Raw genomic sequence first — 144,179 nt, 5'->3', positions numbered from 1 at the left:
TTAAGAAAATTTATTTTGAGTAAAGCTCTTTTTCTGTTTTCCTCTTTTTTTTCTACTTTATTTGTAATGTTAATATTGTTTGTATTCATTTTATATGAGCTAGAGAGAGATAGAATTTATAGTTTATTGTTGATAACATAGGGGTGTTTATGTTTGTTTTTTGATTTTATGCCCTGTATTTAGCTCTGGGAAGTCGGGGGGGGGGAGGGAGTGGGGGAGAGGGATAGGGAGGGTTGGATAGGGGTGGGGGAGGGGGGGATTAAAGTTAAAATGTATTGTAAAACTTTTTAAATTAAAAAAACAAAACACCAAAATATTTAAAAAGGGGAAAAAAGAAAAAAAAACACAGTATAAACATTACAAAGAAAAAGTGTCTTTGGGGAAAAAAAAGATTAACCCATATACACATAACATCCTCCTTAGTTGAATGCTGGTTATTATAATACGATAATATCAATTTCCCAAAACAGGCCAAAAGAATTTTAAACTACTCAGCTACTAAATCTGTTTATAAATTATTAGCCTGTCATCTTTATACAATATTAATACCACAATAGTTTAAGAGGAGAAACAATGGTAATAATACTATATAAATAATAAAAATTATCAATAATAATGAAAGACAAGACTAAAATTCCAAAATCCTCTGTTAATAAACTGTTATTATAATCAACTCATAGAAAATTTTCAGCACAAAGGAGATGAAGCAGCTGACAAGCAAGCTCAAGTAGAGGTGGTAGAGCAGAGGTCACCAACCACTGTTGATTGGCGGGCTGGGAGGGGGAAGTATTTTATGTGCATGTGTGCACGGGGCTGCGAGCATGCGCATGCTGCAAATGGGGTGGAGCTAATGCCTGCATGATACTCACTAGCCCTGCCCCATTCTTGCGTGGTACAGCGCCTTGTATCAGCGCCTTGCAGCATGGTGGCCCATTTTTGCGCCCCTGGTTTTTGCGTGCCAGAGGCGGCACTCATAAGTGCCTCCCTGCCCACCCACCCCCGAGGGCACCATAATGATGTGCCCCTGGCACTTTGCAATAAATAAGTGGGTTTTGGGTTGCGGTTTGGGCACTCGGTCTCTAGAAGGTTTGCCATCACTGACCTAGAATGTTCACTGACAATTATTATTTTGATTCATCACACAGTCAGCCAGATGTTCAGACTAAATTTGGCATTTTTCTCTGCCTATCGAGTCCTTTCCAAGAACTTGAGATAGGCAGATGTGGATGTTTAATCTTGTTAAAGGTATCTTTGCAGGAAGTAAGCTGTTGCAAATAAAGCAACTGACTGATGGTATTCTGTCAATGCCGATGGTGTTCAATTGATGCTCCAGTTGTTTTGGGAGTGCGACTATTGGTACCACCTTTGCTTTCTTTTGCCACAGTCATTCTATTTCTATTTGCTGGTCTTTGCATTTTGTTATTTTTTCCAGTTCTTTCTCTGCTGTCTCCAGATACTGCCATGTCCATTATTCAGACGTTTTCATCTTTCTTATCAATATTTTTTATTATCACAATTCATCACACAGTTAGCCAGAGGTTGCTTGGTCTCAGAGTCTACCAGGTGTTCAGACTGGATTTGGCCTTTTTGTCTACCTATTGAGTCCTTTCCATGGACCTGGGATAGGCAGATGTGGATGTATGATGAGGATGATTCATTAAATTTATTGGCCACCCATCTTACCATAGGGTAACTTTGGGTGGCTTGTTGTTGTTGTTAGTTGCGAAGTCGTGTCCGACCCATCGCGACCCTATGGACAATGTTCCTCCAGGCCTTCCTGTCCTCTACCATCTTCTGGAGTCCATTTAAGCTCACGCCTACTGCTTCAGTGACTCCATCCAGCCACCTCATTCTCTGTCGTCCCCTTCTTCTCTTGCCCTCAATCTTTCCCAGCATTAGGCTCTTCTCCAGTGAGTCCTTCCTTCTCATTAGGTGGCCAAAGTATTTGAGTTTTAGCTTCAGGATCTGGCCTTCTAAAGAGCAGTCAGGGTTGATCTCCTCTAGGACTGACTGGTTTGATCGCCTTGCAGTCCAAGGGACTCGCAGGAGTCTTCTCCAGCACCATAATTCAAAGGCATCAATTCTTTGGCGCTCAGCCTTTCGTATGGTCCAGCTTTCACTGCCATACATTGCAACTGGGAAGACCATAGCCTTGACTATACGCACTTTTGTTGACAGGGTGATGTCTCTGCTTTTTAGTGTGCTGTCTAGATTTGCCATGGCTTTCCTCCCCAGGAGCAAGCGTCTTTTAATTTCTTGGCTACAGTCCCCATCTGCAGTGATCTTGGAGCCCAGGAAAATAAAATCTGTCACTACCTCCATTTCTTCCCCATCTATTTGCCAGGAATTGAGAGGGCCGGATGCCATGATCTTGGTTTTCTTAATGTTTAGTTTCAGCCCAAGTTTTGCACTCTCCTTCTTCACTCGCAACAAGAGGCTCTTTAGTTCCTCTTCACTTTCTGCCATTAGAGTGGTATCATCTGCATATCTTAGGTTGTTGATGTTTCTTCCGGCAATCTTAATTCCAACTTTTGATTCATCTAGCCCTGCCTTTCTCATGATGTGCTCTGCATATAAGTTAAATAGGCAAGGCGACAGTATACAGCCTTGCCGGACTCCTTTCCCAATTTTGAACCAATCAGTGGTTCCGTGTCCAGTTCTCACTGTTGCTTCTTGGCCCACATATAGGTTTCTCAAGAGACAAATAAGATGGTCTGGTATGCCCATCTCTTTAAGGACTTGCCACAGTTTGTTATGATCCACACAATCAAAGGCTTTAGCATAGTCAATGAAGCAGAAGTAGATGTTTTTCTGGAACTCTCTAGCTTTCTCCATGATCCAGCGTATGTTAGCAATTTGATCTCTAGTTCCTCTGCCTCTTCGAAATCCTGCCTGTACTTCTGGTAGTTCTCGATCCACATACTGCTGGAGTCTAGCTTGTAGAATTTTAAGCATAACTTTACTAGCATGAGAAATGAGTGCAATGGTGCGATAGTTTGAACATTCTTTGGCACTGCCTTTCTTTGGAATTGGAATGTATTGGGTGGCTTACAATATCAATAAGCTGAATGTGAAAGGGCAGTGTGAAACAGCTACTAGAATGGCTAATACAGTTTTGGCTTGCCTTGGAAGAAGAATTGTATCAACAGAGCTTGAAGTCCTTATTCCCCTCTACTCTGCGCTAATGAGACCTCAGCTAGGGGAGGTAGTCAGGAACTACGTACCTTTGATGGCAATAGAAATCAGGACTGGAAATAATGGATACAAGTTGTAATCACCCAGATTTTGTTAAAATACCAGGCACAAGTCTCTGTTGAGGAGATATGTCCAAGAGTGGAAAAGTCTTCTTATGTGGGGGGAAGGGGGGGATAAGGATTCTCCATTGCTCATGGATGAGGCTGGATAGGCAAGTCTCATAGATAATGTACATTGGCTTTCCTGCACTTTGCAGAAGGATGGACTAGAAGACCCTTATGCAAGAGGATCCTTATGGTCGGTGCTTTTTTTGTAAAAGAAAAAGGTGCCGGAACTCACACATTGCATACAACCCGCCTTGCCTACCCTACAAGGTTACATCCAAAAAAGGTGCCGGAACTCCGTTCTGAGCGTTCTATGAGAAAAAAAGCCCTGGTTATGGTAATCACAATAACAGAATAACAGAGTTGGAAGTGATCTTGAAGGTCTTCAAGTCCAACCCCCTGCTCAAGCAGGAGACTCTACACAATTCCAGACTGATGGCTGTCCAATCTCTTCTTAAACACCTCCAGTGATGGAGCACTCACAGCTTCTGGAGGCAAGGTGTTAATTGCTCTTACTGCCAGGAAATTTCTCATTAGTTCTAGGTTGCTTCTCTCCTCGATCACTTTCCATCCATTGCTTCTTGTCCTGCCTCCAGGTGGTTTGGAGAATCGATCTGCACAATGGTACGATGAGATTTCATCATAACCAGGACAGAAAGAATTCAAAATTTAGTACAGATACAGAAATAAATATAGCAGAAAGCAATGTATACCATTAAAAGTTGTATGCTGCCCAGAGTCAGACTGTTGTGAGATGGGAAGCCAAATAAATAGTAGTGAAAACCTGATCTAGGCAATGTCCTATTTCTTAAACACTTGGCTTTGCATGGTTAGTAAGACTGTGAGAAGGTTTATTTTATTTTGCAGGCAAGACAATTAAATCTTTTGAATCAAACTGTCAGTTCAATTTGATACATCGAATCATGCTTCCAAATTACAGAATATCAGTTGGATGTGCATACAGTGTGCAGGTGTACCTTCCTGAAACAGAATATTTGAATCTAATTGACTCGATCCAACCATTTGAGTTGCAGCACTGAATCAAATGAAATCAGCATTCCAAATGAATCTCAAAAATCTGAAATTGGATCTTGGTGATCAGCACATACCTTGTATATTCAGCAGGTTTATTTGCTGAATTAGTTTCCCCTGTTAAAGAAATCTTGAGAGGTCCTGCTTCTTGCTTTGATATAAATGGGAAAGGATTTGGCTTTTTGACTGTAGTTGGATCAATGTTTGTGCAAATTCGTAAGTGCTTTTGGAATTTGAAACTGAAGGAACAAAGGAAGGGAAAGAAAAGAGAGGAGGAACATGAGAAGGAAAAAGAAGACATGGACATGAGGGAGGAGTCAGAAGAGGACAAGTTAGAGGAGGAGGAGGAGGAAGAGGAGGAAGAGGAAGAAGAGGAGGAAGGACCTCCAAGTTCCAGTACCCCATGCTCATTTTTGTTTCTATATTTTGTACTTTAATGAAAACACAGGACCTAATTGGCTGTTAGCTGAAACATAACATACCTATTAGAGATCATATGAGGAAGAAGAATGCTATAAAATTATTAAATCTTCATGCCTTTAAAGTTTCGTAATATAATTCCTTCCTTCCTTCCTTCCTTCCTTCCTTCCTTCCTTCCTTCCTTCCTTCCTTCCTTCCTTCCTTCCTTCCTTCCTTCCTTCCTCCTAAACATTTCTCATCTTCCTTCCTCCCTTCCTTCCTTCCTTCCTTCCTTCCTTCCTTCCTTCCTTCCTTCCTCCCTCCCTCCCTCCCTCCCTCCCTCCCTCCCTCCCTCCCTCTCTTTCTTTCTTTCTTTCTTTCTTTCTTTCTTTCTTTCTTTCTTCTTCCTTCCTTCCTTCCTTCCTTCCTTCCTTCCTTTCTTTCTTTCTTTCTTTCTTTCTTTTTCCTTCTTTCCTTCCTTCCTTCCTTCCTTCCTTCCTTCCTTCCTTCCTTCCTTCTTTCTTTCTTTCTTTCTTTCTTTCTTTTTCCTTCCTTCCTTCCTTCCTTCCTTCCTTCCTTCCTTCCTTCCTTCCTTCCTTCCTTCCTTTATATAAATGTATACCCTTAATACTATATTTCAATGCACAAGGGTGGCTATGTGTATCTATTTTTTTTAACATCTTTGCTTTTGATTTTCTTAATAGGCAGCCAAATGCATTACTGACTATGTGGATCAGTTAGGCTAGAACCACTCTGAACGAGAAAGCTTTTTCATTTTCATTAAGAAGGTTTTTGCTAGAAAATCCTAATATCCATTAAAAATATATATCTCACAAGCCACTTGGAGATGTGGATTCAACCAAAACTAAAAGCACTGTAAATACGTCAATTTCAAAATATAAAATACTCCAAGGAGAAACAAATCTATGAGGCCATTTAATTATGTACATTTGACTGTCAATAAAATTACAAAGGTTGAGACATAGATTTGGTTCTGCTGATGTAGAATATATGTTCCATCCTTCTTCAACAGGGCTCTCAGAATACAGTATATTAAGAGTGATAAATCCTGGATTTTCACTTTCTCAATAGCTTAGAGGGCAGACTACCTATGCATTGGGCAGTGGTGCTCTCTAAAGATAACTGGAGATCCCTTCTCATCTGATTTAGATCACTGATATGATTCAGATTGTCATTTTGATCCAATTTGAATGATTGGTTCAGTTTGGAAGCACTATGCTCTTTGATATGGCACTTCAAACTGCATAATCAAATGACTGAATCAGATTGCTTCATTCCCTTTGATTCAGAAGCTGCTGCTTTGCTTTGATCCAATTTGGAAAGTCAATTTGATCTGAAGATTGGACTGAATCAAAGCTCTGCATGGTCCTGTATGTGACTGGAGATGGCTTGGTAACATATGATGGGACCAGTACATTGGAGCGCCTTTGTGCATTAAGAAGATCTCAGCCCATCTAACTTTCAAATCAGCTGCTGTAGACCCATAGTCTATAGTTCTGTAGACTCTTTGATTCTTGGAGAATTACCATCTCTGCATGGGCTTACTGTAGCCTAGACAGACCCTGTGCATAATCTAGAGATTCTCCTGGACTCCTTCTCCTACTCGAGAGGCAGATGGCAGTGATGGCCACAACTCGAGAGGCAGATGGCAGTGATTTGCACAACTTTGTGTTGTGCACTAGACTAGTTATGCCCATTCCTGGAGCAATACAGTATGTCCTTTTCACAGTCATTCACACCCTGATCACCTCCTATCTGGTGTATTATTTGGAAGCTTCAGCTAGTTCAGAATGCAGCATTCCAAATTGTTTTGCACAAGACTAGACTTGTACCTGTGTCACCTCTTTTGCAGGAGCTGTACTGGCTGCCAATCTGCTTCTGGGTATAATTCAAGGTGTTGGTTATCACCTTTAAAAGCCCTACATGACTTAAGGCCAAGTTATTTTCAGTGGGAACCCATACATCAGGAGTTCTCTTTCCAAACTGCTATTCTATATATGTGTTTACATAATTTTAGAACATAAAACATAGAATAATAGCATAAGAAGGTGGTGAATATTCTTGCAATCTACCTGGGGATATTTTGTGTGCATGTATTAATATAAACCAGCTGGAAGGGAAATACACAAATGGACGAGCTTTCAAATGACTCCTTAGAAATCTTGAAGGAGTTCCTCCATTACACACAAACACCCACAAAAGCAGCTCCTGGCAAACTTCAGGAAGGGGTTCATTAACTTTTTAACTTTTCATTTTAAAATCTTTAGATTGGATTCATGCATTTTCTTACATGGGCGCTCCTATGTTGGCCACTGTAAATGCCATGAATATAAATTGGAAACAGAGGCATAGCTATTTGAAGATGAACTGTTTGTGGCTGGGCTGTCCACCCCAAAAATCAATCTGTTTAATTCAATCTGTTGAAAAATAAATGGCCCTTTTTTTCTTCCCTTAAAAAGAGAAAATGCCAGAGGGATTATATAATTATTTCTAGAATATAGTCTGTGGTTTCAAATATTGTCCAAATTTGTGTCCAGTTTATACTGCACTTGGTGAGACCACACTTGGAATACTGCATCCAGTTTTGGTCACCATGATGTAAAATAGATGTTGAGACTCTAGAAAGAGTATAGAGAAGAGCAACAAAGATGATCTGGGGACTGGAGGCTAAAACATATAAGGAACAGTGGCTGGAATTGAGTATGTCTAGTTCAGGGGTAGGCAACCTTGGCTCTTTTATGACTTGTGGACTTCAACTCCCAGAATTCCTGAGCCAGCCATGTTGAGGAGAAAGGAAGAGGCTTCCAAGATGAGCCATGTTGGTTCAGGAATTCTGGGAGTTGAAGTCCACGAGTCATAAAAGAGCCAAGGTTGCCTACCCCTGGTCTAGTTTAATGAAGAGAAGGACTAGGGGTGACATGATAGCAGTGTTCCAATATCTCAGGGGCTGCCACAAAGAAGAGGCAGTCAACTGATCAAGGAGAGAAACAATCTAGAATTAAGGAGAAATTTCCTAACAGTGAGATCAATTAACCAGTGGAATGTCTTACCTTCAAAAGTTGTGGGTGTTTCATCATTGAAGGTTTTAAAGAAGAAATTGGACAATTATTTGTCTGAAATGTTATGAGGTTTCCTGCTTCAGTAAGGGGTTGGACTAGAAGACCTCAAAGAACCTTTCCAATTCTGAATGTTTATGTTTTATGTTGTCTCCAACTCTTTCTTTGCAGGCTTAAGTCTCCCAGATCCACAGCTCCTTAATTCACTCTTGAACTAAATCAAAGAAATTACATGGGACTTTTTGAGATGAGGTAAGAATGCCAGGCAGGCAGGCTGCAGAGTTATAAAAAGACATGTAACCAACACATGTGAACAAAGCAAAGCAAACAAACTGATTTTCAGCACCTCCCTCCCTCATGGGTACATAGGCTAACCATCATAAAAGTTAAAAAATAACTAGGAACTACAATGACGCAAAATCAATAAAATCAATATATTCCAAAATGCGGAACATCTGTTGGGGGGATGAAGACGGTGGTTGCAAAGGGAACAGTTGTGGTCTCATTATTTTTTTACACACATCACATATAAAAGAAGGATGGAGTAGAAATTTATTTATGTATTTATCTATCCTATCTATCTATCTATCTATCTATCTATCTATCTATCTATCTATCTATCCATCTATCTATTTATCCTACCACCCATCTCACACAAGGTGACTCTGGGTGATGTCCAATAAAACTAGCTTGGAAAACAGAATGTAAAAAGCAGTTAAAACAATCAAATAATTAACATAAGTAAAAATAAGATGATGTGGTGGCTCCTGCCATTTGACTTATTTTCTGAACCTCTCATTGAAGCTCTTGCCACAGTGTGCTTCCAATAAGTGAAAACTGTACTGTACAATCTTACCTACCATCATGTAATGAGTCATGGTGGCGCAGTGGTTAGAATGCGGTATTGCAGGCTAATTCTGCCCACTGCCAGCAGTTCAATTCTGAGTGGCTCAAGGTTGACTCAGCTTTCCATCCTTCCGAGGTCAGAAAAATGAGGACCCAGATTGTTGAGGACAATATGCTGACTCTTAGACTGGTCTAAGCATTATGTCTAAATGCTATTGCTATCTAACTTTACTAATTTAATTTTTAGTAAAGCCCCTTCAGCATCTGCTCACAACCTCCTCCACCAGCTAATCTGCTATATTGCTGTAAATGGGTTTTCCAATTTTTATTAAATTTATTTTTATTGATTGATGTATTCAACTTTTATAGCCGTGTCTCTGAGCAGCTTCTGAGGTCATTTCAAGCTGGATTGGATGAGAATTCCATAAAAGAGGATCCAGCTCCTGAAATGCACATAAGAGAGATGGAGTAACATGAGAAAATTTTATAGAGAGAAGCCTCCTTGTCTATCCTAATACATCTTTAAAAAATATACTAATTCAGTTTTTTTCAGCAAACCTTATAACAAAAATACTGTGCTAAGAAATAAGGTTGCTCCTTGAAGTCAGCAATTGGCTCCAATTACTTTTGCCTAAATTGGTTTTATAGTTTATATTAAATTAAATTATATATAGTTGCCCAAAACACAGTTATTTTTCTATGTATTCCATAGAATCATAGAGCGTACTCATTGTGATCTTTCACATCAAAAAGTCCAACCCCTCAACAATTCAACTTTTGATTGGGAGTCACTGAAAGTTTGTTAGATGATGGACAGTTATATATATGTTTTAAATAAATATACCCCTGTTTACTGCAGGAATCCACTTCTATGTTTTATCTGACCATTACTGGTCATCCAGCCTTAAAGGCTTTAGAGGAATAGTAATTGTGTGAAGTGATAGTACCACTTTTTTACTGCACTGCACTGCATTGGTGAGACCACATTTGGAATATTGCATCCAATTGTGGTCAGATGTTGAGACTTAGAAAGAGTGCAGAGAAGGACAACAAGGATGATTAGGGGACTGGAGGCTAAAACATATGATGAACCATTGCAGGAACCAGGAATGTCTGATCTAAATAAGAAAAAAAGTTTAGGAGTGACATGATAGCAGTCTTCCAATATTTGATGGGCTGTTACAGAGAAGAGGGGGCGTGGGTGTCAACCAAATTCGCCAAAGCACCTGACAGCAAGACAAGATGCTTAGTAAAGAGAGATCCAACCTAGAATTAAGGAGAAATTTCCTGTCAGTGAGAACAATTAATCAGTGGGATTAATTGCCTCCAGAAGTTGTGGGTGCTCCACCATTGGAGGTTTTTAAAAAAGAGATAGGGCAAACATTTGTCCAGAATGATATAGGTTCTTCTGCATGAGCAAGGACTTGGAATAGAAGACCTCCAAGATCCCTCCCAACTCTGTTATTCTGTAAACTATATTATTCTGTAAGTCTTTGGGAGGAAAGAGCCCACACTTCCCAAAGCAAACTGTTTGACCATTGAACCCATCCTACTATTAGACTTTTTCCCCCCTTGTAATTAATCAAGATCAAAGTCTCTTGTTTCTTGTCTTGCTTTCTGGAACCACTCAGGACTAAACACCAAACACTGAACACTGTCTTCTAAAAGACAGCTCTTCAGATACTTGCAGGCAGCTACTATGTTTTCCAGCAGCCTTATCTTCCTCTGGCTAAGCATGCCTCCAGCTGTTACTTACAATTATTTTCTTCCACCCTCTCATCTTCTGTTTTGCTCTCCTCTGGACATGCTTCAGGTTGTCAACATCCATCCCAAATACGTAAAATAAAATTGAATGCTGCATTCTAAAAGTGCTACTTAGTTTATTTGAATGCACATAGATTTCTAGGTGCATTAATTTGCATCCTGAAAGGAGATGGTTTTATACAGTAAATATGGCCTGACCTATATGATTTAGTTCAATATTTCTCATCATTTTCAGCTAAACTGTTTAACAGCATATTGGTGCCTGTAATGAAAGACAAATGAAATTTTAGAAAGCATCCAGAGACATTTAACCCTTCTCAAATCATGGAAGAAATAGACCTGTGAGGTCCTTGGTGCTCCCTAAGTTTGATCATTTGCTTGCAGACATTTCATTACCCAACCAGGTAACAACAACAGTGCTGCTGATGTTACCTAGTTGAGTAATGAAACATCTGCAAGACAACAACCAATTTCAGACAAGACCAAATATTCCACTGTTCAACCTTGACCTAGATATATTCTCTTCGATTAGAAATTGAATATAGGGAACGGTTGCTGGAATTGGGTATGTGTAGTTTAACAAAGAGAAGGGTGAGGGGTGACATGATAGCAGTGTTCCAACATCTCAGGGGCTGCCACAAAGAAGAGGGAGTCAAGCTATTCTCCAAAGCACCTGAAAGCAGGACAAGAAGCAACGGATGGAAACTAGTCAAGGAGAGAAGCAACCTAGAACTAAGGAGAAACTTCCTGACAGTTAGAACAATTAACCAGTGGAACAACCTGCCTCCAGAAGTGGTGAATGCTCCAACACTGGAGGTTTTTAAGAAGAGACTGGACAGCCATTTGTCTGAAATGGTATAGGGTTTCCTGCCTGAGCAGGGGGTTGGACTAGATGACCTCCAAGGCCCCTTCCAACTTCTTCTTCTTCTTCTTCTTCTTCTTCTTCTTCTTCTTCTTCTTCTTCTTCTTCTTCTTCTTCTTCTTCTTCTTCTTCTTCTTCTTCTTCTTCTTCTTCTTCTTCTTCTTCTTAATAATAATAATAATAATAATAATAATAATAATAATAATAATAATAATAATAATAATAATAATAATAATAATAGATCTGCTATATTTTACCATGAGCAGACTCCACCCCAGGTCAGCAAAATTAGAACAGGTCCAAAGAAGGGTGGTGAGTCTGATCAGAAACCACAGATGGATGAAAAAGATTGAAGATGTGTTTCTCCATGAGAAAAATAGAGCAAGAATGAATATAATGGTATTGTTCCAAAGCACCAGAAGGCAAGACAAGAAACAATGGATAGTAGCAACTTGGAATTAAGGAGAAACTTCCCAACAGTGAGAACAATTAACCAGTAGAATCGTTTGCCTTCAGAAATTGTGGCTGCTTTGTCACTGGAGGTCTTTAAGAAGAGACTGGGCTCAACATATTAACCGAGCAAGGAAAAACAGAGGGGGGAAAAAAAGCAGTCAGTTCTCAACACTTTCCTAAAATAAACACTGAAGCATCCGGAAGATGAGATTGAAAAAGTCAGATCCATAAAGCAAACATACTTGCAAGTACATAAAAGAACAGAGTTTGACATACTGTTTGGTTGAAAAGTTTGGCTAGAAAACATTCAGGCAGATGCTTAATACATGCAAAAGATTTTTTTTTAGCTTCCCCATGCTTCCTTTGTGCTAGAAAAGCTTTTGATCTGTGCTGATGTACAGCCATTCATTGTACCTATTTTTAATTGAGCTGTAATGTATATAACTGTGCTGACTGATGTTTTTGTCACCTTCCCGATGGAAGGAGAGCTACATCGCCATTCTGTCCTGTCATGGAAGATTTTATTATTGATCACAGCATGCAATGTATCAGCAAGACAAAAAAAGGAAAGTAGCAGATTCATAGATGCAAAGATGAGTACAACTCCATTTTTTGGCATGTTGGCTTAGGAGCTGGAAAAATGCAAAAAAAGAGAACAACCTGAATCTGGAATGTTTTCACTTGGGGTAAAGGAGACATGGTATGAGATATGTGATATGGAAAAATGTCTTTGAAACCTAAAGCTTTTCTTTTAGGGATGGCAGATAAACAGGTGGAGAAAAACAGAGCTCTCTCTTTTTTTATACAAGTGGTCCTTGACTTACAACACTTCACTTAGTGACCGTTCAAAGTTACAACGGCACTGACAAAAGTGACTTATGACTTTTGCAGAATCCCCATGGTCACATGACATACATTTGGATGCTCAACAACTGACTCACATTTATGATGGTTGCAGTGTCCCGGGGTTATGTCATCCTCTTTTGCAACCTTCTGACAAGCACAGTCAATGGAGAAGCCAGATTCCCTTAGGAGGTGTGTTACTAATTTAACAACTGCAGTGATTCACTTAACAAATGTGGCAAGAAAAGTCGTAAAATGAGGCAAGTCTCACTTAACAAATTTCTCATTTAGCAACATAATTTTTTGGCTCAATCATGGTCGTAAGTCAAGGTTTACCTGTATAACATTGGTGTCAGGCATGAAGGACCAGGGTCACACTTAAGTTCCAGTTTAGAAGATTTAGTGCTCAAGCCTATATACAAAAATCTGGTCAACAAATGGTCAACACTAAATTAGACCTAGATAAATGTCAATGGAATTCAAGAGGGGTTGGATTTAGACCGTTTGTGGGAACATAATGACTCTAGCCTGCTGACTTGCTTAACTCTGCCCCCTAGCTCTGCCTGTTCTTCTCCTACAATCAGTGGCAATCTTGCTATATGCTCAAAGATGGAAAGAAGAATACATAACCAAAATGGAATAATAGACTTTGCTTAAAGACAATAATCTGACTAAATTTCACGTGACATGGAGGCCATTGTTAGGTTTTTTTTAACAAGATAAAGGGACAAACCAACTTTTGATGCTGAAATTTGAAGATTAGATTGGATTTGACTAGATAAAACTTGTAGCTTTTTAAATATATGGTTGTCTGTATTTGATAATTTATTATCTGTTAGATGAAATTATGAAAAAACGTTTTATGAATATTGGTTTTTTAGTGTTGGTTTTATTTTAAGATAATGTTATCTATTCAAACTTAGAGGTGGTTGTAATGCTAATATTTCTGTACTAAAAGAAAAGCTTTTGTTATATTTGTTTGATGCATATCTTTTTTGTCACCTTTAATTTGTTTTTTATTCCCTTTCACCTTTATGTTAGTTTGTATTTTAATGTTTGATGTTTGATTATACAGAAAAAGATATACAGAAAAAGATATCTTCTTCTGTCTCACAAGGTTAAATATTGGAGTCATTTATTAAAGTTTTGAGAGATTCAGTTGATAGGATGCCTTTACACAACAGACGGTAGAATTGATTGCCATCAAAAGCAAGGATGAATACCTCTTTACTTGTTTGAAAAGGAGATAGTAATTTTATGGAGGGCTGAGAAATCAGGTTTACTATTTCCAAATCGTGGGCAACATCCCTTAAACTTTAGGTTCTGGGGTTCAACAATGGAAGATGAAGATTGCTTTCTTATTCTTGTTTGTGAGTTTCCCAACTGCATCTGACTGGCAAATAGGTGTGTCACGAACCAGCAGGGTTTTTGTTATATCCCATCGGCGTGTGTGTGTGTGTGTGTGTGTGTGTGTGTGTGTGTGTGTGTGTGTGAAATCTGCGAGATGGAAGGTGTGGCATCACAACCCTTTTGTTCATGTGGCAATATCACCCACATGGGTGGAGTTTAATCACAATGTCACACTGGGCATTTTGGATTTTTTTTTATCTCCCCCAATTGTCCTTAGACAAATCAGTGTAACTACATGGAAACAGCGACTTGAAAAGGGATGGGTTGTGATCACCAGAAAAAAATTCTGTGTGAACAGTAGGAAGATGCCTACTCTAGTACATGTTTCACCTTGTACTGCTTTCCAGTAGAGATAGCAATAGCACTTAGACTTATATAGCACCCTATAATGCTTTACAGCACTCTCTGTGTGGTTTACGGTGTCAGCATATTTTCCCCAACAATCTGGGCCCTCATTTTACTGACCTCAGAAGGATGGAAAGTTGAGTTAACCTCGAGCACCATCAGGATTGAACTCCAGGCTATGAGCAGAGTTTGCCTGCAATCTGCATTCTAACCACCGTACCTCCAGTTAGGGAACTGGAGTCCATTAGTGGTTCTGATGGAGTGTGCACTTGGAGAAGCAGTGGGGAAGAGTTTGGCAACACAGAGCATCCTCAGAGAGAGGCCCAAATTAAGAGACTGCAATCCTAAACTAGGTGGGGCAGGGAGAAAGAGTTTCAGGGTAGCCACACCTTAGAATCAGAATATATAATATAGTAGGTTAAGTTATAGCTTTATAACTGTAGCTTTTCTTACTTTATAGCTATAGCAAGAATCTATCCATAAGGTGTAAGCAAATAAAGGATTGGACTTGATTGGACTTTGCTGTGTCATCACTGCATGTTGGCCTGACAGTAGCCTAAACTGAAGCTTCCATTTACTCTGATAGGCTAAGTGACATCATAGAGAGAGTTGGTACAACAGAATGACATCAGGAGTCCTGTTCTTTCTTTAAGAACCATCATTAATGACATCTATTTCCATATTCAGGAGAACGTTTGGCACATCAAGAGTCCCACAAGGAAAGTAGTATGTTGGATGAATGAGAAAAGCTTCTCTGAGTCCCACAGAGCCAACAGGTTCACACATATATACACAAGGACTTCTCAAGGATGGTTCTTAAGAGCTGGAACCAGTGGTGGGATTCAAATACCTGAACAACCGGTTCTCTGCGTGGATGCAGGCCTGGGCCTTCAAGACCTAAAACAGACTTCCAAGAAGCGACATACACACACTTCTGGTGTGCTGTTGTAGGCCTGGGAGGCCTCTTCCAGGCCTCTGAGGCCTAGAACGGACTTCCGGAAGTGACATCCACGCATTTTTGGTGGGCTGTTGTAGGCCTGGAAGACCTCCTCCAGGCCTCTGGGGTCTAGAATGGACTTCTGGAAGCAGCGTGGGTTCAGCTGGTTCTCTGAACTCAACAAAATTTAGCTACCGGTTCTGCTGAACCGGTGTGAACTGGTTGAATCCCACCACTGGCTGGAACCCTCTATCTAGAATCTTCTCTCCTGAGTTCACAACTCTAGGTTTGTTTGAAGCTGTCCATGAAGAAGCTGGTGGCTGACTTTTTGCTCTGTGTGCTTTTATTGATTTAATCTTGAATGAAGTAGCTGTTCCATTTCTGAATTGCCTTAGCATGTTTTGTAATATACAATATTTTATAACACACGTCCCTCTTAATCATCTAATAGCCTTTAAATATTTTTTTCCTATTCCCTCCTTTTTAACTTTGGGATCAATCTTTTAATTCATCACCAGCATGTATATTATTTAGCTGTTTGTTTACTTGGCTGATTTCACAAACCATGGCAATTTTGTACTTGTCACTGTCATTTTGTGATTGCATTTCTAGGTCTTAGCTGACATCTGAATTTAGTGAGAAGGCAGAATATAAATTTTGATAATCAACCATTATTATTATTTTTGTACTATTGGTAGGGATTGACCTGGAGTAGCTAAATGATAGTGGAATGAAAATGCCAGCCCACATGTGTGAAAAATTCTGTGAGAAAGATTGAAATCCATCTGGTAGCTCATGAAAAAAGGCTTCCAAGCAAAACTGACAAGGCTGGTTGTCTTTTGATGCATCTGTAGCTTGAGGAATCTTGAAATAATATGTATCTTTCTGATCACAGCATCTCAAAAGCAAACTTGTCAAGCTAGAAACAATTCAGAATGGGCCAATCAAAAGAAAAAAAGAAGGTTGGACAGTTTCTCCACAGGCTTCGTAGCTTGGTAAAAAACAAATACGAATATGATAGAAGAGTGCAAAATTATGAATGGTAGGGAGAAAGTTCTTTGTTCCTCCTTGTTTCATAAGACTACTATAATCCAATGAGATTGAAGGGTGGGAGATTCTAGAAAGAGAAAGAAGAAAGTCATCTTCTCACAGTATGTAGTTAAACTGTAGACTCACCTGTGAAGATGGTAAAGTGGTTGCCAATGATAACAGGACAATTCATGGGGGTGAAGACTCTCAGTAATCACTAACAAAAGGAAGTGCCATATAGTTGGTATGTGTGTTGTGTGTGTGTGTATGTGTGTGTGTGTGTGTCTGTGTCTGTGGTCTATTCCACCTTTTTCTAGCTTACCAAGGAGTAGGTTGTAGTCTACTTTATCAAATGCCTTACTGAAGTCTAAGTATACTATGTCCACAATATTTTGCTGGTCTATTATTATTATTATTTTGCTGGTCTATACTATGTCCACAATATTTTGCTGGTCTTTTTATTTTGACCCCAAACCACCCCAGTGATGCCCTCGACGTTATGTCCCATTGCCTGGAGGCGGTTCGGGTCTGGATGGGGAGGAACAGGCTTCGGCTCAACCCTGACAAGACTGAGTGGCTGTGCGTACCGGCATCTCGGGGAATTCAGAATATTCCATTTCTTTCTATTGGGGGTGAGTTATTACCCCCCGTAGATAGGGCCTGCAACTTGGGAGTCCTCCTAGATTCACAGTTTTCTTTTGAAGATCATTTAGTATCTGTGACTAGGGGGGCTTTTGCCCAGGTTCGCCTGGTGCACCAGTTGCGGCCCTATCTAGACCAGGATGCCTTGCGTACGGTCACTCATGCGCTCATGACCTCTCGATTAGACTACTGCAACGGTCTCTACATGGGGCTGCCCTTGAGGACCACCCGGAGGCTCCAACTGGTGCAGAATGCAGCCGCGAGAATTGTGTTGGGAGTCTCCCGATACTCCCATGTTACACCTTTGCTCCGTGAGCTGCATTGGCTTCCAGTTGTCTTCCGGGTGAGATTCAAGGTGCTAGTAATGACCTTTAAAGCCCTACATGGCATGGGTCCGGATTACCTTAGGGAGCACCTGCGGCCGGCATCAACTTCCCTCCGCCCAGTGCGCTCCCACAGAGAGGGCCTCCTCAGGGTGCCACCGGTCAGAGAATGCCGTCTGGTGGCCCCCAGGGGGAGGGCCTTCTCTGTGGGTGTGCCGGATTTGTAGAACCGCTTACCGGTTGAGCTCCGGATGGCGCCCGACCTTCGCTCCTTCCGGCGTGATCTAAAAACCTACTTGTTTGAACAAGCCGGCCTGGTCTGATGGGTTTGGGTTTTATTATTGCTTTTAACGTACTGTATTTATTGTTGTATTGTATTGGGCATTATGTTTAATCTTTTCTTAATTTTTGTATCTTTGTATTTTAGCATTTATTGCCCTTTTCACCGCCCTGAGTCCTTCGGGAGAAGGGCGGTATACAAATAAAATTATTATTATTATTATTATTATTATTATTATTATTATTATTATTATTATTATTATTATTATTATTATTATTATTATTATTATTATTATTATTATTACTTTAGTCACTTTGTCGAAGAATGAAATAGGATTGGTTTGGCATGATCTGTTTTTAACAAACCTGTGCTGGCTACTATTTATAACTTTGTTTGCTTCTAGTTGTTTGCAGAGCTGTTTATTGATTATCTTTTCGTGGATCTTCCCAGGTATTGATGTTAGACTGATTGGTTTCTAGTTCCCTGGGTCCATTTCTCCCCCCCCACTTTCTTGAAGATGGGAACCACACCAGCCCTTTTCCAATCCTCAGGTACTTCCCCAGTGCTCCAGGATTTTTGAAAGATATGGTGCAATGGTTCTGAGATAACATCTGCCAGCTCCTTCAGAACTCTGGGATGTAATCTGTCCAGTCCTGGTGATTTATATTCATCAAGGTTGGATAGGTGTTCTCTTACCATTTTCTTGCTTATTTTAATTTTTGTTTCTAGTTTGTCTTTTGCAATGTTTTTTTGGTATGTTGGGCTATAGTTTCTTTTTGTGTGAAGACTGATGCAAAGTATGAGTTAAGCAGCTCTGCTTTCTCCCTGTTGCCTATTTCTTTGTCATCTTCTCTCTTTAGTGTACCTACAGTTTCCTTGACTTTTTTCTTGTTGTTAATATATTGGAAGAAACTTTTTTTTATTATCCTTGATTTCTGTTGCAAGTCTTTGTTTGTTCTGTGCCTTTGCTTTCCTGACTTCATCTTTGATTGTTCTGGCTGTCTGCTGATAATTGGCCTTAGTTATGTGCCCCTCTTTCCAATTTTTTGTGTTTGTCCTTTTTGTCTTTCAGTTTGTCTGAGAGATCTTTGTGCAACCATGCTTCTTTCTTCTTGAATTTCTTGTTTTTCTTTTTCAGTGGTATTGTACTGGTCTGAGATTTTATGATCACATTTTTCAGAGTTTCCCATGCTTCTTGGGTTGTTTTACCCTTTAGGATTTTCATCCATGGGATCTTTCCTAGGTTATCTATGAGTTTGCTAAAGTCAGCTCTTTTGAAGTTTAAGACCCTGGTTGGATTGTTTTCTTTTGCTAGTGTTTGCATTATATTAAATTCCAGTATGATGTGGTCACTTTTGCCCAAAGTTCCAGTAACTTCAACTCCCTCTATCATTTCTTCTCTATTAGCAAGAATGAAGTCCAGTATGGCTTTACATCTAATTCCCTCCTCCACCTTTTGGATGACAAAGTTGTTGGCTAGGTTGGTTAGGAATCTGTTTGATTTCCTGCTCGTTGCAGAGTTTGTCTCCCAGTTGATATCTGGATATTTGAAGTCTCCCATTACTAATGTGATATGCTTCCTACATACATTTGTTAACTGGTTGGCAAAGAGTTCATCTATTTCTTCTGATTGGTTAGGTGGTCTGTAATATACACCTATGGTAATGTCACTTTTTTCCTCTTTTATATTGACCCATATGCATTCTGGGGAGATTTTATCTTTGATCATGTGCGTTTCTGTAGATATGTAGTGTTCTCTTACATACAGTGCAACTCCCCATCCTCTTTTTGTAGTCCTGTTTCTTTTGAACAATTTGTCCATTCCATTCATGGGTTTCATTCCACCAGATTTCTGTAATGTCAACTATGTCATATCCTCCCTCATATACTATTGCTTCTAGTTTGCCCTGTTTGTTCCCTAAGCTTTGAGCATTTGTATATAAGCATTTAAGACTTTTATGCCTCTCCGTGGGTATGTTTCCTGCATCTTGTGTCTGTGTATGTCTGTGTGTGTGTGTGTGTGTGTGTGTGTGTGTGTGTTGGTATATACAAACTGTCATACATCAAAAACATTTTGGAAGCAGTAGAACGCATCTTCTGAGATCTTCAAGTGGGTATCGTACACTGCCAAGAGGCTACCATATGACACATCATGCATCACAAAGAGCGCTGGAAGGTGGGAGATGCTTCTAGTATAATCTATTGGATTCCCTGCATGAATTACCCTTGTTACTATGTAGGACAGATGGGAAGGAAGCCAGCCATCAGGTTGCAAGAACACAAGTGAGTGATCAGATCAGGAGATCCGAACTCACTGGTAGCCTGACATTGCAATGAACATACATTCAATTTCACAGCTATTGAGATTGTTGGCCGAGCAGGTACAAAGATAGCCAGGGAAATGATTGAAGCCTGGGAAATGGCTCCCTTGTCAGTCAAAAGGAGTGCTGATTTACCACCAGTTTACCAGGTACTTAGGAGCTGAGGACTTGGCAGCACAAAGAAAAAATAGCCAACAACTTAGTGTCTGACCACCAATATCTCAGTCAAAAGCTAGGGGGCCACATACAGCCTGGAACCACATAAATACTAGGCATAGAATAGCATAGAATAGCCCAAAGCATTCTGATAGAGAGAAATTCCCTGAAGATGGGCTCCAGCATGAGTCCCAAAGCTCAGAAGATTAAACTTTTGGTTTAATCCCAGATTGGATCCTGCAACGTCATCCTGGGACATGTATATTTGCCTTCATTTGTGAATTTAGAGTGAATACAAAATTAAATGATCACAGTGAGAAAAGTGTGCTTGGGTGATGTCAACTTTGTGAGGTAGTCTAGGGTCAAATTATCCTACTTCAGATACATTATACAAAGACTCAGGTCTCTGGAAAAAGCTCTAATGCTGGGGAAGGAAACAAAAAGAGGATGACCAGCAGAAAGATGGATGAACTCAGTTACAGTGATGACACAGTGGCGATGGGTACAATGATGGAAGACCCGAATAATCAGGTTAGAGACAAATCATCACAGAGAAAATCTGTGTAGTTGCTAGTTTATTCTAATAAATATCTTCCTTCCATGTCTGCTGCTATCTCACACAATCTCTTAGCAGCTCAACTTTGAGTGCCATCTTACTGATGTACTCCTGGATGCTCTGAATTTTGGCCAGGACAGTAAGTTTGACACTCACCAGACAGTCTCTTGAGTGTTGGACTTGGAGTGGAAACTTCTATATATTGTGAGTAACTTCCAGATCTACACATTCGCAGTCTCCATATCTTTCTTTGGCCAGCTCACTATACCAGCAGGGTATCTGATGACTGGCAGAGGATATGTACTTATGGCAGTGGTGGGATTCAAATATATGAACAACCATTTCTCTGTGGGGATGCCACTTCCGGAAGTGTATTCTGGGCCTGGGCAACAAAAAATTAGCTACCAGTTCTGCCGAAGTGGTGAGAACTGGCTGAATCCCATCACTGGCTGATAGCATGGATCTTGTTCTTCCAATTAAGCTGCTTCTTCAAGATCTGTCTTATCCTTGGTGACACTTAGATGTTGCTATCTTTCTTGTCTCCTCATTGTGGTTTCCGTATGACTGTGGGATGCCAAGTACTTGTAGCTGGTCTATATGTCTGCTATCCGGCTCTCTGGGAGTCAACCTATTTTCCAAAGCACCTGAAGGCAAGGCAAGAAACAATGGATGGAAACTAATCAAGCAGAGAACCAGCCTAAAATTAAGGAGAAATTTCCTAGCAGAACAATTAACCAGTGGAACGACTTGCCTTCAGAAGTTGTGGGTGCTCCATCACTGAAGGCTTTTAAGAAGAGACTGTAATGGTATAGGATCTTCTGCTTGAGCAGGGACTTGGACTAGAAGACCTCTAAGGTCCCTTTCAAATCTGTTATTCTGTTATTCCACCCCATCAATCTTAAATGCTATTAATGATAGATGATATATTCTCTCTGTCTCTGTCTCTCTCTCTGTCTCTCTGTCTATTTGTCTGTCTCTCTCTTTTTCACACACACACACACACACACACACACACACACACACATACACAATAGGTGCTACTTGCTGTGTTCTATTCTTCTGATGGATTCCATATTGGCAGACCACACCATTTCATCCCGGGGTGTCAACGAGAGTTTAAAATAGTGAAGTTAATGACATCAGCTGGGCAATCAAAGCCCTAGTTCTTTAAATATATATTGCACCTGTAAATGGATAAAAATAAGGGTGAGAACTTGATCCCATACTTGTGACTGCCAAACCTGAATTTTTTAAAACCCTCCCTGCTTCCCTGATTTCATCCCTTTTGAAATCATATGGTTCCTTCCACTGTCCAATTCGTTCAGCATTTCTTATGCAGTACTGGCAGAACTCACCTTCAGACCAGGGATGAGAAATGGACAGTTTTATCCTTTCTGCCCCATTATTATTTCATGCACTGCTTCTCCTATTTATTTATGTATGTGTTTCTTCGATTTATGTCCCAACTTTCTTCTCAGTCACTACAGTCACATTTGGTTGGCAATAAATAAACAGAAGGTGGGATTCGAAAAGGAAAAAAAATCAAAAACATAAGTTACAACCAACCCAGACATCAATTAACAAGGAACAGCCTGATGAAAGGGGTGAACCTTGGCTGAGCTTCTAAAGGAAGGATGGGTGGAAGCCAAGTGCAATTTGAGAAAATGCATTTCATAGTCTGGAACAAAGCAAGAAAAGGCCATCTCCTAGGTGCCAGATGGAGGCATCTCTAGCAACAAGGAATTGCAGCATAACAGAGTTGGAAGGGATCTTCTAGTCCAACCCCCTGCTCAAGCAGGAACTCTATGCTATTTCAGACAAATGGTTGTCCAATTTATTCCCACAACTTCTGGAGGCAAATTATAAACAGAGGCATAGAATCAAGGTCACGTGCAGTATTAGTACCGCTTTATAAAACCCTAGTAAGACCACACCTGGAATAATGCAACCAATTTTGCTCACCATACTACAAAAAAGATGTTGAGACTTTGGAAGAAGTTCAGAGAACAGCAACTAAAATGATCAAAGGCCTGGAGACTAAAACATATGAAGGACTTGAGTTTGGCTAGTCTAAAGAAAAGAAGAAATAGAGGAGACATGATAGCAATATTCCAGTATTTGAGAGACTGCCATGAAGAAGAGGGGGGTCAAGTTATTCTCCAAAGCACCAGAGAGCAGGACAAGAAACAATGGTTGGAAACTAATCAAAGAGAGAAGCAACCTGGAATTAAAGAGAAATTTCCTAACAGTGAGGACAATAAACCAGTGGAACAGCTTGCCTCCAGAAATTGTGGGCACTCCATCACTGAAGGTTTTTATAAAGAGGTTAGACAGTCACTTGTCTGAAATGGTATAGATTCTCCTGCTTGACCTGGGGGATGGACTAGAAGACCTCCAAGGTCCTTCCAGATTCTATTCTATTCTATTCTATTCTATTCTATTCTATTCTATTCTATTCTATTCTATTCTATTCTATTCTATTCTATTCTATTCTATTCTATTCTATTCTATTCTATTCTAGTCTATTCTAGTCTAGTCTAGTCTAGTCTAGTCTAGTCTAGTCTAGTCTAGTCTAGTCTAGTCTAGTCTAGTCTAGTCTTCCACTGATGAATTGTCAGGAAATTTCTCCTTAGTTGTAGGTTGGTTCTCTCCTTGATTAGTTTCCATTCATTGCTTCTTGTCCTTTCTTCAGGTCCTTTGGAGAATAGGCTGACCCCCCCCTTCTTTGTGGCAGCCCTTCAAATATTGGAACACTGCTATCCTGTCACTGCTAGTTCTTCTTTTCATTAGACTAGACATACCAAGTTCCTGCAAACCTTCTCTATATGTTTTAACCTCCAGTCCCCTAATCATCTCTATAGCTCTTATCTGCACTCTTTCTAGAGCAGGCATGTCAAACTCGCAATGTCACGTGACATCATGTGACATATTGCAACTTTTCCCCCATTGCCGGCAATGGGGAGGGCACGGTTTTGTCGTGGTGCATCCGGCCTGCGGGCCAGCAGTTTGACATGCCTGTTCTAGAGTCTCAACATCTTTTTTACATTGTGGTGATCAAAGCTGGATACTGTATTCCAAGTGTGGTCTTACCAAGGCATTATAAAGTGGTATTAACATTTCATGTAATCTTGATTCTAACCCTCTATTAATGCAGCCTAGGACAACCTAGGACATTTTCCAAAAGGCTTTGTCTACAGATTTTAGCAGGTAGATACTGTGGCATCCATCGGGGAGGATGGCTTCACAGTTGCATCGCCATCTTGACTTCTTTTGGTGCTTCCTGTCAACGCTGCTAACATTGGATGTTTTTGCATTGACAACAGATGGAAATGTAGCTGTATTTTCCCTTTCACTTTTAGAGTTAGATGGTGCTGGCAGGGGGGGTGGAATGTGAATGAGAGTCCAGCTAGACATAACAACACTAAACGTAGCATGAGAATCAAGGTTATTGAGCCCAGAGGTGATAAAGAATTGGTGGGCTGGAGAGCTGGAGAGGAAGCCCGCGCTTCAAGCTAATTGAGGAACGTGATTTATGACTGTTAATTGGAGGAGGGAATTGTAGTTTGATACTAGGTGTCCAGGGGAGGGGAATTCAGTTTTTGGCTTCAGTGCCAATATTATGCTACTCAAATAAAAGATCCTTTAAGGTAAACAATGCCTCAAAGTTCTTTTGAAGAGTTTCATCTGTCGGAACCATGACATTTCCTGTGGATACCTCCAACCTGATAGCTTTGGGGCAGGAAAGATGTTGTTGAGATAAATAAAGACATTGCTGACATTAGAGGAAGATGGTGCCAATAGTGGCAGGATGTGCATTGTGGGTCTCTGTTTGTAGTAGAGTGACTGGTTATATTTTAAGGGAAGCATTTTTTTTCATGAAGCAAAAGATTTGAGATTGAAGGTGGGGGGAGAGAGGACTTTGAGACTATACCATGTTTGACATGGTATAGTTTCTCCTGCTTGAGCGGAGGGCTGGACTAGAAGGCTTCCAAGGTCCCTTCCATCTCTATTCTATTCTATGAAAGTAGTGGGTGAGCTTCCTCTCTCGCAACTTGTTTTTCAAACCCCTTTTTTGATCAGTGGACCTGGACTGGCTCCCAAGATGGGTCAGCTGGTCTTGGGCTGTGTGCTGTGGGGGGAGCAGAGGCCTGTGCATACATCAACAGTGGGAGATTTTAAGGTATCATGAGCTCTCCTGGGGAAGGAGGACTGAGGCTTCTTTACAAGGCCATACAGAGGAACTTGCAGAGCATCTGATGGATAAAGTTGGACTCCAGCTTTGATGCAGGCCCAGTAGAGGTACCCAGGACAAAGAGGGAGGGGGATTGTTATCTGTGAATGGTTTGATCCTGTTGGACCTGAGGAAGAGGACAGGCTCCTTAGGACTATTTACTCATCCATCTGCTCCTTAGATCCATATTCCTCATGGATAGTTAAGGTGCCCGCAAGGTGTTGTATGGCTAGATTCTAGTGATGGTGAATTTCTTGAAGAGTGGGTTATTCCATCACTTCTTAAGGAGGTTAAGGATGAAAATGGGATGTACCACAGATATATAAACCTAGAGACATCATCTAACAACAGTGGAGAATATTTGGAAATAATCTAATCACATCCTATTTTATAGGAGAATGAACAGGAAAAAGCATTACAAGTAGGTTGAGTTTCCACTCAGTACAACCTCATCTTGAAGTGGAATGTCAATAAATCAAGATGGCAGCCATGATCAGTCATGGAACTTTAACTTTTTCACATGTGTTGATCACATAGCTGTGGCCAACATCTTGATTTATTTTGCCCTCCACGAAGATGTCCTTGCTCACAGGCTGTCCTTAATTTATTGCCCCAACAGAGCCCCAAATTTCCGTTGCTAAGCAAGACAGTGGTTAAATGAATTTTGCTCCATTTTACGACCTTTCTTGTCAAGTTGTTAAGTGAATCACCACAGTTGTTAAGTTAGTAAAAAGGTTGTTAAGTGAGTCTGAGTTCCCCATGAAATTTGCTTGTCAGAAAGTCACAAAAGGTGTTCACATGACCCGAAGACACTGCAGCCATCATAAATATGAGCTGGTTGCCAATTGTCCAAATTTGGATCACATTATCATGGGGATGTTGCAACAGTCGCAAGTGTGAAAACTCATCATAAGTCACTTTTTCCAGTGCCTTTGTAACTTCAAACAGTCACTAAACAAATGGTTGCAAGTCAAGGACTACCTATACACTAAAATTGGGTTTTGGGTTGTCTGTCGTTTAATGGTGAGAACTTACTCATTGTCACATATTGCCCTTGTGAACTCTTCGTATTAATCCTAAAGATGGTATTTTTATTTGGGCAGAAGAACTGTCTTTGGTTAATTCAGGGTTAAGGCTCATCATGATGTGTGAACTAACCATTGTAGGTATTGACAGAATTGAACACCGGTTAAATTTAAAAGGGAAGAGAAGCAGGGATTGAAAAAAGAAGTTAGAAGTTTGGTGGGCTTGTTAGCCTTTGCTTTTCCTGATTTTTTTTCCCTAGGAGGATCTATATGCTTGCATTCCGGCATCTCTCCTGCTTGTCTGATGTGCCACTTCCCAAATTCTGAAAGTGGGCTCTTGTTGTGAATGCAGCAGAGACATTGCAGTTGTTGCTTGGTAACTGTGACATTGAGAGAGAGAGAGAGAGAGAGAGAGAGAGAGAGAGAGAGAGAGAGAGAGAGAGAGAGAGAGAGAGAGAGAGAGAGAGAGAGAGAGAGAGAGAGAGAGAGAGAGAGAGAGAGAGAGAGAGAGAGAGAGAGAGAGAGAAGAAGAAGAAGAAGAAGAAGAAGAAGAAGAAGAAGAAGAAGAAGAAGAAGAAGAAGAAGAAGAAGAAGCAGCAGCTTTTCAATGAAGCTTTCCAAACTAATGATTCTGAAAGTGAAAAGTTGTTCTTTCAGGATCATTTTGTATATATCTCTTTAATTCTTCTTTCAGAGGCAATGACATATATTGACAAGTGGTTTTTTAAAAAAACCACCTCCTCGTTGCCTTTAGCTTTGTCTGGTGCAGAATCCAAATAAACTGCTTTTTAATAGAGGATGGGCGTGCCCCATGCTTTCCTTTTTTTTCTTTTGAGAGGTAAACAAAGAGTTCATATATTTCTTATTCTCTTCTCATCAGCTTCACCTTTGTGCTTTCTATAGGGTGTTTTTGGATTAAGCCTCCTGCTTGTTTCTTCTTGTTAAACAATTAGTGATTTTGAAGAAATTCTCTTGGATTTCCCTTCGTCTTCCTCTATCTTGCTTGGAAAACTTTCACATCAGAAACAATTTGGATGAAATTCCCATGGATACTGAGAAAACGATATTTGTAGCTCAGAGTTGAACTGTGGTGTTCTCAGTATTCTCTGAGCTTGATGGTTTTCTTGCAGACATTTCATTACCCTACTGAGTAACATCATCAGTTCTAGAAAGCGGTGGGCTTTGTTCTTTTTTTAGATACAAGTGGTCCTCAACTTACGACAGTTCATTTAGTGACTGTTCGAAGTTACAATGGCACTGAAAAAAAAGTGACATGACCATTTTTCACACAACCATACAGCATCCCCATGGTCATGTGATTTACATTCAGGTGCTTGACAGCTGGTTCATATTTATGACTGTTGCAGTGTCCCGGGGTCAGGTGACCATTATTTACGACCTTCTGACAAGCAAAGTCAGATTCATTTAACAATCGTGTTACTAATTTAACAACTGCAGTGATTCACTGAACAAATATGGCAAGAAAAGTTGCAAAATGGGGCAAAATTTATTAAACAACCAGCAACATAAATTTTGGGCTCAATTGTGGCCATACATCGAGGGATACCTGTATAATGACTTGCTCCGTCATTGTTGGTGGAAGTATTACTTTCTTCTTGGTATTTCCTTGGTTAGGCTGTGGTTTACTGATTGATTGTTGTAGTTTCTTGATTGCTGTTTGATGATGTTGCCTAATTGGGTAATGAAACATCTGTAAGGAAACAACTAACTCAGAGAACACCAAGGTCCCCACATTCCCATGGATAAACGTCTAAGTGGGTCAAAGAATCCTCAAGAGCCAAACTGATCTTTGAAATGTTTCTTTGAAAATTTCCCACTTTTTCTGGGAAAGGGGATAGTCTCAAAAGGCAGGACTGCCCCTTTGGAGGCGATGGCAGCACTGCTGTTGGAAATGTCCACTGGGAAGGAATTACTCTTGGATGCCTTGGCTTGGATTTCATGGAAGCACAGGAGCTGTTATGGTAGGTGGGAATGACTTTGGGAGAAGGAGTGAAGAAAGGCTGCCTAGAAAATGGTCAGAGAAGAGAAGGCATAGCCTGCAGCTGCCTAATGGATGGAGAAAGAGGCTCTGAAGGGACCCTTCCTAGCTTATCAGGCTATGAAATGGAGAGTGGGAGAGTTGGACTTTCAGACTTGCAAGACTGATGTCAGATGGACTAAACAGGTAACATGATCACATGAGTTAATCTGTGGTTCAGTCTTCTTCCCTTTGGGCTTCAAACATTTCCATTCAATCCCAAGGAAGAAATCCAGAAGAATCCTCTCTAAGGGGAATGTGCATGTATGTATGTATTTACAGGTAGTCCTCAAAATCAGTGACTGTGTAAAGTTACAACAGGACTGAAAACTGTGACTTATGACTGTTTTCACATTTATGACCATGGCATCGTCCTTATTGTCACATGATTAAAATTTGGGCGCTCGACAACCGGCATGTATTTATGACCGTTGTACTGTCCTGGGTTCATGTGATCCCCCTTTGTAACCTTCACAGGCCAGCTTCTGACAAGCAAAGTCAATGGGGGAAGCCAGTTTCACTTAACAATGACACAATTCACTTAGCTGCAGCGATCGCTTAACAACGGTGGGGGAAAAGGTTGTAAAATGAGATGCAACTCACTTAACATTCAACACGATCCATTCAAACCACATTTAAACCAAAGTTTTTGCCCATTTTTCATTGGATGACTTCATGTCATTCTGCAACTTGGCTACTCATATTGTCTCTGATTTCCTCTCCCCTAAGCCCCTCTTTATAGGAACACGGTGGCTCAGTGGGTTAGGACGCTGAGCTTGTCGATCAGAAGGTCAGCAGTTTGGCGGGTCGAATCTCGAGTGCCGCGTTAACAGAGTGAGCGCCTGTTACTCGTCCCAGCTTCTGCCAACCTAGCAGTTTGAAAGCACGTATAAATGCAAGTAGAAAAATAGGGACCACCACGATGGGAAGGTAACAGCGTTCCGTGCACCCTTGGCATCTAGTCATGCCGGCCACATGACCACGGAGATGTCCTCGGACAAGCGCTGGCTCTTTGGCTTTGAAACGGAGATGAGCACCGGCCCCTAGAGTTGGAAATGACTAGCACCCATGTGCGGGGGAACCTTTACCTTTACTAAGCCCCTCTTTGATCACACTCTGATAGGATATTATACAGAAGAAGGTCAAGGTTTATTCTTTTTCATTACAGAGTGCAAGGTGTAGAATGACGGAATTAGGTAGATAAAATGAGAACCCAGATTGTTGGGGGCAATAAGCTGACTTTGTAATAATGCTGCTTGGGGGTGGGAAAGCCCTAATAAGCAGGCATATACATAGAATGAAGGCTATTGCTAAGCACATTTGATTTGTGCTTAGATTGTAAGCCGCCCTGAGTCTTCGGAGAAGGGCGGGATATAAATGGGATTAAAATAAATAAAAAAATATATTACAGGATGACAACCTCCAATGGCATGTTAGCAAAGACCAATTAGCAACATTGAAGGGGATTGTCTAAATGGAGCTAAAACATAGAATAACAGAGTTGGAAGAGACCTTGAAGGTCTTCTACTCCAACCTTCTGCTTGAGCAAGAAACCCTATAACTGTGGTGGCAAACCTATGGCATGGGTGCCACAGGTGGCACGCAGAGCCCTATCTGTGGGCACGCATGCTGCCGGCCCAGTCCTAGGCCTTCAGCTGCATTTTATAAAACCTTTTCATTTTAGGCCTCTGCCGCCGTGTGCAAAAAAAAAAGGTTCAATCAATCAATCAATTTCAACTTCTCACAGGAAAAAAAAAAAAGATCTCACAAAGTTGGAATTGATTGATTGAACTTTTTAGTCCCACCCAGTCTGCTGTTACCACTGCAGCCATGCCCACCCAGTGGGCCACACCCACCCAGCACTTGATGATACATAAGTGGGTTTTGGGTTGCAGTTTGGGCACTTGGTCTCTAAAAGGTTCGCCATCACTGTCCTATAACATTTCAGATAAATGGTCATCCAATCCCTTCTCGAAAACCTCCAGTGATGGAACCCCCACATCTTCTGGAGGGAAATTGTTCCACTGGTTAATTGTTCTGTCAGGAAGTTTCTCCTTAGTTCCAGGTTGCTTCTCTCCTTGATTAGTTTCCATCCATTGCTTCTTGTCCTGCCTTCAGGTGCTTTGGAGAATAGGTTGACCCCCTCTTCTTTGTGGCAGCCCCTGAGATATTGGAAGATTGTTATCTTGTCACCCCTAGTCTTTCTTTTCATTAAACAAGACATACCCAGTTCCTGCAACCATTCTTCATATATTTTAGCCTCCAGTCCCCTAAGTCCACATACCTGGGAATGATCCAGGCTGGGAAACGCTGCCTTAGCCAATGTGATTCTGCCTAGAAATATCCTATCTTGATTAAAAGTAATAACAGCATAGACCACAAAGACAGGCCTTCTCAGTGGCTGTTCCTATTTTATATAAAAGATGTTCACCCCCACATTACTCATACGGTAAGACTCTTTTTAAACCAGCTGTTAATATTGAGCTGTGATAGAAGGCCACTACTATAATTTGTGTCATACTGTTTGAATTTTAAGTGAATTTTAATTGAGATAAGTTTGCACACTACGCCAAATTGGGCAGTATGTTATCATTATATTTGACTATTTGGATAAATAATAAAGGAGCTGATAACTACAACACAACATTCAAACCTGCCTTGTTTCTATTGTGATTAATTGATCATCTCTCTGTCTTCTGACTCTTGATGACCTGTCTGTCATTTGAATTTATTTGTTATATCCTTTAAGAAGAAGAAAAAAAGCCCCCCTCCCCCAAATGGGGTCATTCCTAATTAGCCTGATTTGCTCTTGCCTGGAAACATTGTGGTAATTAAGTTGAAATTGAACAAGAGAGACTAATTGTCCAGTCTCTACTGCTTCTCCTTTTGATGCCAGTAAGGTAGGGAATGCTAATAACATGAGCTGACCCGTGAAGGAGTCCTGCCAGATTGTTGCCTGCTCTAATTTGGAATCTGGATGGGAATTTCATTGGTGCTCTCAGACACAGCAGTTCACTAATTGCTGCTGTCAAGGCCTCATAACGAGTGAGTCAGCATGTCATGGAAGGAAGGAAGGAAGGAAGGAAGGAAGGAAGGAAGGAAGGAAGGAAGGAAGGAAGGAAGGAAGGAAGGAAATGATAGAATGATTGGGAGGGAGGGAGGAAGAAGAGATGAAAGGGAGGGAGGGAGGGAGGGAGGGAGGGAGGGAGGGAGGAAATGATAGAATGACAGGGAGAGAGGAAGAAGAGAGGAAAGGAAGGAAGGAAATGACAGGGAGGGAGGAAGAAGAGAGGGAAGGAAGGAAGGAAGGAAGGAAGGAAGGAAGGAAGGAAGGAAGGAAGGAAGGAAGGAAGGAAGGAAATGATAGAATGACAGGGTGGGAGGAAGAAGAGAGGAAAGGAAGGAAGGAAAAAGGAAGGAAATGATAGTATGACAGGGAGGGAGGAAGAAAAGAGGAAAGGAAGGAAGGAAGGAAGGAAGGAAGGAAGGAAGGAAGGAAGGAAGGAAGGAAGGAAGGAAATGATAGAATGACAGGGAGGGAGGAAGAAGAGAGGAAAGAAAAAAAAGGAAGGAAGGAAGGAAGGAAGGAAGGAAGGAAGGAAGGAAGGAAGGAAGGTAGGAAAAGTTAAGGCAAGACAAATTTAAAAGGATCATCTCTGCAAAAGACAATCCACTGTACTGGTTTATTATTATTATTATTATTATTGTGCTTCCCAGGAATGTCAATGCATACACATTATATATAAACTTTCCCTGATTTAAAATTGGGGAACTTTGAATTGTCACTCTATGAAGTCAGCTTGTTGCAGTCAGTTGATCAAATCAGTGTAAGATGATTGTCCAAGAGAGGTTCAAATGGCACACCTAGCTTTTCTCTTCTCTAAGTTATGTAAAGCTGGAGCCAAACTGATCTTTGACATTTTTCTTTGAAAATTTCCCACCCCCTTTTCCAGTTTTTTCCTGGGAAAGGGGATATTCTTGAAACATTTCTCAAAGGGCAGGACTTCCCCTTTGGAGGCGATGGCAGCACTGCTGTTGGAAATGCCCACTGGGAAAGAATCACTCTTTGATGCCTTGCTTGGATTTCATGGAAGCGCAGGAACTGTAATGGTAGGTGGGAATGACTTTGGGAGAAGGAGGGAAGAAAGGCTGCCTAGGAAATGGTCAGAGAAGAGGAAGCATAGCCCACAGCTGCATAATGGATGGAGAAAGAGGCTTGGAAGAGACCCTTCCTAGCTTATCAGGCTGGAAAGGGGACTGTGGGAGAATTGGGCCTTCAGACTTGCAAGACTGATGTCAGATGGACCAAACAGGAAACCTGATCACATGAGCTAATTCTACTTTATTGCAAGGCTATGGAATCTTACACTCTGAAAATACAAATCCACTGACTTCTTTCTCTACCCAGTATGCAGCTGTGGGTTATGTCCTCTCTGATCTGTCCCTTCCTTAGATAGCATTTCTTTGTCCTTTCTCTCAAGGTTTTTCTCATATACCATTACAGGAATGTAGGAAGGCTAAGACTCATTGGAAGGACATTTGCACATTGCTCACTTTATTAAATACAGGAACACTTCATCTCACCCATTACTATGTCCCCCAAATTCTCTTTTCTTTTAAAAGTGAAGGAAGTGAATGGAGGTTTTTCTGAACAAAATGACAAGAGTTGAATGGCACCTTGGAGGTCCTCTAGTCCAGGGGTGTCAAACTCAATTTCATTGAGGGCCGCATCAGCACTGCAGTTGCCCTCAGGAGGCTGGGTGGGTAGGGCCAAGGTGGGCGCGGCCTACTGGGTGGGCGTGGCTAGAGTGCGTATGGCCTACTGGGTGGGCGTGGCCAGCTCTACATCGTTCGCATCAAGGGTGCCTATGGGGGCCTGGGCAGGAGTGGGACAGATCTGAGGGTCTCTGGCAGAAGGAGGGTCTCTGGGCCAGGGCCAAGGCAGTGGGGGCCGTTCCCTCACTGTTTCCAGGATGGCTTGGCGGGCCACATGAAACCACTTTGCGGGCCTGATCCGGCCCCCGGGCCTTGTGTTTGACATGTCTGCTCTAGTCCAACCCCCTGCTCAAGCAGGGGATCATATATAATTTCAGACAAGTGGCTGTCCAATCTCTTCTTAAAAACCTCCAGTGAGGGAGCACCCACAACTTTTGAAGGCAACCCATTCCACTCATTAATTGTTCAAACTGTCATTCATTCACTGTCAGGAAATTTCTCCAAATTTCTAAGTTGGTTCTCTCCTTGATTAGTTTCCATTCATTGCTTCTTGTCCTGCCTGAGATACTGGAACGCTGCTATCATGTCACCCCTGGTCCTTCTCTTCACTAAACTAGACATACCCAGTTCCAGCAACCATTTCTTATACGTTTCTGCACTATTTACAGAGTCTCGATATCTTTTTTACAATATGGTGAGCAAAACTAGATGCAGTTTTCTAACTGTGGTCTTACTAAGGCTTTATAAAGCGGTACTAATACTTCATGTAATTCTTGCATGACAATTGACAGAAGAAAAAAGGAAAATATCAAAGACCAACAAGATGCTAGATTTGCTGGTCTACATTTCTCATCAAGTAATAATAAGATCTTCTTCCATTAGTGAGAGTTATATAGTATCATGATGCTGAACTGTTTTAATCAGGAATTGTTTATGTTTATGTTTATGTTTATTGGACTTATATACCGCCCTTCTCCCGTAGGACTCAGGGCGGTTCACAAGGAATTTAAAATAACAATACAAATTACAAAAGTTAAGAACAATTAAAATAATTAAATTTAGTCCTTGAATAAAATAAAACCCCTGTTAAACTCCAATTAAAACCCAATTAAAATAAAATTAAAATTAAAAATTTTCAGTCCTGGCCGGAAAGCTCAAAGAGCCGGGTCTTCAGGTCCCGGCGGAATGAACGAAGGTCAGGGGCAGTCCTGAGCTCCACGGGCAGCTGGTTCCAAAGGGCAGGTGCACCCACTGAGAAGGCCCTCCCCCTGGGTGTTACCCGCTGGCAATCTTTTGCCGGCGGCACCCTGAGAAGGCCCTCCCTGTGGGAGCACACAGGATGAAGGGAGGTTGATGCTGGCAGCAGGTGTTCCCTCAAATATCCCAGGGCTTTATAGGTCATCACCAGCACCTAGAATCTCACCCGGAGGGCAACCGGAAGCCAATGCAGCTCGCGGAGCAGAGGTGTTACATGGGAGTATCGGGAAACCCCCATCACAACTCGCGCGGCCGCATTCTGCACCAGCTGGAGCCTCCGAGTGGTCCTCAAGGGCAGCCCCATGTAGAGAGCATTGCAGTAGTCCAATCGGGAGGTCACGAGCGCATGAGTGACTGTGCGCAGGGCATCTCGGTCCAGGTAGGGCCGCAACTGGCACACCAGGTGAACCTGGGCAAAAGCCCCTCTGGTCACGGCTCCTATGTGGTCTTCAAAACTGAGCCGTGAATCCAGGAGGACACCCAAGTTGCGAGCCCTATCAACGGGGGGTAACACCTCACCCCCCATCATTAAAGGTGGAATAGACTGGTTAACCCGAGATGCCGGTACGCACAGCCACTCAGTCTTGGAAGGATTGAGACGAAGCCTGTTTCTCCCCATCCAGACCCAGACCGCATCCAGGCAACGGGACATCACGACAAGGGAGACTAAAGTAATAGCATTCTGGATAAAGGCACACTGAAGATGTCCCCCCAAATGGAGATGAAATGTTTGCAGCCAAATTGCGAACCTCAGCAATCAAACCAACAGCCCAACCATTGTATTTTTTTAAAATGATTTATTACATTGATATCCCCTTTTTCACCAGGAATTCAAGTTTACTAGGACATGTTCAGTGGAAATATAATTGATGAAGGGATAGAATGTCAACCAACTCCAAAGTTAATGGACATTTCAGTACCAGTTTATAAGATATTTGACAACATTTTTACCCATTGGGTCATCCTTTGAGAGAAAAGTTGTGCAGTGTGATGTGACCAGAATGAATGTTAAGTTTTAAGCTGACCGTACTGTAAGGACCCATCTCAGCTAACCTCCCAAGAAAGCAGAATTCTTGAATCAGGCATTGTCTCAAAAGTAAGCTTTAATTAGGGGTTAGTGACAGTAGGGAAGTCGAGGCGAGATCTGGGGAAAATCCTGCTTGAACGGTATAGTTAAACCAGCAATATTCCTCCTCCCATCAAAATCATAATGTCCATTTGAAATCCAGACAACCCACAGGTGGCACGATGTGCGGGTAACTGGCACAGTTGGCACACATCTCAAGGTCTTCTCCAGTTTTGTTTCTCTGCAACAATAAGGGAGACAAATTCCTTTCTCAAGTGGATAGAAGTGGGAGAAGAAAATCAGAATGCGAAAGTTATCCCAAGCGAAAGCAAATATTACCCCTCCCCCTAGCAGAATGGCAGGCCCCAAAATAAAAGCACAAGAAGACAATATGCAAAGAAGACAATAAGGATTTGGGGACCTGACACGTACTTTCTTTTGCCCCATGCTGGATGGTCCTGTGATCTAAGAATATGTTTATGTTTATGTTTATGTTTATTGGACTTATATACCGCCCTTCTCCCGTAGGACTCAGGGCGGTTCACAAGGTATTTAAAATAACAATACAAATTACAAAAGTTAAGAACAATTAAAATAATTAAATTTAGTCCTTGAATAAAGTACAAAACCCCTGTTAAACTCCAAATAAAACCCAATTAAAATAAAATTTAAATTTAAATTCTCAGTCCTGGCCGGAAAGCTCAAAGAGCCAGGTCTTTAGGTCCCGGTGGAATGAACAAAGGTCAGGGGCAGTCCTGAGCTCTACGGGCAGCTGGTTCCAAAGGGTAGGTGCACCCACAGAGAAGGCCCTCCCCCTGGGTGTTACCCGCTGGCAATCTTTTGCCGGCGGCACCCTGAGAAGGCCCTCCCTGTGGGAGCGCACAGGACGAAGGGAGCTTGATGCCGGCAGCAGGTGTTCCCTCAGATATCCCGGACCCAAGCCATTTCGGGCTTTATCATCACCAGCACCTTGAATCTCACCCGGAGGGCAACCGGAAGCCAATGCAGCTCGCGGAGCAGAAGTGTTACATGGGAGTATCGGGAAACCCCCATCACAACTCGCGCGGCTGCATTCTGCACCAGCTGAAGCCTCCGAGTGGTCTTCAAGGGGAGTCCCATGTAGAGAGCATTGCAGTAGTCCAACCGGGAGGTCACGAGTGAATGAGTGACTGTGCGTAGGGCATCTCGGTCCAGATAGGGCCGCAACTGGCACACCAGGCGAACCTGGGCAAAGGCCCCCCTGGTCACGGCTCCTATATGGTCTTCAAAACTGAGCCGCGAATCCAGGAGGACACCCAATTTGCGAGCCCTATCAATGGGGGGTAACACCTCACCCCCCATCATTAAAGGTGGAATGGACTGGTTAACCCGAGATGCCAGTATGCACAGCCACTCAGTCTTGGCAGGATTGAGACAAAGCCTGTTTCTCCCCATCCAGACCCGGACCGCCTCCAGGCAATGGGACATCATGACGAGGGCATCACTGGGTTGGTTCAGAGTGGAAAGAAAAAGCTGGATATCGTCAGCGTACTGATGATACCCCACCCCAAAACCACGAATGATCTCACCCAGCGGCTTCATATAGATGTTGAACAGGAGGGGCGAGAGAACCGACCCCTGAGGAACTCCACAAACAAGAGGCCTCGGGGTGGATCTCTGCCCTCATGTCAACACCGACTGCGAGCAGCCCAGGAGATAGGAGGAGAACCACCGTAAAATGGTGCCTCCCACTCCCAACCCCCTGAGACGCCGCAGTAGGATACCATGGTCAATGGTATCAAAAGCCGCTGAGAGATCTAATAGGACTAGGACAGAAGAACAACCCCTGTCCCGAGCCTGCCAGAGATCATTCACCAGCGCAACCAATGCCGTCTCCGTGCTGTGTCCGTGCCTGAAACCAGATTGGTATGGGTCCAGATAATCAGTTTCCTCCAGGAACAGAGGAAGCTGATGCGCCACCACACTCTCAACAACCTTCGCCAGAAAGCGAAGGTTGGAGACTGGACAATAGTTATTTAAAACAGCCGGGTCCAGGACAGGCTTTTTGAGGAGGGGTCTCACCACCGCCTCCTTCAAGGCGGCGGGGAAGACACCCTCCTTCAAAGAAGCAGTTATTACTGCCTGGAACCAGCCTCGTGTCTCCTCCCGGGCCACATAAACCAGCCAGGAGGGGCACGGATCCAAAAAACAGGTGGTGGAGCTCAGCCTCCCCATGATCCTGTCCACATCATCAGGGGAAACAGGATCAAACTCAGTCCAGATAATATGCTCAAGACCGTCCGATTCCTCCATGTCAGACTCCTCCCAGTCAGAGTCCAGGCCGGCCCGGATCTGAGCGATTTTGTCCGTCAGATGATGACTAAACTCCTCGGCCCGACCCTGCAAGGGCTCCTGCCTCACCTCCTGATTAAGAAGGGAGCGAGTCACCCTAAACAGGGCGGCCGGGCGATTATCTGCGGACGCGATGAGGGCAGCAAAGTAGTTAGCCCTCGCTGTCCTCATCGCCGCAAGATAAGACCTTACAAAGGTTCTTAACTGCAATCGGTCAGATTCGGAATGGCTGGACCTCCAACCGCTCTCTAGACCCCGTCTCCAACGCTTCATCTCCCGGAGCTCCACAGAGAACCATGGAGCCCAACGGGATCTGCGCCGGGTCAGGGGTCGCAAGGGTACAACACAGTTGAGTGCCTCGGCAGCCGCCCTTTCCCAGGCATCCACCAAGGCATCAACTGGGCTGTGAGTGAGGGCGATGGGTATAGACCCAAGTGCCATCTGGAACCGTTCTGGGTTCATTAGGCGCCTGGGGCGGAACCACCTGGTCGGTTCCGCAGCCCAGCGGCGGGGGGTGGCATAACGGAAGACCAGCCACAGGAGGTGATGATCGGACCATGACAGGGGAACAATAGCTGGTGAACCCCCTCCCAAATCATCCAGCCACTGTCCAGACAGGAACACCAGGTTGAGAGTGTGACCCCCCATATGAGTCGGGCCCTGAATTAGTTGGTTCAGGTCCATGGCCGTCATGGAAGCCATGAACTCCCGAGCTAACTCAGACGACCCTCCCAGGGAAGAAAAGTAATTGTAGTGGCAAACTAACTCCATAATAAATCAATACAGGTAGTCCTCGACTTATGACCACAATTGATCCCAAAGTTTCTGTTACTGAGACATTTGCTAAGTAAATTTTGCCTGACTTTACAACCTTTCTTGCAACAGTCACTAAGTGAATCCCTGCTTAAGTTAGTGAGAGGGTTGTTAAGTAAATCTGGCTTCCCCATTGACTTTGCTTGTCAGACGTTTGCAAAAAATGATCACATGATCCCAGGACCCTGTAACTGTCATAAATATGAATCAGTTGCCAAGCATCCGAATTTTGATCACATTATCATGGGGGTGCTGCAATAGTGAAAAATGGTCATGTCATTTTTTTCAGTGCCATTGTAATTTTGGACGGTCACTAAACGAACCGTTGTAAATTAAAATTAAATTACCTGTATTCACTTACTTAAACATGGGTGGGCAAAAAGCATTAGAGTGGGGGTAATTTCTGATTTCCTGTTGGTTTCCTCATAGACTTTGCTATGACCATGGGGATGTTCAACAGCCATAACTTTGGGAACAAAACTGTTCTAACATCGTAGAAATTTTAATTCCAAATTTTAATTAATGGGGCCAGGATGTTTTTTTTACCCATTCTTTGAGTTAGTGGATTTTGATTACCTTGACTCAAAAATTGTTACAGACTAATGTACCCTTTGGGCTAACTATAGGGTATAAACAAACAAATACACAATGAAGTGTTAGTGGTATATAAAGGTAAAGGTAAAGGTTTCCCCGCACATGCGTGCTAGTCGTTTCCGACTCTAGGGGCCTGGTGCTCATCTCCGTTTCAAAGCCGAAGAGCCAGCGCTTGTCCGAGGTCGTCTCCGTGGTCATGTGGCCGGCATGACTAGACACCAAAGGCGCACGGAACGCTGTTACCTTCCCACCGCAGTGGTCCCTATTTTTCTACTTGCATTTTTACGTGCTTTCGAACTGCTAGGTTGGCAGAAGCTGGGACGAGTAACAGGCGCTCACTCTGTTACGCGGCACTCGGGATTTGACCCGCCAAACTGCCGACCATTTGATCGACAAGCTCAGCGTCCTAACCCACTGAGCCACCGCGTCCCTGTTAGTGGTATATAGGTAGAGCTTTTATGATCATATTTGCACAAAGCTACTCAGATTTAGGGGACGCGGTGGCTCAGTGGGTTAGGACGCTGAGCTTGTTGATCGGAAGGTCGGCAGTTTGGCGGGTCAAATCCCGAGTGCCGCGTAACAGAGTGAGCGCCTGTTACTTGTCCCAGCTTCTGCCAACCTAGCAGTTCGAAAGCATGTAAAAATGCAAGTAGAAAAATAGGGACCACTACGGTGGGAAGGTAACAGCGTTCCGTGCGCCTTTGGCGTCTAGTCATGCCAGCCACATGACCACGGAGACGTCCTCGGACAAGCGCTGGCTCTTCGGCTTTGAAACGGAGATGAGCACCGGCCCCTAGAGTCGGAAACGACTACCACACATGTGCAGGGGAACCTTTACCTTTTTACCTTTACTCAGATTTAACAGTTATGCTCAGTGGTGGGATTCAAATACCTGAACAACCAGTTCTCTGTGGGAACATCACTTCTGGAAGTCTGTTCTGAGCCAGGGAGTCAACAAAAAATTAGGTTACGCTCAGTGGTGGGATTCAGCCAGTTCGCATCAGTTTGGCAGAACCGGTAGCTAATTCTTTTGTTACCCAGGCCCAGAATGGACTTTCGGAAGCGGCATCCACATAGAGAACCGGTTGTTCATATATTTGAATCCCACCACTGGTTACGCTTCAATAAACCAGAAGCATTATTCACGATTAAAAATTTATTCTAACTGGGAATGTCCTGTTACTCTTGAGGAAAACGACACTGTAGATAAGCATACATTTTTTCTCTCTGTCCCCTGAAGACTATGTTTATACTACTACTGTCATCTACTCAGGTCAATTAGAGTGACTTCAGTTTTACCCAGGTAGGTTTTTCTGGCTTATTGTGATGTAGGTTAGACTTCATGCACTCTGCAAACTCAGAAAATGTCCAAATTTAGCAATTAGGTTGAAGACACTGTGCAAATGTAATCCACATGTCTCAGCTTCCAGGAACTTGCCAAGTTCTTCCTGTTATGTAAAAGCTGGGAATCACATGCCCAGATTCTGTTCAGGTATCTCTGATGCGACATCCCTAAATATATCTGAATGTGAAGGTTTCTACTATTTTTTTTCTCCTTCAAGAGTAAGCAGTTATGATCTCAGCAGCTGTTATAACCTTGTCCTCATGAATTTGTTTTACTGCCTTTTGGATTACGTCTTCTAGAAGCTGATTGCATAGAGTAACTGGAGTACATAGATGAGCTCTAATTACCAGTGGGATTTAGATCATCCATTCCATCTAATCATTCCAAATCAGTGAGAGTAATCCAATCAGAGTGAGTGGATCTGATGTTTTCAAGTGATATAGAAAGAGAAAGAAAGGCTTTTGTTCATGTTCAGAGTCATCTGAAGGCTTCAATTGATTGAGATGCATTCAGTGATTCGGTCTGAATTAGCTGTCTCATCTGGGGATGCCAATATCCAGACTGAGTTGGATCACATTTGAACTGAACCACTGAATGAAAGTTTCATCTTGTCTCAGCAGAGTTCATGGCGTGTTTGTAGGTCAATATTTTTGAGATGGCAGACACAGGATCCACCACGTTGCTGTGATGATCTTGCAGATTTTGAATCCTCCTCCCTACGTGGATTTCTCTGTACTGTAGACCACATTAAGTATCAACATTATCTTTAGAAGGATCTTCTTCTTCTTCTTCTTCTTCTTCTTCTTCTTCTTCTTCTTCTTCTTCTTCTTCTTCTTCTTCTTCTTCTTCTTCTTCTTCCTCCTCCTCCTCCTCCTCCTCCTCCTCTTCTTTTCTCCTCCCCCTTTCACTCCCCCTTCTCCGTGCATTATGGGATAACTGAAAATCATTGATAAAGAAGAAATATTCTTCGAACAGAAGACAATATCTGTAGCTTGGGTTTGAACTGTAGGATTCTTGATGCTGAGCTTGGTTGTTTACTTGTAGATCGTTCATTGATCAATGAAACATTACCAGTGCAAGTGAGTGTAGTTTGCTGCCTACTTATAGTAGCTTGTCTTGTAGGTTTTGTGTGTGGCATCCTCCTGAGTGGTTCCTTGATTGGAGTATTGTTTTTCTGCTTCATTGTTTGTCTGGTATTAATCCCTGCTTATCTGAGAATTGGCTGCTGAGCAAGAGGATTGTTTTCTACCTTTCTTGTTTTTTTAAAATTATCCCTTTAGAGTGGCATGTAAATGTGGTTCATCTCTATGTGTCCTTGCAAGTCAGAGTTAAAAACACAAACTTGAAAACTGTAAAAGAAAATTCCCAGATAGACTTACAGCAAGCCAATTAAGGCAGACTCTCTTTGAAATGGTTCGTTTCCTCTGTTGTTGCAAGTGAGCTTATTTCTGGCCTCACAAGGTGTTTCTTAGGAACAGCATATGGATAAAGAAGGAACCTGAACCCCAAACCATGAAGCAGAACTTCTAAAAAGAGCTCCTTTTATTCTAATCAACAATACACACACACACAAACACACACATGCACTAACATGTGCACACAAGAAACTCAAATATTTATTTGTGGCAAGGCATCTGAAAAAATATGTTTATGTAAAGTGCCTACTGTATGGAAATGCTAAACGAGAGAGAAAGAGAGATTAGATCAGGGAATTGTGTGTTTTAAAAGCCTGAATCTGCAGTGCAGATATTTACATAAAAAAGACAATAACAGAGAAACATAAGTTAGAAATCTTCCTTTGAGAAAACCTATATGCCACAGGCAAAAGCTGTGAACACTGGGGAAAGCAACAGAAATGAATGCTAATTTTTAATAGAACTTTTTAAAAAAATGTAATAAAAAACCCTGTGATATAAAAGACAACCGTATTCACCAAATTGTAGTTTTTAAATCCTTCACTTTCTGTTGGCAAAAAGTGGTTTTTTAAATCCTGGAGAATATAGTCATGTTTCACATGAAACCTTTGTGTCTTGGGTGGCATTAAAGCTTGAACTACAATAGTAATGGGATTCTTCCCACACACTTAACTAGTTCAAGTAAATATTCAGCAGATACATTCAGACAAAGCTTGGTTTGATTGAACTTGGTTTTGTTGTTGGAGTATGTTTTCTAAACCTGCTTGCTTGGTTGGTTAGTTTATCATTCAAACCTAGAGTATATTATATAGGCTGTGTGAACACAGCCATTGGACAGAAAGCATTTCAGCTGACTTCACATGAATGCAAACTTGAATGGCCCCCTTTGGGTGGGCAGTCAAGAAATTCAGGCTGTCAAACAACATGGTGGTTGAACACCATCAAAGATGATACCAGCCAGAGACTAGAAGAACCATTGGTAGTGCAAGATCAGAAGACATGGAGAGACTTGGCCCATAGAATCACCAAGAGTCAGACATGACTGAATGGATACCACCATCACCATTGTCGTCGTCGTCATCATCATCATCATCATCATCATCATCATCATCATCATCATCATCACTATAATCACCATCATCTGACAATCAAGGCTTTGAAAAGACATTTAGATGCCACAATTAGACTGCAGAGATGACTCCAAACTTGTCCACTTATCTGGGCAAGTTCAATCCAGTCACATCTGAGGAGCTGGACAAGCTTTTTGAAAAGTTGAATTCTGCCATCCGTGAATCAGATCAATGCCTTGCCTTGTTGATGTTTGGCATTCTGGGAAGAGACACATGGTTGTAAGTGACCAGGAGCTATGTGATGGTTGGGAGAATTAGCAAGACCAAATGTCGCTCAATTGTCTGCTCTGTTGTTAGTGAGAGCAAAAGACACTTGGCCTAATACATCAAGGATTATTTTTTCAGGGTTTTAATGAAAACTCTTCATTCTACCTGCCCTGAAGGAGGAAACAGTTGACCTCCATCTCTTGACTTGGCTGTATTGGACAATGTTTATCCAGACTCCAATTTCCCTTTTCAGCCTTTTTTTTTAAAATGGATCAGTGTAAGATAGAAAGAAGGGCAAAGACTCCTAAAGACTTTGACAATCTTTGTTTCACTCTTAAAACCCAATAACAGTCTTTTTGGAGGTTCAGATAACAACACAAGTGTTTTAATCCTACATGAGTTTTGCAATATCCATTTCACTTCTTAAATCCTTTTACTCCCTGCAATTTGGGGAAAAAAGATGAAATATTTTGGCTCTGTCCATTCTGACAAACATCATGCAGTCTTCCATACATTCCTGTGACTCTTGCAGGTCAGTGAATTTAAAATCAAACCCAAAACTGATAGAGGAGAATATTTGTAGTTCAGGTTAAGCTGCTCCAACACTGGAAGTTTTTAAGAAGAGACTGGACAACCATTTGTCTGAAATGGTATATGGTTTCCTGCCTGGTATAGGGTTTCCTGTCCCTTCCAACTCAATTATTGCTATTGTTATTATTATTACTCGGTCCTTGATGCACTGATGATGTTACCTATTTTGGTAATGAAATATCTACAAGAAAACCATCAAGCTCAGAGAGCACCAAGGATCACACAAACCAAAAAACCGTTCTCCTTCCAGTCTTAAAAATCTCCAGTGATGGAGTGCCCATGATTTCTGGAGGCAAGCTGTTCCACTGGTTAATTGTCTTCACTGTCAGGAAATTTCTTCTTAATTCCAGGTTGATTCTCTCTTTGATCAGTTTCCAGCCATTGTTTCTTGTCTTTCCTTCTGGTGCTTTGGTGAACAATCCGCCCCCCTCTGCCCCGGGGCAGCCCATCAGATACTGAAACACACCTCCAGAGGTGGTGAATGCTCCAACACTGGACATTTTAAAGAAGAGACTGGACACTCATTTGTCTGAAATGGTATAAGGTTTCCTGCCTGAGCAGGGGGTTGGACTAGATGACCTCCAAGGTCCCTTCCAACTTCTTCTTCTTCTTCTTCTTCTTCTTCTTCTTCTTCTTCTTCTTCTTCTTCTTCTTCTTCTTCTTCTTCTTCTTCTTCTTCTTATTCTTATTCTTATTCTTATTATTATTATTATTATTATTATTATTATTATTATTATTATTATTATTATTATTGCTATCATGTCTCCCCTATTTCTTCTTTTCTTTAGATTAACCAAACCCAAAAGTCCTGCAGCCATTCTTCATATGTTTCAGTCTCCAGGCCTTTGATCATCTTAGTATCTCTTTTCTGAATTTTTTCCAAACTCTCAACATCTTTTTTGGAACATGGTGACCAAAATTGGCTGCAGTATTTCAGGTGTGGTCTTACTAGGGTTTTATAAAGCGGTAATAATAGTCAAGTGATCATCCACTAGGACTCCAAGGTCCCTCTCATAGTTACTGTTTTTAAGCCAGGTCTCGCCCAATCTTTAGTCATATCTTTGGTTTTTCCTGCCTAAATGTAAGACTTTGCTTTTGTCCACATTGAAAGTCATTTTGTTGGATAGGGCCCATTGTTCAAGTTTGTCAAGATCTTTTTGGATCCTGAGTTTCTCTTCTGGGGTGTTGGCTACTCCTGCCAGTTTGGTGTCATCTGCAAATTTGATGAGTTCCCTTTCAAATCCCCCATCTAAGTCATTTATGAAGATATTGAAGAGTACTGGGCCTAAGACGAACCTAGTGGTACCCCACTGCTTATTTCTCTCCACGTGGATGTAGTGCGATTGAGGACTACTCATTGAGCACAGTTTGCCAGCCAGCTTCAGATCCCTCTGGTGGTGATGTTGTCTATTCCACCTTTTTCTAGCTTACCAAGGAGTAGGTTGTAGTCTACTTTGTCAAATGTCTTACTGAAATCTAAGTATACTACGTCCACTGCATTTCTCTGGTCTACTAGTTTAGTCACTTAATCGAAGAACGAGATGAGATTGGTTTGGCATGATCTGTTTTTAATAAACCCATGCTGGCTACTATTTATGACTTTGTTTGCTTCTAGTCATTCGCAGATCTGTTTTTTGATTATCTTTTCTAGGATCTTCTCAGGTATTGAAGTTAAACTGATTGTTCTGTAGTTTCCTGGGTCTGTTTCCCCCCCCCCCCCTTTCTTGAAGACCTGGTCTATAACTTCCCTCCCTCTTATGGTATTATTTTCTTAACAGTACTGTATTTTAGTATAAAGATGTTGCTGCAGTTATCTGTGTGTGAAGCACCAAATTGGTAGACCTGAAGGATGATAGTAGGGAGCCACCTGGGGATCAACAGAATAACTGTTCATTTCCAATTTTTTAACAAACTCTGAGAAATTTAATTGTGTTAGGGCAAAGGGAGGGTATCCAGCCAATGACGGTTGGGTTGCATTATAAAATAGTTGACATCTCTCTTTGTATGGCCCTCAGAAGAAATAAGTCTACCTCTTTACTTTTTCTTTCTTTCTTCTTTCTTTCTTTCTTTCTTTCTTTCTTTCTTTCTTTCTTTCTTTCTTTCTTTCTTTCTTTCTTTCTTTCTTTCTTTCTTTCTTTCTTTCTTTCTTTCTTTCTTTCTTTCTTTCTTTCTTTCTTTCTTTCTTTTTCTTGATTTGATTATAGGTCCAGAGAGTGAGAACCTATGCAGACATCCAGTTTTCCAAACACTTTCTTCCTCTGATTTTGAATAGCAAAGCAGGATCAGATTAGGTTAGGAGTTGTATATATATAAAAAAATCACCAGGAAATCACAGCTGAAGGCTGGACTAGGAACAATTTTTAGTTTTTCTTTTTAGGGGTGGTGGTGGTATATAAACTTTATTAAAATTTATAAAACTTTATAAAATAGACAATTAAAAAAAAACAGACTACATACACATATTACAAAAACATAAACTGGCAAGCACAAACATCCAACTTTTTTTTTTTTAAAAAAAAACATAGTCCACTTCTGCCCTTTGCTTTCCTCATGGATCTATTAATCATTTTTTGTCTGTTATACCATTGTAAACACTATTTAAATTTTCCATTCTCTCTTCTTGTTTAAACACTAAAATGCTTTATCATCAAGTTCTGCTTTTTGTAATATAATCCATAAATGGACTCCAGTCTTTAATAAAAGCCTTTGTAGGTTTGTCTTTCATTGATGAGAAAAGTGTCTTTCAAATATAGATAGATAGATAGATAGATAGATAGATAGATAGATAGATAGATAGATAGATAGATAGATAGATAGATAGATAGATAGATAGATAGATAGTCTCCCAATGCAGAGGTCTCCAACCTTTTTGGTTTGGTGGCCCAGAAATGGAGGCAGGCACTGCTACATGCATGGGCACAAATGGGCCGCGTGCCTGCATGCGCAAAAATGAGCCCCACACGCACGAGCACAAATGGGCTGCGTGCAAGCGCATGCACACACACAGCACTGCACAGGTGCTGCAAATGGGGTGGTGCTAGTGTTGGCGGGACACTCTGGGGTGGGGTGGCAGTAGCACCAGTGGGACGCTTGGGGGTGGGACAACGCTAGCGCTGGTGGGATGCTCAGGGGCAGGGTGGTGCTGGTGCAAGTGTGGGGGGGTGAGTGCATACACGTGTGCGAATGCTCTGGCCATCCCTTCACGCAGCCCGGTGGCCAAGTGGCCAGGGCCCGGTAATGAGCTGGAGCCCACAGGTTAGGGACCCCTGTTCCAAAGTGAAAAACACTTAAAATGTCCAAAAGAGCAAGGGGGAATCTGTCCATGAAGTTGCCAAAAGTAGAAGTTAATTCAATGTTCCTTTTCTTTATCCTCTCAAATAAAGTAAGGGCATCTGTCTCCCTTGTCAAAAGCAAAGCAGGGTCAGTTCTGGTTAATGCATGTATGGAAGACTACCAGGAAATTTCAGTAGATTAGACCAGTCCATAAGGTGGGGAAAAAGGCTACAGTCCAGGAGAGGAGAGCAGCAAACCGTTTCTTCATTGCTACCAAAACAAAAAACACAAAACAACCCTACATGAATATTTCACTTGCAATCCAGGAAACTGAATTCGACTCAAAGATGACCGACTACCTTTCCTTTCCATTGTGGAGAGGGGGATTTTTTTTAAAAACAATTTCTTATCCATGAAATTGAATGAAAATAATAATAAAAAAAATTACCAAAGGTATTTTCAGTTCAGAATATCTGCTAGGACACAGATCTCCCCCAGTTTTGTTCTTTGTTAAAAACTTAAATAAAAATCCTTGATGTAATAGGTTAAACATCTTTTGCTTCCACTACCAATGGAGAAGGCAATTGTGTGAGGTTTGATCTTGCTCATTCTCACAACCATCACCCAGTTCTTGCCACTTCCCTGTGACCCACACAGGGTGAAATGTAAAGCAGAACAACCTGAAGAAGCAACAGTTCTGCTTTCTAGATCTGTTTGCAAGGTTTAGGCCCAGGTGAACTAAATCAGGCCTCCTGGGAAAAGTATTGAACCAAAGTCTGTGCTATCCTCAGTTTTGCAATGCAAAGGAACTATCTGTAATCTAAACTGCAACTGTACTTTACGTAATATGATTTTGCTAAGCTTGCTTGTTTCAAACCTATTTAGAACATAAGGACTGGAATTGTGAGAAGTGGGGAACTGACAGTAGCCGAGTTCAGATGCACATGGGTATGAGGAAAGTTATGGTCAGCAGAAAGTGCAAGATTGCTGACTATCTGTCTACGGTCTTAGGGCGAGAAAGAGTATAAAAGGTTGGGACTGGACCTGATTGATTTGCCATTGGCCTATAGCTGTCCTTATTGGAACTGCTATGTCATTGGACCTCATTGCAATGGGTTTTTAACGTAAGTGATGTTTGATGTGTGTGTTCCAAATTATTGCTGAAATAAACCTCTGAATCTTAAAGTAAGAATTATAGCTTTGTGTTGCTGTCTCTTGTCTTTTTCATTGGGTTTTTTTCACGACATTACCATCTGCACTTTGCTTTTTATCTTGATCCTCATTCTTATATTATGAATCTCCTCCCTGCATAGGGACAGGGCCCTGGTTATTCCTCTCTTAGTCAATCAGGCTGAAGATGTTTCCGTGGCTTGCTTCACCTCTTACAAAACCGGGTTTGCTGCATGATCACTCAGTGTGGAGGCAATCTCTCTCCGAGCTGAGCTGTATAACACATCTCTCATTCACTCAAGTTACATTTGTCAGCTTTGTACCAAGAAAAAGAAACATGTAGAAGCCCATGCTTTGACTGTGAACAACTGCTGATATTCCCCTAAATACATCTATTTGTTTGTTTAAACCATTCCTGTGTCCTTTTCCATTACAATAAGCTTCAAAATCAGTTACAAGGAATTTTGCATATGGATAAAGGTTTATTTTTGTAACATGGTTCACAAGGAGGGCTAAAAAATTTAGTCCATATCATTGTATTGGTGCAAGCCCTGCCTCCCCCCACCCCCCCACCCCCCCAAAAAAGGATTCAGCCTTCTAGTTTATCTATGTGGATATGTTGGTGCAACATTTTAACCAGGTCACTTATCACCCAAACAGTTAACAATGACACAACATGCTATGGTTAATTAGTGGTAACCTGGATTGGTTTAACTTTTGAATTTTTGGTCAGCTTATGATTTATGGCTATTGAACAAACCCAGAAAATGGGTTAATTAAAGCATTGGGAGCTCACGTTTTTCAGGACAGAAATAACAATTGTGTCTACGATTAATAGTAACCCATCTTCAAGGTCAAAACATACGAAGAGAAAGCCTGTTAAGTTATGGGAAAGGGCAGAAAAAGAAAAATTAAGAAAGGGAATCTGTACACCTCTGTTGAAATGAATTCTCTCAAGTTCTAGAATGGAACTAAGAATGCTTGAAAGAATAAAATTAGTACCAGTAAGAACAACATAAATCAGTGGTAGCCATCACTGCCACTCATTTCTAAGAAAAGAGACAGCACTTCTCAAGACGACCTTCATTTCTCTGAAGCTCTGGATTTAGAAGGACCTTCTATTTCCAGGTTCTTCCACTTGAGTCTCAGAGAAGAATTTCAGGAGCCCCAAGACCCTACAAGGAATGGTAACTGACATCCCAAGTCACCAATGCCATCATTACCACCTCTAACTTCCAGTGTCAGCTCTTGAGTGATACCTCAAGTGTTCAGTGCTGTCTTCCATCTGAAACATCTAGCCTCCTGGGTCAGCTCCTGAGCGATTCCTTAGACTTCTAGCACTATCTTCTGACAGCTGACGTTTTCAAGAGCTTCTGACTGACACCCCAAATCTCCAATGCTATCTTCTGACTGATACCTCAAGCCTCTGGCGTTATCTCCTGCAGGGCACCTCAATCTTCCCGGTGCCACCTTTCACAAATCTGGTTGACCTGAAGGAGGCTTGTCTAGAATGCTTCAAAGTTGAGGGGAAAGAGGGAATGGACTAGCATCGCTGATAAGCCCACCCTTGAGGCAGGAAGCAATCTTTTTCGGCTCTTGTTGTTTATAAATAATTTACTTCTACCTGCTCAGAATTATAAATTGCAATGGGATTATACACACACAGCAGCTATGAAGGAAAAAGGAATATGCATATCAGTCTGAATGTATGTTGTTGATATCAAGGTATGAGATGCTAGCATTTCAAATTCATCCTTCCAGCTTGGAGCAATGGAAAATTCATCTGTGGATTGGACTATTTTTTTCCTCAGCAACAATGAGGATCTATAGGCCTATTTTGTGTTGTGTATGCATTCTACTTGTTCCCAAACCCTACATAATGGGTTTTGTAATGCACCTAACCAGAAAATCCCTAGGCATTTATTTTTGTGAGCATTTGTATGCATACCCTGAATGTGTCACTACGTTGCATGTGTTTTCCTGGCTGTTAGGATTTAGGTAACATATATTGGCTTGTAGACAGCCTCTAGTTCAGGAGGAACACTGGAGGCAAATGGGCAGAGGTCAGAGGCTCAAGGAGAAGGAGGCATGGCCAAGGGAAGGAGGCAAAAGATCCTAAATCTGCCACCGATCAGCTGTAGCTGCACGTGCCGATCCTGGGCTCTCAGCAGAGTCCCAGCGATACCTCACACAGCACCATCTGAATCTCCACCCTAAGACTTCACGGGGCTGTCTTCCACCCCCAAGGCCACCACCGATCAGCTGGAGTTGCACGGCTGATCCTGGGCTCTCAGCAGAGTCCCAGCGATACCTCACGCAGCTCCAGCTGACTCTCCCACAGGTCTGTGCTGTGGTGCTGCCGCCGCTTCACCTCATCCACTTTTACACTTTTTGTTTTACACTTGCTTTTCAACCTGTCATATGCACACCACCTGCCAGGTGCCGACGTACCTTCAGTGGTACTCATACCACCGGTTGAAAAGCCCTGCTGTAGAATATTGCAGCTTGGCAGGTAAGAGGATAACACGGCAAAGAACATGAATTAACCAATGAAATGAAAGAAAACAGGTGTGCTAGTGAAGCTAAAACATGAATGGATGCAATAGACTTTAATAATGGTCTCTGAACTTGTGCAAAGGAATTAATGAATAGGTGTATGGAAATGAAGTTATAGGTGTAATTATGAATGCAGGGGCTAAAATGAATCTGAGAAAGCATGAATTGGCGTTCTTTGGGGGCACAAATGGCTCAGCAGTTAAAGTTGCTGAGCTTGTCAGCTGGAGAGCTGGAGAGCTGATAGCCCGGGTTCAAGACCCGTGCTCCATGCAATGGCTTGAGTTCAAAATCATGCAAATACAAGTAGATAAATAGGTACCACTTTGGTGGGAAGGTAACACAGTGTTTGATGCACCTTTAGTGTATAGCCATGCTGGCCACATGACCACAGAAATTATTTTTGGACAATGCTGGCTCCCTTGACCAAGAAACAAAGATGAGCACCATGTTCTGGAGTCAGATATGACTGACAGGGAAGCTTACCCTAGATGCTATTTAGACTGGATGCTTATGGAAGTGGGGGCATTCCTAGGTTGGTGAAAGTTGCATGGTACTCCCCCATGTATCACAGTAATAAAAGGACTAAAGACAGGTCTATTGAAAATTGGGGTAAAATTACAAATGAAAAGGATCTGGGGAAAAACAACATTTTGCTAAGTGACATGAATGTATGGGAGGGAACAGGGATGAGAGAGTATAGAAAGAGTGATTTGGTCATTCGGGAGAAATAAAGTTCATTTGGCAAGAATCAGCTTAGAAAAAGGAGTGCTTAGTTTAAGACAACTGCAGTGATTCACTTAATAACCGGGATAGGGTGGGGGAAGTCGTAAGTCTGGTGCAACTCACTTAACAACTGCCTTGCTCAGCCATGGGAATTCTGATGTCAATTGTGGTCACAAGTCAAGGACTACCTGTATTCCAAAAAGGTCTTCAGCAATTCCTCAGGAGCAGGTTGAGTTGCGATCTGATTCTAGGGGGGCTCATCAACTGGCCACTCTATCATCAATAATTTCATATTTTCTATTCATGTGGTTTTCTTGGGAAAAACACAGAAGTGATTTACCGCTGTCTTTGTCTGCACAGTATAAACTGATGCCTTTGCTATGGTCACTAAAGTGACCCTCTGCTTTTGCATCTTCCTACATCACTGTTGTTCAGTATAAGTGCCTGCCTGTTTTACAGTAAGTGGGCATCTGGGATGACCTTCACAACTCCTTCATAGGAGCCTTGGTGACGCAGTGGTTAGAATGCAGTATTGCAGGCTAATTCTGCTGGCTGCCAGCAGTTTGATTGTTACTGGCTCAAGGCAGACTCAGCCTTCCATTCTTCCCAGGTAGGTAAAATGAGGACACAGGTTGTTTGGGGCCAAGATGCTGACTCTGTAAACCGCTAAGAGAGGGCTGTAAAGCACTGTGAAGCACTATATAAGTCTAAGTGCTGTTGCTATAACTTTGGAGACTTTGCTAGGGGAACATACAGTACATCTGGCTCACATTCCTGGCATTCTTTAGCCATCCCTCCCGGGAACATCCCTGCCATAATAAGACAGCTTAGCAAGACTTGGAGAGGGTGGTGGTAGTGAGGTTGTACTCCTAAGAACACTTCATAATGTGCTTCGTAATCATCATGCAACTTTCATATATATTCTTGTGCATGGTTTGTTCATTGGCAAAAATAAATGCAAACTTGCAAGGTCTGAAGTAATCATTATAGAGATGGGAGGTTTGTTGCAAAATGGTTAAGACATACTTTGCAGTGGCTGTTGCCAGAACACTGTGTAAGTGTTTTCATTATTAACAACTCGTTCATTTATTATAAATCAATACCCTGACTTTCCTGCTTAGAGAATATTTGAGCAAAGTGAGGTGATCTATTTTCCTTCCTTCCTTCCTTCCTTCCTTCCTTCCTTCCTTCCTTCCTTCCTTCCTTCCTTCCTCCCTCCCTCCCTCCCTCCCTCCCTCCCTCCCTCCCTCCCTCCCTCCCTCCCTTCCTTCCTACCATCTAGAATGGAAATAGCATTTAATATACACTGTATCCATGGAGTTATTTAACAGCCAAACTTTATCACTGACTTAAATAATCATCTGTGTCCCCTCTCTGCTTTTGATATAGTAATAAAAAAGCAGAAGCTAGCCATGACATGAGATTCCAAATCATAAGTAGGCTTATGATAAGCATAGGCAAAGTGGGGAGCACATCCCAAAATGGGTTTTGACTTACCCTATGTTTTCTTCACGATCCTGATTAGATTTTAAAAATGCATGGCACCCCTGCCCACCTCACATTTGCATGCTATCTCAGCTCACATTTTGAAAATTTCTCCTTGCCTTGGAGACATCCCAATTCTTTTCTTCACAAATTGAGCAGGGAATTTAGAGACCCCTGCTCTAATGTTTCCCTTTAAAGCTGAAATCCTATCCTGCAGGTTACAGGCTGCAGAGGGAAATACAAATTTTATGATTGGACAACTGCATTGGCTGTAAATTATTTTCATGTTTGTTGTTTCGTTTTGGGTGATACAGTTCATCTCAGTGTATTGTGTATTGTAGTGCATGCACAAAGCAGATTCTGGGTGTGTTGTGCAGTTGTATGTCAGCTCTTTAGAATGCTTGTGTTCCAAGCATCCTCCTTTAAATGGAGTTTATCATTACAGAAAATTACAGAAAATCTTCTTTCTAAAATATTAGGAGGTACAAAAAGATTTGATTTTACATGTAAAAGGGACTGAAATTAATTTTATTTAAAGGACTTTTAAAGGAGAAACCCAAGAGCATTGACACCAATGATCTACCTATCCCTATCCATCTGCATACAGACAATTTTCAGGAATTTTTTTTAAAAAATACGGAAATCAACACTCATTAAATTCATACACCTGACAACATCATTACTTGTAAATCCCATCATGAGATTTTATAAACATCTCTGCAAAAGGATTTTGGATGTGAAGCAATCATAAATGTAAAGATGGATGCAGGTGTTTGTCAAGGGAGGGAAAGAAGATGGAATCACCAATCTTCAGATGCACTTTCAACCAGCTCCACCTTCATTCTGGAAATGAATTTTGAGAGTTAGAATCAAGTTATTTTTAAAAATGTAAGAACTAAAACTCATTGTCTGTCCAAGCCAATTCTACAATCCTGGCTAGAATTATAATACCGAAGCACCGTTCAGTATAGAAATTCAGACTGAAGCATTCCTAACAGTTGAGCATCCAGGCTTCTCTTGAACTTACTTTTTTTTTTATCCCATTTATATCCCGCCCTTCTCCGAAGACTCAGGGCCGCTTACAATCTAAGAAGCACAAATCAATGTGCTTAGCAATAGCCTTCATTCTATGTATATGCCTGCTTATTAGGGCTTTCGCCCCCCCAAAGCGACATTATTACAAAGTCAGCTTAATTGCCCCCAACAATCTGGGTCCTCATTTTACCTACCTCGGAAGGATGGAAGGCTGAGTCAACCTTGAGCCTGGTGGGACTCGAACCTGCACTAATTGCAGGCAGCTGGTGTTACTTAAGGAGGCATTAGCCCACTGCTCCACCAAGGCTCTATCTTAATGAAGGCATGTCTACCACCGCTTTGAACATTTACTTTGACTGTCAAATTGTTTTTAACTATTGTTTTTGGCCACATGTCTATGGAGATTCTTAGTCATCCAGGTCATGGTTCTCTCAAATGTGCTTTTTCAAGAGGCAACTGGACTTTCTGAGTTTTTCCTTGAAGACATTTTGCTTCTCATTCAAGAAGCTTCTTCAGTTCTGCCTGAACGGTGGAGAATGGAAGGATTTATATTCCTTGCAGTTACCTGGTTGTTAACACTTGGAGGTTTATCTGGCAGATTGTTGTTGTTGTTATTGTTGTTAGTTGTGAAGTCGTGTCCGACCTATCACGACCCCATGGACAACATTCCTCCAGGCCTCCCTGTCCTGTACCATCTTCTGGAGTCCATTTTAGCTCACGCCTACCGCTTCAGTGACTCCATCCAGCCACCTCATTCTCTGTCGTCCCATTCTTCTCTTGCCCTCAATCTTTCCCAGCATTAGGCTCTTCTCCAGTGACTCCTTCCTTCTCATTAGGTGGCCAAAGTATTTGAGTTTCAGCTTCAGGATCTGGCCTTCTAAAAAGCAGTCAGGGTTGATCTCCTTTAGGACTGACTGGTTTGATCGCCTTGCAGTCCAAGGGACTCACAGGAGTCTTCTCCAGCACCAGAGTTCAAAGGCCTCAATTCTTTGGCGCTCAGCCTTTCTTATGGTCCAGCTTTCACTGCCATACATTGCAACTGGGAAGACCATAGCCTTGACTATACACACTTTTGTTGACAGGGTGACATCTCTGCTTTTTAGTGTGCTGTCTAGGTTTACCATGGCTTTCCTCCCCAGGAGCAAGCATCTTTTAATTTCTTGGCTGCAGTCCCTGTCTGCGGTGATCTTGGAGTCCAGGAAAATAAAATCTGTCACTACCTCCATTTCTTCCCCATCTATTTGCCACGAATATCTGGCAGATAAGACACCACCTATCTTGTGTTTACAACAGTCCTTTCAGCAGTTCCAAGCACTACTCAGGTGACTCTGAGGGCAGAGATAAACCTTCAAGTGGTCTCAGAAAGAGTGCTAATGACCGGATGACTGCAAGGAATATAAATCCTTCCATTCCCCACCATTCAGTCAGAACTGAAGAAACTTCATGGATGAGAAGCAAAATGTCTTCAAGGAAAAACAAAGGAAGTCCATTGCCTCTTGAAAAACCACTTTGGCCTTCCTGTGACTGAAGGATGTTTGTCTACCTTTTCTCCAAAGCACCTTAGGGCAGGACAAGAAGTAATGAGTGGAAATTTATTAAAGAGGGATCCAATCTAGAACTAAGGAGAAATTTCCTGACAAGGACAACAATTAATTAGTGGAATGGCTTACCTCTGTAAGTTGTAGGTACTCCATCACTGTAGGTTTTATTTTATTTATTTTTATTTTAATCCCATTTATATCCCGCCGTTCTCCGAAGACTCAGGGTGGCTTACAATCTAAGCACAAATCAAATGTGCTTAGCAATAGCCTTCATTCTATGTATATGCCTGCTTATTAGGGCTTTCCCCCCCCCCCAAGCGGCATTATTACAAAGTCAGCTTATTGCCCCCAACAATCTGGGTCCTCATTTTACCTACCTCGGAAGGATGGAAGGCTGAGTCAACCTTGAGCCTGGTGGGATGCGAACCTGCACTAATTGCAGGCAGCTGGTGTTACTTAAGGAGGCATTAGCCCACTGCTCCACCAAGGCTTTTTCAAGAAAAACTTGACAGACTTTTGTCAGGAATGGTGTAGAGTCTTTTTCTTGAATAGGGGGTTAGACTAGAAGACCCCCAAGTTCCCTTCCAATCCTATTGTTCTATGTTCTGGGGTTTATGGATTTCCTTGGGATGGCATCTCTGAAATTCTTCTTCACAAAATCACAGAAACATTCCTGGAAGCTTTTCCAGTCCAATTGCTGGCTCAGTCCAGGATTCATTAGAATGTCTCTGAAATGACCATCCAAACCTCTAGTGGGACAACTTGTTTTCTGGTTGATAGCTCAGATGTTTTCTTGATATCTGACTATATCTCTTATCTGTTTTTCCTCTTCTCAAGGCTTCTAGATATCTCTATAACTAGTAGAACAATATATGTTAATAAGAATGGGAAAAACTATTTGGCTTTCAATAAGTTTTCCCGGTAAAGCCTATATTTGTTTCATGTCTTTTCATGTTTTTGCATCCAGTTGAGCATATTTTTATTAAATGTCATCATGAATTTTTTATGTCGTTTTGTCTGCAGTCCTTTTCCTATAGGCTTTTCCGGGACGCGTCTCCTTGTATGCATATTTTATATAGAGTTTTTCCTACTGTACATGTTTTTGTAAAACAATTTGTCAGATACTTGACCTTTCAAACACAATTTTTCTCTAGTGTATCATTAAATGTATTCCCTGATTGAAAAACTACGCCACAAAATTCAGAACTGAATGACCATTGTAGGAAAATTATATATACCACACTTGCAGTAGTTGAGGAACTTGTTTAGAAGGTATAGTATAAAGCACGGTGGTCTAAACAAGATTTTCTTCAATCTCTCCAATTTCTCATTTAAAAAAAGGTGAAAGTTTCCTCTGTCCAGTCATGTCCAACTCTAGGGGGTGATGCTCATCTGCAATTCCGAGGTGATGGAACCAGCATTGTCAGAAGATGCTTCAGTGGTCATGTGGCCAAGACAACTATTTGCCAAGGCACACAGAATGCTGTTATTTTCCCACCAAAGTGGTACCTATTTATCTACTCACATTTGCTTGCTTTCGAACTGCTAGATTATCAGGAGCTGGGGCAAGGGCAGGAGCTCACCTCGTCACACAGTGCTCAGGTCTTGAACTGCCAACCTGTTGGTCAACAACCAGAAGGTTTTTGTCTTAACTTTTGTCTTAGGCCACTGCAGCTTTCCCTAAATAAATAACCCCAACGTTTGTGAATTTCTACTCCCAGAATTCTCAGTAATTAAGAGTTCTGAAAGAAAAAACCTACATTCATTTGGAGATTGAAAGGCAATGCTGACTAAGGAATGTGTGTTTGATCACTTTTTTTTTTAAAAAAGAACTAATATTAGAAAAGATGCAAAAAACAGCTTTAACAACAAAATATGGAAGAGAGCAATTTTGACAGGAGGTTTTGAATATTTAGCGTTCCTGGCAGTTGATTTCTGAAACCTCTTAAGATTACACAAAAGATCTTTTGAGCTCAAATTTCTAAAAACAAAACAAAACAAAATAAAATGGTGGTGTTGAAAGATTTAGGCCATTTAATATTTTCTGTATTTCCTGCACAGGAAACTGCAGGAATATAGAGAACAGTGATTGATACAACTATGCTGAGTTTCAAAGGAGCCCTTTGAATTAATGAATCTTCCATCTCTGCATTTGTTCAAAGCATGTCCAATTGTAGCAAAACATTAATGATGCTGTGTAACTTTGATCCAAGATGATCAAAAGGGGCTCTGGTACATGGGGGCACATGTTCCACAGCCCCCTTTTCTTCAGAATATAGTGATGGGTCAAATCAAATGCTCAGATAAAATAATCAGACATCAGTAGAACGGCTTGCCTTCAGACGTTATGGGTGCTCCATCACTTGAGGCTTTTAAGAAGAGATATAGGTTCTCCTGCTTGAGCTGGGGTTTGGACTAGAAAACTGCCAATGTCCATTCCAACTCCTTGACTTACAACAGTTCATCATCATCATCATCATCATCATCATAAAGTTGGAAGGGACCTTGGAGGTCATCTAGTCCAACCCCCTGCTCAGGCAGGAAACCCTATACCATTTCAGACAAACGGCTGTCCAGTCTTTTCTTAAAAACTTCCAGTGTTGGAGCATTCACCGTTTCTGGAAGCAGGTTGTTCCACTGGTTAATTGTTCTAACAGTCAGGAAGTTTCTCCTAAGTTACTTCTCTCCTTGACTAGTTTCCATTCAAACTTACAACGGCACTGACAAAAGTGACTTATGACCATTTTTCATACTTACAACCATTGCAGCATCCTCCCTGGTCCATGATCAAAATTTGGACGCTCGGCAACTGACTCATATTTACGATGGTTGCAGTGTTTCAGGATCATGTGATCCCCTTTTGCGACCTTCTGACAAGCAAGCTCAATGGGGAAGCCAGATTCACTTAACCACTGTGTTACTAACTTAAGAACTGCAGCGATTCACTTATTAAGTGTGGCAAGAAAGGTCGTAAAGTGGGGCAAAATTTACTTAATAAGTGACTCACTGAGCACCATAAATTTTGGGCTCAATTGTGGTCGTAAGTCGAGGACTGCCTTATTCTCTTATTCTGTTAATCTGATTTTTTTCTTACTGAAATGCCCCTGTGAATTGGATTACTCTGAGGTTCTGAGAATGTGATATTTCTAACCTGATCGTGGTGGCTGACATAGGAAAAAGCTGCCCACTTCTAGCTTAGGTGTTAAATGAATCTCTGAATGCTGGGGTAGTCAACCATGCTTATAAGGCTGAATTAGATTGGTGGTCATTTCTCACTGACTGCTCATCTTTAAAACACTGGAAAGAACTCAGCTGTTCTGTTCAGTTCGTGAAGTTGGCCAAGAATGTAAAGGTTTATTTATCTATTGTTTTTTTTTTCTTAAAAGCAACATGTTTCTTCATAAACAAGACAGAAAGAATCTGAGATTAACACACTATGAATGTGGGAAGAAGTGAAACGGATATATTTCCTCACCCAGCACTTACTAAGAATGCCTTTCTCTTATCGCATGAGAAACTGTAATTTACTCCTCCTATCTAGCAACACACAGTACTGTCAGTTCATTTTCTCTGAATTCTTCATCTTGTTCACCACAATGTCTGTTCACGGCTGCTGCTTATCAATTTGGCGGGGGTGGGGGGGGAGGAACAACCGATCACATGCGTATTAGCTTACATCTTTGAATACTTCTCTAGCGGTCACACTTTTTTTTTTTTACATTTTTCTGTAATAAACCACACCTGTGTATACTTTATGCATTCATGTCTGTCCATCCGTCCACCCATTTATCTCTCTCCTGCATGTACGTGTTTTGTGTGTATATTTTGAATTGTGCGTTTAAGCTGGCATTTCTGAAGAGTATAGATTTTTGGCACTTTAAAAAAAACAACAACTATTGGCAAACCTTGTATATCTGTTGAAAAATGCCAATAATTGGGTTTTTCATTCTGCTCTATGCATCTCTTTACTTCTCTACACGTTAGAGAAACTCATTTTCCATACCAGTTAAAGTACCTTTCAACAAATCTTTACTCCTCACCCTCCCTCTTGAAATAAAGAAATCATTTTTAGTTTAATGTCAATTCATGGACCAAGTGAAACTTTTAGAATTTAACTCAGCAGGCTCCTTCCTTCCTTCCTTCCTTCCTTCCTTCCTTCCTTCCTTCCTTCCTTCCTTCCTTCCTTCCTTCCCTTTAAATGTTTCGAGAAATAAAATATTTAGACAATGTGCTTCTTTTGTTGTATGTAAACTGGAGGTTAAGCAGGACAGGAGCTTTTAGCCCATAGGCACAGCTCCTATAGCTGTTTGTTTGGACTGCCTGAAGGAATTCATCAGAGCTGTAAAGCGACGGTGGCGAAATTGTGGTCAAAAAGAAAAAAGAAAAAAAAAAGGAAGGAAGTACAGTTTATATGTCATCCGATCAGTCTCCCAGGGCAGCTCCAACGGGATCAATCTTCTTTATCCTGCAGCACATATAAACCTCGCAGACCAGATCCCGAAGCACAGCCCCAGAAGCGACGCGGGTGATTTAATTTATTATTATTATTTTATTTTTGTATCCAGGCTTGTCATTTGGAACCGTGGCTGAGTGAGTCACTTAGGACCCCGGAGAGCTTCGAGCTAGTGCAGGAACAAAGGCTGGTGCCCACTGAGCATGTGCAAAACGGAGTCTGCTCTCTTAAGGCTCGGTTAGTTACTGATATAAACAGCTGGAGGTATTCGAGGGCTGAGTTGAGAGACTCCGCAGAGCCGCCAGAGTCGAGATGCGGGAGGATTACAGCTTCTGTGCGTTTCCATCGGGCTGGCGGAAGAAGCAGGATTAGTCAAGGGCACCCGAAGACCCGCTTTTCGACGCTGCATTCCAGTTTGGGGTTGTCTTTCCACGGGTTTGCCAGGGACTTTTCTCTCGGGCAGAATCGGAGTTTGGAATATTGTTTTTCCAAAGGTGAGTGTTTTCCTCCCCTTCTTCCTGGCACATGGAGGGGGGAACCTTTGCCACGTTCCCCTCCGCCACTGCTTGACTCGGGGACTGGAGAACTTTTCCAGGGCTTTCTTCGCCACAGTTGGATTGTGTGTCTTTTTAGAAGGACGCATCTCTAAGGAAGGTTGAAAACCGTCGGGGGGCTCATTCCCACGTGGTAGGCGGACACGACGGTCCCACGAAGGTTGCGGTTAGTGGATAAGGGTTCCCCTCTCGTATGTTGGGCACCAAGGGAGGTTTGGAAGGACCCTTTTGTATCTGGGTCTGTTGCAGAAAGAGGTTACCTGGGCAGGTTTTTTTTGGGGGGAAAAATAGCAGGTAGACTCCACTTTCTCTTCCAAGCACCCTTCTTAATGCACAAATAGATTTTCTAGGACTTTATAAACGGCATCTATCGCTTTATGGGGCTCAATTGCTGGAGGGAGGGAGGGAGGGTGTCTTCTGGCATTTTGGATGCTTTCAATGATCAGGCCTCTTTCAAGATGTATTGGGAACAGTGTCTTCTTGGGCTGGAGGGAGCTGTTTTTCTGAAATTGGTGTTATGCAAAGCTTCTTCTATCTAGGAGCTCTCTCTTCAGGAGAGAAACTTATTCCTCCATTCCTGAAAATCATATTGGCTTGCAGGGAAGTATGTTCACACTGTTCCAAGAAAGATCCAAAGTGAGCGTTTATTATTATTTTTAAAAGCTCCACTTATTCTCCTAAATTTTATAAGAATTCTTTTGCAGCCTGCCTTTCCCTTTTTAATTTTGATATAAAAGATGATAGACACATAAACACCAAAGCTCAAGTTTATTTCTGTAAATATGTATGGTTTAATCTTGTGCTAGAGTATATTCCCCCCCCCCAATCTGCAAATGTTTTGATTGACTCACAATAGACCATTGTAATATTGCAGGAAGCAATCATATAGTTCGGGAAGGGAAGGGAAGGGAAGGGAAGAAATTTTCCCCTTCCATTTCAATCAGTCTCTATTTCTCCAGGGTAACAGTAATGTTCTTGAAAGTAATTCCAAGAATCCGTTTCCTTCTCCAAACCTCTTTTTTCCAATTAAACATTGATTATGATGAACACCCAAATTTCAGATTGTTGCTGATGATACTGCTAATGACCAATGGAGGTTTAGTTCGATACAGTTTCTCTATAATACCATGTTTATTGACTGCTTTTCACCCTCTCCCTGGGCATTTTTGTATAATTTCTTGCATTTCTAATGTGGCATCTGCCTTCCTTCCACCATTCTTCTCCACATATTCTCCATGATTGCCCTTTGCCACTTTGGTATCTATTGGGTGCCCTTTAAGTCATCAAGGCTCGCCAGTTCATATTAGCTTCTGATCCTCTGAACAAGGGAAAGAGTGCAAATGAGCCACTTATACCATTAAATGGAGAGGTTATTACCCAAGACAAATTGAAATCAAATTGGGTTTCAGTAGTAGAAGTAGGTCCATCAATAACTATTCTTTCTTAAAGGCTCTAGGACATTAAGGATGTAAATGAAATAATTGCCTATTTCCTTTAGAACAGAAAGATACAGTCCACCAGTACAGTCTGAGTCATAGCACGGCTGGCAGAAATACACAGAATGTCCTCAAAACTTTTATATAAAACAACATGTGTTTGAGAAAGAGGTAGGCACACATCCTTCCCCTTTGTGGGCGGGGGGGGGGAGGGCAAGAGGAAGCCAGGTGAGGTAGTCATGATAGACTTATGAGTAAAAAACAAACAATTACGAAGAAACTGCATAACAAGTCGGGTATATATTAGGTAACTTTGTGTACAAAGATATTAGGGGAAAATTGCATAGAAAAAGGTGATCTGATTTGATGGGCATGTATGGGATAGGGATTGGTACAAGATACAGGTATAGATACGGGCGGAAAGCTAGGACAGAATAATACATATACAAAATCTAACCCAGAATGTATTTGCAATAAACCCAATGTCCCTGTGTAAGGTGTCAAGTGTCAAAGGGAGCATGCTTCTAACCAAATGTGATTTGCCAATAGGTGACAAGGTAAGCCTGTTCAAACGTTAACCTGTTACGTGACTTCTAGGAAATCTCTGACTTACAAGCACAAATATCAGATTGCTCCTATAGCTAAACTTGGGGTATAATTGTCCAGAGCTCAGTTTCATTAACTGGATGCAGTATTCTAAGTGTGGCCTTACTAAGTACTGCTTTATAAAGCCTTAGTAAGACCACACTTAGAATTATTGCATCTAGTTTTGGTCACCATATTATAAAAAAGATGTAGAACTTCTGGAAAGAGTGCAGAAAAGAGCAACAAAGATGATTAGGGGGCTGGGGGCTAAAACATATGAAGAAGAGTTGTAGGAATTGGATATGGCTAGTCTAAAGAAAAGAATAGGGGTGACACAATAGCAGTGTTCCAAAATTCAAGGGGCTGACACAAAGAAGAGGAGATCAACCTATTCTCCAAAGCACCAGAGGGCAGGACAAGATGTAATGGATGGAAGACATTAAAGAGAGATCCCAAACTAGAACTAAGGAAGAATTTCCTGACAGAACAATTGATCAGTGGAACAGTTTCAGAAATTGTGGGTACTCCAACACTGGAGGCTTTTAAGAAGAGACTGGACAGCCACTTGTTTGGAATGGTATAGAGTGTCCTGCTTGAGCAGGGGGTTGGACTAGAAGACCTCCAAGGTCCCGTCCAACTCTGTTATTCTGTTAAGTATCTATGGATGTTTGGGAGAGAATTCTCATCTTCAGTACAGCTTTGGTTGCTTTATTATCCTCTTAGGAAGCAATGCAAAGAGATCTCATAAACATGAGAAAACCTGACTGGATGGTCTGTGGTATAATCCATCTGGATGATGCCACTTAAATTCAAGAAATAAAATACTTAGTGTGTGCATCTAAGCCTGTTTTTTTTAAAAAAAGTCCTTGCTACATGTATAATTCTGGCAAGAAGAATCTCTCTTACATGTCCGGGAAGAAGAATGAAGAGAGAACTGAGTGACAAAGAGAAGAAAGACTCACAAAAGGGAAGAGGGGGGAAAAAGCAAGCACATCCACATTGAGAGGGCCAAAATCAGCAAAATGGTGGACGGAGCCAAGTCAGTGAAAGTTCCTCCCCCGTTAAATATGGTCATTGGAAAAGAGTGGCGCTTGCACAGTGATGTTCTGTCCATGCTGGTTCAGGAATTCTGGGAGTTGAAGTTCAAGAGTCATAAAAGAGCCAAGGTTGCCTACCCCTGGGCTAGGCAGAATAATTCCAGTTTATTGCTGAGATTGTCTAAATGCTGTGCGTTAATTGATCTCTCTGGGCCCCTACAAAAGAGTGGGAGAAAATGAGACACAACTTCCCCACAAACACCTAAAGGTGCACTCACTGTTTCATTCAGTAGTAAATGAGATAGATCAGAAGCCCAATCATCTGAACAGAGAGAAAGTGGATTGCAAGTAGTCCTCGATTTACAACACCTCGTTTAGTGATTGTTTAAAGTTACAATGGCACTGAAAAATGTGATTTATGACCGTTTTTCAAAGTTACGACCTTTGCAGCATCCCCGTGATCAAAATTTGGATGCTTGGGAACCGGTTCATATTTATGACGGTTGCTGTGTCCCAAGGTCATGTGACCGCCTTTTGCGACCTTTTGACATGCAAAGTCAGTGGGGAAGCCAAATTCACTTAACAGCTGGCTTCCTAACTTATCAACTGCAGTGGTCCACTTAACAACTGTGGCGAGAAAGGTGGTAAAACGGGGCAAAACTCACTTAACAAATGTCTCACTTAACAACAGAAATTTTGGGCTCAGTTGTGGTTGTAAGTTGAGGACTACCTGTATTTATCAGGCCTGCCTTCCACTCTTCTGGTTTAGTTTTCTCTCTTTGCAACCTGTACAGCTTTTTGCAACTCTCTACTCATTTTATTCACTTGTATCTTTCCCCTTCTATGCTACTTATGTTCATCAAATACATTAAAATAAAATACATGCTGTTCCTAACCATCAGACAAAAGGAAACTTGACACCAGTGTAATATGATTTTCTTAAGAAGAAAAAGACCTGGTCTTTTAAAGATGGGCATTTGGTTTCTTTACCCATTGCGCCCGTTGCTAAAACACTATGTGTATTTCAATCATCTTTGGTCAGGAGAGCCAGCTTGGTGAAGTGATTAAAGATACCAGGCAAAAAAATAGGAAGGCTGTGAGTTCTAGTCCTGTCTTAGACACAAAGTCAGCTGGGTGACTAGGAAGAAATGATGGGAAAATCACATTCTGCCTAGAAAGAAAGCTGCAGAGATCTCTCCATGTAATCATCAGATGTCAAGATTACAGGCCGTCCTCGGCTTCTGGCCAGATCATTTAATAACTGTTCAAAGTTAAGATGGACTAAAAAAAAAAGCTACTGATGACCCATCCTTGAAGTTACAACTGGTTATCCTTCCCTATAGTCACATTATTATATTTTAGACACTTGGCTAACATTTATAACCAGTTGCAGCATCTTGCAGACATGTAACTGCAGTTTGCAATTATTATTTTTCTTTTTTTGCCAGTTCCTGGCATTTTTTCATGGTTTCTGGCAAAACCCTGCCCATTCAGAAGAATGGATTTGCTTAATGACCAGGTGGTTGGCTTAAGAACCATGGTGACTTGTTCTGATATGGTAAAAACAGTTGTAAAATTGAGTCCACTCATGTGGTGCCTCAATTTATGATGGCAATGACTTGAAGCCGAATTTCTGATCCCAGTTGTGGTTGTAAGTAACTTGAAGGGACCAAAATGAACAAGGACATTAAAATGTTCAATCAAGATAAAACTAAAGCAACTAAAAACTGGGTAGCAAATCATACAGAATACTGAGATGGGCTAATTTAGCTCTGCTCTAACCAGTGGGAGACTTGTACTGTCAGACTTGCAACGTTGATGTCGGTGTTCCCAGGTAAACCAGACATTAAACAGGACCAGGTGAGCTAATTCTACTTTCTTGTAAGGTTACACTAATCTTGTAAGGTTGCACTTTTAAGTCTGAAAGTACAAATCTCCCACTGTTTCCTTTACAAAGTTAGGGAGGGTCTTTTCTGAGTCTCTTTCTCCACCCATTATGCAGCTGCAGGATATGCCGTCATTATCTGACCTTTCCATAGACAGCATTCTGGCTGGGGAATTCTGGGATTTTTTTTTTTAAATTCCATTTATATCCCGCCCTTCTCCGAAGACTCAGGGCGGCTTACAAGCTTAGCAGTAGCCTTCATTCTATGTATATGCCTGCTTATTAGGGCTTTCACACACACCCCCAAGCGGCATTATTACAAAGTCAGCTTAATTGCCCCCAACAATCTGGGTCCTCAGATTGTCCACAGTTCTTAAACTTGCCAAGATTGAGAAACACTCTATGTAGAGAGTTATTCTGAGTATGTGCAGAATACTTCTGTGCAACAGAATCATAGAATAACAGAGTTAGAAGGGACCTTGGAGGTCTTCTAGTTTAATCCCCTGCTCAGGCAGGAAACCCTATACTAGGGGTAGGCAACCTCGGCTCTTTTGTGACTCATGGACTTCAACTCCCAGAATTCATGAGCCAGCATAGCTGACTCAGGAATTCTGGGAGTTGAAGTCCATGAGTCACAAAAGAGCCGAGGTTGCCTACCCCTGCCCTATACCATTTGTACCCTATGCAAATGATTGCCAGTCTCTTAAAAACTTTCAGTGTCAGAGCATGCACAACTTCTGGAGGCAAGTTGTTCCACTGATTAATTCTTCTAATTGTCATTCATGCTAGGTGATAGCTGTCAGTTCTCACCCAACATGAATGGGGAAAAGTTTGGTGCCTCTCTGAAATCTTTTTTCTGTTTCATCAGAATTAATGTGCAACTCTTACATAAGAAAATGACGCTAGATTCATGGTGTGATAAAGACAGGAAGTGTAGCTTTTTGTTGTGTTTCCTGCCACCCACTCTGTCCAACTTTGGGTGATTCATGTTTTTTCCCCAGTCAGGCGTTGTTTATAGTTAGGATGGTGAAAAATGCATTGATACAATTCCAGAAACACCTTTATTTATTCTGGGAACAGAGAAACTGAATGGACATCATTCCAGTGATCCTCAGTGGGACTAATACTTTCAAACCTTTTTGGTACTTACTTATTTATTTATTTATTTATGGGATTTATATCTCACCCTATCTCCAACAAAACATATAATAAGTACAGAAATTAAGATAAAAATAAAATTAAAATCATCTGTGCAATAAATTAAAATTAAAAATTAAAAATAAATTAAAAATTGTAAACATAATTAAAATGCCTGTCAGTCCAGGTCAGCCAGGTGGAAAAGGAGTGTTTTGAGGCCGCGGCGAAAGGACTGGAGATCTTGGGCCATCCGAAGCTCAGGGGGGAGCTGATTCCATAGGACTGGCGCTCCCACAGAGAAGGCCCTTCCCCTGGGGTTCGCCAGCCGACATTGTCTAGCCGACGGTACCCTGAGGAGGCCTTCTCTGTGTGAGCGTACTGGGCGATGGGAATTCGTTCCCGGTAGCAGATGGTCCTGCAAGTATCCCGGGCCTAAGCCATGTAGGGCTTTAAAGGTAAGTACCAGCACCTTAAATCTCACCCGGAGGGCAACCGGTAACCAATGCAGCTCATGGAGCAGAGGTGTTATATGGGAGTATCGGGGAGCTCCCATCACTACCCGTGCAGCCGCATTCTGCACCAGCTGAAGCCTTCGGGTGGTTTTCAAGGGCAGCCCCATGTAGAGAGCATTGCAGTAGTCTATACGGGAGGTAACGAGTGCGTGGGTGACTGTACGTAGGGCATCTCGGTCCAGAAATGCTACGACTCCAATATGATCTTCAAAACTGAGTCGTGAATCTAGGAGGACGCCCAGATTGCGTGCTCTATCAATTTAGTCGTTTGCAGCCATCATATAAACCAGCATTTCTTAACTTTGGAAACGTTAAGATGCCTGGACTTCATCTCCCAGAATTCCCCTGTGAGGCTGGCATAGACTGAGAGACTGGGCATGGTGACACTTCACGGAAATGTTATGATAGGAACAATAGGTGATGTATTATGGGAATGATGGTCCCAAATATATGGAAAAGTTGTCTCTTTCTGTGTTTAAAGCTTTAGCTTCTGTAGGAAGAGTTGCAACTGAGCGGGTTCTTGGCGCTCTCTGAGCTTGGTTGTTTTCTTGCAGATGTTTTATTATCCAAACTAGGCGACATCATCAGTGCTAGCCAATGTTCAACATAGTCAAGATAGAAAATTTCCCATCTCATAATTCCTTCTAGCCATTCACGTTCTCCTGTGGGTTACCAGAAGAATCTGAATTTAGCCATCCTGATCAATGCTGAACTCAAATCAAAGATGTCTTCAATCTTCTCCCCCTCTTCCCACGGAGAGGCTTTTGTTTTTCGACCTCATTTTCAAGATGCTTAAGAATTTCTTTAGAATTCCCCTTGGGGTGTATTTGATTGTCAGACATGGCAAAGTTGCTACTGGTGGTGACTTCTGTGGCATATTATTCTATTGATCTACAGCAGGGGGTTTCAAACGTGGCCCTTTTATGACTTGTGGACTTCAACTTCCAGAATTCCTCAGCCAGCAAAGCTGGCTGAGGAATTCTGCAACTTGAAGTCCACAAGTCATAAAAGGGCCAAGTTTGAAGACCCCTGATCTACAGCTTTCATAGTTTCCTGGACATTCCTGAATATGATCAAGGCCTCTGGGAAGACACCTCTTTCGAGCTCCACCATCATGGTTGAAGGAAGTGTAGAAAGCCAAACAAGCTGTCATTCACTGGAAAGAAGACTGCACAATGGCAGACAAGGCAATTGGCCATCTTGTCATTAAATAAGTGCAAGGACACAACTGTTCTTCCATGATGAATTCACCATCTTTTTCTTCTTCTTGAAAAGAAATCTTGAACTTCTGCTTCGTCAAACAAAATATGAGCAGACAGCAAATAAATGCGAGATAAATTTTTGCCTCCTCCTCCTCTAAGTTTGGAAGATAAATTCCACATGGTGATCCTAACTTTAGGAGAGCCAGTGGTTAAGGCAAAGAAACAGACTAGAAACTGGGAGACTGTGAGTTCTAGTCCTTTCTTAGACACAGAACCAAACTGGGTGGACTTGGGCTATTCATTCTCTCTCAATCCTAGAAAGAGGATAATATCAAACCACTGCCAAAGTCTTGCCAAGAAAACTAGAGAGACTAGTTCAGACAGTCAGGGGTCAACATTAACTTGAAGGTGTCCATGTGTGCACATGAGTGCATGTTTATATGTGCGCATGCACACGCACTCACACAGCAAAATCGTAGGGCATGTAAGCCCATAATCTCCTTTGATCTGTTTGTCTTCCATATTTTAGCAGATTTAGAACTTCACTATCTAGACCAGTGTTCCCCAAACTCAGCAACTTTAACACGTGCAGACTTTTAAGTCCCAGAATTCTTTAGCCAGTATGTTGGGAGTTGAACTCCATTCATCTTAGAGTTGCTGAGGTTTTGAAATAGTGATCTAGACATTTAATACAAGGAAAATTGAATCGATCCCTTGTGCCTCTAGTGACCTCCCTTGACAGCCATTTCCCAGTGTTTTTATTGACCAGTCATTAAAACAAGTTTGAGTGATACATCACTGGTGTTAAAAACAAACTAAAATATGTCACTGCAATTTCTATTCAAAGAAGCAGACAGAAACTCCAACAATATATAAGAGAAGCCTTTTGTGAATCCCATTTTGTAAGAAAAACATTGCTTGGATTATCAAAATGTTCTCATTCCTCAACATGATGATTCTGAATGCGATGTAAAAATGTATATATTTTAAATGTCACCAAAAATCATAAAAATAATGGGCAATAGTTCTTTCCATTCCTGCCAGTCCCAGGTTGACAGGCAATAGGATTTGTTACCCAACTAAACAACATCTTCAGTGTTATTCAGCACTGAAGATATCACCTAATCAGTTAATGAAATGTCTGCAAGCAAACAATCAAGCTCAGAGACCAACAAGGACGGTACAGTCTAAACTCTACCTAGCGTTTTAAAAATGTTCAACTTAGCCTGAATCTCATTATTTTCTTTCTTTGAACAATGAAATGCCTCATTCATTCACCGGACGGACCGTAGGATTCTTCTCCAAGACCTTTCTGCCTTTGCAGAGTTTCCTGGATGGAACAAGTTACCAGACAACCTGACAGGGGGCACACAAACCTGTTTACTCTTAAAGAAGAGAAAAGATTATGGGATCCTTTGTTCATTTTAAGAAATAAAATGCAAAAGTAAAATCCCCAATGCCTATCAATATTTAAGGTCTCCTCCCCTCCCCTGTGGAGTCCTTGGTGCTCTCTGAGCTTGGTTGTTTCATGCAGACATTTAGTTTACCTGAGCAGGTAACATCATCAGTGCTAAGGAGTGTGGTGTTTCCTACTGGGTAATATACAATAGTTTGTCCTATTGACGGTAATGCGGTTTTCTCCTTGATTAAGCTGTTGTTTTCTGCTTGACTGTCTACTTGACTGCTTGCAAACTCATGTATATAAACAGGAAGCGAACACCACACTCACCAGCACTGATGATGTTGCCTAATCTCGCAATGAAACATCTGCAAGCAAACAGGGGTTTTCAAACTTGGCCCTTTTATGACTTGTGGACTTCAACTCCCAGAATTCCTCAGCCAGGCTAGCTGAGGAATTCTGGGAGTTGAAGTCCACAAGTCATAAAAGGGCCAAGTTTGAAGACCCCTGGCTTAGAGAGCACTAAGGACTCCCCAGCTGAATCTTGAACTACAAATATTCCTTTCTAATTTTTTTGTTTTGTTTTCTTGGTTCTGGTTATTTTCCACTCAGAATCTGGGAGGAAATGCTTGTTTTAAATCAGCCAAAATACGCCAGACTGATATCAATCCAAACATTCCTGTTTGTAATAATAATAATAATAATAATAATAATAATAATAATAATAATAATAATAATAATAATAATAAGAAGAAGAAGAAGAAGAAGAAGAAGAAGAAGGAAGAAGAAGAAGAAGAAGAAGAAGAAGAAGAAGAAGAAGAAGAAGAAGAAGAAGAAGAAGAAGAAGAAGAAGAAGAAGAAGAAGAAGAAGAAGAAGAAGAAGAAGAAGAAGAAGAAGTAGTAGTAGTAGTAGTAGTTGGAAGGGACCTTGGAGGTCATCTAGTCCAACCCCCTGCTCAGGCAGGAAACCTTATACCATTTCAGGCAAATGGCTGTCCAGTCTCTTCTTAAAAACCTGCAGTGTTGGAGCATTCACCACCTCTGGAGGCAGGTTGTTCCACTGGTTAATTGTTCTGTCAGGAAGTTTCTCCTTAGTTCTAGGTTGCTTCTCTCCTTGACTAGTTTCCATCCGTTGCTTCTTGTCCTGCTTTCAGGTGCTTTGGAGAATAGCTTGACTCCCTCTTCTTTGTGGCAGCCCCTGAGATATTGGAACACTGCTATCATGTCACCCCTCACCCTTCTCTTCATTAAACTACACATACCCAATTCCAGCAACCGTTCCCTATATGTTTTAGCCTCCAGCCCCCTAATCATCTTTGTTGCTCTTCTCTGTACCCTTTCTAGAGTCTTGACATTTTTTTTACATCGTGGTGACCAAAACTGGATGCAGTATTCCAGGTGTGGCCTTACCAAAGCATTGTAAAGTGGTATTAGTACTTCACTTGATCTTGATTCTATCCCTCTGTTAATGCAGCCTAGCACTGTGTTGGCTTTTTTGGCAGCTGCAGCACACTGCTGGCTCATATTGAAGTGATTGTCTACTAAGACTCCGAGATCCCTCTCACAGTTACTACTATTGAGCAAGGTACCACCTATACTATACCTCTGCATTTGATTTTTCCTGCCTAAATGTAGAACCTTACTTTTTTCACCATTGAATTTCATTTTGTTAGATAGTGCCCAGTGTTCGAGTCTGTCCAGATCCTTCTGTATCTTAAGCCTATCTTCTGGAGTATTGGCTATTCTTGCCAGCTTGGTGTCATCTGCAAATTTGATGAGTTCCCCATCTATCCCCTCATCCAAATCGTTAATGAAGATATTGAAGAGCACTGGGCCCAGAACAGAGCCCTGGGGCACCCCACTACACACCCTTCCATGTAGATGCGGTTCCATTGAGGACCACACGCTGAGTACGGCCTGTCAGCCAGCTACGAATCCATCTGGTGGTGATGCTATCTAACCCACATTTTTCTATCTTATCAAGTAGTAGGTTGTGATCTACTTTATCAAATGCCTTACTGAAGTCCAAGTAAATTATATCTACAGCATTCCTCTGGTCCACTAGTTTTGTCACTTGGTCAAAGAATGTAATAAGATTTGTCTGGCATGATCTGTTATGGATGCCTTGATGTACAGTATGTGAAACTGTTCAATTATTCTCAATATCTCTCCATTGTGTGCCTTCTGGAATAACCTATTGTTAGCCAATAGGTTGACCTTTCTATTAATAATGCTTTGTTGCATAGGTATATATTGGGGCTTTTTTTTACTAGTGACACTTTTACTGCAGTTATTCCAAATATAGAGGGTGATAGTGGGAAGGGATTGTAATGGAACAAGTTACTTTCTGTATTGACAGTTGTTTTGAGCTGGAATAAACACGCAGCTAATTTAGGCAACATTGCTAGAATGGTGTTAAAATGCACTAATGGAGCTCAGCAGTTTTCTGACCACAATACAGAATTAATTACATTTGGAAACCACTGGAAGGAGAAGGAAACAATTCGAATGAACACAATTGGATTTTGTCCTTTCAGTTATTAAATGTTCTTCTGCAAAATGGTCACTGGATGATCACTTGAATATGAGCCAGCGGTGTTAACTGCTAGCCAAAAAAAGCTAATGCAATCCTGGTTTGTATAAACAGAGGCACAGAATCAAGATCACATGAAGCATAAGCACCGCTTTAAAAAACCCTAGTAAGAACACGCCTGAATACTGCAACCAATTTTGGTCACCCTACTACAAAAAAGATGTTTAAACTTTAGAAAACGTTCAGAGAAGAGCAACTAAGATGATCAAAGGCCTGGAGACTAAAACCTGTGAAGATCGGCTGCAGGACTTGGGTTTGGCTAGTCTAAAGAAAAGTAACAGGGGTGACATGATAGCAGTGTTCCAGTATTTGAGGGGCTGGCACAAAGAAGAGGGATCAAACTGTTCTCCAAAACACCAGAGTATAGGAGAAGAAACAATCGTTGGAAACTAATCAAGGAGAGAAGCAACCTGGAGTTAAGGAGAAACTTCCTGACAGTGAAGATATATATATATATATATATATATATATATATATATATATATATATATATATATATATATATATATATATATATATATATATATATATATATATATATATATATATATATATATATGTGTGTGTGTGTGTGTGTGTGTGTGTGTGTTAAATATTTGTCAAGTCTTTTGAATATGCCTTGCTAATTAACTCTTTCCTGTTTGGCCTAACTCAAGGCTATCCACAAGATATAGTCACAACTTATGACAGCTCATGATTTGTGTAAATTATTCAAATTGCTAATAAAGAACCTCCCTAAAATTCTTTATTAGCAATTTGAATAATTTATATATATATATACATACACACACACACACACACACACATACATATACATATACATATATACATATATACATATACACACACACACACACACACACATATATATATATATATATATATATATATATATATATATATATATATATATATATATATATATATATATATATATATATATATATATATATATATATATATATATATATATATATATATATATATATATATGTAAATGCTTGTTAACTATTTAGATTACCTTGCTAGGCCCCAAACATGGGACAAATCTTTATTTCCTGTTTCAGCCTAACCGAAGGCCATCGACAGGCAGTAGTCACAACAGTGACAGCTCATATTTGTGTAAATTTTAGATTGCTAACAAAGAATTAAAGGGAGACTGATATGCATTTCAAACTTATTTGTTTTCATCAGTCAGCCATACCCTTCTGAGATTCGAACCTGGGCTGATTGCACATTAGGCAGTTGATATATGCTGAGCTTGTCGATCAGAAGATCGGCAGTTTGGCAGGTCGAATCCCAAGTGCCGCGTAGCAGAGTGAGCGCCTGTTACTCATCCCAGCTTCTGCCAACCTAGCAGTTTGAAATCACGTAAAAATGCAAGTAGAAAAATAGGGACCACTCCGGTGGGAAGGTAACAGTGTTCCATGCGCCTTTGGCGTCTAGTCATGCCGGCCACATGACCACGGAGACGTCCTCGGACAAGCGCTGGCTCTTCGGCTTTGAAACGGAGATGAGCACCGGCCCCTGGAGTTGGAAACGACTAGCACGCACGTGCGGGGGAGCCTTTACCTTACCTTTAGATCTTCAAAAGAAACAGACCTGCATGATGCAAGTGGGATACACAGAGAGGAAATATGCTTGTAAATGATAAGGAAAAAAATGTGAGGTGCTTCACTGGTTACTAAGGAGGCAAACTCCATAAATTTGTTCTAAACCCTTTATCTGGTTGCAGAGCTATCTGACCTACATTTCAAATGAAGGACGTAAAATGGCATCTGACAAGCTATCTGCTCAAAATCACTACTACTAAGTAGTCATTCTTAACATCATCTTTAGTTTGGGAGTTGAAGGCCACAAATCTTTCAGTCGCCAAGTTTGAAAAACAGAACAGAATAACAGAGTTGGATGGGACCTTGGAGATCTTCTAGTCCAACCCCTTGTTCGAGCAAGAGACCCTGTACCATTTCAGAGAAGAGGCTGACCAGTCTCTTCTTAAAAGCCTCCAATGATGGAGCACCCACAACTTCTCAAGACAAGCTGTTCCACTGATTAATTGCCCTCACTGTTAGGAATTTTCTCTCTAATTCTAGGTTGCTTCTCTCCTTGTTTAGTTTCTATCCATTGTTTCTTGTCTTGCCTTCTGGTGCTTGACCCCCTCTTCTTTGTGGCAGACCCTGAGATATTAGAACACTGCTATCAGGTAACCCCTAGCCCTTCTTTTCACTAGACTAGATATACTTAATTCCTGCAACCATTCTTCATATGTTTTAGCCTCCAGGCCTCTAATGATCCTTGTTGCTCTTCTCTTTCCAGAGTCCTAACATCTTTTTTATACTGTGGTGACCAAAACTGGATGCAGTATTCCAGGTGTGGTCTTGAAACACTGTTCTACACCTTCTGTTTTGTCTTGGACACATCTAAGATCAGCCCTACCAATAGGGAGAGAAAGGCTATTGGCACAATCTGTTGAGATACAGGTAGCTCTCAACTTACAAGCATTCCTCACTTTTAGGTAAAGGTAAAGTTTCCTCCGCACATGCATGCTAGTCATTTCTGACTCTAGGGGCCGGTGCTCATCTCCGTTTCAAAGCCGAAGAGCCAGCGCTTGTCCGAGGACGTCTCCATGGTCATGTGGCCGGCATGACTAGATGCCAAAGGCGCACAGAACGCTGTTACCTTCCCACCGTAGTGGTCCCTATTTTTCTACTTGCATTTTTTACGTGCTTTCGAACTGCTAGGTTGGCAGAAGCTGGGACGAGTAACAGGCGCTCTCTCTGTTACGCGGCACTCGGGATTCGACCCGCCAAACTGCCAACCTTCTGATCGACAAGCTCAGCGTCCTAACCCACTGAGCCACCGCGTCCCTTACATAAATCATACTAGGATACTAAATAAAAACAATCAATATAAATCATGACATACAAACAACAAAGTTATAATCATAAGAAGCTAAAGAAATGGGTAGTAGAAAAGGTGATAAGTATAATAGTAATACAACCCTACTAGATATTTTTGATATCCCAGGGGCATAAGACAGTGTGGCGGGAATTAGTTGTTTAGCAGAGAGATGGCATGGGGAAAAAAAACTTTGGGTCTAGTTGTTTTGATGTGCAATGCCCTGTAGCATCATCTTGAGGGAAGAAGTTGAAACACTTTATGATCAGGATGTGTGGGATCTGTTGATATTTTCATGGTCCTCTTTTTAACTTGTGCATTATACCGGTCCTCAATGGAAGGCAGACTGGTTGCAATTGTTTTTTCTACAGTCCTAACTATCTGTTGGAGTATGTTTGTTTTGTTTGATTGCTGTGCCAAACCAGACAGTTTTAGAGGTGCAAATGACAGACTCAATAATTCCTTTGTACAACTGTATCAGCAGCAATGATAAAATAAATAATTTTATCAGCAGTTTTGTAGCCCTGTATCAGCAGCAATGATAAAATAAAATAATTTTATCATTGATAAAATAAATAATTTTATCAGTAATGATAATAAAACAATGATTGGATTAGATTACAGGTAGTCCTCAATTTATGTCCAGTTGTTTAGTGACCATTTGATGTTACGATGAACCTCCCCTGAGGTAACTGTGGCCTGGTTCTGATGGCCAGGCCTCTTGTGCAGTCATGTGACTGCATATCAGGATCTTGGGAAACAGTTTGCATTTCTGGCTGTTTGCAATGACTTATGATTGGACCTTACACGTACAACCATTGTAGCATCCCTGTGGTCATGTGATCAAAATTTGGGTGCTTGGGAACCGGCATGTTTTTATGACAGTTGAAGGATTCCAGAATCTCCATTTGTGACCTTCCAAGCTGGTTGCCAATAAGCACAGTCAATGGGGAAGCCAGATTCACTTAACTGTGTGATTCACTTAACAACCATGGCAATTCACTTAACTATGGCAAAAAGGTCATAAAATCAGACATGGTTCACTTCACAATCACCTCAATTAGCAACAGAAATTCTGATCCTAATTGTGGTTGTAAGTCAAGGATTACCTGTATTGTGTGGATATCTCTGGACAGGTCCTTCTATTTTAAGCACACACGACATTTTGGTAGCCTATTTGATTTGGGGTAGTTTATTTGATGATTGGAGCTGACACCAACATTCAGAAACTATTTCTTGAGAATCAGGACCACAGGAAAAGTCCCACAGAGGGCAAAAATACTTTAAAAAGTGCCTTTGGTAGGGACTATAGTCGCGCGAGTTGTGATGGGAGTCTCCCGATACTCCCGTGTAACACCTCTTCTCTGCGAGCTGCATTGGCTTCCAGTTGCCCTCCGGGTGAGATTCAAGGTGCTGGTGATGACCTATAAAGCCCTACATGGCATGGGTCCGGATTATCTTAGGGAGCACCTGCTGCCAGCATCAACTTCCCATCGTCCTGTGCGCTCCCATAGAGAGGGCCTCCTTAGGGTGCCGCCAGTTAGGGAGTGCCGGCGGGTGATCCCCAGAGGGAGGGCATTTTCTGTGGGCGCGCCTGCCCTATGGAATGATTTACCTGTGAAACGCCGGACCGCCCCCGATCTGCATTCATTTCACTGGGACCTGAAAACCTGGCTTTTCGATCTATCAGGCCTGGACTGAAGGGGTTTTAGCTTTTTAATATTGTTTTAATTGTTGGGCTTATATTATCGTTTTATATTGTCTTTTATATGCTGCCCTGTAAACCGCCCTGAGTCCTTCGGGAATAGGGCGGTATAGAAAACTAACTAACTAAATAAATAAATAAATAAATTTATTTTGTTGATTTAGGAAGCTTTGCAGAGGTTAGTCTGGGAATTGGAAAAGCAGCCTAGCCCCAGACAAAGGCAATGGCAAGCCAGTGGTGGGATTCAGCCACTTCTCACTAGTTCGGCAGAACCGGTAGCTAAGTTTTTGTTGCCCAGGCCCAGAATGGACTTCCAGAAGTGGCATCCACACAGAGAACCGGTTGTTCACATATTTGAATCTCACCACTGTGGCAAGCCTGTGTTATTTCCAAGAAAACTATATGGATTCAATTATCATTAACTAGGCTTGGCATATTTACTACTACTATAAGAGCCTTGGTGGAGCAGTGGGCTAATGCCTTCTTAAGTAACACCAGCTGCCTGCAATTAGTGCAGGTTCGCATCCCACCAGGCTCAAGGTTGACTCAGCCTTCCATCCTTCCGAGGTAGGTAAAATGAGGACCCAGATTGTTGGGGGCAATTAAGCTGACTTTGTAATAATGCCGCTTGGGGTGTGTGTGAAAGCCCTAATAAGCAGGCATATACATCGAATGAAGGCTACTGCTAAGCTTGTAAGCCGCCCTGAGTCTTCGGAGAAGGGCGGGATATAAATGGAATTAAAATAAAAATAAATAAATAAATAAATACTTTTAAGAACTGATAAATCAATCTATTTCCAGTTTGTGCCAGTTTTACCTAAGGTCAAACGTAAAACCCTTCTTCATGGAGTTTTCAAAGATAGTATGAACATCTGCATATACTCTCTAAACATACATTTCCTCTCTAAAATTTGCATTTACCCTAAAGTACTCTTTTTTAATCAATATTTGCCTAAATTATAGATGCTTGTGCACATTTATTTCTAGAAAGAAGTGAAATGGAAAATGTGGAGGAAACTGAAATATGGATAACTATATTCTGATGTATGAATCCTGGGAATGCAGATTAAGCTGCTTTGCTTTAAAAAAGGAGGACACAGCCAATAACCCCATCTGAGACTTGTTTGCAGTTCAGAGCTCCTGAAACAACTGGCAGTGATGTAATTTTAATGTTCCAGAAGGGGATAATTGTTAAATGCACGGGGAACAATCCTTTCTACTGTATTCAATTAATTTTGTTAAGTTTTAATTAGGTTTTAATTTAAATTAAGTTTTAACTTTTCATTGGCTGGCCCACCCAAAATCCAAAGATAAACTTGGTTGAAAATAGGTTGTGTAGCCTGTTTTAAAATAGGGTCTGAATCCATTTCTCCATGGTTCCATTTTAGGTACTGAAATAAAAATAGAATAGAATAGAATAGAATAGAATAGAATAGAATAGAATAGAATAGAATAGAATAGAATAGAATAGAATAGAATATGCTGTGTAGCCAAGTGTGATTAGACACACAAGGAATTTGTCTCAGGTGCATAAGCTCTCAGTGTACATACAAACAACGAAGTATAATTTTATAATCATAAAATACCAATAGGAGAAGGTAATAGGAAAGATGAGAAGGGTAATAGTAATGTTGAAAGAAAAATCACTCCAAGCTGGGAATAAACAAAATGGAGACTGCTTTAGAAAGAAGGTTGTATTTTATTAAAGAGCATAGCCAGACAGAAATGAGGCTCTGGGAAAGCTGTACACATGTAGTAGGGAGTGGTGGGTTTTTATACCTTCTTGGGATTTTGTGTTTGGAGTTCCTTTTCCTGTGGCTTTGAAACTGGGTCATGTACTTTGACCTGAGCTTCTGAGCATGTCCTTTCTGATATTCTAATGGTGGTGGGTTAATTCTATTACGTCCCAAAGGTCATATCCTAGGGCTGGGGCTGATGACTATGTCCTGTGTTGGATTTTTTTTTTTTGGTGAGGGGTTGTTGATTCTAGGGATCTTTGTCTTTCTAATCCCATCAGCTCCAAGCTTCCTGGCTCCAATCTTTCTAAAAGAATCAACAAATCTGCATTTCTACAGACCTGGTTTCTGCTTGGGGCAGAGAAACTTGGGGAGGGGGGTCTGCCTTTTAAGATTTTCCATTATTCCTTTGGGAAAATATATTGTTCTGCCTTTTTAATATTCCCCAAAATATTTCTGTCTCTGGGGTGGGCTGACTTCCCACAGTAATATAGTCCTATTACATGGGTAAATATCCTTAGACATAATGCAATACTGTGGTTATTAGATATTCAGCAAACTGATGGCACAAGGGGAAAAAAACTCTAGTTGTTTTGGCATGCAATATCCTATAGCGGTGTCTCAAGGGGAGGAATTGAAACAGTTTATGTTCAGGATGAGAGGGATCTGTAGATATTTGCCAGCCCTCTTTCTGACCCATGCAATATACAGGCCCTCAATGGAAGGCAGGCTGTTTGCAATTGTTTTTCCTGCAGTCCTAACTATCCATTGAAGTCTGTACCTATCCTGTTTGGCTACTGTACCAAACCAGACAGTTATAGAAGTACAAATGACAGACTCAATAATTCCTCTGTAGAACTGTATCAGCAGCAACCTGGGCAGTCTGAGCTTTCTGAGTTCATAGCTGCTAAAAGATCAAATGTCTTATCGTCACAAACTCTCTCAGTGTGAACTTTGGTGAAATTCAGAAAAAGTGGAAGGAAAATGAGCTACAGCAAGCTGAAGGCCTCTGTTTTGTTTCTCTCCTACCCTATGTCTCATTTTTGAAGGATTATTATTATTACAGACTGTGATAGAAACAGACGGTGGTAAATTACAGATTAAGGTTTCAGCTAAGAGGACTGGAATGGATTAGGAGAACAAATTGATAAACTGGAACTGAACAGATTATGCTTTCTTATTGCAGATCTGAGGAATTGAATCTTTGAAGTGTGACGGGCTATAATCAAGAAGATGCTTGTGGATGGTTGACTGGATGTTCTGGGTCTTCTGAAACCTCAGTGCAGAGGACGATGGCGACAAGCCTAGTGGTGATTGCAGAAAGAAGCTTACTTGAGACAGGAAAAGTTCTAAGATGATCAGACGAACCCATGGGAGGAGCTAGCAAGAAGCCAAGGTGTGGCTTCAAAGCTGTTCTAAAGGTGTGAACGGCTCCGTTTCCCAGGAAGGGTATGGCCAAATCCTTTTTCAGACCACAAAAGTTTCTTCGGAGGACCCAGTTTCTGCTCTTTTTCCTCACAGCCGCGTATCTGATGGCAGGTAGCCTTCTCCTCCTTCAAAGATCTCGCTTGGTTCTGCAGCAAGGCTCCCGAGGCTTCTCCAGGAATCAGGGCCTACCAGTTGCCGAGACTTTGCCAGGGGACACAAATGCAGAGAGCAGACCAGTGCATATGTCTCGCTTGACTTCTAAGCTTCTCGTGAACATGGATGCAGTGTATGGGCCCAACCCAGACCAGAAAGATGGACCGCGGTGGTTGATTTCCAGAAACTCTGAATTGAGACAGTTACGGAGGCGCTGGTTTCTCCGATTCGTAAATGACCAAGAACCTCTTCTGGCTTCTGGAACAAAAACACTGAAGCATGCCTCCAAAAGCAAAGGTAAAATCTGGTTTTGAAGTTTGCATTAGATTTTGCAGAAGTACTGTATTTCAGAAAGGAGACCTAGATACCTTGAAATGCCTTCTGCGGGTGATATCATTATTATCCCTCACCTTTCTACTTATCAAAGTGCACCAGGCAATTTACAATAGCACGAAAGAGAAAATATTAAAAATCACCAATAAGAAATCAGCAAAGAGCTAATTAAATTTAAATTAATATTTAATAACTACTATGGTGACGGTGATGATGACAAGAAACCCAAGATGAGCAAAGCATTTCATTTATACTGACATTTCCTTTGAGTGGCTCATAATTCACCATCTGTCATTTTACCTTCACAATACTTCCATGAGGTAGGCAAGGTTAAATGATGGTTAGTAACTGGTCAACCTTACAAATACTGTAAGTAGACCAGGAAATTGTTTCAACAAGATGATTGGAACTATATTTGATTGATATAACCTATAACAATAGCACTGATTCTTGCAAATTTGCACCTCCTCTCCCTTCCTATCCTTTGTACCATAGAGCAGCATCTCTCAACTGTGTCAACTTGAAGATGTGTAGCCTTAAACTCCCAGAATTCTCCAGCCACCATATTGGGAGTTGTAGTTCCTATATCTTAAGAGTTGCCCAGGTGAGAAATGACACCCTAGGACAGGGGTAGGCAACCTTGGCTCTTTTATGACTCAGGGACTTCAACATGGTTGGCTCAGGAATTCTGGGAGTTGAAGTCCATGAGTCATAAAAGAGCCAAGGTTGCCTACCCATGCTCTAGGGAGTGGGGGAGCCAGTCTCATCCTGATATACGTTCCCACCCACCCACCTATCCACCAGGCTTAATGCATGTGTCTTCTCCATTTGTAGTTGTCTTAGCAGTTTAGGGAAATAATGATAGTAAATAAAATACATTGTCAAAGCCTTACCCACTTTGCACTGTATCTGTCCCTTCTCAAAGACGGGTAGTCATATGAATTGACTAATAATGAATGAATGAATGAATCAGTGAGTGAGTGAGTGAGTGAATGAATGAATGAATGAATACCCATACCTGGAAATGCCTATTGTATGGCAATTGGCAATAAGCGATAATGCCCAAAGCCCAAACATGGCAAAGGGCTGATCCCAAATATTGTTGAGTATGTGAAATCTAATCAAATCAAATCAAATCTAATGATCCAAACAGGCAAGAAGAAGAGCGCATTTGAAACCTTGCCCATTTGCCACATGCATTGTTGTTACATGCATGCAGAAGGCGGGGCCTTGATCATGCTGTCATGCTCACATCTTGCCTCCTTTGAGTATCCGTCTGCAGTGGTTGCATACCTCTGCACTATCTTTAGCCACAGTAGAAACATGGCTTGCAATTGCTTTCCTCCAGTGTTTTTTTCCCCCATTTCCCAAGTTAGGCAACAACTCAGTTATTTCTTGATGGTCTCTCATCCCAGTACTAACCAACCCCAACTATCAACACCAGGAAAATCTGGAGTTCTAATCTAGATAGTTCCAATAGTTATAAAGATTTATTGTAAGCTTCAGCTCTCTACAAGAATCTGAACTACTAATGGCCAAGGGAAATTAGCAGGACATAAGAGTAGAAGGAATTCAAGGTGGGCTGGACTTAAGTCTCTTGTGGGCATGAAGCGACTCACTCAAGGCTGATGATGCATTTGACCCCTCCCTCAGGCTCAGCCTGGTCACCTCCCACACCAGCTTTTCTGGATTAGGCAAAATTGGTCACTTATTGCCTCCTAGATGAGCCAGAGGGTAAAATCAACAAAGATGTGAGCATCTGTGTGACCATTGAAGGTAGCCAGAAGACGAGGCTCAAAATATCACAGCAGGCCTTAAGGCACCTTAAGAAGCCTTTTATAATATTATAAGTAGTCCTTAACATAGGACCATTCATTTACTGACCATTTAAAGTTACAACATTACTCAGAAAAATGACTTTTGATCATTTTTCACACTTATGACCATTGTAGCACTCTGCCATGGTCATGTGATCAAAAATCAGACTGGCAAGTAGTAGTAGTAGCAATAATAATAATAATAATAATAATAATAATAATAATAATAATAATTTGGAAGGGACCTTGGAGGTCATCTAGTCCAACCCCCTGCTCATGCAAGAGGACCTATACCATTTCAGACAAATGGCTGTCCAGTCTCTTCTTAAAAGTGTTGGAGCATTCACAGCTTCTGGAGGCAGGTTGTTCTCCTGGTTAGTTGTCAGGAACTTTCTGCTTAGTTCTAGGTTGCTTCTCTCCTTGATTAGTTTCCATCTGTTGCTTCTTGTCCTGCTTTCAGGTGCTTTGGAGAATAGCTTGACTCCCTCTACTTTGTGGCAGCCCACAAAGAATAGTATTTATGAGGGTTGCAGTGTCCTTGAGTCATGCGACCACCTCTTGTAACCTTCTGACAAAGGTCAGTGGGGAAGCCAGATTCACTTAACAACTGTGTTACTAACCGAACAACTGCAGTGATTCACTTAACAACTGTGGCAAGAAAGGTTGTAAAATGGGGCAAAACTCACTTAACAACTGTCTTGCTTGGCAACAGAAATTTTGGGCTCAGTTTTGGTTCTCAGTCAAGAACTACCTGTCATCTTAAAAACAGTAACATAAAGCAGAAGGAAGAGGTGAACCCAAATATTGTATCTACCTGGCAATGCAACAGTAACCTGAGGAAGTCCAGATGGCTTATGATCTGCAGCTGCAAAGGATAAAAAAAAATACCCTTCCAAACTCCCACCTTCTTAGCAGTTTATTGTGGGTGTCTGTTCACAGCTTGTGAACTTCCTAATTGCATGTTTGCAAAGTGCCAATGTTCACCTCTTTAGAAGAAACATACCATTCACCTTGTCTCAACATTTTAATTCAAGAGTTCTAGCTTTTCCTCCTCCTTTGCTGATTTTTTATTCTTTTTCTTTCCTTCCCCCCCACCCCCACCCCTCAAAGGCAGGGTGATGTAGACTCTGTTGGCTATTTTTAGCAAAAAAAAAAAAAAAAGCAGCTGAAGATTGATTTATTTTGGATCCATCTGTGAAAAGCTTTCGTTCAGAGACTGAATGCGAGTCTGGAAATAATGGAGGAAAAAAAATGGATAAAAAAGCACAGCCTCCATTTAAGTCTAAAAAGCTTGTGTACAGAAGTGTTCGTGGACATGGTGTATGTCAGAAAAAGTCAGGATGGTAGCTGTAGTTATTCAAAATTGCCATTTTGAATTTCTTGATCCTGTTCCCTGTAAAGCAGGGGTGTCAAACTGCCGGCCTGTGGGCTGGTTTCATCATACAGAAGCTGTGCCCACCCCATTGCCGGCAATGCAAAAAGGGTCGCGATACGTCGCGACACGTCACGTGACGTGGCGAGTTTGACACCCGTGCTGTCAACTGACTTTGGGGAAGATATAACCAATCTGTTAAGAGGATCAAGACTATGTTGCTTTACACCAAGGGTATCCAACGTTGGCACCTTTAAGACGTGCAGAGTTCAAATCCCAGAATTCCCCAGTCAACCATTTAGGCCTGTGGTGGTGAACCTATGGCATGGGTGCCACAGGTGGCACGCAGAGCCCTCTCTGTGGGCACGCACGCCATCGCTCCAGTCCTAGGCCTCCAGCTGAGTTTTATAAAACCTTTTCGCTTTAGGCCTCCATTGCCATGTGCGGGAAAAAAAAGGTTCAATCAGTCAATCAATTTCAACTTCTCGCAGGAAAAAAAAGATCTCGCAAATTTGGAATTGATTGATTGAACTTTTTAGTCCCACCCAGTCTGCTGTTACCACCGCAGCTACGCCCACCCAATGGGCCACGCCCATCCAATTGGCCACATCCAGCCAATGGGCCACGCCCACCCGACACCCGACGATACCTAAGTGGGTTTTAGGTTGCAGTTTGGGCACTCGGTCTCTAAAAGGTTCACCCGGATTTCATCTAACTGGTTGATTTCTATGATGGCTTGATTTCATTAGAAATCAGGCTCATATAGCTCTACAATAACAAGGAAATGGAAAAGGTGTGCAGGAATGTGAAACTCGAGGGACTTTTTGAAACAGGAGCATGTATGCCATTCATATATACAATTCTTTCTACTTCACTCTCCTTTAAAGAACGGAAAGTATAAAGTAAGCTAAACCGGGCAGGGTTTGCAGGTTGCTTTGAAGCGAAATAAATAATTAAATGACAACATGAAAAAGAAAAATATTGATCTCTCTCTCTCTCAAATATCTTTTTCCCAACTTTAAATTACTCAGACTGGGATATGAGAAATATAGGAAGTCCTCGACTTACGACCACAAGTGGAACTGCAAATTCTATTGCTATGAGATGCGGTTGTTAAGTGAACCCAGCTTCCCCATTGACTTGTTAGTCGGAAGCCCATGAGAAGGTCGCAAATGGTGATCACGTGACCACAGGATGCTACAACTGTCATAAATACATGCCAGTTGCCAAGCACTTGAATTTTGATCACATGACTACGGGGAGACTGCAACACTTGTAAGCGCAAGAGCCACTTCTAAGTTGCTTTTTCCAACGCCACTGTAATTTCAAACATTGTTAAATGAATGGTTGTAAGTTAAGGACTACTTATACCTAGAACAGTGTTTTTCAAACTTAGCAATTTTAAGATGTGTGGACCAGGGCAGGGGCCCCCAACCACCGGGCTGTGGCCTGCCAGGAACCAGGTCACACAAGCAAATGAAGCCCCATCTGCACACACACATGCGGGATCCAGGCAGCAGGTGAAACCACACACTCCTGGTCCATGGAAAAACCACCCTCCATGGAACTGGTCCTTGGTGCCTAAAAGGTCGAAGGCTACTGGACTGGAGTACTGGGTTTTGATTGGAGAAATCCAGGCGGGCTGAGGAATTCTGGGAGTTGAAGTTGCCAAGTTTGAAATACAATGACCTAGAAACGTCTGTAACATGTCCTTGTTGCAGAAATAATTTAACTAAATTGCATGAATTCTTCATTCATGGAAATGAAATTGTTCACTAAGATGTGTGCATGGAAAGAGGGCAAAGTGGAAAGAGGGTCTGTCAGTAATAATTTTTAATCCACAAACGCACACATTAATAAAATTCTCTGGTGAAGCTCAGTAGCTTTCGTTATTATTATTATTTATTTTTACTGCCTGCAGTGGCTTCCCTTTGCATCAAAGCTCTATGGTTCAGATTTCCTTGTATGTCTTTTATCTTCCGTGATTCAAACCAATCAGATAAAATTTAGCTCTGCTTTTAGAGACCGCTGTGCACATTTGTGTTGCTGTCAGATTTTGTGTAGGATAACACATGCAGTTGAAGAGATTTCTAAGAAACCCAAGAAGGCAGCTAGCTATCATGGGAAAACAGACTTTATAAACCATCAACCAATCCATTTCCAAAGCTTTTACAGCACATGCTTAAATGAAAAGGAGATATTTATGAGTGCTACACTTTTCTAGTTGATATGATAGAGTGCTATAAAAAGACACATGTATTCAGTTTGGGAAACCTTACAGAAAATGTCAGCTGATCAATAGCCAGTGTTGCTGGCACGTGCTAACCAAAAGGTGATAATTTTTTCCCCCCACCATCATGTCCTTTCACAAGAAATCAAATAAATGGCTGGTCTTCATTTCTCCACGTATGATTTTTTTCCCCCTGTTATCTTTTCAGTACATTTGCCTGACAGTTTGCAAGATCGAATTCATAAGCTTTATCAAGGAGATGCAAACTTGATGGTTTCTTTTTAATTTTGCATTATAGAAGGGGGCAATGAAAGAAGATTGGTTTTAAATAAATGTTGCATTGCTTGAAGATTTTTCAAGTGGGATGTCAAAGTCAAGGAAACGCAGCAAACATGCCTTAACAATGCCAGAAGAAATTATATCACTTCTGCTTTCTAGCCCTGATTCTGTTTTTTTTCTTCTTATTTCTCTGATTAATACAAAATCTGGGTTGGCTCATTTCTTCAAGCACATCTGCTTTAAAGTCTGACTAGAATCAGAGAATGGATTATAATGGTTTGCAAACTGACATGAGAAGTTTCATAAACACTCCAACTTTTATGGGGGAAGTGAGAAAGTTGATTGTAAACGGTCATAGTTTTGAACAAAGATGAAATATCCAGCAGTTAGTCCTTAACTTACAACAATGCCTTTAGCAAAGTTCAGAGTTGCAATGGCATTTTGGATAAAGTGACTTACAACCAGTTCTTGCACTTACAATCATAGTAGCGTTGCCCGAATGTCACATGATCAAAATTCAGGTGCTCAGCAACCTGACAGGTATTTTAAATGGTTGCAGCATCCTGGGGTCATGTGATCAGCATTTGCAACCTTCCCAGCCAGCTTCCAACAAGCAAAATCAAGGGGGGGGGAGAGCCAGATTTGCTTAACAACCACATGATTCATCACTCTGATTCGTTTTAAAAAAGTGGCCAAAAAATCGTAAAATTGAACATGAATCACTCAACAAGCACCTTGCTCAGCAACAAAAATTCTGGTCCCAATTGAGAACAAGGGTTGAGGTATGTGTGTGACATGACACCAGTGTTTCAATATCTAAGGGGCTGCCACAAGGAAGAGGGGTGGTGGTCAACCTATTCTCCAATGCCCCTGAAGACAGGACAAGAAGCAACAGATGGAAACTAATCATGGAGAGAAGCAACCTAGATTCGCTTAACGGCAATGATTCACTTAACAATCGTAGCAAAAAAGGACATAAGATCAGGTATGGCTCACTTAACAATCACCTTGCTTAGCAATGGAAATTCTGATCCCAAGTGTTGTCATAAGTTGAGGACTATCTATACCAGAAGATTGTTTTTCAATGTCAGCAATCAATTTCCCTCAATGCAGGCTTCCTGCAGTACTGTAAGAAATTAAAATGGCTTAACCAGATGGATATTTTTATAGAAGACCCACCCAGACCTATAGATAACCATCAGGAGGGAGCACCAGCCATTGTTACCATTCATAATTAACCCACAAATTGAAGCGAGGGGGGGGGAAGGCAGGAACACCAAGGCAGTGATAAAATAAAAGATGTTGAGACCCTGGAAAGAGTGCAGAGAAGAATAGCAAAGATGATTGGGGGACTGAAGGCTAAAACATACAAAGAACAGTTTCAAGAATTGGGTACGTCTAGTCTAGTGAAGCGACGCGGTGGCTCAGTGGGTTAGGACGCTGAGCTTGTGGATCAGAAGGTCAGCAGTTTGGCAGGTGAAATCCCGAGTACCGTGTAACAGAGTGAGCGCCTGTTACTCGTCCCAGCTTCTGCCAACCTAGCAGTTCGAAAGCACGTAAAAATGCAAGTAGAAAAATAGGGACCACTACGTTGGGAAGGTAACAGCGTTCCGTGCGCCTTTGGCGTCTAGTCATGCTGGCCACATGACCACGGAGACGTCCTCGGACAAACGCTGGCTCTTTGGCTTTGAAACAGAGATGAGCACCGGCCCCTAGAGTCGGCAACGACTAGCACGCATGTGTGGGGGAACCTTTACCTTTAGTCTAGTGAAAAAAAGGACTAGGGGTGTCATGATAGCTGTGTTCCAATAATTGAGGGGTTGCCATAAAGAAAAGGGGGTCAACCTATTTTCCAAAGTAACTAAAGGCAGGACAAGAAGCAAAGCTCAGGCAGGAAACCCTACACCATTTCAGACAAATGACTGGCCAGTCTCTTCTTAAAAACTTGCAGTGTTGGAGCATTCACCACTTCTGGAGGCAGGTTCTTCCACTGATTAATTGTTCTAACTGTCAGGAAATTTCTTCTTAGTTCTAGGTTGCTTCTCTCTTTGATTAATTTCTTCTTGTCATGCCTTCATGTGCTTTGGAGAATAGCTTGACTACCTCTTCTTTGTGGCAGCCCCTGAGATACTGGAACACTGCTATCATGTCACCCCTCATCCTTCTCTTCATTAAACTAGCCATGCCCAATTCTAGCAAACATTCCTTATATGTTTTAGCCTCCAGTCCACTAATCATCGTTGTTGCTCTTCTCTACACTCTTTCTAAAGTATCAATTTTAGCTTATTCTAATGTGTTGTGGGAATATATCCTTACAATCACAGAGAAGAAGCACATGGAAAGTTTGTAAGTGGGACTAGAGGGATCATCATCTGTCATTTTTGCATCAGATCACCTCCAGAGACTGTTCTGAACTATGGTCTTCCATGAATTCAACTGGTCATCTTGGAAAGTCACCAAAGATGGCAACTGTCATTCCTACCAATTCCAAATTATTTCTGCATTATGTAAATATGTCCTTATTTGGTTACAGCTCCACCTTCAGTATGTTTTAGAGCATGTACTTGAGTTCTGTTAATAAATACATAATGTTACATGTGAGAATTACAAATATATTCTCACTGCTAATACTGCACAAGACAAGGTAGAAGAAAACAACACAAAAGCATGGCACAGGTAGTCCTTGATTTACAACCATAACTGATCCCCAAATTTCTGTTGCTAAGCAAGACAGTTGTTAAGTGAATTCTGCCCCATTTTACGATTTCTCTTGCCACATCTGTTCTTGCCACATGACCCTGGGACACTGCACGGCAACTGAGTCAGTTGTCAAGCATCTGAATTTGAGATCATGTGACCCTGGGGATATTGCAATGGTTGTTAAGGGTGAAAAATAGTCATAAATCACTTTTTTTCAATGCCCTTGTAACTTGAAACGGTTACTAAATGAATGGTTGTAAGTCAAGGTCTACTTACATGCAGTTTAATTCTTAATCATGTTTTATTGCTTCTTCCTGGCAGAACATGATGCCACTGGTATTATACGAGAGGAACGGAAGGCTGTTCTTTAGAAAGAACACTGATTTTTTGTATTCTGTTCTTCTCACGATTCTTTCTAACCGTCTTTCTGTCTGTAATATTTTCATATGCTCAAGGCACTTATATTGGCTGCTTTGGTGACGACTCAGGAAAAAGGACATTGAAAGGAGCTGTGTTCCATGACTTGAGAAAAATGACGATTTCCCATTGCCAAGAAGCCTGTGCTGAGAGGTAAAAAAATTAGAATAAGAAATAAGAAGAACACAAAAAACAAACATTTCTTCTGCATCCTGTTGCCTCTCAAATGTTCAGAACAGAATGGATAAGCCAGCCAAACGTGAATTGGTCCCTATTTTATAATTATATTGACTCAGCATGAAATGGCATGTGAGAATGACCTTGGGAGGCAGAAAGAACTGCTGCTTCAGGGAACTCACTGCATTTTCAGATGACACTAAACTAGCAGAAATAGCTAACATATCAGAAGACAGGTTCCAGATCCAGATGGATCTCGACAGACTTGAACACTGGGCCCTATGAAACAAAATGAAATTCAGTGTAGAGAAGAGTAAGGTTTTACGCTTAGGCAAGAAAAAAACAAATGTACAGGTACAGATTAAGTGAAACACGGCTCAATAGCAGTGTGAGAAGTTCCTTGGAGTCTTGGTGGACAATCCCTTAAATATGAGCCAACAGTATGCGGCAGCAGCCAAAAAAGCCAGCACAATTCTAGATTGCATTAACGGAGAGATAGAATCAAGGTCACATGATGTATTAGTACTGCCTTAGTAAGACCACACTTAATACTTACTCTGCTGCATCCAGTTTTGGTCACCAAATTATAAAAAAGATGTAGAGACTCTGGAAAGAGTGCAGGAAAAAAGCAACAAAGATGATTAAGGAACTCGAGGCTAAAAGATATAAAGAACGGTTGCAGGAATTGGATTTGTCTACTCTAGTGAAAAGAAGGGCCAACAGTGAGTGGCCTGATAGCACTGTTTCAATAATTGAGGGGCTGCCCACAAAGAAGAGGGGGTCAACCTGTTTTCCAAAGCATCAGAAGGCAAGACAAGAAACAATGAATGGAAACTAATCAAGAAGAGAACCGCCCTAGAAATAAGGAGAAATTTCTTGACAGTTAGAACAATTAATCGGTGGAACGACTTGCCTCTGGAAGTTATGGGTGCTCCATCACTGGAGGTTATTAAGAAGAGATTGGACAACCATTTGGCTGAAATGGTATAGGGCAGGGGTAGGCAACCTTGGCTCTTTTATGACTCATGGACTTCAAGTCCCAGAATTCCTGAGCCAGCATAGCTGGCTCAGGAATTCTGGGACTTGAAGTCCATGAGTCATAAAAGAGCCAAGGTTGCCTACCCCTGGTATGGGGTCTCCTGTTTGAGTAGGGGGTTTGGCTAGAAGACCTCCAATTCCTTGCTCAAGCAGGAGACCCTGTTCCTGCAACCATTCTTCATTTCTTTCAGCCTCCAGACCCCTAATCATCTTAGTTGCTCTTCTCTGCACTCTTTCCAAAGTCTCAACATTTTTTTTATTTATTTATAATGCGACCAAACATGGATGCAGTATCCCAAGTGTGGCCTTACTAGGGCTGTAGAAAAGAGTCCTTGGAGTCTCTCTCTTTCCCTCTTCAACTTCTCTCCTTTCAGTTTCTCCTGGACTCCCCCTACTTCCGTCTCCCAGGTCCCTCTCTTGCCTGCCAAATATTACTCCATATTTGCTTGTGGTATCGGTTGCAATAATGATATAGGAAGAAATTCTTTTTGGTTCCTTTCACCCAGGGCTTATAAATATGCCGGCTTAGAATATGGAGCAGAATGCTATTGCGGAAACCAGCTGCCAGTGAATATTGCAAAGCAGGAAGAATGCAACAATGAGTGCAAAGGGGAGAAAGGGACCATCTGTGGAGGCATCAACAGGCTCTCTGTTTACCAGGTGGAGGAATCAGGGGCCGGGCCTAAACGACGTAAGTGATGTAAGCTTCTTAAGTGAGTATTTATTTCCAATAGGGATGGGGGCAACTGAATGCATGTATTGTTTTCTGTTTGACCGGTGTTAATAGATATGCAGGCATAAGCAGTAAGTAAGTAGATAAGCAGGGATTATTACCAGACAAACAATCAAGCAGAAGTCATTACGGGTGGGGGCACCCCTCCCCCCCAAAAAAAATACGGTAATAATCTCTGTTATGGGTACAGGATAAGGGTGCAAGAGATGGATCTGGGAAGTTGATGGGGTTACATTTTGAACTCTATATTCTTAATTCCCCTCATCAGGACGGTTCCAGGTTGTCTCTTTGCTGATGTTCACATCAACTCACTTTGATATGGAAGGACGCTACAGACCTATAGATTAGCACTTCCTTCAACTGATTCTGTTGAGTGATTCTTAGCTTCTGTCCTAATGTAGCCTATCATTAAGGGACCAAACAACAGGGGGGGAAAAGGAAGATTCTAAAAAAAAACACCAAAAACATAATACCTGTAATGAGCAAGATTTAATTTGGCAATGAATAAGAAATTCGTGGTAAACTTTGTTCATCATTTTTGGTTTAAAAGGAAAAACATTTCCTTTTTCATCCTTTTCTAGTTATCCTATTATTTATTTATTTATTTATTTATTTATTTATTTATTTATTTATTTATTTATTTATTAAATTTTTATACCGCCCTTCTCCCGAAGGACTCAGGGCAATAAATATTGAAATATAAATACAAAAGTTAAAAAGATTAAATAATTATGCCCAATAAATACAACAATTAAAACTATGTTAAAATCAAATCCCAACCCCAAACCCATCAGACCAGGCCCGATTGTTCAAGATCCTATTAGAGAGAGTGGAGAATAATATATCTTAAATCTTTATTTATTCTTCTTTTGCTCAAATATGAATGCTATTTGTGGAGAAGGAATGCTAAAATTGTTCCCTTTGCTAATAAAAAGGATTTTTACCCTGCAGAGTTTAACCTGCTTCTTGGCCCATTTACCAAATTTATATCCATGCTAACACTTCTTGGAGTACAAAAGCAGCGTGGGGTTTATTGATTGATTGAGTTATTTGTTCCCAGAATTGGGAATGTTTGAGTGGGAAGAGGGAGTGCAGGTAATCCGTGACTTACAACCATTCATTTACTGACTGTTTGAAGTTACAACAGCACTGAAAAATGTGACTTATGACCACTTTTCCCACTCACGGCCATTTCAGAACCCCCATGGTCACATGATCAGAATTTGGATGCTTGGCAACTGGCTCATATTTATGACGGTTGCAGTGTCCCGGGGGGGTCATGTGACCCCCTTTTGCGACCTTCTCACAAGCAAAGTCAATGGGGAAGCCAGATTCACTTAACAACCGTGTTACTAACTTAACAGCTGCAGTGATTCACTTAACAACTGTGGCAGGAAAGTTCGTAAAAAGGGGCAAAATTAATTTAACATCTGTCTCATTTAATAATAGAAATTCTGGGTTCAGTTGTGGTCACACGTTGAGGACTACCTGTATTCCTGAAGCTTTCAAAATTCTGATTGGTACCACTTGGGCTCTGTGTGATGCCTAAATAAAAAGCATTATTATTGATTAAAATAGCCAGACCATTTAATTGATTAATTGTGGGGGGGGGAAGAGTAAGTGATTGGCATTACTATCATATTCTTACTGACTTAGAAATAAAGTCTGCAATATTCAGTGGAGGTTAATCAAAAACTTTCTGGCTGAAGAATTGCAGCCTCCGCAGTTTTCTTAAAGTACACCCCTTTTAAAAGACAACAGTCAAAATGAAATATTCAGATAGTCCTCGACTTACAGCTATTCATTTAATGACTGTTGAAAGTTGCAACAGCACCAAAAAAAAGTGACTTATGACTGGTTTTCATCCTTACGACAGTTGAAGCATCCCTGTGGTCACATGATCAAAATTCAGAGGCTTGGCAACTGGCAAATATTTATGACAGTTGCAGTGTCCCTGTGATTGACATTTGAGACCTTCTGACAAGCCAGGTCAATGCGGAAGCTAGATTCACTTAACAACCATGTTACTAGCTTAACAACTGCAGTGATTCACTTGACAACTGTTGCAAGAAATGCTGCAAAAGTGGGGCAAAAGTCTCTTAACAACTGTCTAACTTAATGACTGAAACGTTGGGCTCAATTGTGGCCGTAAATCGATGACTACCTATATACAACATTACCTCTACATACAATCCTTGGGTTCCTCCTTCATTAAAGTCTCCTAGCTTTCAAGGATCTTTGGCAAATCTTCATAGGTGCATTATTTTGTATTAATGAATATCGTTCAAACTTTTGGAAAGTTTTGGATCCCCCGGGATTTAGCTGGTTTTATTTCTGATCATCCCAGAATCCTAGAGGTGCTTTTTCAAAAGACAATTCTACTTACATTGTTTTTCCTTCAAGGCGCTTCGCTTCTCATCCAAGAAGCTTCTTCAGTTCTAATAGTCTATGGAGATTCTCAGTCATTCAGGTCAAGGTGCTTTTCACGAGGCAACTGGGCTTTCTTTGTTCTCTTTGAAGATGTTTCGCTTCTCATCCAAGAAGCTTCTTCAGCTGGATGGTGGGGAATGGAAAGATTTATACTCCTTGTAGACAGCTATCATTTGCATTCTTTTAGAGAGTCATTGATGCCGACTGGAGGCTTGTCTGTGTCCTCAAGGTCACCTGAGTGGTGCAAATGGGTGTGGAGCCTTCTTGGAACTGTCAAAAGGACTGTGTTGTAGACTGGAGATAAATGATGTCATCTATCTCCCCCTCTGTTGAGGGAGGGCTCTTCAGTTTTGACCTAGATGGCCTCTTTGACCCCTCTTTCAAACCAGCAATTGTCTCTGTCCAAAATGTGGACTTTGCTTTCTTCATAAGAGTGGCCTTTGTCTTTTAAATGCAGATGGATTGCTGAATCTTGTCCTGATGGGTTCGTTCTCCTATGTTTGTTTGTTTGTTTGTTTGTTTATTATTTATTTATTTATTTATTTATTCGGTTTATATACCGCCCTACTCCCAAAGGACTCAGGGCGGTTTACAAGGCAAAATTTAAAAACAATACAATATAAAATTAAAATTAAATTAAATTAAGTCTAGCCGCAAAAAATTAAAATCACAATTTAAAACATTAAACCCCTCAGTCCAGGCCAGATAGCTCAAAGAGCCAGGTTTTTAGGTCCCGGCGAAATGAACGAAGGTCGGGGGCAGTCCGGAGTTCCGTTGGCAGTTAATTCCATAGGGCAGGTGCGCCCACAGAGAACGCCCTCCCCCTGGGGATCGCCCGTCGGCAATCCTTGACCGGCGGTACCCTGAGGAGGCCCTCCCTGTGGGAGCGCACAGGACGATGGGAAATTGATGCTGGCAGCAGGTGCTCCCTCAGATATATATATGGTACCATACATTTATGAAGTGGTTGTTTTGTTTCCCCAATGTATAATATAATAATAACAAGTTGGAAGGGACCTTGAAGGTCATCTAGGCCAACCCCATGCTCAGGCAGGAAACCATATACCATTTCAGGCAAATGGCTGTCCAGTCTCTTCTTAAAAACTTCCAGTGTTGGAACATTCACCACTTCTGTTCCACTGGTTAATTGTTCTAACTGTCAGGAAGTTTCTCCTTAGTTCTAGGTTGCTTCTCTCCTTGACTACTTTCCATCCATTGCTTCTTGTCCTGCTTTCAGGTGCTTTGGAGAATAGCTTGACTCCCTCTTCTTTGTGGCAGCCCCTGAGATATTGGAACACTGCTATCAAGTCACCCCCTCGCCCTTCTCTTCATTAAACTAGACATACCCAATTCCAGCAACCGTTCCCTATATGTTTTAGCCTCCAGTCCCCCAATCATCTTTGTTGCTCTTCTCTGTACCCTTTCTAGAGTCTCAACATCTTTTTTACATCGTGGTGACCAAAACTGGATGCAGTATTCCAGGTGTGGCCTTACCAAAGCATTGTAAAGTGGTATTAGTACTTCACTTGATCTTGATTCTATCCCTCTGTTAATGCAGCCTAGCACTGTGTTGGCTGTTTTGGCAGCTGCAGCACACTGCTGGCTCATATTGAAGTGATTGTCCACTAGGACTCCAAGATCCCTCTCACAGTTACTACTATTGAGCAAGGTACCACCTATACTATACCTGTGCATTTGATTTTTCCTGCCTAAATGTAGAACCTTACTTTTTTCACCATTGAATTTCATTTTGTTAGATAGCGCCCAGTGTTAGATCTGCACATGACTCTCTGCATTGAACTGAATATACCACATTGCTCAGTTTGTGTCTGGGTGTTTTGTCCTTGGGGTGGACAAGCTTCTGCCTTAGTGTATTCTTAGCTTTGAAGTATGCACGTATATTTTGTTGGCTGAAGATCCTCCTCCAGCAATGTATGGAATGACTACTTCATTTATTGTTTTCTTCTTTGTCTCTTATGGAAGAGCTCCTGTTGGGTCATTTTTTGGATTTGATGAAGGCCCATTTGGGATAGCCACAAGTTCTGAGGCTTCCTTGATGTGTTTTAGTTCTTTATCTTTTCCATCTTTGCTGGTAGGTAGGCCTTCAGCTCAGTGGTGTAGAGTTCTGATAACTCCCATTTTGTGCTCCAGTGAGTGGTGAGAATCAAAATGTAAATATTGATCTCTGTGTGTGTGTGTGTGTGGGGGGGTGTTTCTGTAAATTTCAGTGTTAAGGCTTCTGTCTTCCTTAATGCATACTGCACAGTCCAGGAAGGCTAGACTATTTTCCTTAACATCTTCATGTGTGAATTTGATGTATCTCTCCACCGAGTTGATATGTTTGGTGAATGATTCCAATTCCTGTGTTTTGATCTTGACTCAAGTATCGTCTGCATACTTATACCAGTGAGTGAATGGAATTCCCTGTGAAAGAGTTTAGGGCAGTGATGGCAAACCTTTTAAAGACCGAGTGCCCAAACTGCAACCCAAAACCCAATTATGTATCGTCAGGTGCCAGGTGGGCGTGGCCCATTGGGTGGGTGTGGCCCATTGGGTGGGCATGGCTGTGATGGTAAGGGCAGACTGGGTGGGACTAAAAAGTTGAATCAATCAATTCCAACTTTGCTAAATCTTTTTTTTTCCCCGTGAGAAGTTGAAATTGATTGATTGATTGAGCCTTTTTTTTTACACACAGTGGCAGAGGCCTAAAGTGAAAAGGTTTTATAAAACCCAGCTAAAGGCCTAGGACTGGGACAACGGCACACATGCCCACAGAGAGGGCTCTGTGTGCCACCTGTGGCACGCGTGCCATAGGTTCGCCACCACGGGTTTAGGGCTTTAGTTTCTACTACTTCCATGTGGCCACAATGGGGGACAGAGGTGAACCCATGGCACAGCCGTGTTTTTGTCTGTAAAAACCTTCACTGTATTTAAAATAGTTCAATTCTAACGAAAGTCCAGTTGCTTCTTGAAAAAAAAAACAGCTTTGGGACAACCATGACTTGGATGAGTGAAAATCTCCATAGACAGATCATTACACTAGAAATATGTTTAATATTTGAACATTGAAATAACCTTCCTATGAAAAGGAATAAAGATGAAGAAATGTTTTGGGTAAAAATCCTCCTTTCCCTCCACACACAAATACACAGGAGGCTTCCTGAAGCTGTTTTTCAGGTCTTTCTGGAAGAGGAACAATTCTGGAGATTTCTTTTTAATCAAGAGCTTTTCAAAGCCTCGCAGAGGAGGATGAGGAAGAGAGGACAGAATAGAGGAGACATTTTCAAAGGGAAAAAAAAGTGTTGCTATTTCAAACCAAAATTTTTAACAGGCCAGTAGGGGCGAGTTAAAAATCAGGAATTGTGAGTAGGCTTCACAGAAACCAGATCATATTCTTATTATGTTAACTATTTCTCTCCCTCCCTCCCTCCCTCCCTCTGTGAGAGTATGAGTGTGTTCGTGGACATTCCTTATGGCAATAGGAGGTTATCCTGGTTGCTATTATTTAAGAGCAAAATTCTTGCCTTTCTTTTGCAGGGCAAAATATTATCAATCGAGGATGTTTTAAGGTACCAGAAAATTTAACGAACATCTTGCCAGCCTCGTTGATAGATTCCAATTTGACAGTGGAGATGTGCTCTGAATTTTGCTCCAAAAAAGTAAGATTTCCTTTCCTTTTTCCTTTTCCTCCTTTTTCTCCTTCCTTCCTTCCTTCCTTCCTTGCTTCCTTGCTTCCTTCCCTACCTCCCTCCCTCCCTCTCTCCCTCCCTCCCTAGTTTAATAATATTATTAGGATTGGATGTTGTTTAATAAGATATTGCTGCAGGATGTTGTTCCAAGTACCGGTAACCCTCAACTTACAACAATTCATTTTAGTGACCATTCAAAGTTACAACATCACTGAAAAAAATGACTTATGACCGTTTTTCACACTTAGGACCATTGTAGCATCCCTGTGCTCACATGATCAAAATTCAGACGCTTGGCAAGGGGTTCATATTTATGACGGTTGCAGTGTCCCAGGATTATGTCATCCCCTTTTGCAACCTTCTGACAAGCAAAGTCAATGGGGAAGCCAGATTTACTTTACAGCCTTGTTACTAACTTACTAACTACAGTGATTCACTTAACAATGGTGGCAAGAAAAGTCGTAAAATGGGGCACCATTCACTTCACAAATTTTTCACTTAGCAACGGAAATGTTGGGCTCAATTGTGATCGGAAGTTGAGGACTACCAGTAAAGCTGCCTTTTGCAATTGACCAATGGTTATTTTTGTCCATGTCGATGGTATTCAAGTGGTGCTCCAGATGTTTTGGGTACTGGCCAGGATACTCTAGCTATTCCAAATGTTCCAGATACTGGCCAATATCTGGATACTCCAGATGCTGTCACTATCTTTGCTTTTATTGCCACAGTTGTTCTACTTCTCTTTGCAAGTCTTTATATTTTGTGATTTTCTCTAGTTCTTTGTATTCTATAACAGGACTCTCCAACCTTGGCAACTTTTAAGACTTGTGGACTTCAACTCCCATAATTTTGGGAGTTGAAGTCCACAAGTCTTAAAGTTGCCAAGGTTGAGGACCCCTCTGTTCTATTCTATTCCATTGTCTCCAGCAAATGCAACATCCAATAGCCAGGCATCTTTGTCTTTCTTATCAATAATTGTTAAGTCTGACAGGTGCTTGTCTACTTGAAGTCTAAAATCCCACAGTACTTCTTCACTTCATATTACTTCATCTGTTTGTGATCCCATCAATTCTTGATTTCTGGCAAGTGGTATTTCCTGGAGATTTCCTGTGCATCTTTGTGGCTACTTTGTCATGCCATTGTTTGTAGTCAGCCTGTGTGAGATCTTCTTGCAACAGCTAACCAGATGGTCCACTGTTTCCTCAGCTTCTTTACAGAGACGGCATTTCCTGTCTGTTGCGCTCTTCTCAATTCTGGGATTTTTGCATTTGTCCTTAAGACTTGGTCTTGTGCAGCCAGAATTAACTCCTCTGCTTTTTTCTTCAACTTTCCTGCTCCTACCCATTGCCAGGCCTTGTTGTCACCTGTAGTTTTGTTTTTATTTAATGTACCGGCCATGTAACTTTGCTTTGTCATTATTATTATTTAAAATGAAATCCCAGCTGCAAGTTCTTTAGCTCATGTTGGCCTTCAAACACATCGAGTGAGTTCCAAGAACCTAGGATGTCATTATGTGTGTTTGTGTATATATTCATGTGTTTGTGTATGTGCGCACACACACACACACACACACACACACACTGTATATCCCACATTTATTATTTTTACAAATAAGTCAAGGTGGCAAACATAACCAACACACCTTCTTTTTCCTATTTACTCCATAACAACAACCTTGTGAGATGGACTGGGCTGAGAGAAAGATCAACCAGCAGGTTTTCATGGCCAAGCCCATGAGATATTGGAACACTGCTGTCATGTCACCCCTCGTCCTTCTCTTCATTAAACTAGACCTAACCAATTCCAGCAACCGTTCCTTATATGTTTTAGCCTCCTATTCATCTTTGTTGCTTTTCTCTGTACTCTTTCTAGAGTCTCAACATCTTTTTTACATTGTAGTGACCAAAACTGGATGCAGTATTCCAAGTGTGGCCTTACCAAGGCATTATAAAATGGTAATAACACTTCATGCGATTCTATCCCTTTGTTAATGCAGCCTAGGACTATGTAGTCCTAGGGCAGATATAATCTATCAATATAAGTATGGGGATGTAATGCATAGTGAACAGTCATTAGCTTTCTTTTTTTTGTGCCCAAATTGTCCAGTTCAACCTGTGTCCAGTTAATAATTCCAGCAGCATATTGTGTCACAGCTATGGCCCAGATATTGATGGCTTTGATGGTATTTCCACCATTCAATTTTGTCTTTAGCACTTTTCTCACTCTTTGGATATATTTGTCACTAATTACTTTTTTAATTTGTCATGCTTGATATTATCCAACTGTAAAATGCTCAGATATTGGTTGGCTTCAGATTGATGGTTCCTAATGGTTTGGCCATTTGGCATTTCAATTCCATTATTGTTCGTGATTTTACTTCAATTTATTTCTACAGTGGCAATTTTCTCTGGGCCATTATTATTATTACATTACATTTCATTTTTCCTATATTTTCTGCCACAAAATTACAGCAAACTAAGCCACTATTCCTTGACAAATGACGTCAGTCTTGGGATATATCTATGAAAGAGGTTTGTAAGTTCTGGATCTTCAGTTTCCTAACTTCTCCTCAAAGCTAGGGGCTTCTGATATAGAAAATATATCTGTAATTGATTTTAAGATGATAACAAAGATGATTAGGGGACTGGAGCTAAAACATGTGAAGAACAGTTGCTGGAATTGGGTATGTCTAGTTTAATGAAGAGAAGGACGAGGGGTGACATGATAGCAATGTTCCAATATCTCAGGGGTTGCCACAAAGAAGAGGTAGTCAAGTTATTCTCCAACGTACCTGAGGGCAGGATGGAAGCTGATCAAGTAGAGAAGCAACCTAGAAGTAAGGAGAAATTTCCTGACAGTTAGAACAATTAATCAGTGGAACGACTTGTCTCCAGAAGCTGTGAATGCTCCAACACTGATTTTTTTTAATCACTGGAAAAATTGTCCAATCTCTTCCAATCATAACTGTTTGCCTGAAATGGGGTTTCCTGCCTAAGCAAGGTGTTGGACTAGAAGACCTCCAAGGATGCTTGGCAACTAACATGGATTTGTAGCAATTGCACTACAATCACTTGGGTCAAGTGATCACCGTTTGTAACCTTCCTTAGCCGATTTCCAACAAGCAAATTCATTGGGGGGGGGGAAGCATGATTCATTTAATGACTGAACGATTCACTTAATAATTGCAGCGATTCACTTAACAAGAAAGGTCATAAAATGGCAAGAAAGGTCGTAAAATGGAGCAAAATCCGCTTAAGAACTGTTTTGCTTAGTGACAGACATTTTCGGCTCAGTTGTGGTTGTAGGTTGAAGACTACCTGGGAATTGAATTGAATAAGACTGTGTTTGGTCTTACGATTATGATTCTTCACATATTTTTCACTCTAGACATATTGTCAGCCCTACAAAATGTTGCCTTTCTTAGTTCCCAGAGATTCATTAAATTCTAACCTTCAGCATTCTCCCTCAATCTTTTTTACTAATGAAAAGAGAAAGATACTTAGGTTTGCCCGTCTTAGAAACAGGAATTTGAAGAAGCCCATTTCCTGGATTGAATATTCAGGACAGCAAATTAAATCACAATACTGTAAACAATGTGGCACTATTATCTCCAAATGTTCCAGTTTGCGGGTAAAACATCCAGAGAGGAGATTCATCTCCTGAAATAATCAAGAGTCTTGCATGTTGAATGAGATGGCTTCCTTTGACAGACCAATGGCCAATAAATTAAAGTTGGTGACATTTCAAAGATTGCGTTTTGGTTCTGTCATATTTTCTAAACACTCGGTGGTAACTTAAGTCTATATTGTGTTTGAATGTTTTAAAAAAAATACCTTGCTATGCTCCTAAGTGTTTTGATCTTCATCTAAGTTGAATATGACAGTATGTAATTTATCAGTTAGATACTAAAGCTGCCTTTTCTTTGAGGACAGAGATGGATAACCTTCAGCTGAGGGATGTTGTTAACCACAAAGTAACCTACAATCACTTTGCTGAAAATCAGTAGCAAGGTGTCAGATCTTCATTGCTGGTTTTCTACTTTTTAAAAGGAAAGCGTTAGTTGTTGTAAATGTCTATTGTGACCTTTTCAGCCTCTTCATATCAACTACCTCTTCTAAATCTCCCCAAATATTCCCCTCAAATAGCATATATAAGGTTTTTCTTTTTCTGATTCATCTTCACAACAATCCTGCGAAGTGGGACAGGCTGATTAAGAATGAGTCGGCTGAAACCTAAATGGCTTTGTTAGCTGAGGATGCAGACCAGCCCATATCTAATAGTTCATGTATAGTGTAGTGAAAAGAAGGACTGGGGTGATATGATAGCAGTGTTCCAATATTTGAGGGGCTGCCACAAAGAAGAATGGGTTAAGCTATTCTCCAAAGCACCTGAAGGCAGGACAAGAAACAATGGATGGAAACTAATCAAGGAGAGGAGCAACCTAGAACTCAGGAGAAATTTCCCAACATTGAGAACAATTAATCAGTGAAACGACTTTCCTCCAGAAGTTGTGGGTGCTCCAACACTGGAGGCTTTTAAGAAGAGACTGGACAGCCGCTTGTCTGAATTGGTATAGAATCTCCTGCTTGAGCAGGGGGTTGGACTAGAAGACCTCCAAAGTCTCTTCCAACTCTGTTATTCTGAAGAAGACAACCAGCCCCCTTCTTATACTTACAGGCCCGTGCAATTAATTTTAGAATTACTAATCCTTTATAATTTTAATTGTTCTTATATTTATAATTGTTTCTGTATTTCTGTAAGCCATCCAGAATTACTCTGGAAAGCAAGATGGGTGATGTATTAGATAGATAGATAGATAGATAGATAGATAGATAGATAGATAGATAGATAGATAGATAGATAGATAGATAGATAGATAGATAGATGGATAGACAGACAGACAGACAGACAGACAGACAGACAGACAGACAGACAGATAATGTTTCCTTAGAATGCTAGCCTCAGGTGTCTTCACCTTCAGTACCATTTCCATGATAACATACATCGTTAACATTTCTCTTCATTGTTTCCATAAAAGCAAAAAGTGAGCTTGCTCATGCTGTGATTCATTTTGAACGTGCTTAATGTCAGATCGTGGCTTTGTTTGAGAAAACGATGCTATATTTCAAATTTGAAAACAAAAGGCAGAAAGGAGCATTTGGAAAAACACACGTCTACTTGCCTGTGGCTGAAAAGGGTGACAGCTCCAAAGAAACCATCACGTCCATCAAAATGTCAAGGCAGATCAGTGTAACTAGTTCTGTTTTCACCCCAGTTCATCTTTTCTACCCTGAGGAGTCCTTCTGGGGGCAGTCAAAATATCAAGATGGCAATTGCACTAAAAAAAAAATAAATCTTTTTTTTGGTGCAACACACACACGCACACACACGTAAAAATAGGCAGGATTTTAATTCTGTGGATTTTGATCGCCATCTTTGCATTTTTGACCCTTCCTCCAGATACCCCTGAACAGAGTTTAATCTCTGCAAAGAGGATTAAATAACAAAAGGATTAATAAAACCTGAATGTGGTTAGTTCCAATTTTATGCAATTCCAGGAATTTTAATAAGGTTAGGGTTAAGAAGATCAGAGTCCTATTGAGGGAGATGGAGGGGGGCAGTGTACATGGAGTTCTCAACTTATGGACCTCTGATGCTGTAACGGCCGTAAGTGTGAAAAAAACAGCCATAAGTTGCTTTTTATCAGTGCCCTTGTAACTTCAAACTGTCAGTAAACGAATTGAGGATTATCTATAGTCTATTCCAACTCAATGGTAGTGTTCAAATGCTATTCTTAACCTTGTTACTAAATTAACCTGTTTTCTGGATTTGTGCTACACACCAGACCACAATCCAGCCAATAGGCTACATAGTGTGCTAAGCCATAGAAAACTCAATTATGGTTAATACTAACCAAACTTAGCCTATTATGGAAAGGCAGCTACAAGCTTTCCCATTGTGATTAGTTGTGTTGTGTATCCAGAAGATCCAATTTAGCAGTCCAAATGACAGCTCTGTCCTGCTCAGATAAACTTCACTGTTTTCCTAGACTTCATCTCTATGAAGGAAAGGGAAAATCTGCTAATGCCTTTCTCTCAGAAGATGTTTTTTTTTTAAAAAAACACACATAAACTGCATTTCTTTCTATCCTGTTAAAATAGACTAATGAGAACCACAGTTTTCTCCCCTGCCACAGTTTTAACCTAAAGGGAAAGGCAGAAGGGGACAGTTTGAACCCAATTATGTTGACAACTATTTAATGCCTTGTCATGCTGATGGAACATTAGAAAAAAAGCCTTAGGGACTCTCCATAAATTACCTCATTAGGAGGGGATCATTACCAATAGAGCCTATGTTCTCTTTAGGAGAATAGCGTTGGGTCCTGTTCACCAGACACATTTAGGGTAGTTGATAGCTGCTGCCTGCTTTAAACTGACCTTCTGTTTTGCATAGTTAGGAGAAAGAATAGGCTTATTCTTTCCTGATGCCCTGATCCATAAAGGTGATCCTAGACACGCCTTCTTAGCTATGAGACTCACCAGATCATGGGGCTTCCTTTCAAGTCCACACTCATTTTGTTTATTTAATTTCTATCCCATCTTTGAGCAGCGTGATGGCCTAGAGGTGGAGGTCTTGACTCACAGTCAGGAAGTTGTGAGTTCAATCGTAGGTAGCTGCCCTTCGCTCCTTCCGACGTGACCTAAAAACACATCTGTTTAAGCAATCCGGTCTGGTCTGATGGGTTCTTTTGTAATTATTATCTTAAGGTAACTATCTCCTACATTTGGGCTAAATTAGGGTTTAATTTATTTTCAATATCTATATTTGTACATTCTATTACTTATGTCACTGTTCACCGCCCTGAGTCCTTAGGGAGAAGGGCGGTATACAAATCAAATCAAATCAAATAAATAAATAAATAAATAAATAAATAAATAAATAAATAAATAAATAAATAAATAAATAAATAAATGTTTCTCTCTGGGTGCAATGAGTAATTCTTTGCTGTGAACTTTGCATAGGTGTCAGGAAGGGCATCCAGCCAGTAAATGCTCAGCTCCATTCAGTTGCCCTTAATTCACCGCTATGCAAGATATTACAGGGACGTTAAAAGAGGAAAAACTTATCCCACCTCTATTATTTTTACAAATAACTCAAGGTGGAAAACATAGCCAACATATCCAAGCTTCCTCCTTCAATTTCCTCCACAGTAACAACCTTGTGAGGTGGGTTGGGCTGAGAAGGACAGGCCCAAAGTCATCCAGCTGGCTTTTATGGCTAAAGTGGGACTTGAACTCAAATTTTCCTGCTTTCTAGCCTGTGTTAATCATTAGACCAAACTGATCCTCTTTTATTGCAATTCACAATTTTAACCCTTTCGTTGCATGAAGTGAGATGAAAAGCACCATTTTGCCTGTGTGTAATATTATTTAATGGACACATTTCTTTCAAGGGTAGAGTTTGGGGGAGATTTAGATTGGAATGTTAGAGGACCTTTTCCCCCAACGGTGTCTTCAAATAGATTGTAGATAGGTTGTAGATAGTCCCAAGGATACTCTTTTGGGTGATTTTGTTTAGTTTCCATGGAAAAAAATAAGCTCCATGTGTTTTATATTTCCTAGAATAATAAGTAGATTGGAGTATGGCCCCTTTCAGATTTTCACAATGTGAAATGTTGTGATTTAACTTTCAAATATAAAACAACAACCCTGCTGTGAAATATTTATAGTAATTGAGAAAAAAGATCATTAGCAAGATTTGTTTGGAGAGTTAGCACAATACCTTCAGATTGGGCCTTCATTGTCATATGTAATGTGCTTGTTCAATCCAAATTCCAGAAAAAAAACCCCACTCAAAATGGAACACAAAACTGCTTTTTAGCAGATCATTCTACATGCACACCAATGTACACAAATGCAGAAATGATATGTACTTGGCCAGTAAAGTTCTGTTCTTTTTTGTTCTACGGGCTCTTGACCAGTGGGTTGCAGAAATGGCTGGCCAGGGTGTGCACACGTCGACCTGCATTCCCCCCCATTCACATTAGCACCCACAGTCTGTTTTCACATGCGCGTGGGCGTGAATGGGAACGCCAGCGTGGGGGGTATGCTCCCCCTGTTATTGCAGGCATGAATGGGCCGCTAGTGTGTGTGTGTGTGTGTGTGTGTGTGTGTGTGTGTGCAGCCCATTTGTGCATGTGCGAACGGGTGCTAGCCACTGTGGGGGATGCGCAGCCATTCGCACATGTGCATGGCACCAATGCATGCCGCATGCGCAAATGCAGCCGCTACTACTGAGCCGGTGGATGTGGCCCCGTTTGCATGCACATGAGCAGGCACACAGTAATTTTTAAGCTGCTCTCCCCTCCGGGCTGTGAGCCCGGAAAGATTGGAGAACTCTGCTCTACTGTACTCTATTGTACTCTACTCTATTCTACTCTATTTTGCCTACTCTATTCCTATTCCTATCCCTATCCCTATCCCTATCTCCATTCCATTCCATTCCATTCCATTCCATTCCATTCCATTCCATTCCATTCCATTCCATTCCATTCCACCTTTATAGGTGATTACAAGAAGTCCTTGTCTTACAAACATTCATCCAATGACTGTTTGAAATTACAGTGGCACTGAAAAAAGTGACTTACAACTGGTCCTCACACTTACAACCACTGCAGCAACCCCACAATTATATGATCAAAATTTAGGCACTTGGCAACCAGTATGTATTAACGATGGTTGCAGCATCCCAGAGTCATGAGATCGCCATCTGCAACCTTCCTAACTGACTTCTGACAAACAAAGTTAATAGGAAAATGTGGATGATTCACTTAATGATTACAATGATAACCATGGCAAAAAAAGCTCAAAAAGTCAGGTGCAATTCCCTTAACAATTGCTTAGCTTAGCAACATAAATTCTTGTCCTAACTGTGGCATAAGCCAAGGATTACCTGTATTCAGAGAAGACACATAGAGATATACATTTATTCAGATTGATCTCCAATCTTTCTGTTCCAATAGAACCAAGTAAATGTCTTCTTTCATTTCTTCAAAATTACATGAAAAGATACTACAACAAACATTGTACAAATAACAATAGTTATTAGAGCTGGCTAATGTTTTGAATTTGAAGACATAATTTCCCAGGTGAGGGGCAAAGGCATGAATCTCTACAGTGGCTTAATCCAAATTAATCTTGTCCTGTGAGAGATTCCTGGGAACAGATTCTGAGACAGAATCTTCCAAGTGAATATGGTGGCCCCGACTCTGCAATTTTATTTATTTATATCCCAGCTTTATTATTTTTACAAATAACTCAAGGCAGTGAACATATCCAACACACCTTCCTCCTCCTTGCAACCTTGTGAGGTGGGTTGGGCTGAGAGAGAGGGACTGGCACAAGGTCACCAGTTGGCTTTCATGCCTAAGGCAGGACTAGAACTCTCAGTTTCCTGGTGATTGTCCCAAGTCACCCAGCTGGCTTTCATGCCTAAGGCAGGACTAGAACTCTCAGTCTCCTGGTGATTGTCCCAAGTCACCCAGCTGGCTTTCATGACTAAGGCAGGACTAGAACTCTCAGTCTCCTGGTGATTGTCCCAAGTCACCCAGCTGGCTTTCATGCCTAAGGCAGGACTAGAACTCTCAGTCTCCTGGTGATTGTCCCAAGTCACCCAGCTGGCTTTCATGCCTAAGGCAGGACTAGAACTCTCAGTCTCCTGGTGATTGTCCCAAGTCACCCAGCTGGCTTTCACGCCTAAGGCAGGACTAGAACTCTGTCTCCTGGTGATTGGCCCAAAGTCACCCAGCTGGCTTTCACGCCTAAGGCAGGACTAGAACTCTCAGTCTCCTGGTGATTGGCCCAAAGTCACCCAGCTGGCTTTCACGCCTAAGGCAGGACTAGAACTCTCAGTCTCCTGGTGATTGGCCCAAGTCACCCAGCTGGCTTTCACGCCTAAGGCAGGACTAGAACTCTCAGTCTCCTGGTGATTGGCCCAAAGTCACCCAGCTGGCTTTCACGCCTAAGGCAGGACTAGAACCTGTGGTCTCTTGCGTTCTGGGGTGGTATCTTAACCACTAGGCCAAACTGATTCTGAATTGAAGTGCATCTCTTTTTAATGAGTGCCCCATGTGGACACACATAATTTCACAGGATTCAATCAGCAACTGCCTTTTGAAGTTCTTGAAAGTCCTGCTTCAGACACGAGTGACAGTATCTCGGCCCTTTGTCTTCTGTAGGCATCTTTTATTGCTTTCAGTTTTCATCAAGATCTTTTCCAATAACTCTTGCCTTCACAATATGGGCTCAAGGTATTTAAACTTTAGCTTTATTATTACTGCCATCTGGTTTTATTTTGTCTGGCACTGAATGATTTTGTTCTTCTTGGTGTCCAAGGCATTCTCTACAATATTGTCTAGTACTACAATTCAAAGACATCAATCATTGTCTTTGTTCACGCTTTCTGATAATCTAGCTTTCACACCCATATGTTACAACTGGGAGAACTCTGGCCTTGGCCAACACAGTGCTAGGCTGCATTAACAGAGGGATAGAATCAAAATCACATGAAGTACTAATACCACTTTACAATGCCTTGGGAAGGCCACACCTGTAATACTGCATCCAGTTTTGGTCACCACAATGTAAAAAAGATGTCGAGACTCTAGAAAGGGTACAGAGAAGAGCAACAAAGATGATTGGGGGACTGGAGGCTAAAACATATAGGGAACGGTTGCTGGAATTGGGTATGTGTAGTTTAATGAAGAGAAGGGTGAGGGGTGACATGATAGCAGTGTTCCAATATCTCAGGGGCTGCCACAAAGAAGAGGGAGTCAAGCTGTTCTCCAAAGCACCTGAAAGCAGGACAAGAAGCAACGGATGGAAACTAGTCAAGGAGAGAACCAACCTAGAACTAAGGTGAAACTTCCTGACAGTTAGAACAACTAACCAGTGGAACAACCTGCCTCCAGAAGTGGTGAATGCTCCAACACTGGAAGTTTTTAAGGAGAGACTGGACAGCCATTTGCCTGAAATGGTATAGCGTTTCCTGCCTGAGCAGGGGGTTGGACTAGATGACCTCCAAGGTCCCTTCCAACTACTACTTCTTCTTCTTCTTCTTCTTCTTCTTCTTCTTCTTCTTCTTCTTCTTCTTATTATTATTATTATTATTATTATTATTATTATTATTATTATTATTATTATTATTATTATTATTATTATTATTATTATTATCCTTGTTGTCAGCGGGAAGTCTCTGCAATATATGAAGTTTTCCTACATCCATCAGCGTCTTTCTCCCAAGTAATACCCCAAAGGTGCTTTTTCAAAAGGCAACTGGACTTTGTTTTTCTTTGAAGATGTTTTGCTTCTCATCCAAGAAGCTTCTTCAGTTCTGACACTTCTTGGGTGAGACATGAAACAACTTCAGGGAAAAGCATAGTCCAGTTACCTTTTGAAAAATCATTTTCTGCACATGGCCTGGATGACTGAGAATCTCCATAGATACTCCCAAGTAGTAGATATTTCTACACTCATTGCCACCATCATCCCTATGAATGTTTGAGCCTAGGAAGAGAATGTCAATTACTATTTCAACCTCCTCTTTACCATTTTGTGGGGGATTGGTGTTGCCTCTTGACGTAGACTGAGTTCTGTGCAGTTTTTGCATTTTTGTCATCTTCAAGACAAAAAGTCTCCCTGGATGCTTCTGTCCATCAAAATAGTGGCTCCTTTATGCATATATGTATTTGGACTTCTGTACTATTTCAATCAAATTTTGAGCAACTACAACCATACATATAGTAATATTAAGGTTAAACCACCTAAATACAAAAACTTTCAGGAATAATCTACAAAACATCATACAGGTAGTCCTGAACTTACAAACACAATTAAGCCCAAAATTTCTTTCGGAAAGCAAGACCATTATTAAGTGATCTTTTTACCCTATTTCATGACCTTTCCTGTCACAGTTGTTAAGTGAATCTCTACAGTTGTTAAATTAGTAACACAGTTGTTAAGTGAATCTGGCTTCCCCGTTGACTTTGCTGGTCAGATGGCCGCAAAAGGTGATCACGTGACCCTGAGACACTACAACCGTCACAAATACGAACCAGTTGCCAAGCATCTGAATTTTGATCACGTGACCATGAGGATGCTGCAATGGTTGTAAGTGTGGAAAACAGTTATAATTCACTTTTTTTTAGTGCTGTTATAACTTTGAATGGTTATAGATAGAGGGCTAACTGTAATCTGAAACCCTAGCCCCATATCTTAGTTTGTGGACATTTCTCCTAGCAATTTTAATTCTAGTTTCTACTTTGTCATTTCTCATGACATGTTCTACATCAGAGTTTCTCAATTTTGTCCTCTTTAAGATGGGTGGACTTCAATTCCCATGGCTGGCTGGGGAATTCTGGGAATTGAAGTCCACCCGTCTTAAAGAGGACAAGGTTCTATCTACACAGATACTACAGAAGGAAGGTGACTACATGCAACCTTGATACATTCCTTTTCTATTTTAAACCATCTGATTATTAAGGACCATGAGGTCATTGTCAATTCCTAATGATCACATGGGTAGATTTTCTTAAAATAATCTATGCCTAACCTGGTCTTTCAGGTCTTCCAATGGTACATTCTTCGCCACTGTTATATTCTGACTATAGGTCAAAGTAATTGCTGTGATTCAAGATTCATTTTCTGCTCATCATCCAAATTGTATAATAAGCAGTTGAACTGGTTTGTTATATTCATGTTTTTAAACACTATGCATAATTACTTGTAATCCATCCAAAAAACTTAAAATAATGAATGGAAAATGGGGATACTTTTGAATTCCCTTGCTTGTTCTGTGATTCATCAGATGCTAAGCAATGCTGTCCTTTCCTTTCCTGAATTTTATTCTCGACAGTTCTTATTCCATTAAGTCTGTAAAACCCTGAGGATTATTTTATAAGCATTTGCAATATGTGCAATTGTTTGATAATTTCAGCATTCTTTAACATTGCCCTGCCTATCATTAAATACAGATCAGTAAAAATTCTTCTCATCTCTAGCACAGGTATTTATTCAAATATCCTTACATTATTACAAACGCAATTTCTTTCTTTAGATAAAAATGTAGGTCTAATGCAAAATCAGAACAAGCTCATAGAGTGGACTTATGAATAGATACAAGGTAGGGAGAGAACATCCAATTGGGAATTAGCTTTGAATATTTTTTCTTGAATCATAATAATTACTTTGACCTATTTACAGATGTATGTATCTTTAATATATTGTTTTGTGTTAAAATGAATATCTGAGGTCAGGTCTTATCACTTATCACTGGGATGGGGAGTTATTAGTTTATTATTATATTTATTTATTTTTATTTCTTTTATATTGTACTTTTATGTCCTGTAAGCCACCTTGAGTTGCCTTGTGTGAGTAGGCGGCAATATAAATTTTCTAAATAAAAATAAAAATAAATAATTTATAAAGGCTATCCTTCGCTATGTGTTAGTTGGGGTGAATGTCATTGAACTCAATGGAGTTTACTTCAGAGTAGAATTATATTGCATGAAATTGTACAGTTAGAGAATTTTTGTCAGCTGACATTCCCATTAATTCTCTTCATCTGACACAGTCTATCCCAAAAGGCCCCCAACGCATTAAAAAATGAAATTCAAAAGAGTGCAGAACTTAATTTCTCTCATTAGTTAGGGTAGCTTCATCCCTGCTAATGTTCAGGAAGTCCCTCAGGATCTGGTTATGTCACCAGGTTGGGGGAGATGGTGACATTTTAAGGCTGCCTATTGGGGATAATACTTTAAAATATTTTAGATTTTTAATGCCACCTTTATTATTTTTATAAATAATTCAAGGAAGCAAACAATACCTAACGCTCCTTTCTTCTCCTATTTTTTTTTCTCCACACAACAACTCTGTGAAATAAATTGGGCGGAGAGAAAGTAACTGGCACAAAGTCACCCAGGCAGCTTTCATGCCTAAGGCAGGATTAGAACTCAGTCTTCTAGTTTTTAGCCTGGTGTCTAGACCAAATTGGCTCTCTGTATATGATAGGTAAAGGTAAAGGTTCCCCCGCACATGTGTGCTAGTCGTTTCCGACTCTAGGGGCCGGTGCTCATCTCCGTTTCATAGCCGAAGAGCCAGCGCTTGTCCGAGGACATCTCCGTGGTCATGTGGCCGGCATGACTAGACGCCAAAGGCGCACGGAACGCTGTTACCTTCCCACCGTAGTGGTCCCTATTTTTCTACTTGCATTTTTACATGCTTTCGAACTGCTAGGTGGGCAGAAGCTGGGACGAGTAACAGGCGCTCACTCTGCTACGCGGCACTCGGGATTCGACCCGCCAAACTGCCGACCTTCCGATCGACAAGCTCAGCGTCCTAACCCACTGAGCCACCGCGTCCCTCTGTATATGATAGATATGTGCTAAATATACTTTTCTGTTTATGGTTTGCATACAATTTTATTGTCTATATTTTTATAATGATGTTTTTATATTGTGGTTTAACTTGATTGTTGAATGCTGCCCAGAGTTACTTATGGTGACATAGGTGGCTATCTAAATGGCTGAATATATTTTTAAGAAAGTAGCTGATATTTACTGATGTTTGCCACTATGGTTGACAGCCTAATTTTCTTCACTTTCTTCTTGATTAGGAATTCCCTTTGGCAGTTGTTAGAAGACCTCAATGCCACTGCGGCTTTGCAACAATTAATTTCCCGCTGCATAATAGTTCTGACAGATTATTTTGCAGCAGTCTTGAAAATGTCAACAATAGGGCTGAAGTTTCAAATGCTGAAGACCATCGCTTTGTTTATCAAACTCCAGTCCAAGGTATAAGAGAGTCTGTTGACACTTACATTGCTTGTACTCATATCATCTATCATTATATTAATATTTGTAGAGTAAATACACATACAGACCACAGCAATTGAGGAAAGAAGACAGACTTTTACTGTTTAAACAGCATTCTAGAACAATGTTTCCCAAACTTTGGCCATTTTAAGATGTATGGTCTTCAACTTCCAGAATACCTCAGCCCACCATTTTTTAAATGTGTCCATTAAACAAGAAATGTGTCCATTAAATAAGAGCTGTGGTGGCACAGTGGTTAGAATGCAATATTGCAGCTAATTGCTCACTACCAGCAGTTTGATCCTGACCGGCTCAAGGTTGACCCAGCCTTCCATCCTTCTGAGGTCAGTAAAATTAGGACTCAGATTATTGGGACAATAATGCTGACTTTGTAAACTGCTTAAAGAGGGCTATAAAACACTATGAAGCAGTGTATAATACTAAGTGCTATTGCTATTGTCATTCTGGGATTTGAAGTCCATACATCTTAAAATGGTTGGGAAGCACTGGTGTAGACTTACACTTCCATATTTCAACTTCCAGAATTATCACCAATGGTCATTCTGGCCAGACAATTCTGTAAAGTAAAGTCCACACATCTGGAAATTGCCTACTTTTTGTCATTTCCCCCTGCAGGGGCAGGTGGACACAAAGGAAGGAGCAAAGGGTGAAACACACGTTGCACATGGTGACACTTCATATATATTTTTGCAATGCAAATTAAAAAGGTGGACCTTGCATTGTGTACATCACCACACACATTTCATTATGTTCACCTCATGGTTAGAATAGTTTGTTTCTAGTGGCCCTATCCTGTTTTTTTAGTGTAATTTAACATACCAGTAAAAGTATCCAAGGGCCTATATGGTAAGGTGGGTGAGGTAGAATTCAAATTGATGTGGTGTAGCCGGGATTGTGCAAGAATAAATAAAAATGAGATCCAGACAGCTGTGAGGAAAGAAGAAATATTTATTCTTAAAAACAAAGAGTTTGCCTTTAGAGGCAGCTGCAGAGAAATGGGGTATATAGTAACATACTTTTATAGGGGAGGTTGTTTTGGTGTGGAAGTGTCTATGTGCTGATTCTAGGGTGACACTTGATGGGCATGTGTGCAGGTATGTCTGTGACATTTATACTTGTGAATAAGCAGTTCCACTGGGAGACTTAATTAACTCTATTTGTATTTTCAGACCTTATCCTTTGATATATGGATTAGATTTGGGTAACCTATTGGGGGTTTGAAGAAGTTTGAGTAAAAGATTTTCCCTGTTTGTTATTTTTACTTGATTAACTTAGTTTCCATTTGATTCTCAATTATCTAGTGGAGATGCTGATTCTTAGTCCATTGTGAATTCTGTTAATGTTTTAAAGGAAAATGGAAACAGTATGAAGAATAAAATATATTTTGATATAAAACTTCTCCTAGTATGCTGAATTGGCACCCAGTTTCAAATCTGACATAATAATAATAATAATAATAATAATAATAATAATAATAATAATAATAATAATAATAATAATAATGATGATGATGATGATGATGATGATGATGATGATGATGATGATGATGATGATGGAAGGGACCTTGGATGTCATGTAGTCCAATCCCCTGCTCAGGCAGGAAAGCCTGTAACATTTCAGACAACTGTCCAGTCTCTTCTTAAAAACTTCCAGTGTTGGAGCATTTACAGTTTTTGGAGGTAGGTTGTTCCACTGATTAACTGTTCTAATTGTCAGAAAGTTTCTCCTTAGTTCTAGGTTGCTTCTCTCTTTGGTTAGTTTCTATCCGTTGCTTCTTGTCCTGCCTTCAGGTGCTTTGGAGAGTAGCTTGACTGTCTCTTCTTTATGGCAGCCCCTAAGATATTGGAACACTGCTATCATGTCACCCCTCGTCCTTCTCTTCATTAAAGTAGACATACCCAATTCCAGCAACCATTCTTTATATGTTTTAGCCTTCAGTCCCCTGATAATCTTTGTTGCTCTTCTCTGTACTCTTTCTAGAGTGTCTGCACTCTTTCTAGAGTGTCTGCACTCTTTCTAGAGTGTCTGCACTCTTTCTAGAGTACAGACATGTGATAGAGAAAGGTCAAATTGGATGACTTTAGGAGTATCTCCTCCTCTCTTAGCGTAACCATCTTTGTGAAGTTGTGGTGGAAGTTCTGGCATTAAGAGGAGGAGAGGAATGAAACAGATGAATCCCTTGTGGGGAGGAAGAAGCTGAAGAAAGATCCTCCATAAAACTTAGCAGTATTTATCTAGTAGTTACGCAGTGTGTGCTTTAGTCTGGCAAGATTCCCGTCTATAGGTGAACAGTAATAACATATCACTTTGATCAGTTCATTGTGTCATTTTTTCTTCTTCCTTGTGCCTGACAATTATGGGCATAATATTGAAGAAGAAATGGTTTTGTTTTTTTTTACTATGGTAAACTTCCTGAGGATAGGCAGAGTATAAATCTGATAAGTAAGTAAACTCTCATCCTATGTTCTGTTCTGTTCTCCTATGATTTTGATGCTTTTTAGAAGGACTTACAGTTTTTTTTAACTGCTGTTTTTCTTTTTCTGGTTGAGCTGCATTCGTTTCTTGATTTCAGAACTGCTGATCAGTTCTCCTTGAAACTGTGTCTTATCAATGTTCATCTTCTTTAATGTTGCCTGGAAGTCATTTGCAGTGAAAGATAAACCACAGTCTGTAGGTCTGTGTCCCTGTGTGTCCAAGCATGAACATGTTCATCTATAAAAAGATCTCCAACTGCTTTTGCTAAAAAAAAGGAGATTTTCAAAGTCCAGCTTTCCCATTGTTATGTCAGCTGTCCACCCTTGGGAGGGAAATGATTAATTGATTTATTAAATTTGCATGCCATCCTTCTTGCTGTCATCTGTCTTTGGGTGGCTCAAGTAGAATAAAAATTACAGCTTCAAAAAGAAAAAAAAATAAAGAAAGAAAAGAAAAAAGGAAGGAAGGAAGGAAGGAAGGAAGGAAAGAGAGAGAGAGAGAGAGAGAGAGAGAGAGAGAGAAAGCTAATTCCCTTGAAGAAAAATAAGCTATAAATTTACTAAATTGTAAATGGATATGAATAAATGTCAACATTTTAAAAATAAGCAATACCTCCTATATAATCCAACTGGCTTCACACAATACATTTAACACATAACTACGACATAACTGCTCTCTTTACATAGCATGTTACACCCAAAAAAACACATCACAGCTTAACATATTGGTCTGGTTAACCCAACATCTCAAGACAGCAGTTGGGCTCCACAACATGCTGATCAACAGATTACTTAGCTTCATGAGGTTAGCCTATAAAAGGAATGTTTCTCAATCCATAACTGAAAATAAACCCCCATAACATTAAGCCAGGTTTTATTAATCCTGGTTCTTTGAGCAAGCTACGACGGGCTGGGTTCACTAGTAATAATATACCACAATAGGCAGATAGACACTTTTTGAGCTAAAGATCAATGAGCCACATTACAGCTTAGTCTTTATGAGCCAGGTCTCTCTGGTGGAGACATTTTCAGCATGGTTTCTGAAGAACCTCTTGTGATAAAGAAAAAGGTTGGACTGTCTATTTATTTTTATTTATTTTAATTTATCACATTGTCATGGGCCACCCATTTTTACTTTAAACCAGAGGTATCAAATTGCCGGCCCATGGGCTGGACGCACCATCCGGAAGCCACACTCACCCCATTGCCAGCAATGGCAAAACTGTCCCAATATGTTGCGCGACGTCATGTGATGTCGCAGGTTTGACATGTCTGCTTTAAACCAAACTAGGGGAATGATGTAATGAGCATGACTTTAAAATAAGAGGATATCGTTCCTCTCTGTGTTGGCTGGATCCACAGCAAGCTATAAGACTAAAATGATCTCTGATACAAATATATAACTTCCAACATTTGTACGATGATGATATTAAGCCATTTTGTCACATCCTCTCTTGCCTTCATGAGGTTAGCCTATAAAAGGAAAGTTTCTCAATTCATAACTGAAAATAAACCCCCATAACATTAAGCCAGGTTGACCTAGAATCATTAAGCTTAGATGACCTAGAATCTCATATCCAGAACTGACTCATGTTTTTAAAAGAATATTGACACTCTAGATTAAATCCAGAACAGGGCAACCAAGATAATAAGGGTCTGGAAGAAAAATGAAAAATAGCTGACAGCATTGTTTATCTTTAGTATGGAGAAGAGAAAGCCAGAGGGAGACCTGACAGCTGCCTTTTGTCAAGCATGGGGGAAATCAAGAGATTCAGGCAGTTCCGTTTAGGCAGAGTATAAAGATTTATTGCAAGTTTAAGCTATCTACAAGAATCTGAGCTACTAACGGTCAAGGGAAATGAGTGGGAATTAAAGTATTCGAGGTGGGATGGACTTAGATCTCTTGTGGGCACGCAGGGACTCATGACTGACGATGCATTTGACCCCTCCCTCAGGCTTAGCCTGGTCATCTCCTACACCTTTAAGACTCTGAAGATGAGGCAGAACTGGAAATTTCCGGTTCTGCTTCAGGGCTGCCCAGAAAATAGGGCAAGGAACAAGGGGTTTAAATCACAAGTAGATTTTGGTTGGTCATACAGGGGAAAGTCCTAGGTAAGAACTTATGAACTATGGAACAGACTGACTTGAGAGATGGCAGAACCACACCTTCAATGGAAATATTTTAACAGAAGCTGGGCAGCCATCTGTGGAGAATGCTGTAGTGGTAGGTCAAATGGATGGAGGGCTGGTACAGATGAAGATCCCTTTCAATTGTTAGATATGATATGATATGATATGATATGATATGATATGATATGATATGATATGATATGATATGATATGATATGATATGATATGATATGAATAGCAGTGTTGCAATATCTAAGGGGCTACCACAAAGAAGAAGGAGTCAACCTATTCTCCAAAACACCACAATGGATGGAAACTAATCAAGGAGAAATCTAAACTAGAACTAAGGAGAAATTTCCTGACAGACAGAACAATTAATCAGTGGAACAGCTTGCCTTCAGAAGTTGTGGGTGCTCCAACACGAGAGGTTTTCAAGAAGAAATTGACAACCATTTGTCTGAAATGATATAGGGTTTCCTGCTTGAGCAGGAGGTTGGACTAGAAAACCTCCAAGGTCCCTTCCAACTCTGTTATTCTGTTATTCTATAACAGTATTAGCAAAAAAGCAACTTAATAAGTAATGGGAGAAGCAGTTTTTTATTTGACTGTAGTCAGATATATTATTTATGTTTGCTTGCAGATACCCGTTGTATTGACCGGAATTTTCTCCCCACCAAATCAAAAGCCCTTGTTGCTTTGTCAAGCTTCCCAGGAGCTGGGAACACATGGCTTCGCCATTTAATAGAGCATGCCACAGGAGTCTACACAGGGAGCTATTACTTTGATGGAACTCTGTATAATAAAGGTATGTGCTGACTCTTCCCTAGATTGCATTTCCGAAAGTAGCTTGGCCTAAGTCAAGTTGGGTCAAGCTGTGGATTAAAAGCAGCCAATGCTTTGGAGGTCAGTGGACAACCTACAACTTTGGAGGCATGTGCTGGGTGGTTTTTGCAAAATAGCTGCCACAGTGGTTGTTGCCCATCCCCAAATGTCTTTTAAGGGGTAAGACCATTTTTCAATATCTCCTCTACATTCGCACATGGTCTCTGTCATCTCAGCTTTCTTTTGGTTTGCATGGTGCAGTTGATCTCAATCTAAACAAGTGCTACTGCCTTCTAGATCTTTTGAGACTACAACTACCAGAATTCCAAGCAAAATGGATGTCATGATAACCACGTGCCCAATCACATTAGCTAAGATGTTCTAAAGTCTGTTATATATCTATGGTGGATGTGTATGTTTTGGAAATTATTTGAAAGAATGTTTCTGAATATATGGAACCAAAAGTTTCCATTCTTTTTTCAGACTCCTGCATGATCCTGAAAAATGTCAGATGCTAAAAATTGCTACTGCTAGCTCATAAAAGACACAACTATCATGATTTTGACATTAAAATGACTACATCTTTTATCTGAGCCTGGAGTAAAAATGGCTGTATTAATGAATCATATTAAAAACATGGTTGCTTTTATGTGGCCTAGTATGAGATGCATAGCAAATAATTTTAATAGCTAAACTAAGCTAAGCTAAACTCAACTCAACTCAACTCAACTAAACTAAACTAAAGACATGGTTGCTTTTATGAACTGAACAATTAAAGTAGTGAGGTTTCCAGTCTGAAGAGCTGTACCCTTGCGCTGTTCTCATTCTGAAAAACCTCTTTCACATCATCATTGGACCAAAGCTAGGGCTGTGTATTCTCAATGTGATCGCCCCTCTCTTTAGTTCCAATTTTGGAGCTTACATTTATTTAATTCATCATTTACCATCACAAGCTTATATTGCTAAATAGTACTCACCAATTAGACTATGTGAGGACTCCCCTGAGTCCTTCGGGAGAAGGGCGGTATACAAATTAAATAAATAAATAAATAAATAAATAAATAAACAAACAAATAAATAAATAAATAAATAAATAAATAGAACCTGTGAAGATATTTAAATTTCAATTCCAGGTTCAATTCAAGGTGTTGGGTCCAGGTTACTTGAGGAACTATCTCAAACTGATGGGATTGGCCTGCCGTACCCAGGCTGGCAGAGGAGGCACATTGCGAATCCTGTCAGCCAAGGAATTTTGGCTGGTGGGATCCAGGAAAAGATCCTTCCCTGTCATGGTTTCCTGCCCTTTGGAGTATCTTACATCCTGAGGTTACATTGGCTCTCATTCTACTGACCTTCCATAAAGGCCTTAAGACCTGGCTCTGCCAGCTGGCTTGGGACCCCAACGGGGGAGCATCACACTGGAGGTGGTTGATTAATTAACAACCAATCCCACCTCCCCCTCTCACCCCCAAGTCTGGCTTGCTCCTTCCCCGTCTTGTAACTAATGATTTAACTTTGATGGTGTTTTCATTTTATTGTATCAGGAATATTTATCTTTGGTGATTCAAATATTTTTATGCCATAACCCAGCCACACGATGGGCAGCAAATAAATGTAATAAATAAATAAATTCAGAATGAAAATTAATTTAAATCATAGACAATTAAAAACACACCATTTTTTTAAAATAACCAAGCTCTTAGTGGCTATTTTTAATGTCAACACAAACTTCACTTTACTCAATGAATGGAAACTCAGATAACTATAGGAAAGACTTGACTTGGGTTACCACCTGATCACAGTTATGTGCATTTGTAGGTGAACTTCTCCAGATGATGTCAATGAATGGGGAGGAATAATAGAAAAGAAAGCATTTTATTCTGTAACATATATCCGAGAATTTTTAAGTCTTTGAAAATAGTAACACCAGTCTTTACATCCTGCCCAGGTTTCAAAGGAGAAAAGGACCATTGGAGAAGCAGAAGAACTATTTGTGTCAAAACACATGAGAGTGGCAGAAAGGAAATTGAAATGTTTGATGCGGCCATCTTACTGATACGCAACCCGTACAAATCGCTGGTGGCGGAATTCAACCGGAAGTGTGCAGGCCATCTTGGATATGCCACAGATCAGAACTGGAAAAGTAAAGGTAAACAGGGTAGCTAGTTCTCTTGTGATCATTTTTGCCCTGGGAATATTTCTTCGTACCATGGAAGGATTGGGGTCAGTTTGAGATGGCGACAGTTAGAATCATTGCCAAATAGACCCATAGCATCTCTCAGCAACTTCCCCAGATGATTAATTCATTCTGAGATAAGCCCCTGACCTTCGGTCCTTCCGCCGTGTCCCGAAGACCTGGTTGTTCCAACAAGCGGGCCTGGACTGACTACGATTTTTAATTAGGCTTTTACTGGGTTAAATTGTTTTGTAATTTTGTATTTATTGCTTAATTTTCTTTTAAATTTTTTACTCTATGTTTTTTAATTTTTATTGTTGTGAGCCGCCCTGAGTCCTCAGGGAGAAGGGGGGCATATAAATTTAATAAAATGAAATGAAATGAATGAAAGAATGTAAAGGGTTTCAAAGTGAGTGAGTAGCAGTTGTTTTCTTGCCCACAAATAAATTGGAAGCTGCTATCATTTTTAACATAGATTGGACCTCATTGAATCCTTCCTATGACTAACCTTGAAGCAAACCTTTCCAGACATGTGGGGCTACTGCAGAAAAAACCCTTTCTCTTATGTTAGCCAGCTGAAACGCTTTATTTCAAATGTTATTTCTATTATTCTATGACTATTCTATGGCTACCTACTGTAAGAGAAGAGCAGGCAGAGCTTGGGGCAGAATCAAGTGATTAATCAGCCTAGAATCATTATTGTTGCCCTCCGGGTGCGATTCAAGGTGCTGATAATCACCTTTAAAGCCCTACGTGGCTTAGGCCTGGGGTACTTGCGAGACCACCTGCTGCCAATGTCAACCTCCCATCGCCCGGTTCGCTTCCACAGAGTCGGCCTCCTCAGGGTGCCATCAGCTGGCAACCCCCAGGGGGAGAGCCTTCTCTGTGGGTGCACCGACCCTCTGGAACGAACTGCCCCCGGAGCTGTGGATGGCCCCTGACCTTTGGTCCTTCTGCCATGACCTAAAGACCTGGTTATTCCAACAAGCGGGCCTGGACTGATCATGGTTTTTAAATTTGGTTTTTATTGGTTTAAATTGTTCTTATTTCTTATATTGTTTAATCCTCTTTTAATTTTTGTATTTATATCTTTTAACTTGTTATTGTTGTGAGCCACCCTGAGTCCTCAGGGAGAAGGGCGGCATATAAATTTAATAAACCTTAAACCTTAAATGCTCCAAGTCCACGCCCCCTTGAATTCTGTTGACTCTTATCAAGTGCCAATTTAGTGCTGACCGTTAATTGACGAGATTCAAGAAGGTGCAATTTTTAACCCTTGCACAGTGCTCCAAAAAGCCACTTATGCAGGCATATATAACATCTTTATGGTATTTCTTGCCCCACAGAATGGCCTGATTTTGTAAACAGCTATGCTTCCTGGTGGGCCTCTCATGTGCTCGACTGGCTTAAATACGGCAAGCGTCTCCTCGTGGTTCATTACGAAGAATTAGAAGAAGCCCTTCTTCCCAAGCTGAGGGAAATGGTTGAATTTCTGAACTTCACAGTGACTTACGATCGACTCCTCTGTGTTGAAAATAACCGAGACGGGAATTTCAAGCGGTCGGGAGCCAAGCAGAAGGAGTTTGAACCCTTCACAAAGGAAATGAAAGAAGTGATAGATCAGCTTATTGTGATAGTGGATAAAGCCCTACGTGAGAGGAACTTTACAGGGCTGCCAAAAATGTATTTGCGCAGATGATGCCCTGCAGCCAGTTTGCTGCATTGTTAAGGAAAGACCGAATAATGAAATTAAAGAAAAGGCCAGGATTTTATAGCATTTAAAAGAAAGATTTGCACAGAGTCTGCTGATGAATGCAAATTCTTAAGACTTGGACAGTCTTCAGGGTACTAAGTGCTATGAAAGGCAAGCAATGAAGGATGGAAATTAGGTTATAAACCGAGGCAAAAGCCATTAGCATCTCTGCCTGTGTGTGTCCTTTTCTCTATAAATGGCTACAAATTTTAACATTTTTGTGCACTGCTAATTCTGGGAAATGTGGCTGGGGGCGGGAAGCAACAGTGTCTCTTATCCTTACTGCCTACTAGCAATATTTTCTCAAGAGTATCAAACATTTTTATAGAGGTTTTTGGCAATTCAAATGTGTATTTTTCCCCTGGGGTTTTGGTTTGTTGGTTCTTTTGTTTCAAACTCATCCTGTCAAATATTTTTAGTGAAGCAAATTAATGGGAAAAAAATTGTCTTTGTCTTTTTTTTCCGCCATTTCTTAAAAGTTTGCTTGCCAATTGGGATATGATACATGAAGATATTTCAGTGTTTCTTGCTATTTCCTATTTACAAAATAATCCTGTATGTGTGTATTTAGCTGCAAATCTTGACAACTATAATGAGATTTACTCCCAGGTAAGTGTGTTGGCGATTATAGTCTTAGGAATGAAATTAATTTGGTGGAAATTATTTTCATAAACTTATTTCTTTAATTGGCTTATAATAACAACAACAATTCTAGAAACATTGCAAACACAATGGCTTTCTGGCCCTTAAATAATTAAATAAGTGGAGTGCATTCATTTTAAGAGATGTGGATCATGACACTAAATAAGGTACATATAAAGACTTTTGAATACCTGTCCTGGACTCGCTAATCCATAAACCTGTGGCTCTGTGGAAAGCTATCCGGGCAGTTAACCTTTCTTGCCATTCAATAACGGAGACAGTATTTCACCATCTAAACTTTATTCAGTGCTGCAAGATCCAGTAAAATGTAAAAAAAAAAATAAGCAATAGTATGTGATTACAACATGCATAACAACTAGGAGTCATGCTCCATAAAAGAGACAACTAGCTATAACATGGTCTACTTTCTGTCTAGGCTAAAAAATATAACTGCCCCTACACCACTCAGGAGCTAAAGTGAATAAAGGTATGAAAGGATACATGGCTTACCTGCAATAACCCCAGATGGGTCGAGATTGCAGCTGAAAACTAAGTGCTTTCTCTAAATGGAAGATGGACGCTGGAATGACCTCACTTCCCTTCTCTTTCTCATCAATGCTTGTAACAGGAAATGATGAGATAGGAAAAGGGATGTAAGTAAAAATCTCTAAACACTTCCTTATGGAGGGAACATGCTGTACCTACTTTGGCCAGTAAGGTTAAGGTTGCCAAATTTACCTATAAGCTAGCTCAGGGGTAGGCAACCTTGGCTCTTTTATGACTCATGGACTTCAACTCCCAGAATTCCTGAGTCAGCTGACTCAGGAATTCTGGGAGTTGAAGTCCATGAGTCATAAAAGAGCCGAGGTTGCCTACCCCTGAGCTAGCTAAACAGAAAGAAATTAACTCTATCCTGCCAGAGCAGCAAAAGCCTTGGAGACAGAACAATACCAAAGAGGTCAAGCTAAAGACTAGGACCAATTCTATTCCAGAGATCAATCAAGGATAGTTAAGTACTGCCAATTAAAGGTAAAGGTAAAGGTTCCCCCGCACATGCATGCTAGTCATTTCTGACTCTAGGGGCCGGTGCTCATCTCCATTTCAAAGCCGAAGAGCCAGTGCTTGTCCAAGGACGTCTCTGTGGTCATGTGGCCGGCATGACTAGACACCAAAGGCGCATGGAAGGCTGTTGCCTTCCCACCATAGTGGTCCCTATTTTTCTACTTGCATTTTTTACGTGCTTTCGAACTGCTAGGTTGGCAGAAGCTGGGACGAGTAACAGGTGCTCACTCTGTTACGCGGCACTCGGGATTCGACCCGCCAAACTGCCGACCTTCTGATCGACAAGCTCAGCATCCTAACCCACTGAGCCACTGTGTCCCTACTGCCAATTGCTTAGGCTCTAAGTTCTATATTGAGAAACAACAGAAAAATGAAATGCAGAAGATATAAACATTAAAATGTACCTAATTGACAATAGCCATTTGCAAAACAGAACGTGCAAAATCTTTGTCGTAAACCACATAAACCATATTCTCAAGATAGTCAGAAGAAGATATTCAACAAAAATTAGGAAGAATTTATTTTCACTATTTAAAATGTGGTTCTAACAACAACAAAAAGACAATGCTTTATGGAAACCAATAATCTAAAATATAGTTGAATTTTCAAATCAGATCTTATAGTTTTCCCCTGTGTTGTCATAAAGGTTTAGGGAATCTTTAATTACAAAGCCATCAATAAGATGTGTGGACCTCAACTCCCAGAATTCCCCAGCCAGTATAAACAGCACAGTGTTATAAACTGTCTATAATTTTGAACCATATTAGATCTAGGAAAGATGGCTTCAATATTTTTGAACAAGGTGTTTTGCACAGCAAAGGCAACATGATTCTTCCTGAAGATGTGAAAATGTAAAACAATTTATCTCGGGTTTTTTGCGTCCACCATCCAGCCTGATCTAGCAGTTCAAAGGCTTCTGCATTTGAATAGTACATTAAAGAGACATATCCTGCAACTCTTAGAACTGCTGGAGGGATATGTATCCAAGTGGATGCTTTGCACTGGTACTGGAAATGGGTGTGGATTGAGATGCTTCTGTTGTTCTACAAAGTAGCTTCAAGAGTTGCCATATCTGGATTACAAACAAGAAAATATCTGAGTGACTGCTAGGTGGCAAAATAGAGTATCCTGTATCTCCTTGCTACCATCATGTGGTCACCGTGATTTTTGATGCACAGATGGGGATCTCTACTCTTTATGGCTTAACATTACAGGTAGTCCTCAACCTGTATGTCATTGTTCCAATAGATGAAACCCATCAAAAGAACTTCAAAGCATAAATACTTCCTTAAAGAACATTTTATTCAGGAAACAACGTATTGGCACTACATAGCTGAATCCAAAAATTAAATTTCCTTCCCCAGGATACAAAGTAACAAAGTACAAATCCCACACACAATAAGCTGTTCTAAATCACATTCTCCAATTAGCCTAAAACACGGGCTTTCTCCACAGCTCCTCAGCCCACCAAAATGTTTTCAGCTCATCCTTGGGTTCCCACAAAGCAGTGTTATTATTATGGCTAGTTGAGCTCGGGCTTTCATCCCAACCCCCCTTCTAAACCTGAATTCTAAATACCAGAAAAAGCATGTTAAAAGGAAAGAGAAAATGGCTGCAATTTTCATCAGTTGTCAGAGCGGGAACATCCAATGTTTGCATCGTTGACACTATGATCATAATGGAGCCTGCCCATTCCAGTCATAAGTTGTGATGGTCATAAAGTGGCTCAACATATGACTGACCCAATTTTACGGCCTTTTTGGTGGTGGTTGCCAAACAAATGCCAGTGTGATTAAGTGAACCCATTGTTCATTGTTCACTGTGAGTTATTTTTTGATGAAAACTGGAATTAAACACCGGTTTTCAGCAAAAATGTTGTAAATCACAGTCACACACATGGTACGATGCAAATGGCCGTAAATGTGGACCATTTGTTAAGTATCCAAAATACAGTCACATGAGCAGGGGGTTGGATTAGATGACCTCCAACATCCCTTCCAACTCTGTTATTTTGTATTCTATGTTCAATGTACCTTAATGTTAAGCAAAGGATGGGTTTTGGCAAATGTCTAGATTTGGACTAGAAGACCTCCAAGGTCCCTTCCATCCCTATTATTCTACATTCTATGTTCTAGATAAATAAAATATCTAGGGTGGATGCTGGAGACAGAGCCTTTACCAACAGCTCCTTCAGCTCTTGCAGTGGCTGAATATGTTAACTTTTTCAACCAGTTTCTAAGTCAATCAATCCATTTATGAAGGCCACGGGCCTACAGAAATTTCCCAGCAGCGAGGTGCCAAAATTAAATGCATGAATCTCAGTATAACCAAATTACCCAACAGACACTGGCAAATAAAATAATCAGCCAGCTCAATGACCCAGGATAAAACTTAGCCCGCCGCATGCTTTTTCGCGCAGAAGACCGAAACTTAGCGATTGCTTCGGTAACACTTGCCTTTGTTTTCCACCAAAAGGAGCATTAGAAACCATTGCAAGCAATCTGTAAGAGCATTTTGCCGTGTCAGAGGCTAGAAATCTTACTCATTTTTCTACTTTAAAAAAAAAGAAATACAAAAGAGAAAAGAGCTGACTTAATTATTCCACCAGCCTAGCTTTTTTATTCATCTTTGCTGTGTTAATCAATTTCTTTAAAGGCAGTGCTGTCAAATCACAAACTGTCCAACACGTCTCCAGTAACAACAGCACTCAAAGACTCAAATTCGTGCCCCAATCAATTCTCATTCAGTGTGATGGCAAAGAATTTGCTTTAGAAACACTTTCAAAAGGAGAAGAGGATTCCAGAGAAATTGGGAGGTGGGGGTGGCATGTGGTGCCATTGAAGTTAACTTAGGGACTACAGCCAAGAGACTCGGTGAGTGTCTTCCTGGCTTTCATTGCAAATCGCTTTCCCCTACTTTTTGACATTTCCCTTCATTCCCACAGAAAGACCTGAAATGGGAAGGGGAACTCCTTCCCAAGTTCCCCCTGAGATCTGGCTTGTCCCCTCTGTGCCTAAGTCTTGTTCAGTCCTTCAAAAAATTGTCAATCACCTCCCTGTAGCAGGAATGCTCATTAAAGGATATGCTTTCTACTATACAAGACCGATTGATTTGTTCAATGGGAAGACAAAGAAAGGCAACAAAGACTTATTGGCTGAATTATCTTCCACCTTTCTCTAATGCTAAGGATAATGTTTGCTTTTTTAAAAAAGTTTGACTTCTGTCACATTCATTTCAATGCTTCTTTTATGCCTCTTTTTAACCCCAACCTAGGTTAAAATCAGTTTTTAGGTTTAGAATATATATTTTTTCCATGAAGGATAAATATGGAGGAGAAAACACATCTCTCTCTCTCTCTCTCTCTCTCTTTCTCTCTCATGTATCTATCTATCTATCTATCTATCTATCTATCTATCTATCTATCTATCTATCTATCTATCTATCTATCTATCTATATCTATCTACCTACCTACCTATCTACCTACCTACCTACCTACCTATCTACCTATCTATCTATCATCTATCTATCATCTATCTATCTATCATCTATCTATCTATCCAATCATCTAGCTTCTACTAGAGTCTGAGAAATAAGTCTGAGAAATGTATCCTCTGAATATCCATATATTCATTATGGGGCTTTTTTTCTCATAGAACGCTCAGGACGGAGTTCCGGCACCTTTTTTGGATGGAACCTTATAGGGTAAGCAAGGCGGGTTGTATGACATATGTGAGTTCCGGCACCTTTTTCTTTTACAAAAAAAGCACTGATTATATTTAACAGTAATGGAGAAAGAATCTCTAGATTATTTATGTATTTATTTAATATGGCTGCGCATCTCAAATTCATGATATTGAGAGGCTGACCCTTATACAAAAACACATGACAGTAAAAATAATACAAACATAAACAGCAGCTGAGCTAAAAAAAATCTGCATAATCATTGTAAAAATCAAAGCAGAAACATATTCCACACCCACGTGCATAGGTTTGTAGGGAAGCATAGTACAGTAGAGAAACAGATAATTCTTTCATCGAGGAAAAGAGGCAGATTTCACTGTTAATTAAAACTTGTCATCTGTGAAAAAGCTCCTGTTTTTTCTCTCTCCCTCTCTCTCCCCCCCCCCCTCTCTCTCTCCTGTCCCTGGAATGCTTGAGAATTTCTTCTGGCAGTGTTTTGAATTTATGTTGTGGCTTTCAGGCAGAATTTATCTGTTAAATTTATTTGCCGCCCATCTCACTGTGGGCATACTCTGGATAGCTTACAACAACAAGAAAACAGGAAAAAATGGATAAAAAAATGTAAACATAGCAATAGCAAAGCAATAATAAAACAATAAAAGTAAACAATGGGAGTACAATAATACGAAATTAAAAAGATGGTCAGAAGTGGAGCAGGAAGCAAGGGGGAGGGAGAAGGCTGGGCCAGTTAATTAATCCAATTAAATATGCTACTTCTTATTTTCTGTTGCATGCCTTTCCATATATACTCGTTTGTTACTTTATTTAATTAGCTACAGTATCTGATCATAGCCCAAATTAGGGTACCACATAATATGAAACAATTTAAAATAAAACAATACAGCTGGTCCTCAACTTATGAAAACAATTGGAACCAGAATTTCCATTGCTAAGTAAAGGGGTTGTTAAGAGAATCATATTCGATTTTATGACATTTTTGCCACAGTAGCTAAGTGGAAGGCTGAAATTTTTAAGTGAATCGTGTGGTCTTTAAATCAGCCTGGCTTCCCTAGTTGACTTTGTTTGTCAGAAGCTGGCTGGAAAGATCCCAGGATGCTGCAACTGTTGTAAATGAGGGTGAGCTTATGGGTAGGTTTCCGAACATTTCGTTACCAGGATAGGTAACATCTTCAGTGGAGTTGAGGGGATGTTAGTGTCCATGTTCTTCTGTTTATAAGGGCTTCTGGTGTGGGTGTGTTGTGGGTCTTGCAGTCTTGTGATGGGTCTTGTGAGGGGTCAGGTGTGAGTCATCAGTGAGAGGCTTGTGATGGGTCTTGTGATGGAGAGGTCACATCACGTGACAGTCATCGGGAGGTGAACAGCTGGTGGGGAGGCTTGTGTGGGTTGGTTGAGGGTCAATGCTTCTCTCTGGTTGGCTGTGTGGTTGATTTGGATTCTCAGGGGTTCATGGGCTGGTTGTAGGTCAGTGTGTCTGTTGATGGAATTGCTTGTGGAGTGCTAGGCTTCGATGAACTCATGAGCGTGGCAGGTGGTAGCGTGGCAGATGATTTTAGTGTTGCTCCAATCAAACTGGGGTTGTTTGGTGTTGGTGTGGGTAGAGATTAAGGATTGGGGATCGTGGCGTTTGACTGCCAGCCGGTGTTCGTGGATCCTGGTTTTTAACTGACGTGATGCTCTGTTCCCAAGCATCTAAATTTTGATCACGCAACTGTGGAGATGCTGTGACAGTCATAAATGGAAGGATTGATTGTAAGTCATTTTTTTTCAGTGCCACTGTAAGTTCAAATGTACCCAGAACAGCATAGATTAACTCCAAGGTTAACATCAGACCAACAATCAAGAAAACAATACCCCAATCAAGAAACTGCCAAAGAAGCTAACAGCAAACAGCCCAACCAAAGAATATCTAAGACCACCCCCATCAACACTGACAAGCAAGCCATTAGAATATAAATTGACAGCAAACTACACTCCTTACTAACACTGATGATGTTACCTAGTTTGGGTAATGAAATGTCTGCAAGAAAACAAGCGAGCTCAGAGGGCACCAAGGACCCCTCATAAGTTCGAATGGTCTCCAAGTGAATGATTGTAAGTCAAGAATCACCTGCACAAACAATACAAACACAAATGTTTAGTAGAAGAATACCAACATTAACAGATCAAACATCCAATAAGAGCACCACTAAACACTCTAGTCCAAGATCTAAAGGCAGCCTCAATATAGTACAGATGGGGCCATATGGAACTCAGGAGGAGGAAGAATCATTCCCAAGAATAGCTACTATGACACTGAAGACCCACTTCCTGGGTCCCATCAGGTCACACTGTTTGTGTCATTCAACAGCATTGGTGTCCTTTGAGTCCTATTAGTTAAATTGGATTCAAAGCACACCAAAGCTGTTGAATCATGTAGGATGTGCAGAAACCACAGGAGACAAAGGGATCCTTAGGTAACCAGGCCTTATGTAATGAAGGGGTTTTTAGAATCATAGAATCATAGGGCAGAAAGGGACCTCAGGGGTCTTCTAGTCCAACCTTCTGCTCAAGACAGGAGCCTCATACCATCCCTGTCAAATGGTTGTCCAGTTTATTGTTGAACATCTCCAGTGATGTTCTGGAGGCAAGCTACTCTATTGATTAATTGTTCTCAGAAAATTTCTCTTTACTTCTAGGTTGCATCTCTCTTTCACAAGTTCCCACTCATTACTTCTTGTCCTGCCCATTGGTGCTTTGGAGAATACAGTAAGTCAATCCCCTCTTCTCTATGACAGCCCATCAAGTCCTGAAAGACAGTCATCATCTTCCCCCCTAATCCTTCTCTTTGATAAGCTAGGCCAGGGGTAGACAACCTTGGCTCTTTTATGACTTGTGGACTTCAATACCCAGAATTCCTGAACCAGCCGTGCTGACTCAGGAATTCTGGGAGTTGAAGTCCACAAGTCATAAAAGAGCCAAGGTTGCCTACCCCTGGGCTACAGATACCTAGTTCCCTCAACTGTTCATCATATTTTTTTTCATCTCCAGACCCTTATCATCTTTTCTGCTGTTCTCTGGACACTTTCTTGTGTGTGTAATAACCACTATTCAGAAGAGCACCCAAAAGCCTTCTTGAAACCCATGCAGCTCACAAAACAAAAGTGGGCATAATTTGGCATGCCCATAACTTTTTGTTTTTCTCCAAAAGTACTCTAAAATCTCTTCTGGCATTTCATCCTCTGGAGCAGCTCAGAGAACTAAGGAGCATCCCAGATTGATTCACAGCAAAAGGCTACATAGGAGTAACCCACCCCAAGGCTCTTCTAGCTTACCCATTCTGAGCCCTGAAGATTTACCTTATAATGGATTTAGATATAAAACAGCTGGCATTCTAAAAACCTCAGTGAAAAGCAATTGAAAATAGATGACTCTTTCATTACAAAAGTGCTGGAGGCCCTATTTGTTAAAACACGACTTAGCTTTTAAGGAACATGCCCGCGAATTATTTAGAGTTTCCCTCAAATGTTAACTTATTATGCAGTTCCATTTCAACTCCTATCAATCTGCCATTTTAACCAAAACCACCCTTAAAAAGTGCACATTTTAAAATGCGACTAAATATACGATGTGCATATGGGTATGCACATACAGACCTCTCTCCTTTAAATCAAGCTTGACTTCTGGTGACTTGAGGAAATTCTTGGCAAAAGGTTTTCTTGGCAAAAATGTAAGTGCATTTTGCTTTTTCTGTGATTTGATGATGATGATGAGGAGGAGGATCATCATCATCATCTTCAGTCTAATTCCTTGTATGTCCCAGCGTAGACCAACTGAGACTCTCTTAATATAAATAAATAAAACATATAAGGAATAGCTACAGGACTTGGGTTTGGCTAGTTTTAAGAAAAGAAGAAATAGGGGTGACATGATAGCAGTATTCCAGTATTTGAGGGATTGCCACAAAGAAGAGGGTGTCAAATTATTCTCCAAACCACCAGAAGGCAGGACAAGAAACAATGGATGGGAAATGATCAAACAGAGAAGCAAGCTGGAATTATGGAGAAACTTCCTGACAGTTAGGACAATTAACCAGTGGAACAGCTTGCCTCTAGAAATCGTGGGTGTTCCATCACTGGAGGTTTTTAAGAAGAGACTGGACAGCCACTTGTCTGAAATGGTATAGGTCCTCCTGCTTGAGCAGAGAACTGGACTAGAAGATCTCCAAGGTCCCTTCCAGCTCTATTCTATTCTATTCTAGAACCCAAAAGAATTTATGGCTGATTAGGCTTCCACACATAGAGCTAATCCTTGACTTATGACCACAATTGAACCCAAAATTTCTGACGTTAAGTGAGACAGTTGTTTAAGTGAGTTTTGCCTCATTTTCCGACCTTTCTTGCTACAATAGTTAAGTGAATGACTGCAGTTGTTAAGTAAGTAACAAGGTTGTTAAATGAATCCAGCTTCCCCATTGACTTGGCTTGTCAGAAGATTGCAAAAGGGGACCGCGTGACCCCAGCACACTGCAACCATCATAAATATGAACCAGTTTCCAAGTGTTCAAATTTCGATCACGTGATCACAGGGATGCTGCAACAGTCTTAAGTACGCAAAACGGTCATAAGTCACTTTATTCAGTGCCATTGTAACTCTGAACGGTTACAAAACAGAGTAAACTAAGTTGAGGACTACCTGTCTTTGGCCAAATCCATTTTTATGAATTATTTAAATGTTGAATTACAATTATGAAGGTAGTCTTCTACTTACCACCTCAGCTGGAATCAGAATCTCCATTGCTAGAGAAGATCTTGTGAATTGCAGCCAATTCTGCAACCTTTTTTTTGCCATGGTTGTTAAGTGTCTCACTGCAGTGAATCACATGGTCATTAAGCAAATCCACCTTCCCCCATTGATGTTGCTCGCCGGAAGGAAGCTGGGAAGGTTGCAGATGGTGATCACGCATGACCTTGGGAGGCTGCAATCATTGTAAATACATGCCAGTTGTCAGGTGCCCAAATCATAATGCAAGGGCTAGTTGTAAGTCACTTTTTTCAGTGTCCTTGTAACTTCTAACAGTCACTAAAGTCACTGTTGTAAGTTGAGGACTACTGTTATTACAGATGGCCCTCAAAAGTGCAATTAATGGATGTAAGTCACTTTTTTTTCCAATGCTGTTGTAACTTTAAAGGGTCACTTAAGAATGATTGCAAGTTGAAGAATCTTCTGATACTATTTACACAGTAGACTAACAGCCCAAGGAAGAACAGGGATAGAACCTATTCTAATTTTAAAAGCTGTTTGCAAGGTGTCTTTTCAAATGTTCTGATCCTTCTCTGAGCTGCTATGATACAACCAAAGAATGGAGGAAAATATAAGTTAAATTCTCTGGGGTGCGATTTTTCTCTCTACTTTCCTTAATTTGCAGATGGTGTGTGAGCAGTTCCCCCAGTTTCATTGTGCAAGTTCTCCAGGGACCTGCAGATTCTCTGGCCTCCCACATTTTCTATAAACTCCAATGAGGGCATTACACAAGATTTCTCACAATAATTTTTGAGATTAATGAAAACAGGCTGAAAAGTTGGAAATGAATGTTTGAGAAATCCCATTTGCTCAGGCAGAAGAAATCAACCTGTTTTTCCCCCCAGAAAACCATTAAACCACTGAGGATTAAACCAACCACCAGGTAGTAAGCAAACGAAGTCTCCCTCCCTCCCTTCCTTCCTTCCTTCTCAAACCAAATCTAACCATTATCTTATTTCTCAGGCTGGTAGTCATAGTCAACACAGCCTTTAAACTGGGGAAATATCATCCTAGATTTTCCTCTCCCCCCCCCTTTAAATGGGAGATAGATAGATAGATAGATAGATAGATAGATAGATAGATAGATAGATAGATAGATAGATAGATAGATAGATAGATAGATAGATAGATGGATGGATGGATGGATGGATGGATGGATGGATGGATGGATGGATGGATGGATGGATGGATGGATGGACGGGCAGGCAGGCAGGCAGGCAGGCAGGATGGATGGATGGATGGATGGATGGATGGATGGATGGATGGATGGATGGATGGATGGATGGATGGATGAAGAGAGAAACAGACATACAGACAGACCCACAGATACACACACACAGTGTATGTGCACATTAACATCTACTCATTGCAACTAATCCTGCATATACACACCAATACAAAAGAGACACTCACACACGTACATCTCAAATACACACAATTTACAATACTGTGTAATTTGTGCATGTAAAGATGTGCTATGCAACTCAAGACTTATAAAATAAAGATTTTAACAGATAGCCTCCTGACAGATTGATCTTGGTAAAACAAGGTCAATAATAAATTATAAGCAGTGCAGTTAAGGAGTTGGAAGGACCTGGCTAGATAAATGTTCAAAGTGAAAGAAGCAGTAACTCAGTTTTCTATATTTGAACACCTCATTATATTCCATGCCAGTGAAAGACATATTAGTTTTTTGGGAGGTGACACCGAGAGGGCCGTCCTCTAAAATCTAGCCTTCAATTATTTTGTGGAGGTTAATGTGCCTAGAATAGCCCTGCTTTAAGAGTGAATATTAGATCTCCATAGGAATTGGTTTAATGGGAAATTAATAAAGCAGGGCCAAATCGTTATGAAGATTAAAGAGGAACACTTACCCTATGAGAAGGAGAAGGTCTGGAGTTTAAATGTCCTCCTTAGAGTGGAAAACTTACTCTTACATTCTGGAACATATGCCAAATTGGTCACAGAATTGTTCTGAGAAGGAGATGGGCAGTCTCCAAATTTGATAAATAAAAATGAATGAATGAGTGAACTCTGTTGAATGGATTGTCTCTTCTTCCAGATCTCCTCCTCCTCGTCGTCCTCCTCGTCCTCGTCCTTGTCCTCCCCCTCCTCCTCCCCACCCTTCCTCCTCCTGGGAAAGTTAAGGAAATTCTGTATACCTTGATTTTAAGCAGAGAAGGCTTTGGTGAATGTCTAAATAGGCAAGGCTCAGTAGTCTTCTGAAATTCACAAACTAATTTGTAGGCGTAGGAATCGGCTGATTTTCTCTAAATTACTTCAACAGAACAGAATGTTTTCTATGATTTTCTGAGACAGAAGTGCTCCACACAACATTTGAAAGCTTCAGGCCCCAACTCTAATATTAAAAAGTTCTTCACAAAGTTTTATTATATGGTAACTGCAGTGAGATTATTAGATGCACCAGGATGGAAAGATTCAGAAAAAAAAAAAAACGTTGGTTGCTGAAGATGACAGAATTTGCAGAAAAGGAGAATTTAACTTTTTTGATTAGGAAAAAGACAAGTATATTTATTAATCTCTGGAAATCCTTTATGGACTTTTTGCTGAAAATGGAAAAAAAAACAAAAACAAAACGCTGGTGATTTATGGACCTGAGGATTAGAAAAGAGAAAAAAAATGGAAAGTAGGGAACTAGGATGTAACCTTACAGAAGAGGACTGATGATAATTTTATTTGTAACTGCTGTAAAGAAGATTGGAAGCTGCTTCTTTATTGTTTTCTTTTTCTCTTTTTCTTTTCTTTATCTATATACCACTTTTCTTTTCTTTTTCTTTTATATAATTTTTACTCCTGTATAAAATTCTTCAATAAAACTTGATATTTTTTTTAAAAAAGTACTTCACGAGGGATGGATTAGGCTCGAAGCAGGCTAGGCTCTGGTCCCTTCTAAGAATTTGCAAAACAGGAAGAAGAGGGAGGGAGGGAGGAAAGGAAAGGAAAGGAGGAAAAAGGAAGGACAGCACGGAAGGAAGGAAGGAAAGAAGGGAGAGAAGGAAAGGAAGGGAGGGAGGTAAGGAGAGGAGAGGACAAGGCAGGAGGAGAGGCCGAAAGGGAAGGGAAAGAGAAGGGAGGGGAGGGGAGAGGGCAGAAGGGGAGGAAAGGAGAGGGGAGAGATGACAAGAGAAAACAAAAGAGTAAAGGGAGGGAGGGAGGGTTAGGGTTAGGTTAAGGAAGGACGCGGTGGCTCACTGGGTTTATTTTATTTATTTATTTTATTTAGTTACATTTATATACCACCCTTTCCCTGAGGACTCAGGGCGGTTTACAGGGAATTAAAAAATCCAACATACAAAAGTTAAAACCGAATTAAAAAATATTAAATTGACCCTGTACACAAGGGTTAGGATGCTGAGCTTGTCAATCAGAAGGTCGGCAGTTTGGCGAGTCGAATCCCGAGTGCCGCATAACAGAGTGAGCGCCTGTTACTCGTCCCAGCTTCTGCCAACCTAGCAGTTCGAAAGCATGTAAAAATGCAAGTAGAAAAATAGGGACCACTACGGTGGGAAGGTAACAGCGTTCCGTGAGCCTTTGGTATCCAGTCATGCCGGCCACATGACCACGGAGACGTCTACGGACAAGCGCTGGCTCTTCGGCTTTGAAACGGAGATGAGCACCGGCCCCTAGAGTTGGAAACAACTAGCACGCATGTGTGGGGGAACCTTTACCTTTTAAGGAAGGAAGGAAGGAAGGAAGGAAGGAAGGAAGGAAGGAAGGAAGGAAGGAAGGAAGGAAGGAAGGAAGGAAGGAAGGAAGGAGAAAGAAAAGATGGGTGATGGAGAGGAGAAAAATGTAACACCACCCTTTCTCAACATTAGGAAGCTAGTTTTACACTTTTTGTATTTCTTCCCTCCCATTTCCTTTTTGCTTCATGGATTCAACCGAGAACCACACTCCTCTTGATTTCTAACTTTATTAGCATTTTTAATGTTTAATTAGAAATGTATTGCCCTCTGGAAAAAAAGTTTCAGTGGCATCATAGTAGTGGGTGGAAAAAGCAGGAAATGTTTCATTTTTTTATTCTTTTGAAGATTTAAGGCAAGGAACTTTGCTTTTTCATTTTTCAGCAGAGAGAATAGCAGTCGTATTATTTCCTATTTCTTGCACATTTAATTTATTATTATTATTATTATTATTATTATTATTATTATTATTATTATTATTATTATTATTATTATTATTGACAATCTGCTGTCAAGACAATCTTAACCTATAATTCATTTAATTAAGAATGCTATGGAAACACCCTTCTTCCAGGGGTCTTCAAAGTATAGCTCTGACTTTTTCCCCTTACGTTCATGATTACAGTATCCTGAAAACATTTGGGGGGCAAAAGGCACAACTTATTAATTCTAGAAATGGAGTGTACATAGTTTGACTCTTATATCAGTTAATTCATGTACATCTTGCAAATACTAGCCTAGAACAATTTTTGTGGTTAGAAAGATGAGTTATCACTTTAGGCAAATAAATTCATATTTTTCCCTTTTCACCATGACACTTTTTGCTTCAGCGTTGCAAAAACACATTTTATATGATCATATGCACAACATATTGATTTGCATATAATGCATATGTATTATATGCTTGGTGCTCTCTGAGCTTGGTTGTTTGCCTGCAGACCTTTTATTTCCCAACTAGGTAACCTCATTGGTGCCATAGAATGCATATGCATTAAATATATACACCAGGGGGTTATTACAGTAGCTAGCACAGTTAAAATGTGGGAAATTAAACAAAAGGATACAGAGCATAATATATGAGGTTAGTATTGCATTCCTGTAACAATGTCCCTTCCTTCCTTCCTTCCTTCCTTCCTTCCTTCCTTCCTTCCTTCCTTCCTTCCTTCCTTCCTTCCTTCCTTCCTTCCTCCTTCCTTCCTTCCTTCCTTCCTTCCTTCCTTCCTTCCTTCCTTCCTTCCTTCCTTCCTTTCTTTCTTTCTTCCTTCCTTCCTTCCTTCCTTTCTTCCTTCCTTCCGTTCTTTCTTTCTTCCTTCCGTTCTTTCTTTCTTTCTTTCTTTCTTTCTTTCTTTCTTTCTTTCTTTCTTTCTTTCTTTCTTTCTTTCTTTCTTTCTTTCTTTCTTTCTTTCTTTCTTTCTTTCTTTCTTGGCTGGCTCAGGAATTCTGGGACTTGAAGTCCACAAGTCATAAAAGAGCCAAGGTTGCCTACCCCTGCCATAGGTAGTCCTTGACATGATCACAACCGAGCCAAAAATTTCCATCTCTAAGCAAGAGAAATGTTAAGCAAGTTTTGCCCCATTTTACAACTTTTCTTGCCACAGTTGTTAAGAGAATCACTGCAATTTTTAAGGTAGTAATATGATTGTTAAGTGAATCTGGCTTCCCCATTGACTTCGCTTGTCAGAAAGTAGCAAAAGGTGATCACAGGCACCCAGAACACAGCAACCATCATGAACACAGGCCAATTGCTAAATGTCCGAATTTTGATCACCTGGCTTCAACACTTGTGTGAAAAACAGTACTTTTGATGGCCAAATTTGACCTTAGGTTCTGTCTCAGTACATTCCCTCTGATGAGCAACTGAGTTGGAAGATCATTTAATAGCAATAGTACTTTAATAAAGAGGAGTCTCTCTATTAAGGAGAGAACCTGGAAAAATGTCATACATTTAGTTTTATAGTTAGCCTAACAAAAAACTTCAAAGTAAAAGTTGATTGGGGTAGAAATAATCACCTGTCCAGTTGCATGATAAGAATTAAGGCATCCAAGAATACGTGAGCATAGCCATCGAAAAGAGCATTTTATTAAGTACAAAAAAGGAAAACGTTAGCAAAGTCCCACAGAGTTTGTTGGAAAAAGATATTATTTCACCTAAGTTGAAGCTTCTTGAATTGCACAGTTGAATAAAGTTTCTGTTATTCAGCCCAAGAAAATTCTTATCTTGCAATTAGTTACAGCAGAGTTGGTAGCTAAGGGAAAACTTCAGCATTCCATTCTTATTTATTTATTTATTTATTTATTTATTTATTTATTTATTTATTTATTTATTTATTTATTTATTTATTTATTTCCCGAAGGACTCAGGGTGGTTTACAGGGTATTTAAAATCAAACAGTACAAAATACAAAAGTTAAAAAACAAAACAGATTAAATTATCCCTTAACTAAAAACCTCAGTTAAAAATTCTCAGCCTGGGCCAGAGAGCTCGAAGAGCCAGGTCTTCAGGTCCCGGCGGAATGAACGAAGGTCAGGGGCGGTCCTAAGCTCCACGGGCAGCTGGTTCCAGAGGGCAGGCGCACCCACAGAGAAGGCCCTCCCCCTGGGTGTTATCCGCCGGCGGCACCCTGAGAAGGCCCTCCCTGTGGGAGCGCACTGGACGAAGGGAGCTTGATGCTGGCAGCAGGTATTCCCTCAGATATCCCGGACCCAAGCCATTTAGGGCTTTATAGGTCTTACAAGGTTACACTCAAAATGTAGGCTAAATTAAAGAAGGTAAAGCCATGGTTAGTTTGTCAGTGCGACCGTTTGAACTTACAACAGCACTGAAAAATGTGACTTAAGACCATTTTTCACACTTTCACATTTACAATCCTTGCAGCATTCCCCATGGTCAGGCGATCAAAATTCAGACACTCAGCAACTGACTCATATTTATGACCATTGCTGTGTCCCAAGGTCATGTGATCCCCTTTTGCGACCTTCTGACAAGCAAAGTCAATGGGGAAGCCAGATTCACTTAACAAGTGCGTTACTAATTTACCCACTGCAGTGATTCATTTAACAACTGTGGCAAAAGAGGTCGTAAAATTCACTCAACAATCGTCTCGCTTAGCAACAAAAATTTGGGGCACAATTGTGGTCATACATCGAGGACTACCAGTACTACAAAACCCATCCTACCTGGCCCTCCGTAGGCTCAGTGGCAGAAAGTTTACAGTGGGGAAAGAAAAAGAGGCCTATGAAAATGGAGGCTCTCTGTTGCCAGATTAAAATACAATCCTGTGGTTCACGATGGATTTTTAACTGATCAGGTTAGTCAGTCACAGAAATCTTCATGGGGCATCCATGGGAAAAAACCATATTGCGAGGATGTTAGTGGCATCTGCAGCAAATCACCACAGTGCCAAAATGAAGACATGTGTGACAACATCATCATGCAACATCTAAAGGCAGCCTGTAAGTCCTGGCATTTTTTAAAAAAATGTTTTAATTTTATTACGATGGTTTTTACATTATTGTCAGTTGCCCAGAATTGTGGAACTTTAAATCAATCAACCAATTTGAATAATGGCAACATGATGTACAAGTTGTCCGTTGCCTATGGCAGGCACCCATTTTTAAAATCCTCAAATACTTGATGGATTGAGGAATAGAAACCTAGCATCAAGCCAAAAGAAAAAAATAACTACCAGCTTGTTAGATTTTCAAAATTAATTAGGCCCTGAGGGTGCCTGACTAAAGATCTGAACAGCCTGGTTTCTCTGACAATCACCATTAAAATTATATGGGGAAAAATAGGCAAGAATAATATTCGTCAAACAGTGAAAAGCATGAATCAGAAAGAAAGCGAGGATATATGCTTTTTTTCCCCCAAAGGTAAAATGATATAGTGTTCCCACTTCAGCTTTAGTCTAAATTTGGTCTTAGTTCACCTCAGCCCTTTAATCTGTTTTTATTCCAGAGCTCACAGATCACATGCTCAGATTAAGGATGGAATTAATAATCGGTTCCTCCTCCTCCTCCTCCTCCTCCTCCTCCTCCTCCTCCTCCTCCTCCTCCACCTCCTCCTCCTCCTCCTCGTTAAAGAACATTCAGTGATTCAGTGATTAAAGAACATTGAAAAATAGCTATCTTCCAGTACTTGAGGGTCTGTCACAAAGAAGAGAGGGTCAACCTATTCTCCAAAGCACTTGAGAACAGGACGAGAACTAACAGATGGAAGTTTATCAAAGAGAGATCCAGCCTAGAATTAAGGAGAAATTTATTGAAAGTGAGAACAATTAATTGGTGGAATGGCTTACCTCCAGGAGTTGTGGGTGCTCCATCACTGGAGGTTTTCAAGAAGATACTGGATGGGCATTTGTGCAGAATGGTATGGGGTCTCCTGCTTGAGCAGGGGGTTGGACTAGAAGACCTCCAAGATCCCTTCCAACTCTGTTCTTCTGTATTCTATGTTCAATGTACCTTGATGTTAAGCAAGAATGGTTTGGGCAAATGATACACGATCTTTGTGATGATGTGATGATTTTTATTTTCACAATATTTATTAATGTTTTCTACAGAATCAAAAAGAACAATAAATAAAAGCAATGGTTTCATTTATAGTTCTTTTTTATTCTTGTTCATCCAGAGTCACCTTTGCTGATAACATCCCACTGATTTGAGGTAGAAATTCCATGAAAACTGTACATTTCTTCTGAAATGTGTAAGTCTCAATAGTACAGTTCAGTCTATCTGACACATTCCTTATTCAATGTAGGAAAAACACAACAAGGGAAGAAATAAAGTTGGTACTGACCTGTTGATCTCTTCCAATTGATAAAAGCGGCATCATACTGTCACATCACAAGACCTGTCCTTTTTGAGCATGTGTGCAATATCATTGATCTACAATGGTGTCAAACTCAATTTCACTGAGGGCTGCATCAGCATTGCGGTTGCCCTCCGGGGGCCAGGTGGCTATGGCCTGGGTGGGCGTGGCATACTGGGTGGGCGTGGCTAGAGTGCGTATGGCCTACTGGGTGGGCATGGCCAGCTCTACATCGTTCACATCAAGGGTGCCTATGGGGGCCTGGGCAGGAGTGGGACAGATCTGAGGGTCTCTGGCAGAAGGAGGGTCTCTGGGCCAGGGCCAAGGCAGTGGGGGCCGTTCCCTCACTGTTTCCAGGATGGCTTCGCGGGCCACATGAAACCACTTCGCGGGCCACATCCGGCCCCCGGGCCTTGTGTTTGACATGTCTGATCTACATCAAAAAGACTGAATATTTAGAGACCAGCCTGAGCACTGCCGCCATACAAGTCAGCAGTGAAGATCTAGTGAAGACCGATTCCAATGCCTAAGATCCTGTCTACAAAGCGATGGCAGCGTCAAGGACAAAGTGTGTGCATGAGTGAACAAAGCATGGTTAGAGTGCAAGGAGATAGATCACTGTGTGATTGATGCATGCCAATCCATTTCAAATCGAAGGAGTATAAAACAATGGTGTGCCTAGCAGCTCTATACAGTATGATGCTGGCTAGTCATCAGATGTGTTGAGTGCACTTTACGTATCATGGGGATGCACACGCATCTGCGTCAGTTTGATCTTCCCTTCTCTTTGAGCATGATGTTTCCTTGAGAGCTGGTTTTCTTACTATTCCCCCCACCACATGTATTAAGTGCAGCTTAACACAACAATTTTTAATTCTTTCTTGTTTTTGCTGAGAAATCACTAGGAAGTGATGCTCCAATTTGTCTACCATGGTCTAAACAAACTACTGTATAGAGGCTGAGAATAAATGATGGTTCACAGTTACATACAACATAGCCACATTCCTCTTTAGGAATACAGCTTTCTACATACCGGTAGTTGGAAACTGCTATTATATTTACCCTTAGCCTTCTTAAGTGTTTCTCTGATTTTCTGTCTGAGTGAACACAACAAGAAAAACAAATTAATAATTCGAACAGTAAATTCAGGAGCTAAATGCTGGCCAACCCAGTTTATTTCTTACATATGCTACAGAAACAAACAAAAAAGGAGATCAAATACATTTGAAAGAAGAATGATTTATCTCAGAGTCATATCTCAAGTGTTAATTAAAGATGTGCTGTCAGCTGTGAACGCCAACAAGTTGAGGATAGAAATTATCCTAATGATTACAGTTATTATGTTATTCCACAGCTACAATGCCATATTAATTAGAATGTCTTGGGATGGAACTAATTGAATATTTCAGCCAATTCAGCAGCAATGGCATGAAGAAGTCAGTGGGAACATATCCGAACAATTTCAAAACCTGTCAGGGAAGAAGAAGAAATATCTCAGAAACAAAAACTGAAGCAAACTCCCTAACACATCACCTTGTAGCAATAGTCCTCCCTACCCAGGGTATCCTTGTGAGACAAACTGAACCCACAATGTCAAGATGAAGAATACAAGAATCACCCAATGTTAAGAATCTCCTTTAAGTAGAATCTCATTTAAGTCAAGCATGATTTTTTAATAATGATATGAATAACAAAACAATAGAGTTGGAAGGGATCTTGGAGGTCTTCTAGTTCAACCTGCTGCTCAAGCAGGAGATCCTATACCATTCTGGACAACTGGCTGTCTAGGCTCTTCTTAAATACCTACAGTGATGAAGCACCCACAAGTCCTGGAAGCAAGGCATTCCACTGATTAATTGTTCTCACTGTCAGAAACTGTCTTCTTAGTTCTAGGTTGACCATCTCCTTGATTAATTTTCATCCATTGCTTCTTGTCCTGCTTTCAGGTGCTTTGGAAAATAGGCAGACCCCCTCTTCTTTGTGGCAGCCCCTCCAATACTGGAACACTGCTATCATGTCACTCCCTAATCCTTCTTTTCATTAGACTAGACATTATATCCACTTTCTGCAACTGTTCTTCATCTGTTTTACCCTCCAGTCCCCTAACCATCTTTGTTGCTCTTCTCTGCACTCTCTCCAGAATCTAAACATCTCTTTTATGTTGTGGTGACCACAACAGGATGCAGTATTCCAAGTGTGGTCTTACCAAGGCATTATAAAATGACACTAATATGACCCAGCCCTTTGTGCTGAGCCCCAATTCCTGGTCAGCAGGCTATCAGAGTCCTTAGCTTCTGGCTGCTGGTCCTAGATGGCAGGTCAATCTGTAACAAGGCCCTCATTATTCTGACTTGACCCCAGATCATAGGGCTAATGTAAAGCCAAGGAACCAAGAATGACATGAGCAGTTACTTCGAAGTAATTTATTTATTATTGTTTGCCAATAGAAATCTTGCCAGACTAAAGCAACTTAACCACATAACTCTTATGTGAATTGTTAAGGAGGGTCTGCCTTCACCCTCTTTCTGCATATCAAAGAGAGGAAAAACTCATTTAACAACTGTCTTGCTTAGTAATGGAAATTTGGGGGGGGGGTCAATTGTGGTCGTAAATAGAGGACTATCTGTAATATATTATTGGGACATTGGGAAAGCATATGGTTGAAAGGGTTGAAATTCACACTGTTATAATCTAACAGAATTTTGATAAAATGAAGTACAGTACAGGGGTACCTTGGTACTCGTTAATTGGTTCTGGAAAGTGTAAGTACCAAACAAATTTTGGCATAAGGAATAATGTAGTGAGTCATGAGGCAGTCATCATTGACCAGTTCTAGTTTGTGCATTGAGTACCAAACAAACAATGAGTACTGGGACAAAATTTTGCATCAAAATACATTGAGTGCCAAATTTGATGAGTTTCAAAGCATTTGAGTACCAAGGTATCACTGTAAATCTCCTCAGAAAAATCATCTAGCATATATAAAAGTATCTCAAAGTTATGTTGGAAATATGAATGTGAATGGCATTTTATTTTGCCTGGTGAACTTTTTAAAAAAGCCAGAAAACTTTGGGATTCAAATACATACACTGATACAAACATTTTAAAGACTAAGATTCAATGGAAACCAGAATAATTTTGGGGGGGTTGTGTGTGTTAATGGACAACTAGAAAAAAGATGTTTATAAATTATAATTATTAATAAGTTGTGCCAGCCTAGGTGTCAGGTTTCCGACGTATGGGCTTTTCAAATGACTCAGCCATTGTTTACCTTAAATGTCCTTTATTAGCCTAATACACTGGCAAATGCTTGCTCGAAGGAAGCTGGAATCTGAAATCTCTGACCCCTTGCACAATATATTAAAACACAATTCTCCACTTTTCAAATTTTATCATTAATCATATTCTCCAATTAATTTAAAGAATCAGTTTCCCTTCCGTTAGAAAACCTGCCAAGCTCTTATCTTCTTTAATTTCAGATGGCCTTGAGGAACAATCCTCCTCTTTCCCCCTCCCAACTTTAATCCAATCTCTTAAAGCAATACACAAGTTTAACATATGAAATGGCTACTTCTTCATCTCTTGTCAAGCAATAACATTTGATGTTAGCAGCGTTGACACTAGGTACTGGTCATTTTGCAGACAACCTGTCCACACAGAGGGGTCAGTTTGGGAATGTTGCTGCTGTACCAGTCTCCCTCCCGCATAGCAATCTCCCTGCCTGAACTTGTACAGCTGGATTCATCTGGAAAGTTAAGAGTATGCTATTCACATAAAATTTAAGCTAGTGAGGATGATGGAGGAGGAGGAGGAAGGCCCCAGAACCAGGCTGCCATTGGAGTTTCCAAGGTTTATTTATTTATTATGGTCTTGAAGGATTTCAATTTATCTTCTATGGTGAGGTTATCCAATCTTTTCTTAAAAAGTTCTAGTGTTGGAGCATTCACAGCTTCTGGAGGCAAGTCGTTCCACTGATTAATTGTTCTCACTGTCAGGAAATTTCTCCTTAGTTCTAGGTTGCTTCTCTCCTTGATGAGTCCATCCATTGCCTCTTGTGTGGGGTTGCTTGGGAATTCATAGCCTCTGTGACAGCTATGAGCCTATTCCAAGTCACACAAGGCTCAACAAAGGACAGTGGTTGTACGTTTGATCTAGTTTTTCCATTGGAGCACTGTCAATGTGTTCTGGATTAA

General features: G+C 40.9%; 1 protein-coding gene across 5 annotated transcripts; it reads left to right on the top strand.

Moving 5' to 3' along the window:
- Positions 1-59,361: 59,361 nt before the first annotated feature.
- WSCD1 (WSC domain containing 1) lies at positions 59,362-121,726 on the top strand. Of its 5 annotated transcripts, none has more exons than XM_081333814.1 (10): positions 59,362-60,063; positions 79,435-79,644; positions 79,770-80,126; positions 89,016-89,130; positions 90,699-90,883; positions 96,893-97,014; positions 111,715-111,892; positions 117,179-117,343; positions 119,309-119,509; positions 120,883-121,726. In XM_081333814.1, the coding sequence occupies exons 3-10, from the start codon at positions 79,781-79,783 to the stop codon at positions 121,233-121,235; spliced, it is 1,665 nt and encodes a 554-aa protein (XP_081189940.1). In that variant the 5' UTR covers positions 59,362-60,063; positions 79,435-79,644; positions 79,770-79,780; the 3' UTR covers positions 121,236-121,726. The 5 variants fall into 5 exon arrangements, with proteins under 5 accessions (XP_081189940.1, XP_081189937.1, XP_081189936.1 ...); XM_081333811.1 differs by adding an exon at positions 60,203-60,256 and having other exon boundaries at positions 79,435-80,126; XM_081333810.1 differs by having other exon boundaries at positions 79,435-80,126.
- The last annotated feature ends 22,453 nt before the right edge of the window (positions 121,727-144,179 follow it).

This window comes from Vipera berus (genome assembly GCF_964194415.1).
Source record: "Vipera berus genome assembly, chromosome: 1".
Lineage (NCBI taxonomy): Eukaryota > Metazoa > Chordata > Lepidosauria > Squamata > Viperidae > Vipera > Vipera berus.
The sequence above is the reverse complement of the archived record's forward strand: the minus strand, read 5'-3'. Positions and strand labels throughout refer to the sequence as shown.

Coding starts and splice junctions, on each gene's coding strand:
- WSCD1 (XM_081333810.1), top strand. CDS start 79,700: ATGGCCAAATCCTTTTTCAGACCACAAAAGTTTCTTCGGAGGACCCAG. Junction 89,131..90,698: donor CAAGAAGCCTGTGCTGAGAG/GTAAAAAAATTA, acceptor CCTTTCACCCAG/GGCTTATAAATATGCCGGCT. Junction 119,510..120,882: donor TCAGAACTGGAAAAGTAAAG/GTAAACAGGGTA, acceptor CTTGCCCCACAG/AATGGCCTGATTTTGTAAAC.